This window comes from Triturus cristatus, chromosome 11, assembly GCF_964204655.1.
Source record: "Triturus cristatus chromosome 11, aTriCri1.1, whole genome shotgun sequence".
Classification (NCBI taxonomy): domain Eukaryota; kingdom Metazoa; phylum Chordata; class Amphibia; order Caudata; family Salamandridae; genus Triturus; species Triturus cristatus.
The window spans coordinates 812,579,811-812,723,989 of record NC_140594.1 but is presented as its reverse complement, the minus strand read 5'-3'; the positions used below and the strand labels follow the sequence as shown (position 1 = coordinate 812,723,989).

At 43.0% G+C, this 144,179-nt stretch overlaps 2 protein-coding genes across 2 annotated transcripts; both read left to right on the top strand.

Annotated features, from left to right (window-relative positions):
* The first annotated feature begins 27,958 nt into the window (after positions 1 to 27,958).
* LOC146785470 (uncharacterized) lies at positions 27,959 to 138,389 on the top strand. The gene is made up of 3 exons (XM_085634533.1): positions 27,959 to 28,114; positions 136,770 to 136,813; positions 137,037 to 138,389. The coding sequence occupies exons 2-3, from the start codon at positions 136,792 to 136,794 to the stop codon at positions 137,975 to 137,977; spliced, it is 963 nt and encodes a 320-aa protein (XP_085490659.1). The 5' UTR covers positions 27,959 to 28,114; positions 136,770 to 136,791; the 3' UTR covers positions 137,978 to 138,389.
* Positions 27,994 to 77,845, top strand: LOC146785471 (uncharacterized). Its single transcript, XM_085634534.1, has 3 exons — positions 27,994 to 28,127; positions 73,058 to 74,668; positions 77,701 to 77,845. The coding sequence occupies exon 2, from the start codon at positions 73,755 to 73,757 to the stop codon at positions 74,664 to 74,666; it is 912 nt and encodes a 303-aa protein (XP_085490660.1). The 5' UTR covers positions 27,994 to 28,127; positions 73,058 to 73,754; the 3' UTR covers positions 74,667 to 74,668; positions 77,701 to 77,845.
* Positions 138,390 to 144,179: the final 5,790 nt, after the last annotated feature.

Sequence of the window (144,179 nt, the reverse complement as noted above, 5' to 3'; positions counted from 1 at the left end):
CTTCACTCTTCCCCCCGTTGCCGCCTGTTCTGCACCCCAGCCCTTACTACTACCAAAGTGTCGCTGTCGGTGGTATACTCAAAGACTCCACTTCAATACTAAAAGCCAAAAAACATGCTGAAGCGAAGATGGTGCTTGCAGATCAAGACAATGTAAAGCAGGCTTTCCTAAATCTGCACGTAAAAATGGCCAGCAGTAGAACAGTCTTTCCTTCTTTCTTTCCTTCTTTTTTTAACAGCACAGGAGACGGGGAGCAGTCTTTTAGATCAGCAGGCAAGAGCTTTTCAGTGTGCGGTACTCAGGCAGGTGGTGGACAGCAGGCGCATAGCAGTCTTTATTTTAATCAATTCGCAGTATCCAGATGGCAAGCAGGGGCACAGGAGCACAAGCATCACAAACGTCTTGAGGCGTTTTGGTGTTTAGGGTAGGGCGAGACAACAGGAACATTAAAAAAGTGAGGTGTTCTGGCCTTAAATTTAAACAGTGCAGTCGTCGAGCAACCGCATCTGCCGCGCCTCTCACTTTTGTGACCCGCCAATCCTCACGGGTCCTTTTTAGCTCTGTCTCACCCTCTCGCCGCTCTCACCAATCCCGCAGCTCCCGACGCCGCTCACTTACTTTATTCATTTGATAAACTTCCAGGCACATTAGACCCCTTTGCCCTCACCAGGTCCTTTTTGTTCCGTCTTTGCTGCTCACTTGCTTTACTTGTTCATAGACACCATTTTAGTAATCAGTCATCGGAGCATTGAGATACAGCAGCAATTCTTTCCCAGAGAGTCTCGTGGGCAGGGCATCAGTGAATCAGGTGACGCTTACGGCAAAGTGTGTGGGTCACGTCCGCCTCATCCCACCTGGTCATGAGGGGTATTAAGTTATGTGAGTTGCACATGTTGATTTGTCAAAGTTCATTCACTGATTTGTGACATGCATCAGGGAGATACATGTAGAAATGTAGGGTTCATATGTGAGTATCTACACTCGGTAATACAATGGAATTTGTGTTTGCAAGACAAAAGAGGTACTGTGATGTGCCTCTCCATTAGGACACAGGATAACCCACCTGTTCATGGTAATGAAGATTCCCAGAGCCTCACCAACCTTCAATGGTCCATTGACTTTTAGGTATGCAATGTAAGAATGGTAATCTCTCCAGTTCAAATCTGGACTGAGGATGTTCCTAGGCCTAGCTTATTCACTATGCTGCGGATATTTGTAGACACATCTCCCAGATATTTGGGCCAGGTTGTGTCCAGTCTACTTTTCTGTGCTACATGTGATACATAGCAAAGCTATTCAAGTACAGTTTTCCTGAGACTAACCTGACAGTGGATCCATGAGGAAGTTTCTAATAGGAAGTGTCAACAGTGTGAAATGAGCATTTCCATGTCACCTTCTTCCTGCTACTGTACATTGCTGCAACATAGCTGTAATAATTGACCGTCATTTCATCATGATGTTGTATTAGGTATATGACCATTTGCTGATTGCAGGGCCTTGTGTGGAATCTGTAGAAATTAATGTGCCATTGCCGTCAGGTTACTAAGGTATACCACAAGAGCCAAACTAAACAAGGTGATCAAGTATCCTACTAGATACATGAGGATGGAGATCAGACAACTTTGCTCATGCAATTTGAGCTGTCTGTGGTTATGACTTCACTGTGAGCAACTATTTACAGGCCATGTACATGCATACATGTGCTCATGCTAATGTTGAAGCCACTATAGTGGACGTTGTACTAGGAGTCTTCTGTGCACTCTGGTAATGCTCTCTGATCAAACCTTTTGGTCAAGTGTGTTCTGTCACATGCAATAAATCAATTTTAAATTTCATTTCAGCATCATCCCAGGCACGAGCAGGAGACAGGATGAACATTGGTGGGGAAGAAGCTGGCCACAGGAGCTCCGGTCCTGACACAACAGACACTGAGGGAGCCAATGGCCCAGAGGGTGTGGGGAGTGTCACCGAAGACACAGACTCAACATATCATCTTTAGAGTCAACCTTCAGTGAACACTTCCGAGTGGTGGCGGAACACACAAGACCTGTACCATCACTATCCTTGTCCACCCCCCCTTCCATCTCCACACTGTTGCTCCTCACCCGGTTTTCCAGGCCTGCTCCCCTAAGAGGAGAGTAGTTATCCCTTAAACACCTCCTCTCTGAACTTAGAGGGATAGCATGCCTTTCTGCTGCCCCCTTATATAGCTTTTTTACTTCATTTCCACAACACCTCTAATTTTTCGCAGTAAACAGTAATGGCAGCCATTGCATTTCTAACATTCCAACAGCCGGCCAATCAGAGCACTGACTCAAGCAAGATGCGCATGAGCCTGTTGCTCCAACAAGAGCATGAAGGCTCACAGAGAAAATGGGCCTCTCCACCTATGGGAGCACTCCATTTTTGATTTCACACTCTCTCGGGAGGCTCACGGGACTCTTGTGAGCGGCTCACAGGACTCTTGTGAGTGGCTCACAGGACTCTCGTGAGCCCAACTGCCAAAAAATACCATTATTTTTTACCCTTAATTTCTCACAAACTACTGAATGAATTTACACTAAATCATAACATGCACAATCTGGGAACCACGATCAAGCTTCCTGACAAATTTGGTGTAATTTTGTTCAGAACTGTTTGCTGTAGTCATGTCTAAAGAAGTCTATGGAAAATGCATGGGGATTTTACATTTTGGGACCCCCTTTTTTTCCTCAAATACTGCTTGACGAATCACCCCAAAACTTTCCTGGAAAGGGCTGAGGCGGATAAACATTTTTTGAGGGAAAGTTTAGTGAAGATTTGTCAGATGCAGCCTGAGTTATATATTAACGAATCATGCAGAAGAACTGGCCTTCCCACCTGCAGGGCTGGTGCGAGCATATGGGTGTAAACATAGAAATAATGAAAAAAATTCCCACAATTTTTCCACACATTTGTAGAATTAGATTGAATTCAAAATGAAAGTTTTGTAAAATAAATGAAATACATTTTTGGTGAGATAATTCCAAAGATTTCACATCTCAAAAACAAGTGTTGAGACATTTATCCAAAAATGTTCTGGTGATCAGTAACAACCAGGGGAAAAAATCAACATCACTGAATGCATTGTTCTTGTGTAAATGGCTATTGCTATAAAAATGAAATAAATTAAATTAAAGCACCCTAGATGAAAGTTATTGCATTGAGGTAAATTCAAGACAAGTGGCTGTAATAAAAGCACTTGCTGAATAACCTTTGTAACATGTGCAGTAATTAGCAGGGTACAAGTTATAGTTACTTGAGATAACTTTAAGTGGTGAATTTCTGTGGTTTTTAGAGTTCAAAACATTACTCTGTTGCTGTACATTTCACCCAACTATAATGTTAATTTAATCTTTGTTTTTTTTCAGTGAATTTCTAGGGTTTTTTAACCTATAGTAATATTTTGTTACCATATGTAAAGCCATGCGTGGCAGGGAATTGGCTGCATGGCATGGCCTGCGGACAGCTCCTGCAGCAATCCCTGTGCAGTCTGTTAAGTTCACGCGGGAACACACAAGGGGTTACACCAGGCCTTGCAGCCGACCCCAACGGGCAGCCAAATGTCTCCCTCCACATCTAACATCCACCCTATATATATATATATATATATATATATAAAGTAGCGGCTGTGACAAATTCCGCTCTACTGGCGGAGTGTGCGGAGTTTCACCCATTTCGCGTTATGCTTGTAATGTGGAGTTTCAGCAAAACTCCCCCAACCTCCATTGCGGCAGTTTCTTTTCGCACACAACTTGCCAACATTGAGTTGGTGAGTATGAGTGAGAACTGGCATCCCTAGTGGGATTTTCAGGTGCTAGGACGGCACCTGGCGAGATTTTCTCAACGTGGGCGGTCGCGGGTAGTCGTGAATAACCCTGGGCAAAGTTCGCGGAGTTGCACTACGTGGCACACCGCGAAGTGCAAAAAAAACTCCACTGCACTACGGGGAGCTACGCGAGTGGCGGAGTGCGATAGAAAAATGCAGTTTGTGGTGATTGCACAGTGCCGGATGCTTGTACGCACTGTGTAATCACTGTGAACGGCACCATGCACAGTGCAAGTGGACACTGCTTTCCTTTTCTGCCGCTCGAGTAGATTTGTACTCGAGCGGCAGCTTTCACAACGCGAACGGGCAGTTTCTCAACACAAGGTGTCGCGAGCATTCGTGACCACTCGCAATGAGAAACCTGACTCCCGGCATTGAGAAATCTCGCCGGGATGTTGATTTTCCACGCTCACGCTCGCCAACTTGATCTTGACGATCGCGAACGAGGAAAAATCTCGCCGGGAGTGATTTTCTTCGCTCACGGTCACCAACTTGATGTTGACGAACGTGAGTGAGGAAAAAACTCTGCTCCGCAACGCGAAGCTGAGTTTTTCGGAACTCCGCAATCTCCACGTCACGCGGAGTGCAGAAGACTCTGCAAACACTGCGAGCGGAACGGAGTTCACTGCCCTGGGTTAGTCGTGATCATTCGTGGTGAGGAAGCTGCAGATCGCAGTGAGAAAGCTGCCGCTCGAGAACAAAATCTACTCAATTGGCAGCAAAGAAGCAGCACCTTCTGACGAGCTGCGTGGTGCCGTTCGCACTGATTTTACAGCGCAGAACAAGCTCCTGGCACTAAAAATCAGCACAACATGCTGATTCCACCCACCTGCAGAACTCCATGGTTATGGGCTGAGTTTTTATGTAACTCTGCAGAATTCCGTTCCACTCGACCCTAGTTGTAACCATGCTGGTACATTGTCATGGGGGAAAAGCAGGTATTATATTGGTGTCTACAAGATGGCCTATATGATCAGGGTTCATTTTGTTTGATATGACAATCCTTACATTTTTTGTTGAGAATGTCCCTGCAGGCTTTGCATGTCATACATTGGATTGACCTTTAAAGAGGGGAGGAGGTTTTGCCATTATTTATCATGAATCGCTTACAGCTTCCTTTAGCTCAGTGCCCTCTCCTGTTTGCGAAGCACATTCCTTCTGTATCCAACCCTCTGAGCATAAATCTTTTAAGGGGATCCTACTCTATTGACCTCTGGGCTCAAGAAATGCATTTATTACTAATGTGGGCTCCTTACTGGAAGATGGACTATTCACAAAAAATGTCACTTGCTTGGTGACTTCAATTTCCACCTTGAATCTTCTGTTGACCCTGGCATGGCACACCTTATAGATACTATGGACAGTACATGCCTTGCACAACTGGTACAAGGTCCCACACACGAAGCCAGCCTCACATTTGATGGCATCTTTTCAAATCACCCCCTTCATAAACATCTAGGCTTTCTACCGCTTATCTGGTCTGACCACTTTGCGGTCATGTTTGAATTATCCTTTCCACTCAGCCTTCAGGTCCCTTATACTCCTTTCAGGTCACTAAAAACGTATGCCTGTATTAAAACAAAACCACTCCTACTTGTGCTGCAGCCCTCTGCATCTCAGCCAATATTTCCAGATGATGTAGAAATAGCTATATCTTTGTATACTGACTGGCTCCACTATGCGTACTTTGCTCTTGCGCCAGAAAAACGTGTGCATCCCCAAGTCATTCAACCACTGCCCCATGGTACTCAGATGAATTCGGGAAGCATAAAGGTATCCCTAAACATCAAGAACATTCATAGAGAATGATACAAACTATGCCTTACTATGTGTAAATCTTTGCTAGTTAAAGAAAAGTTGCCATATTACACTGATGCAGGGATTCTTCTCTGGAAATGAACTATGCTTGGAACCATAGAACATTAGCAGCTAGTGACTGAGTCACCATACCACCTCAGTATCTATGAGCCTGAGTCCGACTAGCTATTGTGCCTCACTTACCCTCCTACCCTTACCAGAGAAGCAAGTGAATTGGCACCCCAGAACACAAAACCTCTCAACCCTCTTAGGGATCATGGTAACAGGACACACCCTTTCACTCTCTCACTCGTACTTGGCTAAAATAAAATAACCAGGAAACAAGAAGGAAGTTTAGAATATTTATTTAAACTTTCATGCTTTGAGATGCAGCATACATGCCACAATTAGAAAACACATTCATACTAAAAATACTGTTAGCATGATTAATAATTCGTACACCATAAAAAGCCCAGTCATTTTAAAGGAAAGAGGAGCCTAACCCCTCCCCCCCTTGCTACTGATGCTAAATGATTATATATCAAAGAACTCTGGGATTACTGGCAGACTCCTTACCTTAGCATTCACAGATGGACGTTCCACATCTCAGCAGATGAAGTGCTCTTGTCTTGGAACTCTCTTTCGATGTGTGTGTCTTCCTGGCTCATGTGCTCATCTATATGATAGGACACGTGTGAACAAAAACAACAGCTGCATTCGTGTGTTAGGCTAGTGCCTGGCCAGAAAGAATAACACAGGCTTGTTATTTTACCTTGTCTATGGTGTTCAGACTAAATCCCAGGAAAAGAAAAGAACGCAAAAACAGATGCAGGTTCCATGTGAAAGTACAATGTGACACAAAAGAAAGCGAGTTTATCTAATAACATGTGCAAAGGAAAAATTAGGCCCACAACGTGCACAGTTAGGCTAACAGAGGAAAATCTACAAGGGGCCATGCATGAAACACACACAAACACTAATCAGATATATGCCACTAAAACTTCCTTCAAAGAATTGTTCAGGATTATGTTGAAATTGGCCTTGCCCTGCATAACCAAGGTCACTAGCAATCAAGCACTTTCCAATGGCATAGCAATATTCTTTCTGAACAAAGTAAAATGAATTTCCTACGATTTCAAATTTCCAATTGTCATATCAGATGATGCTCATACTCAAGTAGGGAACTGAAATAGCACAGACTACTAAGTGTCATCAGACCACCTTCTCTGAATTCGCCCCTATTCTACCCAATCAAGTCATTGATTTAATTCAAGTAGTTAAATCAGGATCCCCTCTGGATCCTTGTCCTGTAGCAGTAGTCAAAATGGTCTCAGAGTTAATGGCCGAGAATCTTTTCACACTGTGTAACTCTATGTTAAAAACTGGCCATTTACACAAGCCATGGAAGGAGGCTTCTAATGTTCCTCTATTAAAAAAACTCAACCTAAATCCCAATAAGTCCAATCATTTTTGACCCATCTTGCGGCTCCTCTTCCCAGCAAATTTAGTCGAAAAGGCCATGGACACTCAATTATCCAACTTTATACTGGAAGATCAGTTGTTAGATGTCATACAATATGGCTTTAGAGGAGACCACAGCACAAAATCTGCTCTGATTAAATCTTTGAAAGAAATCAAAGAGGCTCATGCTGCTGGGGGCAATGCCGCTCTGATACTGCTCAATCTCTCTGCGGCATTTGATACAGTCCATCATGATCTTTTGATGGACCGTCTAGCGAAGATCGGAATGCAGGGGACAGCCTGGACTTTGCTGCACTCGTTCCTTTCTGAAGGGAATCAATCAGTGGCCTTGGACTCTTTTGTCCCTCAGCCTTTCTCTCTCCCATGCAGGGTCCTTCAGGGGTACTCTCTCCACCCTACCCTATTTAATGCATATGTGTCATTAATGGAGTCTCTTATTAAATCTTTTGGTTTCTCCCTTACCTAGTATGCCCACGACACTCAAATTGTGTCTAATCAGGAAATGGAAACAGGCGTTACATTTTATGGTTGCATGCTGACCATTAGCATGTGGATGAGCAATAACTGCTTAAAGTTTAAGCGATTATATTTGGAAACAAAACCTTCTTCTGGCCCCCATCCTGGCGGCCAGATGAATTAGGATCCCTGCCTACTCCGGTTAAGAAAGAAAAAAACCTAGGTGTTCTAATGGACAATAAACTCACCTTTGGTGACAAGGTAAACTCAGTGATGGCCTCTACCTTCTTCACACTGAGGAAGATTAAAAAGATTCTACAGTTCATCCCCTGGGAGACTCAAAAAACTGTTGTGACTTCCCTTGTCCAATCAAAGTTAGACTACTGTAGCGGACTGTATCTTAATATGCAGCAGCAAAATCTTAACACATTGCAAAACTCTTCAGCCAGACTTTTGTCTGACTTAACCAAATTCAAGTGAGTTAAAAATAAAATTGAAAAGCTCAATTGGCTTCCTCTAAGGCACTGGATCAAATTCAAAGCTTTCTATATGGCCTTTATGGAATTTCATAACATTGGCCCTCTCATTTTAGGCAGATATTTAAATATATGTACCCAACAGAACACTTTGTTCTGTGGGAGCCAAGACCCTGGTGGTTCCCTAATTAAATAGAACTAACTGTAGTGGCAGAAGCTTCGTTATCTGCACAGCATCGCTTGGAATCGGCTTCCTTATTACATTCGTTATGCTCCCAACCTGCTCACCTTCAGGAAATATTTGAAAATGTGGCTGTTAGCATCTAGGTCCAGGATTGTTTCTGACCTCTTTCTGCCCAGACTGTTGAGATAGCGCCAGAACACCTTTGGGTCACCATGCGCTCTACAAATGTATTTATCATTAACGCTTTGAGCGATAAAATACTATTAAGCACTGAATGCGAATTTGGATCAAATGATACGGCAGGCGTCCTTTTTCCTTGATGTTCGAGTGTTATAGTAGTGCATTCTTTAGACTCTGCCCGTTTAAAATTCACATTTTTTGAAGCTGTAGCTATGCTAAGAGTATTAGTTTTTCTTTGTAGGGGTGACTCTGGAGGGATACTTGGCTGTGGTAAAAGCGTACTCTTCATGGGGTCACCAGTTCGCTTCCTAGCTATCTTCTTAGATTGTCTTTGCTACCTTTTTTAGATATTCACTATATATTTCACACGACTATGGGCAAGAGACAAATGATTTTTTACTTAGAGCCATACTGCCTAATAAATTATTTTCCAGATTTGTTGCGCTGACCAACAATGTTTTCCCTCAAGTGGTCTATTAGCGTTGGCAAACATATGTTGACTTTGCGTAATATGGCTGAAATTTCCTTTCAGAAGCCAGTTTGGTTTTGATGGTTAGAGTTTACTACTACCAACGCTTCTAATATTCTTTACACAATCCCTTGCATCAACAAAACAACATTAGGTAAATTGTGGTAGATGGAGGATGAATGTTTGTCAGAGATGACAATGGAGGATGGTCTAATTCTAGTGAGGGTTCTCTGGAAAGGGGAAGAACTTGCGGAAGACACAGAGATGAAGATAATATGGAACCTTTATTTAAATATGCCAATGAGAATTCATCCACAACCCCTTCTGAAATGTCTTTATATAATACAGGTTTGCCCATTTTTAAATTTCCTAACAGACTTTTCACCTGTCATGCTGTTGTAGGATTTAAACTAAGATTGAGGTGTTTAGTAGCAAACTTCCTCGTTGACTTGAAAAACATGGAGATACTAGTCAGTCCTTTCTTTCTCGGTTAGTTGCTCTTTCGCCTACAAGGTGTCATAGCTCTCCATGAAGGAGATTCCTCTCTCCCCAAGACCGGGATGTCTTTTAGATGCCGTTTCTGTAGATAGGATGTGTTTACATGGTGGAGTAGCTAGCCTCACGCATAACCCTCCTCTTTTCACAGCTGGGCTTGAGACCAGCCATGGTGGAATTTCTTTCACCTACAGGTGCCCTATTTTTCTTACAGGTTCTCTCTTTCCTTTGCTTATATTTAAGTTAAACGGATATTATTATCAGACCGATTCCATCCTAGAAGGGGGGTCGAGTGTGAGGGCTGATTTTCCATTTGTGCTTTTTTTTTTTTTATCTTTAAGCCCACTATGTAACATCAGATCCAAGTCTGGGAAACTCTGGCCATGAGAAGGGTGCACAAATGAGACTGCCAATGGACCAAAAGACTTCCAGTCAGAGAGACCGGGTGAGCTGGCACAGATGCAGCATTAGAAACTGCTTCCTCCCACTGAAGTTCCAAGGAAGTGTACCGACAATCGTCATTTACTCGAGGAAGACACTTACTAAGTTACCCCAACTAATGCTCATAAGTCCACGGCCACCTATGTATTTCACTGGACCACATATTAAAAGGATGTTGGAAAATAGGGTTCAAAAGTGACACCTATATGTTCATAAATCCCAAAATGTTCTCATGCTTTCGTGTCACGTTTTCCAAAACTTGGAAATCTTGAAATCCTTAATGTTCCTTGGTAGCTCCCAAGATTAATCCTACTAATGATCAGTTTTGTCAAGACAGACTGTACACAGAAGAATGATCCACTTACCACCTACCTTTGTAGTCTGCTGCTGCCACTATCTCCAACCTTAGGTTCATTGATTAAACTTTAGAAAGCAAACTGTCCAGTTCACATAAGTCTTGTTGCTTTATTTGTTGTTTGCCACTATTGCTATCTATTGCTCATAGTCAGCTTTGGAATGCCAGCTTCCAGGCTTGACGGGCACTACCACACATCTAATCTATCCAGCTCCCCAGGTGGGCAGAGTGGCTGAGAGTCTGTAGCCAGAGCCTGAATGTATGCACCATAGACAATGGTGACGAGCATGCAAAAAAAAGATGTGTGGTGGCTTCTTTAATCCGATATTGCCCTCAATCTACCCACGCCTTCGAACCGCCAACAGTGGCATACAAGTCACCACCTGGTCGAGCCACAAGACACCAATAGCTACAGCCCGGGGTCAACATGGCTGACGTGCAGGGCCGGACTGGGATTGCAAACCAGCCCTGGCAATTACATCCGACCGGCCCCGGTGGGGAGTGGGATGGTTGGCGGAAACACTGCTGCTGCGCCTTTGTTACAAGGGGCCGAAAACTGGCCCTCAGTAACAAAAACAGCCCCCATCGGTCCAAAACTGGCCCCCACTTCCAGCCCACCAGGGAAACGTCTGGTGCCCATTACGGCCAGTCCGGCTCTGCTGAAGTGGCTGTTAGGGCTGGCAAATCAGAGTCAAGCAGGTTGATCCATGGGTCAGATTGTCCAATGTTGAGGGTCCAAAAAAATGATTTTTCCGTTACTCAGTCACTCCAAAGTGCCACAACCAGTGTGACTGGAGTGCGGGGACCGGCGTTGTATGCTGGAGGGTGGGCACAAGCCCAGTGTTTCAAGAACAGCTGAAGTCGCATGAGGGAGGAGTGTTGGTGTACAGCCTATTATGAAACACGCCCCATGCTGCTCATGTGTTTTCTTTCAAGTCAAAGCAATTCATTCATTTTGGCTCGTACTTCCTGCTGTCAGTATCCAGATTTAAACTGGCTCTGTGTAGCGGGGGAAGGGGGTGGAAGGGTGAGGTGCATGCTGCTTCTCTTTCTTCCTACATATGAAATGTACTTTGTCTTGGCCTATGTGAAATAGAGGACCATTCTATGTTTAGTAAGGCTCCTAAAATTCATCTATTTTATTGATTAAATTCATATTTTGTCAGATGTTGTTAGCCAGGTTAGCGTCAAGATGCCTTAGAGTGTTCATTGCATTTTATAACTAAAAACTCAAATCATGCATGTATAGATTTTCAATATGTTTATTGTGTGCTCTCAGGCACTAAAAGCAGGGCTGGTTGCAATCTAAGAAGAAAATCAAGCAGAAATGGAGATGGAGCTGGTGTCTGATGTCTGACTTTAGGGTAGAATGAGAGATAGCCCAGCTATGCGAAGCCTGAATATATCATTGCTAAGTAGAGGCATACCTCTGCCACCATTAGGAAACTCCTTTATGATCAGTATCTCAGAGTGCATTGTAAGACAGATGGAGAGTTTGGTTTAACATATGACTTGTGTGTTTCATCTCTGAGATGGTGTCTAAGCAAAGGCAGTGCACTCGTTCTCCCCTTGTGTAGGCACTGGAATGCTATGTCCTACCTCTTCAAACGAGTGAAGTTTGGCAGCGAAATACTCGCGAAATCCTATTCTGCAGTCAAACTAAGCCTGGATTTATAAAAAACAGCATAACTCACAGATTAGATATAAAAGGTTACCATTGCAAAAGCCTTGCCCATGAAAACAATGCTTTGTAACAGTGATAAACTGGTAACCATGTTGTTTGCCCGATGTCTACCTGTTGTAAATTGGCTGCGATTAAATTAGCGTTAGCAGAATCCATCTGGTATTTACAGGCTATCCTGTACATTTTGTGGAATCCATTTTGTATTTCTGGCAGCCATTTTGTCTTCCCTTGTGCTCTGTTTAAAGGACTGGCTATACTTAGACTCTGCTACCCTGCACATGCGCAGGAATATCTAACTGTCCATGCATCTGTTTTTAGTCTGTAACTATCAGGTTGTTTCTACCAGAGTCAGCAACGGCTAGCTCCTCCCTTGCTATTGACAGTGCATTTCTGTATGACCATCTATGTATGTAACTCTTCTCATGTATGCCTGCACCGCCCTTTTCCTGAGCCCCTGTGTGGGTATAAAAGACCCATGGTTCTTCTACTCTGGGTGCTACCTTCATTCAGCACCACAGGGTGCTGGGTGAATGTGGTTCCACCTCCTGAGGTTTAATAAACTATGTATTTTCTATTTCAGTTTCTGTGCCAACTTCTTTCTAATAGTCTGAGGACTTTGTGCAGAGAAGGGCGAACCCCTTGCACTGGTAGGCCTAGCTGAGGCCTATTTTCTACAATTGACGCCCAACGTGGGGCTCATCGGTGACTCGGATGCCCAAAGGATTGGTCGCGATGAAGGATTGGAATCTCGCTCTGGACGTGATCACTGCCCGATAAGACCAGAGTCTTGGCATCCACGGCGACTTTTCCTTTCTTTCTGATCTGACCATCCAGGTGGCACCGGTCCTCGACTGAGATCTCTTCTGTTGATTCACCGTGCAGTGACCATTTGGTCGATTTTAGAACTTGGCAGGATGAATCTGGACACCAAGTGATTGGTAAGTGTCTGCGGCGCTTGCTGTTGGTTTTGATGCCTGTGATTGGTAAGGTAGTTTAGTAACGCTTACTGTGGCTTTGAGTATGGTATATTTTGTGTTGGCCAACTTGGTTTGTTTTGACATATGTGACTTGCAATTCACATAGGCAGGTAATGAGGAGAATTTTCTCTAACTGAATTGATTTGAACGGCACATCGTACTAAAGGTACCTTAAGTGCTACTTTGATTATAATATTGCATATTCTGCACTATTTTTGGCATATCTGTCTTTAGCACACTTCAAAAGATGTGTTGCTTTTGGAATGGTACCGAAATGAGACTTGATGAAGCACAACTGGCCCCCCCCCCCCGGAGGGGACGCCTAATAGGGATATGTATATTAAGTATGGTCTTTCTTCTATAATGTACAGCGCATTATGGAATAAAAATACTTGTAAGTGGTGACTAGTACCCCGAGGAACTAAATATGTACATAAAAGGATCCTGGTCTGTGCACTTAGTAACATTCATAAGTGATGAGATGCAGAGCGTTTTTTTGGTGTTCTGCCAGCCAAATCTGGTGAATATGACTTGCAACTAGTATTTACAAATGGTTTGGTTTAAGTACAGTCTGTGGGCTGTCTTTTGTTTCAGTCTTAAGTGTTGATCTGTGGGTTAAATGTGTGTTTACATGTTATGGTATGGTAAATTGTGTTTTGGATGTTGCTAGCACTGGAAAAAGCGTGTGATTGACTGACTGTGAATATGTGAAAGAATTCTGAGAAGTAAAATTGTTAAGGAGTAAATTTAATTTGGTCTCATCACCATCAATAAGTCGCAAAAGGAAATTGAGAGGGGTGTAGCTAGAGAAAGAGCAACCCCTGTGATTTGATGACACCCTTAATGTACAAAAGTATTAATGAAGAGTAATTAGGGACCGGTTAAAAGTTTAGCTTGAGAAAATTGTGGGTATTTCGAATTTGCAAATTGTTCCTATGCAGCTTTGTGTTCTTGGTGGTTCAGTGAGCCAATGTGCTGGGTCCACAGGGTTGTAGGTTCTAATTTAAGCTGAACCTGCTAATCTGAGACTAGAAAATAAAATTATGACCCCTGAAAAGAAATTGTATATCAAAATTAATTTTACCATAGGGCAAATTATTTCAGTTTACATAAAATTAGGAAGGCTTTTTGTCTTTGACAGCTTCAGGGCTGTGCAAGGCAGATTTTGACCTTGCAGCTTGTAAGGTGGGGGCTAAAAACAGGGGAGTGAACCAGGAGGTGAAATCACTGCTTAGAAAGCTTCACTGACATGAAAATGTGTAATGCTTGCAGCAGGACAGCCTTGGAGAAAGGTGGGGGCTAGGAGCAATCGCTGTGGCCCGGTTCTGCGCTGAGGGGCTATTTTTAGCTTCTCTGATGAGACAGGGCAGCTGAGGAACAAAACCCAAGGAGCCTTCCTCGGCCCTATTTTGTGCAAAGACCAGTTAGACTTTCCATAGAAAACAGTTTTTATTTGTTTTAAAAACTGTTGCATTTATCCTACACAAAAAGTAAAATGATGCTCTTGCTTGAAATTTTAAGGGCTATATGCCTATATAAAAACGATTTTCCAATTGAGAATTAATTTTCTCAGTGGAAATTGTGGCGCAAAAATAACATGGATTATCGGATAAGAGTTTTACCTTTAGAAAGTTAAAATTAAGATGACCTGTGTAAAGAGAAAAACGAAATTGTGTGTTTTACAATAGACTAAATTCAGATACAAAATGTCACAGCATTTATCTTTTGTATAGGGTATTAAAAGGCATTCACATTATACAGCACAACAGATTTGTGTTGGCTTGAAAGGTTGACTTGCAAGGCGTGTGAATTTCGACGCCTTTACGTGTCAAACAGCTGTGTCAGCAAGACTATTTCTGTTCTCTGCGGACTCCGGCCGCAGAGAACAGCTACAGTCAAACACATTGTAAAATGCGGCATTTCAGACTGCTGTTTTAACAGTTAGAAATGTAGTTTCATTATTTTTTGATAAACAGAGGACAGATTGACAGTAGGGATTTCTTTTGTTAATGCCTTTTTAAATAAGGATAAGAGTGGTTTTTGATGTTAAATAATAATGACTGTCCTTCATTTAAAAGTGGCGCAGACTTAAGATGTTTCAAGCTAAGCTTCTGTGCTTAGGGCTAAGAATTAATGTGTTTCAATGTAATAGGCAAGGGATGCAGCTCGCTTTTCATATGTAGACTCATCAAAATGATTAGATTTATTAACAAAAAATATATATTTTGATTATATAAAAAAAAATGTTATTTCAAATAGGTGCAAAAACAAATTCGTTTTTTACTATTTATAATGCCTAATAATGATACTGTGACCTCCTAGCATCCAAATTGCATTTAAGCCGTGCTATACAGCAATAGGGGGTCAATTACATGTGAAAATGTCACTTTACCCAGGCGTACAAAACTCATTTTTATAAGGGTATACATTATACATTTTTGATGCCACATCTCTGGGATATGTAGAGGACATTCTGGGGATGACTATTATGCAAAAACATTGTAGGATGTTAATTTTTAAGTGCCCTGAAAATCAAAGTCGAAATTGGGTAAAAATTCACTATTTAAATGAGTTTTCTCCAGTCAGATCAGTTTTTAAACTGCCTTACGCCCCAGTAAATGCACATATGTAAGCATAGACCATCTATACTGCTAGACAAACGCTTGGCACACTGCTTATACATATCAATGTACAAAAATTGGCAGAAGTTATTAAGCTTACCTCTGAAATTGCTGGTAGGCACACAGAGTGGGTTTTGCTGCTCTGTCTTCGGTCTTTAGGGTCACTTTGACTTGGAAGCACCGCATGAAAACCTTGCATGCATGCTGGGACAACTGCATAGGTTATAGGTCAAAGTCCTACATTTAGAAGCCTGTAGGGCTCAGCACAACGTTGCTTTGACATTTCGACATTTGAAAGACGAAATGGCAGGGGAAGAAAGAGCTTTTTGCTTACCTTTTTTTTTTTGGTACAAGCAAGTTTTTGTGTGCACTCCATGAACATAGTATATGTGACCTCTCTTTAAAAGACAATGGCTCTGCCATATATATATAGTATAAATGTTTTTAGGGTTGAATTCAGGAAGCAATGGGATTCAGTTTGAATTCATGCGGCCTCATGTTGCACTAGTACATTTGCTAAAGGAATATGTTCTTTGGCTAGCTGAACTGTGCTATTTCGCTCCTCAGAGTTTGTTTATGCCCAGTTGCTACAAATTGGGGTTGATAGTGTTGACAGAATGAAACCTGGTACAGGTTTCTTACTGTCAAAACTGGGGAGTGGAGGCTAGCTCCTCTACAAATTAAGGGTAGGCAAATTTATGTGTTCTCTCTCTTTTTCTTAATTTGTTTCGAGCCTGTCTAAACTGTCTGTGAAATAACCATGAGACATTTAATTGGCTATTCAGTAATACTGTTTTCAACATTATTAGCATTAATAAAACGAATAAATATATTTTGCTATGTTACTACCAATCCTCTCTGATGGAATTATGAGAGGATGAGTAGTCTAGATTGCTGCTTCCTTATTTGATCTTTAAGGGGAACTAGCTGTGGGTAGTTTTTGTTTGAAAATTCTCAGGTGACAACACCACTATTGTTTGTTATTCTCATGCTACATACAGTTTTTGCAAGGGCATTGCTAGTTTTTATTAGCTAGTCTGTGTAAATAAACTGACAGTCCTTGCTAGAGCTGATGTTGCATAGTTTGGATTGTGAAAAATAGAATGCAGAGAAGATGCCCATGTGAACCTTAGCAAACATTTTTGAGGAAAATATTGTTTTACAGGAGTCTGTTAGTCACAAGATGTTCCGCTGGAGAACATGTACCCATTATGTTGAAGTTTTTAGTTCTGTATGTAATAGGAATCCTTGTTAAATTAGCAGTTTTAGATTTTCCTGTTGCTCCTATAACATAAGAGCATGGTCCTGAGTATACAATGTAGGTGCTTTAATTAAGAAAAATCATTTTAGAAGTGTCTGCAGTCCTGTACAAATAATGCAATGTTTAGGAGTAAACGTGTGTAACATTTCCTTTTTCTTGAGGGTCTTTAAAAATGAACACAGACTTCCTTGACTGCTTGGCATTGGGTGACGTATTACTCTTATCAGTTCACTAAAGAGTTCTTTTTATACTTGCCAATAGGTCCAGGCTGTTGTTTTATTTACTCTCACATAGATGAAAGTGGTTCCAGGGTGCCTTGTTAATATATGGGGCGTCCCTGGACTAGGAAGTATTCTGAGACTATCCTCTCTGTTGATAGATTATTTCTGTGCCTTGTCTAAAGACCTTTTGTTCTGTCCACCGATAGATATTTGCTGCCTTACAACCATTGCCAGAGGGGCGCGGACATCAGATCCAGCTTGAGGAGTCAGCACCAGTCCAGCTTGAAGTCAAAGTGAAGGTAACCAGCACAGGCATTACTGGCAACCAGGACTTCAGTGAAGGTAGAAGGCCGGAAGCATTGTGATGAGCGTACCCCTGCTACTATCTTGGGCGAAAGACGGGGTCACAAATCAGAAAGGAGAAATCGTGGATCAAGCTTTTGATGCCCAGCCGAGAGTCACAGACCGACCAGGAAGGGAAGAAGGTTTTTGCTTGAGGTAACCCCCTTTGAAACAAGGGTTGCTTCAGAGATCCTAGCATCAGGCCTCTGAATCCTGGTCCCAAAGTGGCTGTAAAGGAGATACCTGGGCACACTGAATGCAATCCATGGCCCCAACGAAAGAGCAGTATGCCAGCAGAGCAATACAGGAGTTAGGGAAGGACTTGAGTTCAGGGTACAGGTGCTGTGTCTCTGGTGCCTGTTAGATTGAAATGAAGAAAACTGGTGCACTGCCTGAGACACTGGACAGGATCGCTGAGCGCATTTGCCCTGGTGGGTGATTGCCCTATCCTGAAAGAAGAAACTTTTTCCTTGAAACTGGGCCATGATTCCTGAGTTGCGAGTTGTGCAGCTCCACCGTGGGAACAACAAGAGCCTGCCTGTGAGGCTCAAACGGGCACAGGGAGAAGGCTCCCCTCTGGTTGGTTGTACAGCGGCTTTAATTTCCCAAGGACTTCTTTTTCTTTTTGTTGAAAATGTACCCCATTGATCGTCCCATTTTTGAGGAGGAGCAACCCTTTGCAGCTCTTCGTCCTAATTCTCATGGTTCTGTGTAGTTCTCCTGGTCCTCTGGATCCAGGATCATTTTTGCAAATAATATGTCTGACTGCTTTAATGTGTGTATTGGGTATAATGATAGATACTCTAGCCCTCATAAAAGAAACACTGGAAAAGTCTAACGAAAATGTTTTTGAAGTTGAAATTGATGGTAACTGAAATGCATAGGAGCCGTGAAAATGTTTTTACTGGATGATTCTAGGATTTGCTTAGGACTAGAAAGCTAATAATTCTGTTTCTGATAATAGTAATTACTCTCTCCTGCTATCTGTATGACCCAATTCTCTGTTCCCTTTGTACTTCTGTTTATACCTCATACATACCCGCTTAACAATATTTAGAATGAGAAATGCCCACCTAGCAATGAATTAGGAAATTTATGAAAAGAAAAAAAAATTATTAAAAATTAATATGCATATTTTTCATTTTTCCTACTGGATTATGGGAGATGTCTTCAGCTAACGCTAAAAGGGTCGTCTGTTGTAAATTGGCTGCGATTAAATTAGCGTTAGCAGAATCCATCTGGTATTTACAGGCTATCCTGTACATTTTGTGGAATCCATTTTGTATTTCTGGCAGCCATTTTGTCTTCCCTTGTGCTCTGTTTAAAGGACTGGCTATACTTAGACTCTGCTACCCTGCACATGCGCAGGAATATCTAACTGTCCATGCATCTGTTTTTAGTCTGTAACTATCAGGTTGTTTCTACCAGAGTCAGCAACGGCTAGCTCCTCCCTTGCTATTGACAGTGCATTTCTGTATGACCATCTATGTATGTAACTCTTCTCATGTATGCCTGCACCGCCCTTTTCCTGAGCCCCTGTGTGGGTATAAAAGACCCATGGTTCTTCTACTCTGGGTGCTACCTTCATTCAGCACCACAGGGTGCTGGGTGAATGTGGTTCCACCTCCTGAGGTTTAATAAACTATGTATTTTCTATTTCAGTTTCTGTGCCAACTTCTTTCTAATAGTCTGAGGACTTTGTGCAGAGAAGGGCGAACCCCTTGCACTGGTAGGCCTAGCTGAGGCCTATTTTCTACATACCTTGTGCCCTATTCATGGCCAGGATAATTATTATAATTAGTGTTGACATTTAGAAACAGCTAATATAGAAAATATGGACATTCTCAAAGGAGTTTTGGAGAAATGTCCAACAAATGATGCATTTTATAATTCACATTTCCCTTGCAGGATTTAAAAACATTGATATTTTAGTGTATTTGACACTTTATGCACTATAGGCTTAGGAACAGCATTGAAAGCAACATGTTTGTTATTATAAGATATGATATTAAGAGACGCTGTTTCTGTTGGAGTGCCCACTTTTCAGGACATTGCTTGTGAGCCACACTCTGTCTGTGTTTTAGAGCTTAAAGGAATACTTGCATCCTTTGTATGCTAGAACACCATTTGGTGCAAAGTTATTTCAAGGCTGTTACCTTTTTTACCAGTTCTTTAGACCTGGCAGATTCCAGCTTGGATATGGCTCTGTCATCACATATAAGAATTAACCCTGGGCGTAGTTCGCGAAGTAGCACTTCGCGAAGCTACGCAAAGTGCAGTTCGCACTACGCGAGCTACGCGTAGCACTTCGCGAACTGCGTAGTACCTTGTTCTCACTGTGCCAGAGGTCGTTTTCAATGATTGCACAGTGCGGACAAGCAACCGGCACTGTGCAATCATTGAAAATGGCATCTTGCACAGTGCGAGCTGTAGTTTTCTGCTGCTCGAGTAGATATTTACTCGAGCGGCAGCTTTCTCAATGCAAACTGGTAGTTTCTCATCGCGAGCGGTCGCGAGCATACGCGACCACTCGCAATGAGAAACCTGACCTCCTCGCGTTGGGAATCTCGCCGGGAGGTTTATTTTCCATGCTCGCGATCGCCAACTTGATGTTGCTGATCGCGAACAAGGAAAAAGTCTCGACGGGATGTCATTTTGCTTGCTCGCGGTCGCCAACTTGACGTTGAGGACCGCGAGCAAGCAAAAAATGACCGCAGCACTACGCAACACTACGCTACGCGTGTTCGCACTGTGCTACGTGCAATTCGCGTAGTGCGAAGTAGCGCGAACTTCGCAAACTACGCGAGCGTAGCGTAGTGCTTTGCCCAGGCTTAATAAGAATGGCTTGATAAAACAAGACTTTTTTTAGTTAGAATAGTGCAGATGCCAGGCAGAGTAAACAACTGAAGGTAATATTGTCAACTGATTGGCATTCATGTATTCAATTGCAGGCGGAATAGAAGGTGCATGAGGACTCAAACCCAAGACTTGTCAATCACAGATCCCAAAATCAGGTCCATTAACCCAGTGAGCTCACTATTCTGAGACAGGTACGTGCGTGCAGCCTCAAAAAGTATATGTTGCAACGACTTGAAGAAGCAACAGAAAATGTTTGTATGATGGTACAACGCATGCCTCAACAACGCGTGCCTGAACCACGCGGTCTCAACCACAACCATATCTTTACCACACATGCCTTTACCACACATTTCTTTACCACACAATTTCGTGGTATAGACATGATTGGTAAAGGGACATGTGTGGTAAAGATCACACCCCTGACACCAGCCCTGAAAACTACCCTTTTCACCCACCCCTCCTAAAAATTTAACTCACATCCTAAAAACTATGCCAACCCTGACCCGAGCCCTAAAAACTGTCCCCTACACAAGTATATAATATGTTGTTTTGCGTAGTGCTTACTAAGTTGATTATTATGTAGCTTCAAATAGCAAGCAGACTGTTGAACCTGGCCCTTTAGGATTCTGGGCACTTTACCACTGCTATTCAGTGCTAAAGTGCATGTTCTCTCTCCTTTAAACTTGGTAAGATTGGCTTACACCTGTTTGGCATATTTAATTTACCTCTCGGTCCTTTGTACAGTGGTGTCCCATATGTGAAGGGCCTGTAAATTAAATGCTACTAGTGGGGCTACAGCGCTGCTTGCACCACCCACAGAAGTAGCCTTTCAAATCTGTCTCAGACTTCTGACACTACAGGGCCTGTGTGCTCAGTGTACTGTCACATTGACTTGGCATTGAATAGTACTTGCCATGTCTGGAACTCACCTTTTACTACAGATAGGTCACCCCTAAGGTAGGCCCTAGGTAGCCCTATGCGTAGGGTGCTATGCAGGTAAAGGTTAGGACATGCGTCTTCATTGTGTGGCATGTCCTGGTAGTGGCGAACGGCCTATTTGTTTTCTCACTGCTGTGAGGCCTGCTCCTCTCATAGGTTTGCATTAGGAATTCACTGATATGTTTTTCAGTGGTCATTTTTTATCTGAAAGAGGTAATGTTGCCATATTTGGTATGCATGGAATAGTGGTGAAAAATCCTGCTTAATGGTGAAGGTGGATTTTTCATTTCTATTTTAGAAATGCCACTTTTTGAAAGCGGGCATTTCTATGTGCCTATGAGTCTTTCTGGCACATGCATCAACAATGCCATTTGCGATTCCTTATTAGCTAAAAATAAGGATTCGCTAATAAGGAATAGCAAAAGGCTATGCATGTAGAAATCGCTTACAAAATAGCGATTCCTAAATATTCCTTAATTGCTACTCGCAAATTGCGAGTAGCAATTAAGGAATTACCTCCCCATTCATTCCTATGGGCCTAGAGGCCCATAGGAATGAATGGGAAGACTTTCTTAATTTGCTATTCTCAATTAGAGAATCGCAAATTGCTCATGCAATTTCAAGGGTGCCAGGGTGTCAAAAGGACACCCTGTTGCACCCCTGAAATCTGCATCTGAGTACATCTTGCACACACACATGCCACAAGGGCATGGGTGTGTGTAAAATGGAACTTTGAAAAAAGCACTTTAGTGCATTTTTCAAAGTTTTTGCAAATTACCATGAAGTTCAACTTCATGGTAATTTGCTCCCCCTATTAGCGAAATCGCTAATTTTTTAACTTTCATGCATTGCATTTAAGGAATCTCAATTTGAGATTCCTTAAATGCTATCGCAATTTAAGGAATCGCTATTTAGAGATTCCTTAATTTGCTATTTTTGCATTTGGGATGATGCATCCCAAATGCAAAAATACCGGGAGCAAAGGGTCAGATTCTGAGAATCTGCCCATTTGCGACCAGTCTTTTCGTTGATGCATATGGCCCTAAGTGCTTTGCAGCCTGACTACCAACAACTTCTGGTGTAGACTTACAGGGGCTGTTTGTGCATTCACTCTGACAGTCACACAAAGGAGGCTGAGGGGTGCCCTGCATATCCTGATGGCCCATCACCAGGCTGATGGGTCTTCCTGAACTAGAGTGGTGGGAGGAGTTGTCACTGATACCTGAATAGGGCTGTGCCTGTCTTCTCACAATGCTGCTGCCACACCCTTTAGTGTATCTGGGGCCAGGTTTGGGATTTAATGGGGGTGTTATGCACTTCTAAAAGTTCTTTTAAAGCTACCTCCACATCAAAGATAGTTTGAGTATAAGTACAGGGGCTTTGAGCCCATGAATTTAGACACTGCATGGGACTTGTAACCAAACGCTGCTGGCTCTACATGCTGCACATTTCCAGGAGGAACTGTTATACTTCCAAGAGGAACCGCCATTGGACTTTGCTTTGTTGTGCTGACCTGCTAAGAAGGATTGCCTCTTCACCTACAAAGGACCCTGTGTGCTAGCCTGCTGCCTACATGCATGCTTGTGTGCCCAAGTGATCTTCCAGGGTTTTGTGGCCTGCTCTGTGTTACTGAAAATTTAGCACGTGGGGAGCACTGTGTGTTTCCTGGTGCTGGAGAAGGGTGTGAAAAAGATACCCCTTTCAATGAGGAACCCTCTAAGCCAAGTACGTGGAGACCACTTCATGGGGGATTTGACTTTGGCCCCAAGAGATAGCGCATGGTGAGCATTTCCCTTTGACCCTAAAAAGGAGAACCAAGTAATGAGTGCTTGGTACAGCACGCTATTTCCCCAGAGAGAAGCCTCGCTTGCTGGCGGCACCGTAGTCGCTAAGGAAAAGTAGCGCAGCAGGTACTCCACCATTGTTGGTCCTGGCCTTCTTGAGGAAGCCAGGGGATGGGCATTGAAGGCGCAAGGAAGGCTGCCTTTGTGGCAGCATCTGCACCGCACGCTCGCGGGCAGCTGTCGTGTACTCTGGCGCACACAGGGGAACCAGCGAGGTGTCCCAGTCGATTAGGTGTGTGTGCCACTCCACCCCCCTCTCCATGTGGCATACCTTTGGGGGAATTTGGACTTGGCTCTCAGGATGGGAAGGAATCCTCGACGAAGGACCATTCTTGCTGAAGCCAACAGTCCTGTAGTTCCGCAAATAGAAGTGCAGGAGCTTCTGAAACCATGCGTAGGGGTTGCTCAAAGGAAGTACCATAATACCGCTAGAAGGAGCACAGAGGCTCCTCCGCTTGACGAGGCACCATTAAATGACCACATAACATGTAGTAGGAGGGCAGGTACCCTGTCTCCTGCGCTTGTGTGGTGATGTTGTGTAACTTATGTACTGCCAGTGATATTTAATGATGTAGATTGCATTATAGGCCCTAAGTGTTATTGTATGTAGTGGTCATGCTTGTTACTGACAGGATAACAACAACTCATTCAGGGGTTGCTTAGTGTGCACTATAACGCTTTCTTTCACGATGTTTGGTGTTATGCCTCAACCTAACTACTGCATTTTTATGGCCTGATGTAATAATACGTTTGTAGTTTGGATGTCTGCTTTGTCAGGCTGATGAGTATGGATTCAGGACCTGCTTAATAGGTACTTTCATGGTGTTTTGGTGACATGTGCTACCTAGAAACCTTTCTCTTATTGCAGGCACTGAAATGTCTGGGACAATTGCCTAGTTGGCAAAGTGATTATTGGGTTATGTGGTTTTGGTCTATGTTTATATGCAATACAGAAACATATTTTTATATAATATTATGTGGAGTCTCTTTTTGTAGTGTATTTATTGTGTCACTGGTGTGTGTGTGTTGTGCAAACGCTTTATACATTGCCTCTGGGATAAGCTTGACGGCTCTGCAGAGCTACCAAGGGGGTGAGCAGGCGGTATCTTGGTTGTGTAACCCCCTTACCCTGACTAGAGTGGTGGGTTCTGCCTGGATGAGGTGCATACCCTAGCCAACCAGAAACCCCATTTTTAACACAGATCTAAATAGAGAGAAAAATTAAATTCCTATTTTAAACTTATGTTAAATAATCTTATGATTTAATATGGGTTATGTTTCCAGTTCTATGCACTATTTATCTCAAATTACTGGTTTCTTTAGGTAGGGGAATCTTTAGTAGGCCCATTAGCTAATGTGTGGTAATGTTTGATAATTAAAAGAATCAAATGTTCACACTATATCCTGGAATAATAAAGGGTCATATCCAGGAGAAATCATCCCATACTAAAATGCTGTTGAAACTACCTCAAATTCACAATGTGTTATAAATGCACCCGCCATTGTATTGTAACCAGAAATATACCCAAATACGGACTACGGCTAAGTCTAGCATGGCTAGACATCCAAAAGCAAAGAAGCATTTTTAAAGCCTATACATGAGGTGTTGGCTGCCAACTTTTGACTTTGCCATTGTTTGTGAAGGAGTTTTGTAAAACTGTACAAGAGGACTGTTAGACCTGGCATCCTTAGGGTGGTGTTTCCCAAAACTTTTTGCCTTTTGCCTCACCTTTCTGCCTCACCTTTTTGTTTGCCTTAGGACTATGAGCACTTTACCACTGCTAACCAGTGCTAAAGTGCCTGTGCTTCTCCCCTAAACAAGATGACATTGGTGTTTACCTGAGAGCCATGTTAGTTTTATTAGTAAGTCCCTTGTAAAGTGGCAATTATATACCCAGGGCCTGTACTTCAAATGCTACTTTTACTAGTGGGTCTGCAGCACATGTACCAACCACATAAATAGCCTTTCATACCTGTCTCAGGCCTGCCACTGCAGTGCCTATGTGTACAGTTTACAGCCACTTCGATTTGGCATTTAAAACTAATTGCCAAACTTTAAACCCCCTTTTTAATACATATAAGCCACCCCTAGGGTAGGCCCTAAATAAGTATAAGGGCAGGTAAAAGGTAGGACATATATCTTTAATATCTTTATGTTTTGCTTGTCCTGCAAGTGACAAACAGCCTATTTCATGGTTCACTACTGTGAGGCCTACCCCTCTCATAGGACAGCATTGGGAATTCCTTAATACATGTTTGAGCTGTAATTCCTGATCAGAGAGTAGCTTTTTCATATTTGATATGTTTAGAATGGTAATGATAAATCCTCCTCACTGGTGAAGTTGGATTTAACATGACTGTTTATAGAAATGTCACTTTTAGAAAGTGGACATTTCTCTGTACTTACTGTTCTTTGTGTCTGACAGCCTGTCTCCATAACACGTCTAGATTAGGTGACAGCTACACTCTTTGCATTCTAATAGCCTTCCTGGGCAGGAAGGGGGAAAGGTGGCTCACATTTACATTTGAATAGGCTGTGTCCTGTCCTCACACACAGCACTGATTTAACCCTCAGGGCTATCAAAGTCTTTACCTTTCTGCCTTTGCAGTAGGACTCTGCCGATATTCCCGCAAGTCCATTTCCTAGCATCAACCTCGACGCTTGGCACTCTTCCCGTCTTGGAGCCTCTAACCATCCAAGTATAGTTTGTAGCAGGGGCCCGGAAGGAAACACATAACCAGCCAGCATGCATGCATGAGCAGCTAAACCTGACTAAGTTCACCGGTCTCGAGGGACTTGGAGCTACCTTGTGTTTTTGATGATACTATGAATGCATACTTCCTGATCCCCAACTGGGATTGTTATCATTGCACTGAGAAAGTACCGTAAAGAACCTCACAGAATCTTCTGTGTGCAATATTTACTTAATACCAGTAATGTGATTCTTTAAAGGAGGGTAACTTGAAAAGTATACATGTGAATTTTACCATTTTGGTCTAATGTTAATAATACAGAAAGCTATTTATCATAAACCTGTGAGGAGTCTTTTTGTGGTGTTTTCATTGCGTAACTGTGTGAGTGTGCTGCACAAACACTTTACACATTGCGTCTGTTGCTAAGCCTGTCTGATCTATGCAAGCTACCATAGGGTGAGCACAGGTTATCTTCTTTGAGTAGCTTACCCTGACTAGAGCGGTGGGTTCTGCCTGGCCAGGGTGTGCAGCATACTCAATCAAAAATCCCATTTCTAACAGGGACTACTTTTGTGTATAAGTGCACATTGTGCACAAGCTGAATGCCATCACTGACAATGAAGCTAGCCACTGGCTGAAGTGGGCTGGCCCATTGCCACATGCTGTATGCCTTGGTGGGCGGAAGTATAATACGAAGGACACAACATCAGGCCAATGGTTTAAAGCCCCTTTATGTATATTATAAACATAATCTTAATAAAATCAAAAGGTCTTTTCTAATTCTACATCTAAAGGCGGGACATAGAAGGAGGGCTACAATCGGCCTGCCAACATAGAAAGAGATCTACTCTCTTTAAATAGACACAAGGCTTTGTTATATATAAATGTGTATTTTGTTTAATATATAATAAATATATACCAACAAGCGTGTGCTCTTTTCATAGAGTGTCTTGTTAATCATAATTAGGGACCCGGTTTTATGGTATTTATTTATTAAACATTTGCGTTTGTATTTATCCATATTTATTTTGTGGCCATATTATCAACATTTATCCATATTTATTTTGTGTTCTGTGAATAAATGAAGTTGTAATATGTTATATTTCCATATTTATGTAACTAATAAATACTTTGACGCCTGTCATGCTTTAGTAAATTAAGCAGCCAAATATAACATAACAATACACCCAGAGCTAAATATTGGCATTATAATACAAATGGATATTGACATATGTCGTTATTTAATGAAAACTCAGGCTCATCCTATTTTTTTAACTCCCCATGACCTCTATCTGCTGAGCTGTTGGTGTTGAATTAATGAACGACAGTAGGGAAAGGCACTCAAAAGAAGACCAATTTCCTGTATTTTTACATTTTTAAACATAAATACAGACAGGAAACACTTTATTTTCTGTCTGTTTTTATCTGAAAAAATCTGTAAAAATGGAAATCTCAGACCCTTAATCATAATTTGTCATGGGGTGTATGCCATCACTTAAACAAATTAGTCAGTAATGAGAGATGAACTTGTATTATTCTGTTTGCTCCGAGCTGTAAATGACATTTCTGCTAGACTCCGGGCTCAAATGTTTCTGATAACCTGATACTAGGATTATATCTGCTACATGTTTACCATGGGTTAGGTGGTAAGAGGCTGGGGCTTGGATCAGCTGTACTACAACATGTAGCTGGAAATCTGTCTCCCCACAGTGTGTGCCTGGATTTGGTTCTGCTAATTTCTGGGCCCGATATTTCTTCTCCCACAGTCCAAACCGTGGTCTAGTCCTTTAAAATCTAATTCTAGGCCTAAATCTGATCCAATTACTTCTCTCATGCCCGTGAATCTGTTTAACGACAGCTTAAATTGGAATATATTCTGTGCTCTGTAGCATCTTGGAGTTACTTTCACAACAGCTGGCGCGTGGAGGAGCCACTTAGCAATAGTCTGAACCTGTGATTGTTTCTCTGCCATAAGTACGAATCTGCACCTAAAATATTCCAAGTCTAAAACACAACCATAGATTGGCAATAAACTTCAAGTACCAGAATGCAAAGAATAAGGTAGCCTAATCTGGAAACCCGAGAGAGCACTCTCATAGTGTGGGCTGACGCTTCAGTTGTTGCAAATAAAAACCGCCGACGGTGTCCGCGAGCCGCACGCAGTTGTTACCTACCTCCACACACATCACGATTTATAATCACGAATTACCAAAAGCAAAATGATTCTCATAGTAGCAAGTGGTGGCAGAACGATTACTTCCGGGGCACATAACTCAATGTTAAGTGTTTTCGTCCACCTGTCTCTCGTTTGCCTCAACGTCAGCCTCAGTGATCAGAAACAGCTGATAAAAGTCTCCGGAAGACGCAGCTCCCTCCCACTTCTGTGATTTACGGTTCATCCTGTAGTGCGGCGTCTTTACTCGCTCAGAACAGAACCTCTGAGCTCCCGGTTTTCACGTTGACCGCAGGAACTGTAATATTGCAAAAAAGGTCAATATATAAAGTAAGCTTTTTTTTTTTTTTTTTTTACATGGAGTGAAAAAATGCATGCTTTGACTTACACGTGTAAAAAAACCGGCAGTATTCCAGAGGTGGACTGTACAACCCTATACAGCCTTTGAGCATCACTTTTAGAAATGACTTTCCTGACCCAGCTGGTGAAAGCAGTTGAAACAGTTGTGAGTAGGGTGACCAGATAGGTGCATGTTGTCAGGTCACCGTTTTCCATTCCTGCATTTTGCTTTTGCATATCATCATCAGGTGTGTTAGTCCAAGGAGCTAAATTAAAATGAACCAGAAAACCACTCCCAGAATGCACTGATATACGTTAAACCAAAGTCTGGGAAATGGACCGTGCTGTACCCATGACAAGGAGCCATATGGTCACCTTCTGTGAGAGTCTAATAAACTCGCGGCTCGAGGGGTTATGAATGGTGCCATTGCCACGTAGCCTCTTAACACATGTGATTCCTTTTTAGATTCCCTGTCTTTTGGCCACCGTCATCTTGCATTCTGGGACCTGTAGTTTTGCTTTTACTGTTAAGCATGGGCTTAAAAACCCAGGTTGGTATTTGATTCTGACTGTTAAGGCTTTACGCATGGCATGGAGCAACTTTACAGAAAAATAAAAGCTTTTACAAAGACTTCCCCACAGCTCTATGCGCCTAGAGGTTCGCATGCTTGAAGCTGTAGGGCTTCGCTGATGGTGTCAGGGGATAATTTTTTCAAAACCTTTTGAACTATCAACCAAAAGACATCGAGTGCTAGCTTTTGGTGCAAATGATCAATTGATTTGTAATTTGAATTACCTAAAGATGTTTTTCAAGAGGCTTTTTCAAAATTTGAAATATTTCTCTGAGTTCACCCACTCTGTAAGTTCACACAAGATTCCAAGCCTCCAGACCCCATTTACCAATTTTTGGCGTTCCTTTAATTATTGTATTCTGGAAACGGCATTGGTTCGTGTTAGATAACCAATGTTATGTCTCACATGAAAACAATGTTTTTAAAATGTCATGACTGGACTGGAACATGGCGTGGCTGATGGCACTGTTAATTTCGGAAATGCGCGATTACTGCTAATACAGTCAGAAATGCCAGTCACTCACTATAGGGAAAGGAGCAAACATCACAAAGTGATTGCTTTAAAGAAATTATAACCAAGTAAACTGAGGGAACTTACCCAAGGGACTGCATATTATGAGCTGGAAGGATATCACTAACACCTCTCCAACAAAGCACGTTGAAATTGATGTTCATGAGATTAATTCAGTTTGTGAGACATGAGAAGAAAATGTTTCTAAAGTTATGCTGTTGATCATAAGAAATATAATGTATAAGCAATGGGGTGACCCTGTGTCCCTCAGAACCTGGGTAGAATTATTACAAGAAAACAATGGTTCTGTCGGGTTTGAGTAAAACAATTGCTTTGTTATATAACAAAGCAATTGTTTTACTCAAACCCGACAGAACCATTGTTTTCTTGTAATAGTTGATCATAAGAAAGACCTGGCTAAGGGAACGGCCCCGGGGCTGGAGCAGTCAGTGGCGTCTGTCTTCTTAGGTGCTATTCATGTGCTTCTGCCCAGGATTCTGTGTCCCCCCCCCCCCCCCCCTCCCCGCAGCATCCTATAGGAAACATAGTCCTAGTGGCGATGAGTATGCTGGGTGTTTCATCCGTGCCGAGCAGGGGGATTGAAGGATAGGTGATAAAGAAGAGACAGCGGAAGACGATCTAGAGAGAGAGGATGTGGTGTAATGTCGACTTGAAGTGCTGACTTTGGAGCTGGGGATCCAGGTTCGAGTCTCCACGAAGGCTCCACATCCTGTGAATCTGGGCAAATCTCTTAATCTCCTATGCCTAAAAAACTAAAATGATAAATGTGACCTTTTGTAATGTAACTGGTGCTTGTGTAAAGCACTCCACTACCTTCGGGTCTAGTTTGCGCTATATAAAACTGCAACAACAAAAAACAAGCATTGGCATAGCCAATAGGTCTCGCTTTTGGGACCTTATAAGTATATTTACTTTTGCTATAATCCCGGCACGTAAAGCGCGAGTGCCGAGATTATAGCAAAAGTGAAGAAATAGAAAAAAACATTTATTTCTTTACTTTTGCTATTATCGCCGCACCCGCGCTTTACGTGCTGCGATTATAGCAAAAGTAAATCTACTAATAAGGTCCCAAAAGCGAGACCTATTGGCTATGCCAATGCTTGTTTACTTTTCGCGCAGGGGAGGAGGCCTGCGAGATTCCCTTGCGGGAGCGTGTGACCATACGGTGCCAACATATGGCGCTGCGCGCTCCCGCAAGGAAATCGCCAGACGTGCACGCGTTGCCATTGCAAGCAATGAAACGCGTGCACGTTTTTGTCCCCAAAGCTGTGCTGATGGCATTAGGTCTCTCTCCTATGCAACGCATGCTTGCTGCGTAGGCGAGACCTAAAAATGGTAGCAGAGGAATATGACTCAGTAATGTGACAGGGAGATCCAGGGTCAGCAGCAACCAGAGATTGGCTGAGCATTCTTCTTCCGAGCCTTCATCTGGCTCAAATGGTTCCTCTGTGAATCTCGCCTCCTAGAGATCAATTTGTAGTGAGCCTCAATGCGATCAACTGTGAGTGATGCTGTGACCATCATCTGTGCCCTGTATCACACATCCAGAGGCTGCATTACACATGCGCTGCATTTTCCTTCATTGCACCAGGTGCACCTTTAAAATGGTGCACCCGGCTCAATGAAGGAAAATGCGCCGTATTATGGGGAATGAATCCTGACAGTGCGCCACCTTTTAGGTGGTGCATGGTTACTGTCAGTGCGCCTCATGAGGGCTTCTTTCCCCTGCACCCACGTCGATAATAGGGAGAGGTTGCAGAAGCAAAATAATTCCCTTATTTGCAAAGGGCATGCCCCCAAGCAAATGAAGGAACGCCCCTTGAAGATAGCTCTGGCGCTTTGTGTACCAGCACTATTGGTATTACAGAAAGAGCCGCACAAGCATCTGCACCCCCTTCTGTAATACCAAAGTGCCCCGGGGGCGTGCAAAGCGGGCGCAAATGTCTGTTGCACCCCTAGGGCACTTTATGTAAGAGGGCCCCAGGGATGCAACTAGACCCGAACTTCAGGGGGCAGGGAGGCTAACACTTATGCCAATAGCGCAGAACAAGAATTTCCAGAAATGGGGCCAGAGCTATCCTCCTAGACCGTATGAGAAAGAAGTGACAACTGATTGTTGCTATATCTTTCCAGGCTCTCCTCCATGGGTTCCGCCCTTACCAAACTACATGGGTTTCCTGTTGGCAAAGAAACTGCTTTTAAAGCTATGTGCTTTTGTCATACAATCCTTCACGGGAAAGGCCCCCAATACGAGACACAGTTAGTGAAACCTTACTATCCTAGAAGAAGTCTTAGATGTACAGGAACTGCTTTTGCAGAGATCCCCTTAGTCAAGAATGCTCAAATAGGACCATGTTATTTTAGCTTTCTTGGCTCTAAATTACGGAAAACTCTGCCCTCATCTCCAGTAGCGGCTACCATTAACAGAAGGTGGTAGGGTGGGTGGGGGTAGCGTGCACGGCTGGACATGGTAAAAATAAAACAAACTTACCGGACACCGCCGGCCGCCTCCCATGTCGTGACACTCCTGCTGGCCTCTTCCTGGTCCCAGCAGCCGCTGTGACAGACTCCCATCCAATCCCCATGCTGCAGAGCCTGAGCGGGTAGGAAAGACGATCCACTGAGGTCATGGAGGCTGTGGGGTTTCTCCTGTCCGGCTCCTGAATACAGCCGTGCTGGAGAAACCTAAGTGCGCATGTGTGTTTTGGTTGGCCTGTGACGGCCGGCAAAACACATATGCATACTTAGGGAATGCACTAGCACTCCTCCTCCCACCTACCATGCCCCGCCCCTCCATGCACAAGCTGGCTCAGAGCCAGATAACTAAAAATAAACTATGCTAGAGTCTGCGCCAGGCAGTGGGGCAATGCTCCTCCGCCATTGCGAAGGAGCCACTACTGCCCATCTCTAAGGCCGGAATGCTCAGAACCGATCTTCTGGAAAAAGCTAAAAACCTGCTTCTTTAGACACCATAATTCTTTAATAGTGGGTGCAGTTTTGACCTCCTTAGCCAGAACAGAATCTTCAGCGGGGGTACACTCAGAATGAAGTAACTAGGCTCTATAAATCTTTTATTATCATTATTGTGTAATTTAAACATATTGTAAAAACCTGATATAACAAATTTGTTTTTGAAGGTTTGACACTCTAGGCTACTTATGGTGGTCTTTAAAAAGCATATTAACAACACCCCTTCTACCAATTCATTGATCCATTTTGTGGCAGAACTATATGCTTGTGAAATATTTATAATTTCAATTCCAGAAAATGCTCATAACCCATTGTCAGCTGAAGTTATAATTTTAGTTTCCAAAACGAGATGTTCATTGGCAAGTCTGGTGTTATCTACAGGTCTCAATATTGGGCTTAATGACAGTGCTTAATTTGAGCCGGTGGTTTTAAGTGGAACCCAATTGCACTCCTTTTTGGTGTCCTGCATTTATTTTTCCTCATTTGACTTGGTTTCAGAACAAAAGTCTGAAAAATACAAAAGAGCAAAGAGAAAGATGGAAAAATAGTGACAAAGGGAGAATACAAAAAGAAACCTAAAAGAGTGAGATAAAGAGCTTTAAGAAGCACATCTGAGAGTGGCTTCGTCTCCTCCCACATGTTGGTTACCCTGAGTACAGTATTATATTTGGCAGGTGATGTGTGCTGTCATCGAGAAATATTGCTGGTCATACTCCTGTTGGCTATTGAGGGGAGAAAGGTAATCTAAAAATACGTAATTATGTGGCAGTTTGCAACAATGGTGTTGGCTAATAATGTTGCTGAAGCAATGTGGCATGCGCACTATATGTGGGCTATGTTTTGATTGATAAGCTAATCATACTGGCGAAAAGAGCTTCTCAGTAAGGATGTTCCCTTGTTTAAAGAGGCTGAGACATTCACAATAATGCTGCAAAGGCTTCTTTGCATGTTTTTTTTTCCCTTCCTCATTTACATTTGTGTTGTGCAGAGTAAGCAGTTTGTTCTGCCCTCCCATCCCAGCACGCCAGCGGACAGGCCAGTTGCTCATGCCCCAAGAGCCTCATGCCCAGCCTCCCTCACACACCAACCCACTTTCTCAGTCCGCTCTTCCCTGCTGCAGCAGCCCACACACAACCAGCTCCTTTCAGCCATAGGAGCCAGATTCAGAGAGTTATTGGCATACCCTGGACCACATGGCCCAGTTTTGTTTTTAAATCTGAAACAATTACAGGTAGAAGAGTGACCAGCTTAGCCACTTTTGAAATGCAAAAAAAAATATTGATGAACAGAATGCAGAACAATGTCATGCATTAACCCCAGTACAGAGATCTGGGCCTAAATCCATCGTTTATTTGCTCCCCATGCCTTTCCAGTTTGAACCCTGCCATATGCAAATCAGTCTTGACCCTGTGCCTCATGGGAATAGTCCAGCCACAACTGCCAAGCCAGGTCCTCCCTGGACTGGAAACAATGGTGTGAGTGCAGTATGATTGCTGTGAGTGGCGGATGAGCAGTGAAAATGGGTGAGATGTCTGAATGCAGGATGCATTCCAAGACACTGAGTAGCGTGGCATGTTGTTGACGCATTGTCCCCAGTGGTGCGGGGGCCTGAGCTTCAGTTGGGCCCCTCAGCACAGGACACTGAATGGGTCTGCACTGTGCATGAGCGGGGGGGGGGCCCTGGTGGATGCTCATCAAGGATGTCATGCTTGAGATGGAGAGGTGTGCCAACAAGGATGATAACACAGCACGGTCCAGAAGAATGTTTGGGAGTAGAAGGCTAGAAATTGGAAACAGGCAGTGATGTATTTGGCCTTTTTTGCAGGGTCATCCCTTAACTTTTTGCCTTTCTCCTAGCCTTTTTTTCTGACATGGTGTTGGTGGTTTTAGGACTCTGGGCACCTTAGCACTGCTGTTCAGTGTAAAGTGTGTGTGCTCTGTGTTAAATATGGCAAGATTGGTCTACACCTGTTTGGCCTATTTAATTTACCGGTCATTCCCTTGTAAAGTCGTATCCCATATACCCGGGGCTGGTAAACTAAATGCTACTGGTGGGCTTGCAGCGCTGATTGCGCCACCCACCAAAGTAGCCTTTCAAACCTGTCTCAGACCTCTGCCATTGCAGGGCCTGTGCGCACAGTGTTACTGCCGCTGTGACGTGGCACCTAAAAGTGTGTGCCATGTCTGTGGACCCCCCCCCCTTTTTACTGCATGTCAGTCACCCTAAGGTAGACCTTAGCTAGCCCTATGGGCAGGGTGCATTGTAGGTAACAGGTAGAGCATGTACCTTAAGTGTGTGACATGTCCTGGTAGTGACAAACAGCCATTTTGGTTTCTCACAACTGTGAGGCTGCCCTTCCATACAATTGCATTGAGGATTCCCTGACCAGTGTTTCAGTCGTAATTTCTGATATGAGAGGAGCTGCCGGGTCAATTTTGGTATGGTTGGAATAGTGATGATAAATGCTACGCCATAGTGTGCGCAGATTTATTATAACTATTTTAGAAATGCCACTTTTAGAAGTGGGCATTTCTGTTTGCGGTCTGTCCGCCTGCCTGATGTGTATAGCATGTCTGGCTTTGGAGTGAGAGGGGCTAGTGCGGTGTGTTTGGCTCCAGGAGGGGCAGGGTGAGTCAGTGCTAGGCTGAATAGGGCATCTGCATTTGAAGTAGTAGTCCCCTGACCCTATATAGGATTGTGCCTGCCTAGGTCAATGCTGGCTCTGCCCCCCTGTCGTGTGTCTGATGGCAGAGCCTCCATCTCCCAACGAAGGGTGTAAGCACTGTAAAAAGAGTGCTCCAGACCTGTGCTTTACAGACAAAGAGAAATGTGGTATAAATATAGGGCTTGTTTGGTGAGCTGGTCCTGTGCTTACTTGGACTTGCTGCTGCTGGGCCCCAGGAGGAACCGCCACAAGGGACTGCCTCTCTCCTAGAGGGCCCGGTCTTCTGGCCTGCCTGGGCCAAGCTGTGTTCCCCCCCCCCCCCCCCCCCCGGAACTCTGTGGACCTAGTGCCTCGTGAGCACTATCTATCTCTCCCAGGACGGGTAGAGCTTTGTGGCTTCGCAGCGCTGAGCTGACCATAGTGGAAGAGGGAATACCCAGCATAGGGATTGCCCTGTGCTGCTAATGAGGCGGGAGCCCACCCTGCATTGCTATCTCGTTTAGCGGGTGCCCACCCCGCATTTATGCTTTTTAGTGGGTGCCCACCCCGCATTTATGCTTTTTAGTGGGTGCCCACCCCGCATTTATGCTCTTTAGCGGGTGCCCACCCCGCACGGATGCCTTGCTGGCGGGAGCCCACCCCGCTCTCATGCCTTTTTAAAGAGCGGGTGACCTCCCCGCATTTTTGGTGCGGCAGTGTGTGCGGGAGCCCACCCCGCACTTTGAAATTACCAGAGGTGCCCCCGCGATTGATTGTGGCAACCCGGAAGTCAGGCAAGAGATGCCTGACTGTGGGCGGAGCCTGAGAGAAGCCAGAGCGCCTGGAGCGGGCTCTGGTGAGCTGTGAGCCCCACATGTTGCCCTGAGGGTGCCGGTGCCTGAGGTCCGGCAGTGGAGTCCATAGAGGTCCTGGAGGAGCGGGGAGTCACAAGGCACATTGCTGGTGACTGTCCCCTGTCAGGAGGCGTACTGAGAGAGCCCATTGAGTGGGGCTGTGTTGCGAGTCTAGAGGTGTTGGTCGAGGCACATTGTCGGTGCCTTCCCCCTGTCTTCCAGAGCCCCAGAGGGGGGCTCCAACAGGCTGTGCTGGGTGCTGATTTTTGTTTGGCAGCATTGCAGGGGCAACTTGAGGACAAGATTTTTCACAGAGTCCCAGAGTGGGGCTCACGAGGCACCTTCATTGCTCATCACAGCTGCGCTGCAGTTGCGGGCAGCTGCAACGTTGGGGGGGCCATTTGTTTTGTAGAGTCCTAGTGGGGAGCCCAGAGGCACAGTTGGTGCCAGTGCCATTTTTCCTTTGGGGGCGTTTTGTTTCGTGAGATGGAGTGGGATACACTCCTCCACCCCAGCGCCTTGCACACTTTGCTTCGCTGCGTTTGCAGCTACGCATTGACACTTGGGACATTAGGCATTTGAGCCCATAGGAAGGCCAGTTGGCATGGGGGTCATTTCATTGTGTTATGCACCATGATTATTGCATAAGGTGTTTATGCTGGTGATACCTAATGTGATTTTACATACTGTGTTTTATGCCACTATTATGGTTGGGATGTTTATGTATAGTATGTTTAGGTCTACAGAGATTGCATAATGGGTTTATGCTTATGTGGTTTATTCCTAATATGCTTATGCCCAACGTGATGCCTAATGCGTAGTATGTTTATGCTAATGAGGTTTGGGCCTAATGTGTTTATGCCTAATGTCATGCTATGATATTTTAGGATGGTGTCTAATGCGATAATGCTGAGGTCATTATGGTAACAGTAGTTACGGGTTATTGTATTTACTACCTGCATTCTGGTGGTGCTGACAGCGGCCCGATCGGCCCTGTCCTGTATATAATCCCCTGTGAATATTGCCCAGTGCCAGTTGGCACAGTGTATATTGTGTGATTATGATCTAATGTGTTTTGGATAATTGTGTCTGTTTGTGTCAGTCAGTCAAGCTACCAAGGGCGTGAGCAGGGGTCATCTTCAGCATGTAACTCCCTTGCCCTGACTAGTGGTGATTTCTGCCTGGCTTAGGCGCAAGCCCTAGCCAACCAGAATTCCCATTTCTAACAGGCAGGTTGAGGTAGAGGCTGGGTTGGCGTGCATGGTCCAGGATTATTTCTTCAGGCACTTGGTGTGAATGCACAGCAATGGGTGGTTTCGGGTGTACTGCCTGCCCAACAGCACAGAACGGACAAGGTGAGCTGCATCATGTTCTCTGTTCTAGTGGTATCCATGATACTCTGTTAAATGCCTCAAAAACGGCGTACTTTAAAGGGCGTGATCTAAATGTGCTGTTGAAGTGCAGTTTACCACACCCTGGTAAGCAGTTTAAAGGTGAGAATGTAAAGTGATTAATAAATCTGTGGTTGCAGGCCAGCGTATGCATACCTTTTTCTGAAGGATTATAGGCCTAAGCCTGCTATGGTGGAAAAAACAATAACATTTAAAAATATAAAACTAGAAATAAATGTCCAGATAAATAAAACGACTGCATGTCATTATCATTACGAAGGAACGCTCTTGGAATATTATTATAATGTTGACACGCTATCAATTGTCGCTAAATGCCTTTCAAAACATTTATTACTGGCACCTTTTAAGATAAATGAACCAATATATATGTTATGCTAAATATGGGAATGAATTTGTGATTATTTATTTTTTTGTATTCATTTGCCTAATTTTTACTCTTCGACCAACGATGCCAACCCTGGGTTATTTCAACCTCATTTGCTGGGAAAGAGAAACAAAGTATATCCTCTTCGATGGCGCCCTAGGATATAAAAAGAGAGCTATTCCTTAGTTTCCATTCTGAACACTATTTCCCCACATATCCCTGTTCTCACAGGGAAGACTGGACCAGGTGAGGCAGATAAAGGCTCAATCATTGGACCCTTATTCTAGAGTCCCAATTTGTTGGTCGTACCATGTCGGAAAGGGAGTCCAAATCAATTATTTCTTTTTCCCCAGATTCCAAAAATCCAGCTTAGTAGTATATCTCATAGATCTTAACCAGCCATCTTCGGTTGGAGGAGTCACAGATACCCATAGTTTGCAAATCTCCTTACGTGCCAAGAGCATTGCATAAAACAGTTTTTTGCTGTCCTTGGTACAGTACAAAGCAGATCAAGCCTCCAAATATAACCATTACAGCGCTTCCCTTAATCTGTAGGTTTAATCTACTGGACAGACTATAACTCACAGAATGGCTGAATCTTCGGGCAGTAAATAAACATATGCAGATTATCTTCATTTAAACTGCCACACTTGGGACACGCCACCTCTCCTTCAGATCCGAATTTGGATAGCCTTTGCGGCGTCCAGTAAGCCCTGTGCATAGTAAAAAGATGGTTCCTCCTCAGATATGCAGGTTTCACGGTTTTATAAAGCATAGACATTGATACTTGCCATTGGTCTTTCAATGTAGTCTCTAGCAAGCATCCTCCCCACAGATTCTTTTGTAAGGTGAAGGCCCCATAGTCCAGCTCTAGGATCAGGCAGTGCCACATTGCAACTTCCTTTTTGAACAGAGCCCCGGACAGCAGTTTTTCCTCAAATTCATTAAAATCTCCTATATTTTTCGCCGGACGCCCGGTACCAACTTTGAATCTGGAGGAACTTAAACCTTGATAACCTTTGACCTATTTCCTTCTCGCAACAGACCCGCTGACCTTCTGGCAATAGCTGCTTCCACCTTAGTATACCCGCCTGTTTTAGAGGTAATGCTAGTATGTCCTTGGTCCATTCCGGAGAACCTGGTGCATCCCATATCGGAGACCACTGACTGAAATACGGAATTTTTTTAAGTTCTCCTGATTTTATACCTCAGTTCTTCCAAGCCACTTAAAAAATGTTACCTGGGGGCGTGGCCAAGCAGGGACTGGAGATGGCTGCGTAGCGCGCGAGCACCGTAGCCCAAATCAGCCCCTAACTATCCTGACTACATATCTGAAGCACCCTTAAGCGATCCCGCGTGTCGGATCGATAGCGGAACCTCCCTGCTGTGACCCGGTGCACCGAGGAGTGACGGCGAAGTGGTGGGGGCCGCCGCAAGAGTGCGGCCTGCTTGTCTCCCGGAAGCCGGGTCCTCGAGTGGCGGCTGCGGCCGATGTGGGGACTGACGCAGACCCTCCCTCCCCACCGCTGAATACACGGCCTGTGCAAAGGTGCGGGAGCACTTCAACCCCCCCCCCCCCGGCTGCTGGACGCAGTGTGGCCGAGTCTTGTGCTGATCCGGAGGGCCGGTGGTGCCCTCGACCCCGCGGAGAGCCTGAAGGGCCTGGAAGTGCTCCCCAACGCGACCGCCGATATGAAAACGCAGAAATCTCCTTCTTCCCAGACTTTACGCGAAGAGTAAAGAAACAGAGGAGACTTTTTATCTCTATCAAGCGGGTCCTCCCGGAGAAAGGCCTCAAGTACTCTATGCTGTTTCCGGCCCGACTCAGAGTAGAGGCGGAGGGGCGAGCTTGGTTTTTTGACCGGCCTGAGGATGTGGCCGACTGGGTCAAGTATCGAGACACCAAGACCTCTGGGACGGGGAGAGCCGGCGGCCCTGGGGACTTCACACCTACCTGAGGGGACGCTTCAAAGAGGACAGGTTGTGCTGCGGCTTTGGGGGTGGGGGGGATCGGGGGGGTTGAGGGGTCCTTGGTTACCAGCTTAAAGTGGGACTAATGACATAATACCGGACACACGTTGACGTAATGCTTATGGTGTGACATAGATACTGTTGGCGTGGGCGTGGAGCTCCCTGCTTTTCCCCCCTGGATTGTTTTGCCCCTTCTTTCCTTGAATTTCTAGGGCGACAGGCACTCTGCAAGTTGTTAATGGGCAGTTTTGAACCCGAAGGGCAGGGGAGCAGGGTGGGGGGTAGTTGGTCTGGGTTTTTTTTTTGTTTAATTGGTTTGTGTTTGTTGCAAGTATTGCTATGACTATGGTGCAGTTCCTTTTCCTGAGGGGTCTTAACCCCACTCTCCGCAACACCATACATGGGAGTGTGGCGTAACAATAAAGTCAGAATCCTAAGCTGGAATGTGAATGGGTTGGGGGACAAAATAAAACGTAGTATAGTATTGCAACAGATTCGGAGGTTGTCGCCGGACATTGTCCTACTCCAGGAGACCCACCTCATTGGGCACACTTGTAAAGTCATGCATAGATGGGGATACACCATGCACGCCCACTCGGGGTTTGCATCTAACTCTAGAGGGGTCGGGATCATGCAAAAGAAATCATTCCCCTTTTTGCCTACTTCCAATCACACTGAGTGGGAACAAAGGTCACCTTCATGTCAGTCTATGCCCCACCGGGATTACAGGCCACCACATTCTCCGACCTCAGTGCAGTGCTGTTGACGTTGCCAGAGGGACCTCTGGTGATCGGGGGAGACTTCAACTCTGTGGTATCAGGTACACTAGACACACCCCCCACGCACGTTGCCACCCACCGCACGCTCTTTCTCTAGTTTTCTGGAGGCGATGGGACTTGAGGACTGATGGCGGGCTTACCACCCTGACCAGATTCAATACACCTTCCATTCGGGTGCCCATAACAGCCTCTCACGGCTGGACTACATCATAGTCCCCGCCCCACAGGTGAAGAACATACACTAGATACGACACCTGGCCAGAGGCATATCTGACCATTCTCCCCTCTGGGCCCACATTGTCCTCGACGACTCCTCGGTGGGGCGCATTGCCCCAATCAATCCCTGGCACCTCAAGTGCCCTAAAATACGTACCGGCCTTCTCAAATCCATTGATAACTACTTTCTGGATAATGAGCACTCGGTTGACTCCCCGCAGACACTATGGAAAGCCTTCAAAGTGTTGGTATGAGGCGAAGCTCTTTCCTTAATAGCGGGGTCCAAAAATGACAGGCTAGTGGCGGTCTCCGAGATGAACAAACCATCTATCGCCTGGAAAATGACCTTGGCCCTGACCCCTAGCCGGAAGCTCTTCACGCTCTGCAACTCCAACAGGAGCAATATTGAGCCCTGGTTACCGACCGTGCTAAGATCTTAGGACAGTGCAAATTAGGAAGGGTGTATGACTGGGGTGACAAGGCTGGGAAATTAATCGCCTGGCTGGATAAAAAGGAGCAGGCTAGCCGACTTGTCCCTGAACTAGAAAATCCTGTTGGACCCGCCATAGTCGATCCCCAAGAAATAGTAGACAGCTTCTCGGCCCACTACCGTGCGGTTTATCACTCCATAGCGCCACATACCGAAGCGGACTCCTTTGATTTGCTACGGGATATATCTCTACCGGTACTGTATGATGGTGACCGCGCATTCATGGATAGCGCCCTTATAGCGGACGAGATTGCAACTGCAATCAGGATACTCCGCCCAGGCAAGGCCCTTGGCCCCAATGGCATACCGATCGAACTTTACAAACTCCGCCCAGACAGACTTGCCCCATATCTGAAATCGATGTTCGAAGCTAGTCTTGAGCAGGGCTCGCTTCCCCTGGACCAGCGAGTCGCGACTATCGTTGCGCTCCACAAAGAAGGGAAACCCAAAACTGACTGCGCCTCCTATAGACCAATCTCGTTGCTGAACGCAGAGCCTAAGATATTGGCCAAGGTGCTTGCCAATAGACTGATCAAAGTAATAGGAGGCCTGGTACATCCTGATCAATCGGAATTTATGCCGCTGCGAAACACTGCCCTCAATCTTTGCAGATTACATGGGGTCTTGGGCAGGGCGTCTACCTTGTGCGAGGACGCCATTGTGGTCTCCTTAGACGCCACGATGGCCTTTGACACGCTTGAATGGCCCTGTCTCTTCGCGGTACTCACGAAATTAGGATTTGGACCTGGCTTTAGCCAATGGGCATGATTGCTCTACACCGCCCCCATGGCTCAAGTAGTCGTAAACAATAGGAGATCCGATCCCTTTTTACTCAGCCGAGGGACCCGCCAGGTATGCCCCCTATCTCCACTTCTGTTTGCCTAGCCCTCGAGCCCCTCGCAGCATGGATCCGCAGGGACATAATGATTCGCGGGCTGCGATGGACGGCTGACTCCGAGGACCGAGTATCGCTATATGCGGACGATATACTGCTTTACCTTGCATCCCCTAAAAGATCCCTTATCGCACTATTTGACATCCTTTCCATTTTTGGTAGATATTCTGGCTTTGGCATTAATTGGCAAAAATCTCTCATCTACGTCCTAAACAGGAAGGACCCCCCCAATACCCCGATACTGTCCCATACCGATAGTCTCGGATGGTTTCAAATATCTGGGCATTTTCATTTCACTTGACAGATTCCTTCCAGTTCGCCCGCAATCTGGCTCCCCCGATACGCCTAAAGCAAGACATCACTAACTGGAAATCGCTCCCCTTCTCTTTACTGGGCAAAGCGGCCCCTTCAAAATGATGTCCCTGCCCCGCTTCCTCTATGTCCTACAAAACTCGGCAGACCCAGTACCAAATTCCTACTTCCAACAAATAGAGGGTCTTCAGCGAGACCCACTTTGGAATGAGAGACCCCGTATCGCTCTTAAAACTCACCCTCGGTTGGTTCGATGGGGGGATTGGATTGCCTGATATAAAGAAATACTACTGGGCCTGGGCCTCACACCTAACGGCGATAAACCATAGTAAGTATGGGAGGCCTGATGATCCTGGGTTTGGTATGGATTAACTGCTCCTTCCCAACAGTTCCTTCGCCAGGACCCTCTACTCCAAGCCAAACAGATACCCCCTCACTGGCCCCACTAGACACTCTGTCCACATCTGGCATACGGCAACTGCTTCGTTGGGCTGGACTAACAAACTGACTTTGTCCGTGCCTCTGTGGGACTCCCAGAGACTTGGGGATTTGGGCAACTCACGGGGCTTTGACAAATGGGACCTAATTGGCATCTCGTGCATTAGAGACTTGTGGGACAAAAACGGTATCGAGTCCTTTGACTCTCTCCAACTTCAATATTCCATGGCTGATTCGGAGCATTTCCGCTACTTGCAGGTCCGTCACGCACTGCAGGCGGCATTACCTCGTGACACCTCCCCACCCGAATATTCACCGCTAGAAGACCGACTGCTTGACGGATATTTGCCCGAGAGAGCCATTTCCCTAACATATAGGAAACTCATTAATAATATGGACGACCCACTGGCGCTGCTACGAGAGAAATGGGTTAAGGACGGTATTGTGCTAGACGACAAACTGGCACACTGCTGTCTCTTCCCCCAAAATGGTTGCCATCCCGGCGCACCTCCGACTTTTGCAACTAAAAATACTGCACAGAATCTATATCACGGGGCCCCAATTGATGCACATGGGTGGCTCAACAGATGGGTATTGTAGAAGGGGATGCACCCAGATGGACACATTTATCCATATAATATGGCACTGTGACCCAATACAGGCTTATTGGCAAGACATCCATCACATTATGAGCCAGGTACTGGAGCTCGACATACGGCCTGAAGCTCCCAGATGCCGCCTTAATATTTGGGAACCCACTGACCTAAATACACATGCCACGCAAGGGGTCACACTGGGATGCATGATTGCTAAAAGAAATATCGCCAACACTGGGGGATAACATTGCCCCCGAGGGTCGCAGATTGGGAGGCGGACCTAGACTGGTGCATGCTGAGGGAAAAGACAGTCTACACAGCTAGGGACTGTCCGAGAAAGTGGTCCAAGATCTAGTCACCTTGGAATGTATATCGAGGCTACATATGTGCCCCACCTGGTGACCCCGAATGTAACAGTCCCCCCTCACCATAACATGTAGTATTCTTCCAATTCTACGTACCTTGATGTCGCTGTATTCCCTGTCATTGACCGTATGGAGCTGTACCTATGTTGAATAATGCTGCACATGTTCAATAAAAAGAATTCAAAAAAAAAAAAAAAGGTTGCCAAACGTTCTTGAAATATTTCAGATCTGCGTATTTGTACATGAACCCCCATTCAGCTCCCTTCTCTTTCCTCAACATTGCCTCAAACATTCTGCCTATATCTGATTTTGTGGGAGAGTCAAGCAACATTCTGCCATTTTTTAATAAAAACGCCCAGGAATAAAACAACAAATCAGGTCGTGCTAAACCCCCCCCTTCACCAACCTCCTCCTAAGTTTTTTCCAGGCTATCTGCGGCCCTTTGGACGCCCAAATGAATGAGCTGATCTCAATCTGTAATTTCATAAACCACTCTTTCTAAAAGATAATGGAATAGAATCAAACAGGAAGGTTAACTTTGGAAGAACAATCATTTTCACTAGGTTAACTCTGCCATATAGCGTTAACGGAAGATGCATCCAACCCTTCAAGCAGACACTTACTTCCTTCTCTCCCAAAATGTACCTTGGTGAGGTCTGCAATATTCTGAGTGATCCTAACTCCTAGATTTCTTATCTCTTTCTTACATTTTATCCCTCCCGTCTCCATATTCCAAGCCATCACTTCCGCTTTTTCCTTATTAATGTCATAACGTGACACCTTCCCCAACTTTGTTGTTACTTCCAAGACACAGCTCAAGGTTTTTTGCAAATTAGTTGTAAAAATTAAAATATCATCTGCATAGAGCCCTATCTTCCTACTCCAACCATTGAATTCAAAAGGTAGAATATCGTTATTACCCTTTATTCTCCTAGCTAGCGGCTCGATATAAAGATTAAAAAAAGTGGGGCTGGGGACAGCCCTGCCTAGTACCCCTCATGATTTGAACAGGCTCTGTCAGTCCCCCGTTAACCAAAACCCTGGTTACCGGCGCAGAGTAGATTTCCTTCAGAACTCTGCAAAAATTGGTACCCAAATTAAGATGTTTAACCAGCGTCTGTAAATACACCCAGTTTACGCGGACAAATGCTTTAGCAGCGTCCAACGCTATTACCGCCAAGGGAAGCTCATACGCTGTAGCCATATGTATAGAACCAATGAGCGAGTACGTCAGCTCTTTCAGGGCCCTTCCCTAATAAACCTTTTTGATCTTCATGCATTAACTGCGACATGACCCGATTTAATCTCCCTGCCATCACTTTTGCAAAGAGGTTGTAGTCATAGTTTGAGTGAAATGGGACTATAGAGTCAACACTTTTTGGACACTTCCCAGGCTTGGCGATTGTTATAGGGGCCTCATTCCAGGAATCGGGCATTGCAGTATCCGTCAGGAGTATTGCATTGAAGAGATGCATAAGTATGGGAGTTAAAGTGCTAGCTAGGGCTTTATAGACCTGATGCGGTAGGCCATCCGGCCCTGGGTCCTTCCCTTTTTTACCCCCCCCCCCTGATAGCTTTCTCTAGTTCACCAATACTGATCTCCTTGTTTAGCCCTTCCATTTTCTCATCTGCTAGTGACTCTGCTTGGTTTAACCAAGTCAGCACTTCGGCACTTCATCCTCCGAGACCACCTGGTCTTCCTATAGGCTCTCCCAAAGTGTCTGTGAAAAGCTTGTTTGATTCCCTGACTCTCACTCAAGACCAAACCCGACTCTTCACTTCTAATCTTTTAACCAAGTTCCTGACTTGATCACTCTTTGCCTTCCAAGCTAGTAATTTACTACAGCTTTCGCCATATTCAAAATGTGCTATCTGACTAGCCTCCCATTTCTCCTTAACTCTGTCCTGTAAAACTCCAGACAGGCTCTTCCTTAAATTTTTTACTTCCGCCAGCTTCTTCTCAAAGCCTTCTAAGTTTCCTGGTTTACTCAAAACACTTTCCATCTTATGAATCTGCTTTTCTAGATCCAGAACCCTTTTATGATATGCTCGCTTTTTACCAGCCGCTAAAGTACCTAGTCTACCTCTCAAGTAGGCCTTGTATGCGTCTCAAACTACCCCAATCGTAGCAGAGCCCAAGTTCCTCCCAAGAAACTCCTTTGTTTCTTCTCTTAAAGTCTCAACAGCTTCCGTTCCAAGTAAAATTGTACGATTTTAGCATCCATCTTGAACCGGCAACCCCTTCCTCTAGTTTCATGTGGCGTAATATGGCAGAGTGATCCGACAGGTGTACCCCTATATGTTTAACCTCCAACACACTATCCTTCAAGACCTGGTCTACAAGAAAGAATCCGTGACTGATGTTTGTATTTTTTTATTATAATATGTAAAACCTAACCGCGACCCAGCCTCACATCGCCATATATCACAGAGCCCCAACTGGGCCATCGCTAGTCGCAACCTCATACATTTTAGGATTTACTACTGCTCTGCTATTCAGAGATCTATCCAATTTATAGTTCAAAACTGTATTAAAGTCTCCTGCCATCATAATCCGGTTTGGAAAGTCCACAAGCTTATTGACTAATTCATCCAATGGACCTATATCATCTTGATTCGGGTCATAATAGCCAACCAACGTGTAATTCTGCCTAAAGATTTTTACCCTTGCCACAAGCCATCTTCTTGCAATAGTCGAACCACTGCCTTCTACCGAGATATTCATACCCTGTTTGACCAAGAGTGCAACCCCGCTTTGTAACTGCTGACTGCCTTGTATATATTGCATGTGAAATCCATCTCTTTACTTTGAAAAACTTTCTACTTTCTCCCTATGTAAGATGTCTCCTGAAGAATAATAATTTGTGCAGGACAGTCCTTTAAATACTGCAATATTCTCTCCCACCTTCCCTTCACCAGGAGCCCATTCACATTCAATGATAACACTTCTATTTCATGTGTTCTATTCCCAGCCATCCCCTATAGAATCCAGCATTAACCATTGACTTGGTGCAAAAAGAGACATTTGAGGAATTTGAATTTTTTTCCCTTTTGCTCCCCACTCTGGGGGGGGGGGGGTGTATGGTGCACACCCATGGAGAACCCTGTCCAACTTCCCATGGCAAAGTAGCCATATGAGTGACCCTTAGGTGTGCGACGAAAAAACCTAAACTCAACCAGTGCTAAAAAAAAAAAAAATATTACCCTTACTATTAAACCAACGAAGAAGCAGAAACCAAGCCTCCTGCATCTAGAATACTAACATTTTACTGAACCCCAGCTTGGATCTCTTCAATACACGTATCCACCTCCTCAACAAAATGGAACATGTGCATTTTGTTTTTAAACATCACTAAGTAAATCTGGAAAGTTTAACTGCACTGATGCACCTAAATTCCTTAGGGGCTCTATCCATTTCCCTAGCTCCCATTGTCTGTTAGATGTTGCTGCAGATAGACCTGATCTTATTTAAATTCTTAGCCCATCCAGCTCTAGTACCTTCTTCTTCAGGGCCTTAGCTAAGATTTTCTATTTCAACGTATAGGTTAGAAAATTAACTAGAATTCTCCTAGGTTTAGTTTGATTCGTGTTTAAACTAAAAGGATCTCTATGTACCCTTTGAATATCTCAAGCAATCTCTTCCTCGGTTTCCTCCAATTGGAGCTCTTTTGAACAACTGTACAACGTAACTTTTAAAATCTCCACCTTCCTTACCCTCCGGGAGTTTTAAGATCTTTACATTGTTTCTCCTCTGAAAATTTTCCAGTCTTTCCATTCTTTCACGGTGTTCCCTTTCCCTTGCTCTGAGACCTATTTCTCTCTTGCTAAGCTGGACTTCCTCCTTAAGGTCTCTTTCTTCCATTTCTAAAGCCAATGTTCTGCCACTCAAGTCTTCTATGTTTTTCTCCAGAACTTCACATGCTGACCAAATTTCTCTCTGATTTACCTCTGAGGTTTCAAGTCTATTTCGGATCTCTAATGTGAGGGTTGTGAGCAGAACACTAATGGAGGGGTCCCCATTCCCTGGACTTTAGGCTGCATCACCCATTTCCTTCTGCCCAGCCCTGATATTTATCTCTTTCACTGACTGGCTCTGCCCCCCCTTGGAACTCACAATATCTCCCACTGTATCAGAAAGTGGCTTGTCTATGAACTCTAAGAGCTCAGGGCTAACATTTGGAGAGATTTCCCCATCTGGAGAGGCATCTGTGTTCCCCGTCTACGTAGATAATACTTGAAATCTATTTGGACTCAGATGACCAGACCAGTCCCCCATATTTAGGATTTCCTTAGTACTTCCTCCTCCTGCTGGTTGTTTATCCCGGACCGCAGTCAACTCCATTGAGAAGCTGTCCCTTAACACGAGTTTTGGACACTACCTTAAAGTAAGACCTGAGCGAGGGGGTCACCTTTATCCTCTATTCCGGGATGCCTCTTCTCATAGCCTTTTCAATCTCCCTACTTGGCAGACCACCCATTGGCTTCACCTCCATCCTCCCCCCCCCCCCCCCCCCCCCCCCAACTCCTTTTCAAGTTTAGTAAGGGAATCTGCCAGCTCAGGGAAAACCCAGCACACCTCCCCTTGCTGCACTACTTGGGGTATATCTTGTGATTCCTTTGCAGCTTACTCCTGCACTGGCCCCTCTCGTACATCTTTTTACTTTTATCTACCCTCTGACTCTTACCATTACTTTCCTGCTCCCAAGCCAAACGTGCAGACGGCTGTATCAGAGATTCTACAGTATCAAAACTCGTATTTTGGCCAGCGCTCTTACCACTTTCATCGCTGCCTTCGCTCTTCCTGCTTCCACCACCACTACTCCCCCAGAAGAGAACCCTAGCGGCAGCGTGACTCCCTCGGCGTAGTTCCAGCGCTGCTCTCCCCCACGATTTCTCTGCCATGTTTGCATTTAGTGGCTCCCGGTTCAAAAAAGTTCCAAATCCCCACTAATCCCGCTAAAGGTGAAACACATGCCGCATCCAAGCTCTGTAACAACACGTGAGTTCTAATTCTTCAATCTCCTAACAGCTCCGTTGCATTTTCACCCGCTCCGATTCCGCTGCCACCTCTGCCACACACCTACAGGTTCGCTCGCGACCCACCCACTAGCTGGCCGCCATGTTCCCCTCTACTATACTCTCCATGAATTTGTGATATTGTCTCTAAAGTTGTAATATGAAATATGTGCTGGGGAGTGTAACGTTGCATATGCGCTGTGACAAAGATATGGATCCCAGATTGTAATATGTATGGCATAGCGCTGTGCATTATAACATAGGCATCGAGGAAGGCACGTTAGATGGGGCAATATAACCTGTGCGAAGGCAAGTGTGGCATGACCTATTCACGGGGTGGTGTTACAGTGCACATGGGCTAGAGAGTGTCATAGCATACGCACTAGCTGGTGAAATACAACACAGAGGTGTGTGGCACTCAGCAGGCACTGGTGGGTGTAACACAGCATTGGGCTCAGCCAGGAGCACGCTGTTACTCTCAAGTGAGGTTCGTCTCCTTTCCAGAAAGTAAAATAAAAAGTATTACACATCTGGCGGTGGATGTGTGTTTTATTAACCGTAAGGTGTTTTTTTTGCATAGTTTGGTTGAATTTTTGTCTCAACCTCTTAGATTGGCTTGGTGTGCGGGTGTATTAAATGTGCCCGTCAATAGCTACCCATGTTTGTATAAATAAATGACAAGGGTGTCTACCGGGATTAGGCACGGTAGGGCATCAGACACGTCAGAGCTTCACTAGCGGTGTAAATACATTCCACGTGGATTCATTGTATGCATAGTCTCCTTTTAATGAATATCACGCAAATAGTCATGGTGCTAGGTACATACGGTTTGTCCAGCATGTCCTAGGTGTTTCTATAAATATATATTTTTTAAAAATATTAAAAATCAAAGGCCGGCCCCGGGGTATGGGGTCCCTGGGGCCATAAGTGGCCTGAGGAGGGGGGCAACGCAGCCCCCCTCCTAAAGAATTAAAAAATATTAAAAAGGCCATGACCCTGGGGTTGGGGTCCCCAGGGCCGATTAAGGCCTTGGGAGGGGGGCCACGCGGCCCCCTTCCAAATTAATTAAAAAAAAAAAAAAAAAAAAAAAATTAGTTTGCAGACCCTGGGGGATGGGGTCCCCAGGGCCAATAAATTAGAAAAAGGGGGGGCCACACAGCCCTCCTTCTTCAAAAAATAAAATTATTAAAATACCGGCATCGCACCGGAGGCCACGCCCCCTCCTTTCAGCACTCTCCAAACGCGCCCCCTGGCCAGTTGTAAGCTGGGGAAATAATTCCCCTTCAATCCTGAGGGACCCTGGGGGCCAACTAGCCCACCAGGTGCTACCAGTAAGCGCCACTGCGCTGCGTTGCAGAGAGGTGGTCTAGGCCGTGCCCCTTTTTCCATCTCACTTACTGGAGGTACCTAGTGGTCTAGTTGGACCCTAGGGACCCTCAGGATTCAAGAGGACTTAATCTCCCAACTTAAAACGGCCACAGGGCGTGTTTACACAGTGGGGAAGCGAGGGGACGGGGCCTGAGGTCACGTGTGGAAACACACCCTGTGGCGCGTTTTAAGAGGTAGTTTTAATCCCCAGCCTTATCATATACTAGGGGCTTACAGAGGAGGTCATGCTGATCACAGGGGGACCCCAACGCATAGTGTTCCCTAGTGTATGTAGGTGTTTTCACTGCATTCCGAGTGTCTTTTAACATAGCACTGGCTCTAGGACTGGTTAGTCAGACTCAGTTACCACCAGTATCTGTCTGAAAAAGTTGAGGGTACAGGATGATTTTGCAACAAGGCTTGTTTCTGCTCTTCTGTTTGTTCTTTCTGCATGTTATCCTTCTTCCTGCACTTTTCTTCGTCTTTGATGACTTCTGTTGCTTCTTTCTGCATTTCTCTTTTTTCTTTCTGTGCGTTTTTTCTTCTTTCTTCACATGTCCCATCTCTGTAGGCATAGTTAGAAATTAGCATATAAAAAAACCTTTGAAATTCACTGAAAAAACCATAGGTTTCAGGCATGTTATAGATAGGAATTAGCATTTAAAAAACTTTAGAAATTCACTGAAAAAACCATAGGTTTCAGGGGCGTTCTAGTTAGCTGGACTTTTCACTCGTACAAAACCATTGAAATTCCCCCGTTATAGTTAGTTCCGCTAACTATAATTCACGCGCCCGCAATGCACTGCTGATGATGTCACATATTACATCACTCATGACATGATCAGTGACATCACTGATGACATCTCAAATGACATCACTCATGACATCATCCTTGTGATAGAGTGGCAGACCTCCTCTCCCCCTAATATAACCTTTTGATACACACATTCAAAAATAGACTACAATTTTCAAAACAATGGACATACCAATATCCATTACAACAACCTATTCAATAATTCTAAGATCTACACACACATCCAATCATTCACCAACAGTCCTATACAGTCACTCATACATGTACTCACTCATCATATGTACTGATACACCTATGCATCCTGTTGCACAACGCCACTCATCCATAGTTACTCACACACATAGTCACACATGCTAATAAAGAATCAAACATCCATTTACTTGCATATACAGTTATACACACACCACCACACTTACTTCTACAGAAACTTACACATTCTTAGTCTTTTAAACAATCACTTATAGAAACACATACTTATTCATACAGGAACTCTTTCAATCTCTCACTCTCACATATACTCACTTATATACACCAATAGTCACATATACTAGTTTAAAACATATGTAGTTACTCATAAAGACACTAGTGAGACATTCACTCACTAACACACCCATGCACACGGTACGCGCATTTTTTTTTTTTTTTTTTTTTAAACCAAAAATGTTTTAATCACCCTACAAGGTCCATGAGGGACTACTACAGAAATGAGAAAAGCATAGAGAAGAGTAGTGAAAAAAAGTGAGCATTAAAGTAAATGTGTGATAATTCCAGAAATGTCACTTACCTGACAATGAAAATAACTTAAAGAAAAATAAGTGATTTATTTAACTTTCTATAAAGAAGTTTATTTTTCATATTTTTCCTTTCTCAATCTGTAAAAAAAGAAAAAGGTATTAATATTTAACAATACATTTTAGAATACAGTGCACATATTTTCATATTTCAACAAACATTTTTTTGCCCTTTTTTTGCGGTTTTCAGAATATATTGCATTTTACTGTAAATCGTAAAAGCAATTGCATAACAGCGGGCAAAAAAAAAAAAAAATCAGAAAGATTGTTTAAAAAAAGCCCAGAATCTCTTCTCACTAAAACATACCGTAATAGAAATGAAACATTTGCAATATAAATCTCACGTAAGAACAATAACTAATTTCAGTAAATATCGTCTGAAAATTCTGTTGCATAAGCATAATCACCAAAATAATTTGTGTCAAAGAAGTCCACAATGCAAATTATTACCTTTCCGTAAGGCCAAATGGTAATTATTAAAATAATTTTTGATGAAATTTCCGATGGTAATCCAATTAAATTGTAATAATGTTTTCTACAGTTGTTGCAATTTCTGTCTAAAATTTTGGTTTCAGAAAAATTAAATAGGAATTTGCTAAATCAAAAGGCAAACGTTGTTTGAAAACCAATTGAGAATCATTACACAGTATCCATCCTTCTTCACATTTAAGAAAAACTGTGTAATGACCAGAAGTTACAAAAGGCCCATCATGGAAAATTATTGCAACTGTGACACGTTTTGCCAGAAATTGATAATTGCTGTCCTGTAAATTTCTTTAATAAAGTGTCCAATTTTGTTCCATCAGCTCTACAACGTTGCATCATTAAAATTACATACTGTCCATATTTCTTTAAAAATAACGTTGAAAACATGTCTGATTTACATATTAGAACATTCCATGTTGTGATTGGCATCTTTAACTAATTTTCTAAAAGTCACTGATTTGGTCTCTGGCAATGTTAAATAGATAAACCTTTCAGAATCAACATTAGAGCTGCATGTGTAGAAACAGATTTCAGAACTATGTTTCCATTTATAAGAGACCAAACATATTTTCTATTTCTACCCCTTCATCTTCAAGTACCAAAAAGATGTACATCAAGAATTCCTGTGCATCTTGCTGGACATTTTGAGAAAACTGTGTTCGTCCTGAACAAACATCTAATAGATTTCTAATTTCACTCACACTTTCTATTTTAGCTTTATCAACACTCAGCTTCTCATAAAGAAGACTTAGCACAGAACAGAATCTTTTTTCATGATTTTCTATTATCTGCTCTTGCAAACTTTCAAGATAAAATACAACATTCAGCACTACATTTGCGTAGCAGTTGACACCAGAGCTATTTTCAAAATGGCAACCAACATCCTGTTCAACATTGTCCTTTTTCTTTTTGCTTGCAATCACATCACTGTCTTTTTGTTTTCTCTTCTGTACAACCTCATTACAGATATTCTCAATTCTCCTTTTCTGACAAACCCGTTTCTCCAACACAGGATACTGACCTAAATGAGGAGCATAGGTTCTTCTTAATCTATTATACTCCTTAACACAATTTGCATCAGCACTAACTTTGAGTCATCAAAGTCTATCATGAATAAACCAGATAATGTTTTCACTCGTGACAAAGCAACATATGCCATACCTTCTTTGAACACAGTCGATCCAATGTTTACAAATGCACTATCAACAGTTAATCCTGGACACTTGTGAATAGTTACAGCATATGCTAGAGAAAATGAAAACTGCTTCCTACGTACATATAAGTCTTTCACAAGCAAAAAACGGACTGAACAACGACTAATGTCTTTTACCTCTTCAATCTGATCAAATTTTATTTTCACAAACTCAATTCCTTCTTTTTTTTGGTAGTTAACAAAACCCACAACTTTACCCATAGCTCCATTCACTAAACCTTTTTCAACATCCAAATTTCTCCTTAGAAATACTCGACAGTTCATGCAAAGATATAGATTTTTTTTTCTAATCCAGCTGTTTTCGAAATGTTCTTCTCTAGAGAATCCAATTTATTTTTCAGTTCGCCTGTTAATGTACTAGTAATTCTTTCATGTTGGATTTTGTCCACTGTTTCCATTTTCTTAATCTCTTCCTTTTTCCAATTTCAAAAGTTCCTCATTGAATATTGAGCATTCACGTAGTGTTGGCATTAAGCAGATTACAGTATTTTTTTCTGCAATGTTCTTGTATATTTTCTCTGCAACTATTTCTTCACTTGGAAATAAATTATGTAGCAACCGACTCTGTAATGCTTTTCTGCCTACTTCTGTGAGTAGTCCAATTCTGATATCTTTCAGAATACTTCCATATTCTTCATCATTTGCTTGCCTCATATTGGAAGTGAGTTCTTTGTACTCAAAGAATGACAAAATATTCGCATTACCAATGCTTCCTAATGACTTCTTCGTGTCCTCATGTGTCACAGTATTAAACACTGGTTGTCTTTTAACTGGAGTGAGCTGCAGTAGATCCTCAAACTATAACATGTTTTCCACCAAATAGCACGTCATAGTCTCTTTTTAGAATTTGCTGCATTCTTAAATGCACAAAGGCAAGCATTAAGTTTGATACCATGCTTACCTCATCAATAATGAGAACTGGCATCTTCTTCAACACTCTTGAAACTTCAAAACATGCTTCGCCAGTTAGCTTGTGGTATTCTATTTTGTTCTCATGCTCCACTGGTAACCTTAGCAATCGATGGAGAGTAATTCCTTTTATATTATGTGCTGCTAACCCAGTTGGAGCAGTAACACAAGATAAAGTTGAATCAGTTTTTTGCTGTAGGTAGCTTCTGATGACTTTAATTAAGAAACTTTTCCCAGTTCCAGCTTGTCCACTCACATACAACCTAATTGGTTCAAATGATGTGCATGTGCAGTCTTTATTTTCATGTAGTAATCCGTGATCAATTTTTTTTCTGACTTCTTCATGAATTTGTCGTTGTTCTTCATTCAGTTGTTGTTCCTAATCTGGTAATTCTATTAAATCTTCCTGAGCTTGATTCATAGCCGTTTCCACTTTAGTCATGGCTATTGCTGCTTCATTTTCTAAGATTGGTTGTCCTAGTGGATCTTGACTGAGCGTTCCAGAACTTTGGCTGTCTTGAGAACTGTCTCTAGCTACTTCAGCTGCAATTGTAGCTTCCTGTTCAATTTCTTCGTTTAACATTTGGACATAATTCCTGAAAATACTGCATTCAATGGTATCTTTACATGCATTAAATGAATCCTCATAGCTTTGAAATTCTCCAAGTAGTTCGTCCTCTGAACGCCATGGTTTAAACAACTGTAAAAGTGGCAAGTAGTAAAATTCCTTTTTGTCTGTCACAACTCAGCTTCCTGTGATTAATCAAACTTCCTTTTGTTTGCTTCACTAAACATCCTTCTTCACCAATGACTTTATATTTTCCATTATTGATGTCTTCTGTGGCTTTCCGTGAAAAAATGTAGTTCTGCAGCACTTCATAGAGACACATGTTCTCAATATGATGACTTATTTTTGGGTAATATGTGTCCAACATGTTTGTTTTCAAAATATCTGTACTTTCTGGGTCGTTCTCGGCCAAATATTCAATTTCTCCAACAGATTTCAGTACCCGATATCGCATTCCTGCAAGGCCTAAACTGACCCAAATTATTCTTCTTGATTTCGAGTATAGACTTGCAGATGATAACCTATCTGAACATTCGTAGGATCCAATTTCTCGATGCGATAACATCTTTAAACTGAAACTGTACAGCTTCTTACTGACAGTCTTCTCGTGAGAAATCTCTTCCCGCATTTCCTTCAATTCTGTTTTTTCAGATTTAGTGATGTAAGATGTGACATACCGAGCAACAGCAATAGAATTGTCTGCCACATACTGAATATCCATGTTAGCATTCCACATAGATAAAATGACTGGGTTGTAGTCATTTATATATTTTGACTCTTTTCTTCTTAGGTTGTACGTATTTTTGGGAGATTTTCTTGTAATAGTATGTCGCACAGCTGACATAGAACTGTTGACTCTTCCTTTTGAAAGAACAGGTCTAGGAAATCCAAATCGACATTTTGTGTAGAATTTATCTTTGGTCTTGTATTTCCGTCGACAGTATTTTCCACACCGATGACTTTGGAAACGTAAAACTTGCTCTTAACTTTTTCTCTTCTGTGCTTTTAGGTATAGCACATGTTGCATATTCTTCAATGAAAGATAACACTGCTTCATCAGCATCTGTTCCAAATTTTGGAGCATCCTTGATCCACAACAGCATATGAATGTGAGGAGCACCTCTTGCTTGGTACTCTTTTCTCCAAAAGAAATCCACAACTTCTCCAAGTGGTGGATTTTTTTTATTGCATATAAAGGACATCATAGCCTCAAATCTATGATTGAAATATCTGCAAACATTAACCGGATCCAATGAGCACAGTTCTCCTGTCTTGTATTCGATGTTTTTAATGTTTGAATTTGCCTCTCGTAGAAAATCCAGTAAATCATCCCAAGCGTACTCGGCACAGCTTAGGGTTAGGAACCATGTTGGAGTTCCTAAATTCCGTAACATACATTTCAATTCTCCATGGCGTCGGTACCAATATTCATTCGTCCCACGCTGACAAGCCATCAGATTGATCAATTGTGATTCCAAATGATCATCTCGCTGCTGCACTTTGTTCATAAAATCCTTAGCAGACACATTATGTAGATGTGTTCCACTTTTTAAAATGTGGTTTACTGCTTAAGATAGTGCAGACAAGTCAAGTCACTTTCAAATAACAGATGGAACAAATAAGGAATACTTTGACGAAATCTGGGATCTTCTGCATATAATCTTGTAGTCCGATACTCAGAAGCAGGAATCTGGACTGGACGTTCATCATATCATCCACCTTCTCCTGTAGGAAACAGCTGGGGAAAACAACGAGCTTCCAAACTCTCCTCCCATACACTCACGGGAGTTCCTTGAGCTTTTTCATTTCAAACAGATCAATGGTGTTTGCCATTACTACTTTTGAATGAAGAGGATGTATGCTGAAATGTTCATAAATTTCTTCTTCTTTTGACTTGTCTACTTTTTCAATTTGCCCAGTTGGTGTGTCTGTGTCTCCTACTAAATCTTCATCTTCATCTATATAAATTGATTCATACCATTTATTATTCCTTTTCAAATATAAATTTGCTCTTTGTACTTTCCGTACATCTACCACCTCCTGCCAAATTTTCTTACTCTTTGTAGGTACACCATTAACCAGGATAACTAATGGTTCAGTTTCCAAAGTATCTGTCAATAGTTTCCATATTTTTTTTTCAAATCCAACGGCAAATAGACAACTTTTCCTTTTAAACCTCTCTGTAAATCTGAAGGAGGTAAATTGCCTGTTTTTGGCTCCATACGTACTATGGTCTGGAACGGATGAACACATTGAATGAGAATAGACTCATACGTATTTAAATAAGAGAGTTCTGCAGGAACTTCAACCAATTCTAAATTATTATGTACAGCTCTAGCTGGCATTTTATTTTCTTCTAACTTGTTATAACAGTATTTACAAATACGATGATCTTCACCCAAATCAAAACAATTTTCAAGAAATATATATGTTGCAAAATCCTTCCACTTATAATTATCTTCTTCTTTACTTTTTTTGTAGAGATCAACATTCCTTGTTTGGGTTTTGTAATGGCTTCTCCGGCAACAAATACAAGTAATATTTGGTCTTTCATTAGAGATGATAGCAAATTTTGTAATTTGATCTTCAAATTTCTTATTTACGGAGGGTTCTACATACTCTTCCACAATTTCCTCAATAACTGTCATTCCCTGCACTTTCTTGTTCTGGACCAAAGTAACAAAACTGAATCTCATCAGTAACCTTCTCAACATCTGATACCGATCCATGAAACAGCCTTATTCAACTCATTTAACTTTAGTGCTGGACTTTTAGCAAAATACAATCTTCTCACAAATTTCCTAATTTCAGTATGATTAACTGCCAGCATCCTAAAATGGTGAAAAACACTTTGACAAACTTTCCTAGATAGACAAGCCAGAGAGTGTCCTTGCAAACCAGTATTCTCTCACTCTGCATGGATCTAGTCCTTGAAGCACCTTAATCTTCTGTTTTACACTCTTTTTACTATATTCTCTTAAAAACTCACGTAATTTATCAATAGATTCCTGTCGCAAAGTACAAATACTACTACAATTCCAAGTATACACTGGGGCTTTAGGACGTCTCCCCATAACCTCATCTGCAATCACTTCTTCCTCATTTCTTGGAACCATTTTCTCCTTTTCCATTACACAACCATCCTTAACTTCATATGCTGGACCACTGGTGTCAACTGCATGCAGCAAACTATTACTTTGAAGATAACTCTCGTCATTAAAAAATGGTTCAGTACTTGAACTATGCATCCATTCTCCTAAAAACACTTTACAAAAGTTATTTCTTTTTACTACTCTTTTCGTTTTGCTTTGTGACTTCATTACATTAACTATTTTTTCTAATGTACGCATCCTGTTCAAAATTAAAATGAATAGTTTTCTTTTTAAATCTAAAGCCTTAGCTACGATGGCTTCAATATCTTTTTTTTCTCTTGTAAAATTGAGCTCTTTTCTTATATTTTTTCACATCCTTTAGCAAATTGGACATCACTCTTCTCTGAAACATTTTCCTACGGATCTCTTAAAATGCTGATTTTCTTTTCAAGTTAATTTTTATATCTTCTGCTTGTACATTAGCATTTAGTAAATTCTCACTATTCTCCTGTTTTCTACTCGAAACCGTTTTTCCAATGGGGGCATTTTTTAAATTTTTCCTTTTTTTGAATATATTTTTAAAGAATTCCTTTGTCTGCTTACCAGAAGACATTTTCTTTTTCCCAACATGAGCATCTTCAACTAACTTGGGTCCTCCAGTTGTCTTCAAATATAAAAAAAAATTCTGTTTTCGCTGTCTTGATTTTATAGGCATCTTATATTTCCTTCACTGCTCTGGAGCAATACCTGAAAGAAACTAAAAAAAAAAATACCTTTTTGTAATTTAAATATATTACTATATTTGTTATGATCTTTTCTTTTCTTATAACACTATCGACCCCTTTCCTACAAGTGAAAAACACAAGAAAACCAACACGAATTTAATCTCTAAGAACAATTCCTGTGTGCACACAGACACTTGGTGTAATTCTTGGCAGAACACAATTTTTCATTTGCAATTCAAAAGCACACTTATTATTTTTTTTTATTTTATTTTTTGCAATTGTTAATTACTCTAACAGTCTGACACATTTTCTTTATAGTTTACAGAGGCAGAAAAGAGCACATGTCCAATCTGCTTTTTTAGAGCATGTACATGTGTAACCTGGCTGACTGACTGCATCCTGCAAAGATAATGATCCTTGGTGATGTTGAATGCATAAGCGTTTGTCAGGGGGTCCAAGAAGGCCATAAAAGACTCATGCTGTGATTTTACGCAGAAAATGAAATTTGCTTGCCAATTTCGAAGCACACTTACTACTGTTTTTTCCTGCAAGTGTTAAGTACTCTAACAGTCGCATACATTTTCATTACAGTTTTCAGATACAGAAAACAGCACATGTGCAAACAGCTTTTTGAGACCATGAACATGTGTGACCTTGGTGACTAACTACACTAAGGCTGATTTCTTTTGCTGGAGTGATGTTGAATGTATTAGCGTTACTCAGTGCTACCTGAAACACCACTCACTTGTGAATACTCAGCATGATTCTACAGGATAAACTGCTGGGTGTGTGCTAACAGTCTGCTTATGCAGACTGTGTATTTTCAGTTGCAAGAGACATATGCATGGTTACTTCCCAAAAGAACCAGAGAGACACGAAATACATCTCTCACAGCAATTCCTCTATGCTCACAGAATCATGCAAAAATCACCACATACATCCCCTCTCAAACTCATAACTCACCTTTAAAATTAGTTAGTTGAGAAAGAAATGTGGCACTCAAAACAGCAGACTATCAGAGTTGGAATATCAGAGCTGTACACCTCTCTCCTCTGAGCAGAACCAATTAATGGCAATGTTTCCCTCTCTTTTTTCACACATATACATGTTAATTACAAATCTGTGCTTCCAACTTTTTTTCAAATGAAATCATACATTTCTATTGGTTGAAAACTTCAACACTTTTCCAAATGTACCCTTCCCCCAACTTGACTTCTACCTGCTACCATAGCAACAGCTCATGGAACACTGCTGTGAGGAGAGAGGTCAGAAGTTCACCACACAATGTTTCAAATCGAAAGACCAAGACTGCTTCACCTGTCCAACCTAACAGCAAATCCAAACTATTCTTCTGTGGGAACACAATTTTCTGAACCAATACAAAACATGCTTCTAAAAATGTACACATACAGCCTAGTTTTGAGTGTAGAATAGTGTAAAACAGCCAATGAGTTCTTTTTATTTAAAAAAAATATGTATGCCTCCATTTTCAAACTGTCTCATTTCATATTGCCATTCTACTGAAAGACACCTTCAGAGTGCATCCAGATCTCCTTGAAAGATGCTCACAGTGTGGATTGTAGGTCACAGCTATGTCTTCTGGAGTGAAAAGTATGCAGACAAAAGAGGTATGGTGAGAGACCTTGCTTTGCCAAATGTAGACATTAAATGGATTGGTCAGAGAGGGTTAAAGTGGCACCAATTATTGCCTTTGGTGAAAACCTTTCAACATCTCCCACAGCCTAACCTTATTATTGTGCACTGTGGTGGAAATGACCTAGGCACTTTAACTGGTGTAGGTCTGGAAATGCCTATTAAGGACACCTTTGTGCAATTGATGTCGCTTTTTCCTCAATCTGCCTTTGTATATTCTAACATGCCAAAGGCAAAAGTGGAACTGGTCCAACCAATTTTGTCCGCAGATTGACAAAGCAAGAAAGCACGTCATCAAATCTGTTTCTGCTTTCCTCAGACTATGGTATGGGTTCTATATACCACAACAACTTGTGTTACAACATGCAAGACATTTATAGAGGGGACGGTGTACATTTCAATGATGAAGGGAACAGAGTCTTCCTCTTGAACTTTAGACTCTGCATCGGTACTTACTTGTAGGTACCAAAAACACTCAATGAACACAACGGCTCTTTTTAGAGCCCCTAATATCTTAACACTTACATTTGTTTTTTTCTTTTTTTAAATTTTCTACCGTACGCGTACGGTAAGCTTACCGTACGCGCACCCCGCGATTTTTTTAAAAAAAAATTAAATGTATTTTTCATACTTTTATGGCCTTCTTGGACCCCCTGACAAACGCTAGGGGGTCTGCAACTCTCTTTGTTGCCCACTTTCCACGTTCTCCTCCTTTTTTTTTTTTATCAGTGTGAGACACACAAAATGGAGGCCGACACTTCCTGATTTCGACCGCTTCGAATGTTTACAGTCATGTAACCACCAATCAGAATTGACCTCGCACATGGCAGCGTGCGCGTACGGTAAGCTTACGGTACGCGCTCGGAGCGCGCCTATAGATATATATATTGATTTAAATGCTATTTTCTCTGCAAATACTGAACACATTTACACCAGACCTACAAAAGGCACATCCCTGACCTGAGGACTACCTCTTTGCCAAATTTCAAGTAATTCTGTTCAGCCGTTCGGGCTGTAGCTTGGACTAAAGGTCCTATGGAAAAATGCGTGGGGAAAACGCGTTTTGGGACCCCCCCCCTTTTTCTCGGCCCCCGCTTGACGAATCTCCCCGAGACTTTCAGGGTAGGAGCGGAGCGGAGCGCCCCACCTATTTTAAAATTTTTGCCAGGATTCGTCAATCTGCGCCAAAGTTATTCAAAATAGAATGTTGCGGATTTCCTATGGAAACACGGTCCTAACTATAACTACCTACTGGCGGTCGCCAGTAGATAGTTATAGTTAGGACCGTGTTTCCATAGGAAATCTGAAAATTCTATTTTGAATAACTTTGGCGCCGGTTGATGAATCCTCGCGAATTTTTCAAAATAGGTGGGGCCTCCGCTCCGCTCCTACCCTGACAGTCTCGGGGTGATTAGTCAAGCGGGGGCCGAGAAAAAAGGGGGTCCCAAAACTGGTTTTCCCCATGCATTTTTCCATAGGGACCTGTAGTCCAAGGTACAACCCGAACGGCTGAACAGAATTACTTGAAATTTGGCAGAGAGGTAGTCCTCAGGTCAGGGATGTGCCTTTTGAATATCTGGAGTTAATCTGTTCAGTAGTTCCTGAGAAAATATCAGATATAAGTACATATATATCTATAAGCACGCACCGTGCGCGCATGGTGACGTGCGCGAGCGCAATTCTGATTGGTTGTTGGATGTCAGTAAACATTCTAATCGGTTGAAATCGGGAAGTGTCGGCCGCCATTTTGTCTCTCGCAGTCTGAGGCAGTGAAAAACAAAGGTGGAGAACGTGAAAAGGGGGCAGGGTGGACAGTTCCTGACCCTCTAGCCTTTGTCAGGGGGTCACTGAAGGACCCCCCAAGGGCGAAAAACATTTATTTTTTTGATGAAAAAGCGCAGGGTGCACGCACCGTGCGCGCACGGCACGCACAACGCATCGTGGGCGCTCGGTGCGCGAAGCGCACCGTGCGCGCACGGTGAAAAACCTGAAAAAAATATATTAATAAATACATAACTTAGCATTTAAAAAACCGTACAAATTCACTTAAAAAACCATAGGTTTCACACATGTTATAGTTAGCTGGACATTTCCCTCGTAAAAAAACAATGAAATTCCCCCGTTATAGTTAGTGCAGGCAACTATAACTCACGCGACCGCAATCCTCTGCTGATGACGTCAGATATTACATCACTGATTACATATGTGTCTTTCTGAAAAATAAATATTTGTAATATATGTATAGCTAAAGATTAATGGAAGAAGACATGGGTAAATAGGTGTCTAAATACAGTGATGTAATATCTGACGTCATCAGCAGAGGATTGCGGTCGCGTGAGTTATAGTTGCCTGCACTAACTATAACGGGGGACTTTCATTGGTTTTTTACGAGGGAAATGTCCAGCTAACTATAACATGTGTGAAACCTATGGTTTTTTAAGTGTGTGTGTATATGTATATATGTGTATGTATGTATGTATGTATGTATATATATATTACCTACTGGCGGTCGCCAGTAGGTAGTTATAGTTAGGACCCCTTTTCCATAGGAAAACCTCAACATTCTATTTTGAATAACTTTGGCGCCGGTTGATGAATCCTCGTGAATTTCTCAAAATAGGTGGGGCGCTACGCTCCGCTCCTACCCTGAAAGTCTCGGGGGGATTCGTCAAGCGGGGGCTGAGATAAAAGGGTGGTCCCAAAACACGTTTTTCCCATGCATTTTTCCATAGGACCTTTAGAACGAGCTACAGCCCGAACGGCTGAACAGAATTACTAGAAATTTGGCAGAGAGGTAGTCCCTAGGTCAAGGAAGTGCCTTTTGTAGGTTTGGTGTAAATCTGTTCAGTAGATTCTGAGAAAATAGCCTTTAAATCAATATATATATCTGAGCCCGCTTACGGTACGCTTACCGTACGCTTACCGTAAGCGTACGGTGGCGTGCGCGATTCTGATTGGCTCTTAGATCTTAGTAAACATTCGAATCGGCCGAAACCAGGAAGCGGCGTCCGCCATTTTGTCTCTCGCACTGAGTGTTGTTTATCAAACATGATGGCCAAAAACATGTTACGGGGCTGTTTTGACAACTCCCTCCCACATAGTCATGTTGAGGGAGTCCCCAAACATCCCCCAAGAGCAAAAACTGTTTTATTTTTTTTTTGGCAATTTCGCCGAGTACGCTTACCGTACGCTTACCGTAAGCGTACGGTAAAAAAAAAAAAAAAAAAAAACACTATCCACACTTACCCCACCCCCTGTGCTTTTGGTGGCCGAAGGCCACCAAATGTACATGGCTTATTAAAGTTGATAAAAACCGTGCACGGAACGAACTGCGTTAAGTGGGCGCGCAAGCCTCGAATGGCGTAAAGTAACTTAGCATTTAAAAAACCGTACAAATTCACTGAAAAAACCATAGGTTTCACACACGTTATAGTTAGGAATCAGCATTTAAAAAACCTTGCAAATTCACTGAAAAAACCATAGGTTTCACACATGTTATAGTTAGCGGAAATTTTACTGATAAAAAACCAGTGAAATTGCCCCGTTATAGTTAGTGCTGGCAACTATAACTCACGCGACCGCAATCTTCTGCTGATGACATATGTGTCTTTATGAAAAAAAAATATTTGTAATATATGTATAGCTAAAAATGTATGGAAGAAGACATGGGCAAATCAGTGTCTAAATACAGTATTAGCATCAGCAGAGGATTGCAGTTGTGTGAGTTATAGTTGCCAGCACTAACTATAACGGGGCAATTTCACTGGTTTTTTATCAGTAAAATTTCCGCTAACTAACATGTGTGAAACCGATGGTTTTTTCAGTGAATATATATATATATATATATTCACTGAAAAAAACATAGGTTTCAGGCACGTTACAGTTAGGAATTAGCATTTAAAAAACCTTAGAAATTCACTGAAAAAACCATAGGTTTCAGGGGCGTTATAGTTAGCTGGACTTTTCACTCATACAAAACCATTGAAATTCCCCCGTTATAGTTAGTTCAGCTAACTATAACTCGCGCGCCCGCAATGCACTGCTGATGACGTCACATATTACATCACTCATGACATGGTCAGTGACATCACTGATATCAATGATGACATCTCAAATGACATCACTGATGACATCACTGATGACATCATCCAGTGAATGTGTGTTTTTCTGAAAATTAAATATGTTTTATATATGTATATCTCAAGGTCGATGGAAGAATAAATGGGTATATAAGTGTCTAAATGGATGATTTGTTTTTGAAAAATTGATTGTGTAACTGACTAAGTGTATCATAGTGAATACATGGCTTAGTGAGTAATGTTTAAATATGTAAATATCTGTATTTGTCTCTCACTTTGTGTATAAGTGGCTGCATGGGTTGGTGAGTAGCTACATGGGTGTCTATAGGTTATTAGTTGGTTTTTTTGAGTATCAGTCTGAGTGTCTGCATGGTTCGGTGGGGGGTATTACGTAGTGCATAGTTGCATGAATGAGTGACTCTCTGTATGTGTTGAAGACAGCATGTGTGCAGGACTGTATGGGTGGATGAGTGTGTGTATGGGTGTGTTAGTGAGTGAATGACTGTCTCAATAGTGTCTTTATGAGTAACTACATATGTTTTAAACTAGTATATGTGACTATTGGTGTATATAAGTGAGTATATGTGAGAGTGAGAGATTGAAAGAGTTCCTGTATGAATAAGTATGTGTTTCTATAAGTGATGGTTTAAAAGACTAAGTATGTGTAAGTTTCCGTAGAAGTAAGTGTGGTGGTGTGTGTATAACTGTATTTGCAAGTAAATGTATGTTTGATTCTTTATTAGCATGAGTGACTGTGTGTGACTAACTCTAAGGATGAGTGGCATTGTGTAACAGGATGTATAGGTGTATGAGTACATATGATGAGTGAGTACATGTATGAGTGACTGTATAGGACAGTTGGTGAATGAGTGTATGTGTATGTGGATCTTAGAATTACTTAAGAGGTTGTTGTAACTGGTATTGGTATGTCCATTGTTTTGAAAATTGTAGTCTCTATTTTTGAATGTGTGTATCAAAGGTTATATTAGGGTGAGAGGAGGTCTGCCACTCTATCACAAGGATGATGTCATCAGTGATGTAATTTGAGGTGTCATCAGTGATGTCGCTGACCATGTCATGAGTGATGTGATATGTGACGTCATCCGCAGTGCATTGCGGGCGCGCGAGTTATAGTTAGCTGAACTAACTATAACGGGGGAATTTCAATGGTTTTGTACGAGTGAAAAGTCCAGCTAACTATAACGCCCCTGAAACCTATGGTTTTTTCAGTGAATTTCTAAGGTTTTTTAAATGCTAATTCCGAACTATAACGTGCCTGAAACCTATGGTTTTTTCAGTGAATTTCAAAGGTTTTTTAAATGCTAATTTCTAACTATGCCTACAGAGATGGGACATGTGAAGAAAGAAGAAAAAATGCACAGAAAGAAAAAAAAAGAAGCAACAGAAGTCCTCAAAGACGAAGAAAAGTGCAGGAAGAAGGATAACGTGCAGAAAGAACAAAAAGAAGAGCAGAAAGAAGCCTTGTTGCAAAATCATCCTGTACCCTCAACTTTTTCAGACGGATACTGGTGGTAACTGAGTCTGACTAACCAGTCCTAGAGCCAGTGCTATGTTAAAAGACACTTAGAATACAGTGAAAACACCTACATACACTAGGGAACATTATGCGTTGGGGTCCCCCTGTGATTAGCATGACCTCCTCTGTAAGCCCCTAGTATATAATAGGAGTAAACTAGAATTGGGGGGGGATTCTATGAGGTGATCAGAGGCTGGAATCTATAATAACTTTTTTTAGCATGCATGTACCTCTGACACCATTGATCACAAACATTATTTTTCCTGCTAGCCTTTTTAATGACTGCGGTTTGAAAATATATTATTTTGCTTTCTTGTTATTTTCAAGGCTGAGTGAACACAACTTCAATTTTCAAAACAATTGTTCTACATGTAAAATTGTGACTAATATATACATTTATACAGTGACTTATAAACGTTTTATACACAAATCAAAAAGAGAATGAAAACAAACAAATGAGGAATTCTTGACAATAATAGGTTGTCCAATTTTCTATATCTCTAAGAACTGAAGCAAATTAATTCCTCTAGTTCCTGAAATTAGTACGGTCCTGGGCAGAGTCAAATGCTAGTGACACGGTAGTTAAAGGGAGCACTGGACTTCTTTGATGTTTACTGTTTTCGCTCTTTTTGGGAGTTCTAAAGTCTAGATTGATCTCTCCCAGTGTTTTCTAGATCCCTGCCTGATAGCCAACGCGTTTCGACCTATAGCTCAGGGGACCTTTATTATGTTTGTGAGGTCGTCTTCAGGGCTGTTATACGGTTGGGGTCGGACATCTATTCGTGCACTTGGGTGATGGAGACAAAGTCGACAAGTCTCCATCACCTAAGTGCACGAATAGATGTCCGACCCCAACCGTATAACAGCCCTGAAGACGACCTCACAAACATAATAAAGGTCCCCTGAGATATAGGTCGAAACGCGTTGGCTATCAGGCAGAGATCTAGAAAACACTGGGAGAGATCAATCTAGACTTTAGAACTCCCAAAAAGAGCGAAAACAGTAAACATCAAAGAAGTCCAGTGCTCCCTTTAACTACCGTGTCACTAGCATTTGACTCTGCCCAGGACCGTACTAATTTCAGGAACTAGAGGAATTAATTTGCTTCAGTTATTAGAGATATAGAAAATCGGACAACCTATTGTCAAGAATTCCTCATTTGTTTGTTTTCATTCTCTTTTTGATTTGTGTATAAAACGTTTATAAGTCACTGTATAAATGTATATATTAGTCACAATTTTACATGTAGAACAATTGTTTTGAAAATTGAATTTGTGTTCACTCAGCCTTGAAAATAACAAGAAAGCAAAATAATATATTTTCAAACCGCAGTCATTAAAAAGGCTAGCAGGAAAAATAATTTTTGTGATCAATGGTGTCAGAGGTACATGCATGCTAAAAAAACCTAGTATATAATAGGGCAGGGGGATTAAAACTACCTCTTAAAACAGGCCACAGGGCGTTTTTGCACACGTTAACTTGGGCCCCGTCCCCTCCCTTCACCACTGTGTAAACACGCCCTGTGTCCGTTTTTAGTTGGGAGATTAAGTTCATTTGAATCCTGAGGGTCCCTAGGGTCCAACTAGCCCACTAGGTACCTCCAGTAAGTGCCACAGAGCTGCATTGCAGAGAGGTGTAAAAAGTGGCATGGCCTGGACCACCTCTCTGTAATGCAGCTCAGTGGCGCTTACTGGAAGCACTTGGTGGGCTAGTTAGCCCCCAGGAGCCCTCAGTATTGAAGGGAAATTATATCCCCAATTTAAAACGTGCCATAGTTCGTATTTGCACACGTCACCTCAGGCCCCGTCCCCTCCCTTCACCACTGTGTAAACGTGCCCTGTGGCTGTTCTAAGTTGAGAGATTAAGTCCCCTTGAATCATAAGGGTCCCTAGGGTCAAACTAGACCACTAGGTACCTCCAGTAAGCGCCACAGAGCTGCGTTACAGAGAGGTGTAAAAAGGGGCTTGGCCTCAGAACACCTGTCTGCAGCGCAGCTCCCTGGCGCATACTGGAGATGCCTTTTGGGCTAGTTGGCCCTCAGGGACCCTCAGTATTGAAGAGGAATTAATTCCCCAACTTACAACTCGCCAGGGGGCGCGTTTGCAGAGTGCTGCAAGGAGGGGGCGTCGCCTCTGGCACGATGCCAGTCTTTTATTTATTTTAATTTAAGAAGGGGGGCTGTGTGGTTCCCCTTGTTCTAATTTATTGGCCCTGATGACCCCATCCCCCAGGGCCTGTCTTTCAATTATATTTTTTTGACCCCAATCCCCAGGGCCGGCCACTGTTTTTTATTTAAAAAAAATATATTTATAGACACACCTAGGACATGCTGGACAAACCGTACGTACCTATCACCATGACGATTTGCGTGATATTCATTAAAAGGCGACTATGCATACAATGAATCCACGTGGAATGTATTTACACCACTAGTGAAGCTCTGACATGTCTGATGCCCTACCGTGCCTAATCCCGGTAGACACCCTTGTCGTTTATTTATACAAACATGGGTAGCTATTGACGGGCACATTTAATACACATGCACACCAAGCCATTCAAAGAGGATTCGACAAAAATTCGACCAACTATGCAAGAAACCCCCCTCACGATTAATAAAACACGCATCCACTGCCGGATGTGTAATACTTTTTATTTTACTCTCTGGAAAGGGAACAAACATCACTTGAGAGTCACAGCGCGCTCCTGGCAGAGCCCAATGCTGTTACACCCACCATTGCCTGCTGAGTGCCACACACCTCTGTGTTGTATTCCACTAGCTAGTGCATACGCTATGACACTCTCTAGCCCATGTGCACTGTAACACCACCCCGTGAATATGTCATGCCACACTTGCCTTCGCACGGGTTATATTGCCCATCTAACGTGCCTTCCTCGATGCCTATGTTATAACGCACAGTGCTATGCCATACATATTACAATCTGGGATCCACATCTTTGTCACAGTGCATATGCAACGTTACACTCCCCAGCACATATTTTATATTACAACTTTAGAGACTAGTTAGGTTACACAACACTGCCCTGTGCATATTACACTCCAAGGCGCATATCGCATAGCACGCGCTAGTGCCTGTGCTATCTCGCGCTCTCCAATGAATCTGTCATTGCGCACAATGTATTGCATATTATATTTCACGCCCGGTTCATCTTATATCACACTTTTTGGTGCATAGTTTATACCATACACTATATCTAGTTTTCATTTTCAATCATGCTCTCAGGACTATGTTCTATATAACACTGTGTTCACCTACCCTTTTCACGGGCATCACATTTTGCGATAGGGGGTGGAGGGTCAGGGGGTGTTTCGGCCAAGTGAGCCCAGAGTCACAGTCACAAACGTCCTCTTCTTCCTGAATAAAAGTGAAATTATGCTGCATACTTGTTCATATTTTAAGTAGTTCGCACAGACACACGTTTTAAAAACAATAAAGTTACTAATACCCGCCTTCTCTGAACAGTTAGCTTGCTGCCCCATCCCCCTCCTCCCTATCCTCTGTTGTGTGAATCCATGGACTAGCCTCCTCCCTCCTGCCATGCATGGTCTGATGTGCTGCCACTGCCCTCAATTTAGTATGATGTACCAGTCCACTCCTCCTGCCCTCCATTGCCCAATTCTATGTCCCATCATTGACCTCCTGCTTAAACTCTGTGCTTAGCTTGCTGCCCCTATTCTCCTTCCCCCTGCCCTCCGATGTCTTTGTGCATGCCCCTGCTCCATCCTTTTTGCCCACCATGTTCCATGGACCTGCCACTCCTATCTACTGAGTGTTCTGTTGAGCTGCCACTTCTCTCCCACCTGCCTAGCATTGTCAGATGACTGTAACCTGTCCCTGCCACTTCCACCTTGCCTGTCCACATGCCATGCCCCTATCCTCTTCCTCCTGTCCACATGGTCCATTGTACTGCCACACCCTTCTGCCCTTCCTGGTCTGTTGTGCTGCAACTGCTCCTCCTGCCTGCCCCGTGCGGTCTGTTGTGAGGCCCCTTCCCCTGAACTTTCTTGTCTGTGCACAGGTCCTGACCCTCCCTTCTATCCTCCATCGTCCTTTGTGCATGCCCCTGCACCCTCCTTCTTGCCCATCATAGCCATTGTGCTGCCACTAACCCTCCCACTTGCCATGCATGGTCTTCTGTGCTGCCATGGCCCCTCCCACCTTCCCTGTGTGGTCAGTTAGCTGCCCCTGACCCCCTCCCACCTTCCCTCCATGGTCTGTGTGTATGCCATCACAGTCTCACTGTTGCTCTTCATGGTGTCTTGCTTCTAGTGCCCATCCTGCCTGACCTCCATGGCTATCTTGCTGCTCCTGCCCTGCCCCCTTGCCCCCAGCCCTCTGTTTACATGTGCAGACCCCTACTCCCTCCCTCCTAGCTTGTCTGTTCCATTGTAATGCCCCTGATCCGTCCCTCCTGGCCTTTATGGTCTGTTATGCTGCAGCTTTCTCTCCGGTCTGTCCATTATGGTCAGCTAGCTACCATTGCCTCTTGCCCCTCTGTTCTCTGTTGTCCATGTGCATGATCCTGTCCCCTCCCTCTTGCTTTCTATGGATTGTTGTGCTGCACTCCCATCCCGCATGCCCTGTGTGGTGTATTGTGCTGCTGCAAACCCTGATGCCTGCCCTGCAGGGTCAGTTTGGTGCACCTCTCCATGTCCCTCCTGTCCTCTGTTATCCAAGTCCATGTCCCTACCCCATTTCCTTCCATGATCCAATCTACCATACTTGCGAACATTTTGAACTTGGTAAGAGGGAGATTTTGAAAAAAAGCTGGGGTATTGATTTTCCCCTTTGAGTTACATTGAAAAAGAGGAGATTGTAGACAGGAGACAGATCAAATGAAGCCCATTTGAGCTTAAAAACATTGGACGTTTCCTGGCTGAATCGGGTCTGTTGGCATGTATGGTTGTACTACCATTGCCTCTTCCTTCTGCCCACAATGGTCTATTACATTGCCACAGCCTCTCTTGCAAGTCCTGTATTGTTGGTTTGTTGCCCCTGCCCCCCTTTCCACTGCCCTCCATAGTCTGTTGTGCTGCCACGGCCCTTCGTGCCTGCTCAGTGTGGTTAAATTGTTGCCTTTGCACCCTCCTACCTGCCTTCAATTTTCAGAGTCCGTGCCCCTGGCCTCTGCCTCTCAACAGTATCCTAATGAACAACTAGATTGCTAACATTCTATATTTATTGCAAAAGTGTGGAACGCCTGACTTCATCTTGATGTAATCAAAACTGTAATATCTAGAGCATTTCCTTTAGAAATTACATATATGAGAGGGTCTTATTGGCATCAAAATTATGGTTAGTGCTCTAAAAGACTAAAATAAGGACATATTTTCTGAGTTTTCAAATGGCGACAAATCACTTTTAAATTATTTGTTATCTTTATGATTTTTTTATCCAGTTGACCACTTGATTAAATGTTGCACTTAGGGGAGAGGATGTGGTGTTACTTCCAGAACTGCAGACTTTGCAAATGGGGACCAGGTTGGAGTTTCTGCTTCAGCTCGACATTCTGTGATTCTGGTCTAATCACTTAATCTCCCCATGTCTACAACCAAAATGAATTTGATCTTGTGTGATGTAACCAATGCTCATGTAAAGCACTCCAATACCTGACATGTCTGCACTATATAAAACTGCAAAAACACAAAATAATAAGTGTTTTGCACACTTCTGTCATTGGGCTATATTTGGGCTACATTTGGGCTCTTTTGTCTCCGGTGGCCATTTTGGGAGATTTATTTGTTATGAAGTTTCCTAATTTCCTCATGTACTGAAGTCTCCTCAGTAGGAAATACTTTCAGTTTTTTACTTTGATTCCATCATGAAGGTATTCAGATATATCACACATTTGCCATAAATTCTGAATGTTAGCACTCTTTTTGCTCATTAGATCACTGTAGTAAAGCTACTGTTCACCAGGGAAAACTGCTGCTGGTATTGAAAGTGCATGTTTCAATCTGCATGTCAGAATTGTTTAATGAAATAGAGGATTTGAGAAGTCACTCAAAATGTGCCCTAATTTTTCTTTCTGCAGCACTAATCATACTTTTTATGGAAAAATGAACCCCCTCATTTTGTTCCTTTTTAAATTAAATGTTTTAAGAGTTACCACTTTAATCCAAGCAAGATGGCTTCAGGTGTGCCAAACGTTTATCATAAGTAGGACTGTTAGCGCTCTAGTAGTTCTTTGGAACACTCTGGGAAGCTGCAGTAGAACACAAAGGAATCAACTGACAGTCTCTGCCCTTGTTGGATGTACATGTTTTCCTGAGAATGTCAGACTTCATTCTCACATGACTGAGAAAGATAATGTGAATTTACAGAAAATATGCTCTCAGTTTAGCTTATAGATCACCTTCCAAACCTCTGTGGGAAAAGCATGAGAAAATATTTTTCTCTCAATCATGATATCCCAGCAGAAGGCTTTTTCACATGGTGAAATCACCTTAGAACATACCACAATTCCTAAAATGAGTCTGGTACCATCAACAAATGATTTATAATGTAACTAAAGTCTTAAAACCTTCTATTAACTGCAATGCTTTTTAATGAGGTGCTATCATGTATATTGGTCCCAAGATGGCTGCCAACACTTCTTGGATGAAGTGCTGACAGCCAATCAGATCTCAGGATGAGATGTGTGGTTAGGCTCCGCCTACATATATATGATTTTACTTTTGATTTTCTCAGGAACTACTGAACAGATTGACACCAGACCTGCAAAAGGCACTTCCCTGACCTGAGGACTACCTCTTTGCCAAATTTAAAGTAATTCTGTTCAGCCGTTCGGGCTATACCTTGGACTAAAGGTCCATATGGAAAAATGCATGGGAAATACGCGTTTTGGGAGCCCCCTTTTATCTCAGCCCCCGCTTGACGAATCCCCCCCGAGACTTTCAGGGTAGGAGCGGAGCGCAGCGCCCCACCTATTTTGAAAATTTCGCGAGGATTCGTCGACCGGCGCCAAAGTTATTCAAAATAGAATGTTGCGGTTTTCCTATGGAAACAGGGTCCTAACTATAACTACCTACTGGCAACCGCCAGTAGGATATATATATATATATATATATATATATATATATATATATATATATATATATATATATATATTAGTATGTATGACTTTTGTTTAGATTTCTTGATATACTAAATACTATGTTGAGGATAGTGCCTATTAAGTAGTGTATTTATTTTTTTATATATATTTATACACTGTATTTATCCCCTCTTGTATTATAGATGGATTTGTAAATATTGACTGGAAATTGCCATATGACCGTGGATGTCCTGCTTCTACTTGGGATAAAGCAAAGAAAAATAGGAATTAGAATAACACTAAAGACAAAAAAAAAGATAAAATGAAAAAAAAGACTTCGTACCTGAATGTTAAGTGGTATTAGTATTTTTACTATTTTCACTTTTGTCTTATCACATGGGTTGTGCATTTTAAAAAGGAGTTCTTTCCTCACGATTGTGATCAAGGGCAAGTGGTGCCCGAAACGCGTAGCTTGAGAGAAACCAGAATAAACCATTTAATTGCCTACATTTCTAGTGGTTTGTGGTTCCTTTCTTCGGCAGAAGCAGGGGTTGACAGTCCTGTGAGTCGACGGAGGTCCTTTGTGAATTTTGTATTTAATTACAGAAGGCGGTTGCTTCCGTTAAGAACCCACTCCCCGAGAAGTGGTTGCCGCCCTCAACCAAAGCAGTGTGGATCCGAGAAAGGAGTTTTGGCGGCAACCCCCTGTTGCAGCTGGGAAGTCTCAAATCTGCCCAAAGGAGTAACGACGCAGTGGGACAGCCGGTCGAATACATAAGTTTTCCAGAAGGCAGAGAGCAAACCAGTGAGTGCTGAGGTGGGGAGGAGCGATAGGCACATTGCGGCTGGTGGATACGGACTACGCCGCACAAGTCGAGATCTATACTGTTTCTCTCAAATATGTCGGCGGAGGTGGTTCGTAACCGAGAGGCCGCGGCCGAGGATCTATTTCATGATTTGCTAACAACATCAACAGAAGGAGAGGTGCCTACCAGTTCAGGCGGAAGCAAAGAAGGGGACGCTAAAGTCCTGCTTAAGAAATTAGAAAAATGCATGAGGTCTGAAACTACAAAATGGTGGGAGCACAAATCCCTCTCAAAATACATAGAAGTCGGGCGAATTCCAAGAGGATTAAGAATTTTACTGGCTCCAAGTTTTGAAAGCCCTAACCCCAGTATGCTGAGAGAATGGGGAGAAAGTCATTTAACAGCGTCGATGAACCTGGTTAAAATCCTGGTAAAATATGCTGAAATAGATCGACAGGCATTACTGGGTGAAATAGAACTAATAAACGAACAATTAGCCAAACTGGAACCAAGTGAGTTCATCACTGAAACAAGAAAGGACATTGAGGATAGACTAACCAAACAAGAGGAGAAAATCAAAATTCGAAAGGTGCATAAGTTTATAAGAGATAAATGCGACTACGAACAAGGACGCATTTTTACATTTGCTCGGAAGTATGACAACGCCATAAAAGCAAGATTTGGAAAGAACTCGCAGAGTGTAACAACAATGCATAGCTCAAGAGGTGCGGAAACTAGCAGCGCATTAGTGGAAAGTGATTCATTGACCAGTGAAGTGTCATCAGACAATGAAAATATCAACCATCTGGGAACAATCGGCCAAAAAATGATTCTGGATTTAGGGGAAGAGGTAGATTTTTTTGGCGTTCGATCGCCAACAAACGCTAAGACCGCAGAACCCCAAAAAGCCAACAGAACCAGAAAGAATGCCCGAAGAAGGGAACGGCGCAAGAAACAAAAACAAAAAGCTGCAACCGAAAAAAAACATTTTGGCGCAAGAAGTTAAAGGTAATGACAATACCATTATTATTCTTTCCACTACAGTCTCATCACAAGCGGAACAGCTCCTCAGTTTGGGACTTTTTTTCTGTCCGGTAAGCGATTTTAATTACTCACAAACTAGAGTTGATTTTTGTTTTATTAGAAAATTGAAACTCAAAGTTCTTAGCCATTAAAGATGGCCTCAAAGAAGCACAGACTAGTCAGTTGGTAGAATACAGTAGTGAGAGGGAGCCCGCTTCGGATTTACAGACATTGGATGCACCGATGTTGTTAACTTTACATAATCTCAACAAAGACTGTAATATGGATACACTAGTAGAAGACGAGACAAGCTCTACACAGGAAGGACTCCTACGGGAGAATATCAAGCAGTTGGGAGCAGGCATAAGTCCATTTAAACCCAAATCTAAGTTCATCCCCATGATGCCTAAGGATGTGATCGATATCTATCACAAGGTAGTGATTGATGACATTAAATAATTACATCATCGAAACAAGCATAAAGTGTTTTAAAAGTAAGAATGAAGTGGAATATGCCAAGTAAATTAAGTTGAGTGATAACCGTGAGATCATTGTGGCCAAATCCGATAAAGGTGGCAATTTGGTTATTTGGCCACAAAAAGACTATCTGAGAAGCACGTAGACATTTACAAGAAAGGGAGTGTTATGAAAAGACTACTTATAATAAATACAATACGGCCAGAAAAACTCTAAAAAAGGAACTAATGAGTTAGAAGAGATAAGGGGTGATTTCTATGGAAGTATTCACATTTTTAAATAGGGAACATCCGGTAATAGCAAAGTTGTATTTCATCCCCAAAGTCCATAAAAAGACCACTCCAATCCGTGGTAGGCCAATAATATCAGCCATTAACAGCGTGGGGGAAGCAATAACTCAATATGTGGACTTTTTCCTTCAAGAATATGTGAAACAATTGCCCAGTTATGTGAAGGACACTGGTGATTTCCTAAGGAAGGTCCAAGGAGTTACATGGTCAGACGATTTATTGTTCATTACGTTGGACATTGAATCTTTATATACTAGTATTGAACATCCCAAAGAACTTAATGCGATTAAGTACTTTTTAGACTCCAGACAAATTGAATTTTACCAATATAATAAGATGCTTTTAAGTTTGATCTCTTGGTGCTTACACAATAATAATTTTTTATTTGGCAATGATATCTTCTTACAGAAAAGAGGTGTGGCGATGGGGGCTTACTTCTCCCCCAGCTATGCATGTTTACATGTGGGCTGGTGGAAGGACCAGGTCCTCAAGAAGATACATGCCACCACTTTTAACAATCATGTTTTATGTTGGTTAAGAGATATCGTTTTTTGGTTTTTTTTATTGTATGGCGAAGTGATGATTCTAGTGCATCCACTTTCATTGAGCAGATTAATAATAACTCTGCTAACCTCAAGTTTACTTCTAATCTTAGCAAGAATGACATTGAATTTTTGGACGTAAAAAATTACCATGGTCAAGGGCAACTATCTACCACTTTGTTTAGGAAAGAAACCGCTGGCAATTTAACTCTCCATGCAAGCAGTGCCCACCCAAAACATTTGATCTGCAACATTCCATATGGAGATTTTTTGCATCTCAAAAGAATATGTAGTGACAATGAGGATTTAGAGATGCACAGATGAGGCCTATCAAAGATTCAGACAGAGGGGCTATAGTGAGAAGATCCTGAAAACGTTCATTGAGAAAACCATGGACTGTTCCAGAGATTCTCTACTTAATAATGATACAAATGTATCTACGTCTAATGATAACCATGATTCCCCTAGATTAATCACCACCTTTAGTAAGCAGGAGCGAAAGATACGGTCCGTCATTAAGCGCAATTGGCGGATTTTTCTAACCGATGGGATGCTTTCTCCCAGTGTACCATCTCAGCCTATGGTTGCGTATAGGAAGGATGTGTCTATGCGTACACAGATGGGGAAATCATGCCCAGAGTTGGCAGGGATGAGGATGTGGTTACAACCCAAAGATGGCTTAACTAAGTGTTCTACTTGTAGAGCGGGTAAGTTTGGGATTAATACCACACACACTACATGTCACCCCATTCAGTCCTGACAAAATAGCTATCAAGGGCAACTTTATGTGCAGGACGGAGTTTGCTGTGTACGTTCTGACATGCACCTGCGGACTAAAATATGTTGGCAGCACCAAGTTGCAGGTGCATATCAGAATATTACAGCACTTGAGAGCCATCGTAAACAATGACTCTTCCTATCCGGTGGCTCGCCATTTTAAACAGATCCACAATAATGATTTTAACTGTAAGTTATTTTGTAGTGACAGCCATCCCCAAATCACGTAGAGGGGGAGATCGAGAGAAAGCCCTGAGACAGATGGAATCCAAAATGATCTTGGAGCTTGATAGTAAATTCCCGTTTGGTTTGAACAATACTGAAGATCTGCACAATTTTTTATAGTGATCAATTGGTATCAATTGACTCTATGCCCTGTAAATACAGCTTGTGCTTCTTTATCTTTGAAAATTGTATTATTCTGTTTCCATTTGTTGTAAATTAATAGCAATTCTGGCAGCGGCTGTCCTTTTTTTAATTGGGTACAATTGCAATTGAATTTTTTTCGGTTTTAATTGTGATTGAATTATTTTGGGACCCGCTAATAATATTTCTTTTTAAAGCTTTAATATTTTAATAATTAAATATAACGGGATATATGTTGCACATGCAATTTAAGTGTTTATTTATTTTTTTTGCAGTTTGCACATTTGCTAAGCACTTTTCGAGACTTTGCATTAGAAGCAGGCAGTTGGCCAGTTTCAATTTGGAATTCATCCCAGATAAAAATTGAGGACAGAATACGCGTAGGGATTTATCCCAAAACATTAACATTTATGCAGTTATGTTAAGTCATGCATCATGAGATCAATTTAGGATTTTTGTTTATATTTCTTGATGTACTAAATACTATGTTGAGGATAGTGCCAATTAAGTAGTGTATTTATTTACATATATTTATACACTGTATTTATGCCCTCTTGTATTATAGATGGATTTGTAAATATTGATTGGAAATTGCCTTATGACCGTGGATGTCCTGCCTCTACTTGGGATAAAGCAAAGAAAAATAAGAATTAGAATAACACTAAAGACCAGAAAAACGAAAAAAAGACTTTGTACCTGAATGTTAAGTGGTATTAGTATTTTTACTATGTTCACTATTGGTGTCTTCTCACATGGGTTGTGCATTTGAAAAGAAGGCGTTCTTTCCTCATGATTATGTGATTTAAGGGCAAGTGGTTCCCGAAACGCTTGGCTCGAGAGAAACAAGAATAAACAATTTAATTGCCTACATTTCTGGTGGTTCGTGGTTCTTTCTTCAGCAGAAGTGGGGGTTGACAGTCCTGTGAGTCGACTGAAGACCTTTGTGAATATATATATATATATATATATATATATATATATATATATATATATATATAAAAAAAATCTATCCTACTGGCAGTTGCCAGTAGGTAGTCCTAGTTAGGACCTATTTTCTATAGGAAATCCGCAACATTCTATTTGGAATAACGTTGGCGCCGATTGACGAATCTTCGTGAAATTTTCTAAACTATTGGCCAGCTCCGGTCCGCTCCTATCCTGCAAATTTCACGGTGATTCGTCAAGCGGGAGCCAAGAAAAAAGGGGGTCCCAAAACGTGTTTTCCCCATGCATTTTCCCATAGGACCTGTTGACGCAGCTACAGCCCGAACTGCTGAATGGAATTACACCAAATTTGGCAAAGAGGTAGTCCTCAGTTCAGACTCGTGCCTTTTGCTTAAATAGTGTAAATCCGTTCAGTAGTTCCTGAGAAAATTAGAGTTAAAAAGAGATATATCTGGGCGGAGCCTAACCACACATCTCATCGTGTGATTGGCTGTCAGTACTTCATCCAAGAAGTGAAGGCAGCCATCTTGGTACCCATATACATGATAGCACCTCATTCAAAAGCATTGCAGTTAATAGAAGGTTTTAAGACTTTAGTTACATTATAAATCATTTGTTGATGGTACCATACTCATTTTAGGAATTGTGGTGTGTTCTCAGGTAATTTTACCACGTGAAAATACCTTCTGCTGTGATGTGATATGAATCCTGTTTGAGAGAACTATTTTCTCATGCTTTTCCCACAGACGTTTGGAAGGTGATCTACAAGCTAAACTGAGAGCATATTTTCTGTAAATTCACATTATGTTTCTCAGTCATGTGAGAATGAAGTCTGACATTCTCAGTAAAACATGTACATCCAACAAGGGCAGAGACTGTCAGTTGATTCCTTTGTGTTCTACTGCAGCTTCCCAGTGTTCTAAAGAACAACTAGAGCGCTAACAGTCCTACTTATGACAAACGTATTGCACACCTGAAGCCATCTTGATTGGAATAAAGTGGTAACTCTTAAAACATTTAATTTAAAAAGGAACAAAATGAGAGGTTCATTTTGCCATAGAAAGTATTATTAGTGCTGCAGAAAGAAAAATTAGGGCACATTTTGAGTGACTTCTCAAATCCTCTTCTATTTCATAAAAAAATTCTGACATGCAGACAAACATGCTCTTTTGATACCAGCAGCAGACTTCCGTGGTGAGCAGTAGCTTTACTACAGTGATCTAATGAGCAACTAGAGTGCTAACATTCAGAATTTATGGCAAATGTGTGACATATCTGAATACCTTCTTGATAGAATCAAAGTAAAAAACTGAAAGCATTTCCCACTGAGGAGACTGCAGTAAATGAGGAAATTAGGAAACTTCATTACAAATAAATCTCCCAAGATGGCCACCAGAGACAAAAGTGCCCAAATGCAGCACAAATATCAGCCAGATGTAGCCCACATGTAGCCCAATGACAGAAGTGTGCAAAACACATATTTTTTGTGTATTTGCAGTTTTATATAGTGCAGACTTGTCGGGTATTGGAGTGCTTTACATGAGCATTGGTTACATCACACAAGATCAAATTCATTTTGGTTGTAGACATGGGGAGACTAAGTGATTTGACCAGAATCACAGAATGTTGAGCTGAAGCAGAAACTCCAACCTGGTTCCCCAGTTGCAAAGTCTGCAGCTCTGGCAGTAACACCACATCCTCTCCCCTAAGTGCAACATTTAATCAAGTGGTCAGCTGCATAAAAAAACATAAAGATTATAAATAATTTAAAAGTTCTTTGTCGCTATTTGAAAAGTCAGAAAATATGTCCTCATTTTAGTTTTTAGAGCACGAACCATAATTTTGATGCAAATAAGTCCCTTTCATATATGTAATTTCTAAAGGAAATGCTCTAGGTATTACAGTTTTGATTACATCAAGATGACGTCAGGCGTTCCAAACTTTTGTAATAAATATAGAATGTTAGCAATCTAGTTGTTCATTGGGGATACTGTTGAGAGGCAGAGGCCAGAGTCACGGACTCTGAAAATTGAAGGCAGGTAGGAGAGTGCAGAGGCAACAATTTGACCACAGTGGGCAGGCAGGAAGGGCAGTGGCAGCACAACAGACTATGGAGGGCAGTGGAAAAGGGGGCAGGGCCACAAACCAACAATACAGGACTGGCAAGAGAGGCTGTGGCAATATAATAGACAATTGTGGGCAGAAGGAAGGGGCAGTGGTAGTACAACCATACATGACAACAGACCCGTTTCAGCCAGGAAACGTCCAATGTTTTTAGGCTCAAATGTGCTTTATTTGATCTGTCTCCTGTCTACAATCTCCTCTTTCAATGTAATTCAAAGGGGAAATTCAATACCCCAGTTTTTTTTAAAAATCTCCCTCTTACCAAGTTCAAAATGTTCGCAAGCATGGTACATTGGCTCATGGTAGGCAGGAGGAATTGGGGTAGGGACATGGACTTGGATAACCGAGGAAAGGAGGGACATGGAGAGGTGCACCAAACTGACCCTACAGGGCAGGCATCAGGGTTTGCAGCAGCACAATACACCACACAGGGCATGCGGGACGGGAGTGCAGCACAACAATCCATAGAAAGCAATAGGGAGGGGACAGGACCATGCACATGGACAACAGAGAACAGAGGGGAAAGAGGCAATAATAGCTAGCTGACCATAATGGACAGACCGGAGGGGAAGCTGCAGCATAACGGACCATAAAGGGTAGGAGGGACGGATCAGGGGCATTACAATGGAACAGACCAGCCAGGAGGGAGGGAATAGGGGTCTGCACATGGAAATAGAGGGCTGGGGGCAAGGGGGCAGGGCAGGAGCAGCAAGATGACCATGGAGGTCAGGCAGGATGGGCACTAGAAACAAGACACACCATGGAGAGCAACAGTGAGACTATGATGGCAGACACACAGACCATGGAGGGAAGGTGGGAGGGGGTCAGGGGCAGCTAGCTGAACACACAGGGAAGGTGTGAGGGGCCATGGCAGCACAAAAGACCATGCATGGCAAGCGGGAGGGTTAGTGGCAGCACAATGGCTATGATGGGCAAGGAGGGTGCAGGGGCATGCACAAGGGACCATGGAGGATAGAAGGGAGGGGTCAGGACCTGGGCACAGACAAGAGTTCAGGGGAAGGGACCTCACAACAGACCGCGCGGGGCAGGCAGGAGGAGCAGTTGCAGCACAACAGATCAGGGAGGGCAGAAGGGTGTGGCAGTAAAATGGACCATGGAGGACAGGAGGAAGGGGAGAGGGGCATGGCATGTGGACAGGTAGGGTGGCAGGGACAGGTTACAGTCATCTGACAATGCTAGGCAGGTGGGAGGGGAGTGGCAGCTCAACAGAACACTCAGATAGGAGTGGCAGGTCCATGGAACATAGTGGGCAAAAAGGATGGATCAGGGGCATGCACAAAGACATCGGAGGGCAGGGGGAAGGAGAATAGGGGCAGCAAGCTAAGCACAGAGGCTAAGCTGGAGGTCAATGATGGGCCATAGAATTGGGCAATGGAGGGCAGGAGGAGAGGACTGGTACATCATGCTAAATGGAGGGCAGTGGCAGCACAACAGACCATGCATGGCAGGAGGGAGGAGGCTAGTCCATGGATTCAGACAACAGAGGATAGGGAGGAGGTGGATGGGGCAGCAAGCTAACTGTTCAGAGAAGGTGGGTATTAGGAACTTTATTGTTTTCAAAATGTGGGTCTGTGCGACCTACTTAAAATATGAACAAGTATGCAGCATAATCTCACTTTTATTCAGGAAGAAAAGGACGTTTGTGACTGTGACTCTGGGCTCACTTGGCAGAAACACCCCCTGACCCTTCACCCCCATCGCAAAATGTAATGCCCGTGAAAAGGGTAGGTGAACACAGTGTTATATAGAACATAGTCCTGAGAGCACGATTGAAAATAAACTAGATATAGTGGATGGTATTGACTATGCACCAAAATGTGTGATATAAGATGAACCGGGGTGTGAAATATAATATGCAATACATTGTGCGCAATGACAGATTCATTGGAGAGCACGAGATAGCACAGGCACTAGCGCGTGCTATGCGATATGCGCCTTGGAGTGTAATATGCACAGGGCAGTGTTGTGTAACCTAACTAGTAACTAAAGTTGTAACATAAAATATGTGCTGGGGAGTGTAATGTTGCATATGCACTGAGACAAAGATATGGATCCCAGATTGTAATATGTATGGCATAGCGCGGTGCCTTATAACATAGGCATCGAGGAAGGCACGTTAGATGGGGCAATATAACCCGTGCGAAGGCAAGTGTGGCATGACATATTCACGGAGTGGTGTTACAGTGCACATGGGCTAGAGTGTCATAGCATATGCACTAGCTGGTGGAATACAACACAGAGGTGTGTGGCACTCGGCGGGCATTGGTGGGTGTAACACAGCATTGGGCTCAGCCAGGAGCACACTGTGACTCTCAAGTGAGGTTTGTCTCCTTTCCAGAGTAAAATAAAAAGTATTACACATCCAGCGGTGGATGTGTGTTTTATTAACTGTGAGGGGGGTTTCTTGCATAGTTTGGTCGAATTGTTGTCGAATCCCCTTTGAATGGCTTGGTGTGCATGTGTATTAAATATTCCCATCAATAGCTACCCATGTTTGTATAAATAAACGACTAGGGTGTCTACTTGGAGAGTACCCACCAGCGAGGGCGCCGGGATTAGGCACGGTAGGGCGTCGGACACGTCAGAGCTTCACTAGCGGTGTAAATACATTGCACGTGGATTCATTGTATGCATAGTTGCCTTTTAATGAATATCATGCAAATAGTCATGGTGATAGGTACATATGGTTTGTCCATGTCCTAGGTTTTTCTATAAATATATATTTTTTTAAAATAATAAAAAACAAAGGCCGGCACCGGGGGATGGGGTCCCCAGGGCCATATATGGCCTGAGGAGGGGGGCAATGCAGCCCCCCTCCTAAAGAATTAAAAATAAAAGGCCATGACGCGGGGGTTGGTGTCCCCAGGGCCTATTAAGGCCTTGGGATGTGGGCCATGCGGCCCCCTTCCAAATTGATTTTTTTCAACAACAAAAATGTAGGGTGCAGGCCCTGGGGGGAAGGGGTCCCCAGGGCCAATAAATTAGAAAAAGAAGGGGGCCCACACAGCCCTCCTTCAAAATAAAAAAAATAAAAGACCGGCATCGCGCCGGAGGCCACGCCCCCTCCTTGCAGCACTCTGCAAACATGCCCCCTGGCCAGTTGTAAGAATTAATTCCCCTTCAATACTGAGGGTCCCTGAGGGCCAACTAGCCCAACAGTTATCTCCAGTATGCGCCAGGGAGCTGCGTTGCAGACCGGTATTCTGAGGCCATGCCCCTTTTCACACCTCTATGAAACGCAGCTCTGTGGCGCTTACTGGAGGTACCTAGTGGGCTAGTTTGACCCTAGGGACGCTTAGGATTCAAGGGGACTTAATCTCTCAACTTAGAACGGCTAAAGGGCGCGTTTACACAGTGGTGAAGGGAGGGGACGGGGCCTGAGGTGACGTGTGCAAACACACCCTGTGGCACGTTTTAAGTTGGGTAAATAATTCCCTTTCAATCCTGGGGGCCATCTAGCCCACCAGGTGCTTCCAGTAAGCGCCACTGCTCTGCGTTGCAGAGAGGTGGTGCAGGCCGTACCTATTTTTACATCTCTCTGCAATGGCGCTTACTGGACGTACCTAGTGGGCTATTTTGCCCCTAGGGACCCTCAGGATTCAAGGTGAAAATCTCCATACTTAAAACGGCCACAGGGCGTGTTTACACAGTGGGGAAGGGAGGGGACGGGGCTTGAGGTGACATGTGCAAACACGCCCTGTGGCGCGTTTTAAGAGGTAGTTTTAATCCCCTGCCCTATTATATACTAGGGGCTTACATAGGAGGTCATGCTAATCACAGGGGGACCCCAACGCACAGTGTTCCCTAGTGTATGTAGGTGTTTTCACTGTATTCTGAGTGTCTTTTAACATAGAACTGGCTCTAGGACTGGTTAGTCAGACTCAGTTACCACCAGTATCTGTCTGAAAACGTTGAGGGTACAGGATGATTTTGCAACCAGGCTTCTTTCAGCTCTTCTGTTTGTTCTTTCTGCACGTTATCCTTCTTCCTGCACTTTTCTTCGTCTTTGAGGACTTTGTTGCTTCTTTCTGCATTTCTTTTTTTTTCTTTCTGTGCGTTTCTTCTTCTTTCTTCAAATGTCCTAGCTCTATAGGCATAGTTAGAAATTAGCATTTAAAAAAACCTTTGAAATTCACTGAAAAAAACCATAGGTTTCAGGCACGTTCTAGTTGGGAATTAACATTTAAAAATCCTTTAAAATTCACTGAAAAACCATAGGTTTCAGGGGCGTTGTAGTTAGCTGGACTTTTCACTCGTACAAAACCATTGATATTCCCCCGTTATAGTTAGTTCAGCTAACTATAATTCGCGCGCCCGCAATGCACTGCTAATGTCACATATTACATGACTCATGACATGGTCAGTGACCTCACTCATGACATCACTGATGACATATCAAATGACATCATCCTTGTGATAGAGTGGCAGACCTCCTCTCCCCCATATAACCTTTGATACACACATTCAAAAATAGAAACTAAAATTTTCAAAAAAATGGACATACCAATACCAGTTGCAACAACCTATTCAGTAATTCTAAGATCCACATACACATCCACTCATTCACCAACAGTCCTATACAGTCACTCATACATGTACTCACTCATATGTACTCGTACACCTATACATCCTGTTACGCCACTCATCCATAGTTACTCACACACAGTCATTCATGCTAATAAAGAATCAAACATCCATTTACTTGCATATACAGTTGTACACACACCACCACACTTCTCCCGAAATGTACACATACTTAGTCTTTTAAACAATCACTTATAGAAACACATACTTATTCATACAGGAACTCTTTCAATCTCTCACTCTCACATATAGTCACTTATATACACCAATAGTCACATATACTAGTTTAAAACCTATGTAGTTACTCCTAAAGACACCATTGAGACGGTCACTCACTAACACACCCATGCACACACTCCTCCACCCATACAGTCCTGCACACATGCTGTCTTCAACACATACAAACAGTGAGTCACTCATTCATGCACCTATGCACTACGTAATACCCCCCACCAAACCATACAGACACTCATACTGATACTCAAAAAACCAACTAATAACCTATATAGACACCCATGCAGCCACTTGTACATAAAGTGAGACTGATACAGATATTTACATAGTTAAACATTACTCACTAAGCCATGTATTCACTAAGATGCACTTAATCAGTCAGTTATACAATCCATTTTTAAAAAACCAATCATCCATTTAGACACTTGTATACCCATTTATTCTTCCATCGACCTTGAGATATACATATATAAAACATATGTAATTTTCAGAAAACACACATTCACTGGATGATGTCAGCAGTGATGTCATCAGTGATGTCATTTGAGAGGTCAGCAGTGATGTCATGAGTGATGTCACTGACCATGTCATGAGTCAAGTAATATGTGACATCAGCAGTGCATTGCGGGCGCGCGAGTTATAGTTGGCTAGTTAACTATAACGGGGGAATTTCAATGGTTTTGTACGAGTGAAAACTCCAGCTAACTATAACGCCCCTGAAACCTATGGTTTTTTTTCAGTGAATTTTTAAGGTTTTTTAAATGTTCATTCCTAACAATAACGTGCCTGAAACCTATGGTCTTTTCAGTGTATATGTATGTATATATATATGTATGTATGTATGTATGTATATGTATTATCTACTGGCGGTCGCCAGTAGATAGTTATAGTTAGGACCACGTTTCCATAGGAAATCCGCAACATTCTATTTTGAATAACTTTGGCGCCGGTTGACGAATCCTCGCGAATTTTTCAAAATAGGTGGGGCGCTACGCTCCGCTCCTACCCTGAAAGTCTCGGGGGGATTCGTCAAGCGGGGGCTGAGATAAAAGGGGGGTCCCAAAACGCGTTTTTCCCATGCATTTTTCCATAGGACCTTTAGACACAGCTACAGCCCGAACGGCTGAACAGAATTACTTGAAATTTGACAGAGGTAGTCCTCAGGTCAAGGAAGTGCCTTTTGTAGGTTTGGTGTAAATCTGTTCAGTAGATCCTGAGAAAATAGCATTTAAAAGCATATATATATGTGGGCGGAGCCTAACCACACATCTCATCCTGAGATCTGATTGGCTGTCAGCACTTCATCCAAGAAGTGTTGGCAGCCATCTTGGGACCAATATTCATGATAGCACCTCATTAAAAAGCATTGCAGTTAATAGAAGGTTTTAAGACTTTAGTTACATTATAAATCATTTGTTGATGGTACCATACTCATTTTAGGAATTGTGGTATGTTCTAAGGTGATTTCACCATGTGAAAAAGCCTTCTGCTGGGTTATCATGATTGAGAGAAAAATATTTTCTCATGCTTTTACCACAGAGGTTTGGAAGGTGATCTATAGGCTAAACTGAGAGCTTATTTTCTGTAAATTCACATTATCTTTCTCAGTCATGTGAGAATGAAGTCTGACATTCTCAGTAAAACATGTACATCCAACAAGGGCAGAGACTGTCAGTTGATTCCTTTGTGTTCTACTGCAGCTTCCCAGAGTGTTCCAAAGAACTACTAGAGCGCTAACAGTCCTACTTATGATAAACGTATGGCACACCTGAAGCCATCTTGCTTGGATTAAAGTGGTAACTCTTAAAACATTTAATTTAAAAAGGAACAAAATGAGGGGGTTCATTTTTCAATAAAAAGTATGATTAGTGCTGCAGAAAGAAAAATTAGGGCACATTTTGAGTGACTTCTCAAATCCTCTTCTATTTCATTAAAAAATTCTGACATGCAGACTGAAACATGCACTTTCAATACCAGCAGCAGTTTTCCCTGGTGAGCAGTAGCTTTACTACAGTGATCTAATGAGCAAAAAGAGTGCTAACATTCTGAATTTATGGCAAATGTGTGACACATCTGAATGCCTTCTTGATGGAATCAAAGTAAAAAACTGAAAGTATTTCCTACTGAGGAGACTGCAGTAAATGAGGAAATTAGGAAACTTCATAACAAATAAGTCTCCCAAGATGGCCACCAGAGACAAGAGCCCAAATGTAGCCCAAATATCACCCAGATGTAGCCCAATGACAGAATGTCCCAAAATGTTCTTAAAAACAACTAGAGCGCTTACTGTCTTCATTATGACAAAAGTATGGCACACCTGAAGCCATCTTGATTGGAATAAACTGGTAACACTTAAAACATTTAATTTAAAAAGGAACACAATGAGGAGGTTCATTTTGCCATAGAAATTATGATTAATGCTGAAGAAAGAAAATGAGGGCACATTTTGAGTGACTTCTCAAATCCTCTTCTATTTCATTAAAAAAATTCTGACATGCAGACTGAAACATGCACTTTTAATACCAGGAGCAGACTTCCATGGTGCAGTAGTTTTACTACAATGATCTAATGAGCAACTAGAGTGCTAACATTCAGAATTTATGGCAAATGTGTGACATATCTGAATACCTTCATGATGGAATCAAAGTAAAAAACTGAAAGCATTTCCTACTGAGGAGACTGCAGTACATGAGGAAATTAGGAAACTTCATAACAAATAAATCTCCCAAGATGGCCACCGGAGACAAAAGAGCCCAAATGTAGCCCAAAATCACCCAGATGTAGCCCAAATATAGCCCAATGACAGAAGTGTGCAAAACACTTATTATTTTGTGTTTTTGCAGTGTTATATAGTGCAGACTTGTCAGGTATTGGAGTGCTTTACATGAGCATTGGTTACATCACATAAGAACACATTCATTTTGGTTGTAGACATGGGGAGACTAAGTGATTTGACCAGAATCACAGAATGTCGAGCTGATGCAGAAACTTCAACCTGGTTCCCCAGTTGCAAAGTCTGCAGTTCTGGAAGTAACACCACATCATCTCCCCTAAGTGCAACATTTAATCAAGTGGTCAACTGGATAAAAAAACATAAAGATAACAAATAATTTAAAAGTGCTTTGTCGCTATTTGAAAACTCAGAAAATATGTCCTTATTTTAGCCTTTTAGAGCACTAACCATAATTTTGATGCCAATAAGACCCTCTCATATATGTAATTTCTAAAGGAAATGCTCTAGGTATTACAGTTTTGATTACATCAAGATGATGTCAGGCGTTCCACACTTTTGTAATAAATATAGAATGTTAGCAATCTAGTTGTTCATTAGGATACTGTTGAGAGGCAGAGGCCAGGGGCACGGACTCTGAAAATTGAAGGCAGGTAGGAGGGTGCAAAGGCAACAATTTAACCACACTGAGCAGGCAGGAAGGGCCGTGGAAGCACAACAGACTATGGAGGGCAGTGGAAAGGGGGGCAGGGGCAACAAACCAACAATACAGGACTTGCAAGAGAGGCTGTTGGAGGCAAGGTCTATTACGGGTCAAGGAAGCTAGGGGCGGTCCCCAGATCCCCGGGAGCCACCACAGAACTGAGCAGGAGAGTGAGTCAAGGACAAAAGGGGCACCTTAATTTGAGCCGGGGTGCCTAGGAACGCTTGCTCCAAAAATGAAGAAAACAGACATATGAGACATGGAATTGGAGGCAGAATACAATGGCAGTTTAATGAGAAGATGCAACTTCAAAGAAACCGCAGAATAGAGACAAAGTACAAAATACAGAATCCAGATAATCATACAGCTGTCATGATATTCTCTGTATCTCAATTAATGTACTGACAGAGAGAGAGAGAAAACACATCTATAAATGCATCATGAGAAACAAGTTACACCAAGGAAAATGTTACCTAGGAACACTCACGTTTACTCTTAGAGCAAGCATTCCTGCAATTACAATACAAAATCTTTTAAATGCAAAAGTAAAGAGAACAATGGTTAAACATAACATGACATTTCATATAGGTAAAATAGAATAAGATACTTCAAGCAAAGCAGAGCAAGACATTTTAAGCAAAGGAAGACGAGCTCCCAGCTCTTGGGGAAAACCTGCACTGCCTGTTAACCTACATACAGACGGCGAGGTAGTCCGTCGATATCTGTGGGTGCTCCCTTTTTATATCATTTTGTGGGCTCCTTTGCACGCTACATCTACCTACGTATGCTACCCAAAAGCTTCGTCTGCAGATTTTACCAGACATTTCGTCATTTACCCACTTAATGCTGACAATGGACTGGGTGAAAAGGTCAGTCTCTCAGGCCAATCGCTTATCGTAAGTTCCATAGAGCAAGCAGAAAATAATGGGTATTGTACGGGAATTCAATATATTCATGTATAAAATCTCCTCAGTTCTCCTAACTTGACTCTCTGCGGTTGCCACTTCCTTAAAAGCGGGAAACCTGCCCAGGAAGCAAGTACCAGTCCAGGATGCAGCCTACTGTATGTCGACAGCTTCAGGGGGATGTTGAACTTTGATACCGAGCACGGAGCACTCGGGTAGGGTGGGGGCTACTGGTTTGGAGCAGAAGGCCTCGCAGACCTGCCTTCAGACTGCTATACACTAAAATTGCAGAGCTATGGTCAATTTAACAAAGAGGCCTACATATTGAACAGAAGGGCCTACACAGGGGTTTTATACTGGCTGAGTGGTAAGGATGTCTCAGGATAATTATATAGCAACACAGGACCCGCTGGTCAATTTAATACGGCCTACAAATGCAGCTGGCAGGGCAAGGACAAGGGTCTCATACTTCAGGTGTGGACAGAACGGGCCAGGGGCCCCCTGTGATACAAAATCTACCCTCCTTAAAGCCTGTGGCAATGTAATAGACCATTGTGGGCAGAAGGAAGAGGCAATGGTAGTACAACCATGCATGCCAACAGACCCGATTCAGCCAGGAAACGTCCAATGTTTTTAAGCTCAAATGGGCTTTATTTGATCTGTCTCCTGTCTACAATATCCTCTTTTTCAATGTAACTCAAAGGGGAAAATCAATACCCCAGTTTTTTTTCAAAATCTCCCTCTTACCAAGTTCAAAATGTTCGCAAGTATGGTACATTGGATCATGGAAGGAAATGGGATAGGGACATGGACTTGGATAACAGAGGACAGGAGGGACATGGAGAGGTGCATCAAACTGACCCTGCAGGGCAGGCATCAGGGTTTGCAGCAGCACAATACACCACACGGGAGTGCAGCACAACAATCCATAGAAAGCAAGAGGGAGGGGACAGGACCATGCACATGGACAACAGAGAACAGAGGGGCAAGAGGCAATGGTAGCTAGCTGACCATAATGGACAGACAGGAGAGAAAGCTGCAGCATAACAGACCATAAAGGGCAGGAGGGACGGATCAGGGGCATTACAATGGAAAAGACAAGCCAGGAGGGAGGGAGTAGGGCTGGGGGCAAGGGGGCAGGGCAGGAGCAGCAAGATAGCCATGGAGGTCAGGCAGGATGGGCACTAGAAGCAAGACACCATGAAGAGCAACAGTGAGACTGTGATGGCATACACACAGACCATGGAGGGAAGGTGGGAGGGGGTCAGGGGCAGCTAACTGACCACACAGGGAAGGTGGGAGGGGCCATGGCAGCACAGAAGACCATGCATGGCAAGTGGGAGGGTTAGTGGCAGCACAATGGCTATGATGGGCAAGAAGGAGGGTGGAGGGGCATGCACAAAGGACGATGGAGGATAGAAGGGAGGGTCAGGACCTGTGCACAGACAAGAAAGTTCAGGGGAAGGGACCTCACAACAGACCACACGGGGCAGGCAGGAGGAGCAGCTGCAGCACAACAGACCAGGGAGGGCAGAAGGGTGTGGCAGTACAATGGACCATGTAGGACAGGAGGAAGAGGATAGGGGCATGGCATGTGGACAGGCAGGGTGGAGGTGACAGGGACAGGTTACAGTCATCTGACAATGCTAGGCAGGTGGGAGGGGAGTGGCAGCTCAACAGAACACTCAGAGTAGATAGGAGTGGCAGGTCCATGGGACATGGTGGGCAAAAAGGATGGAGCAGGGGCATGCACAAAGACATCGGAGGGCAGGGGGAAGGAGAATAGGGGCAGCAAGCTAAGCACAGAGTTTAAGCAGGAGGTCAATGATGGGGCATAGAATTGGGCAATGGAGGGCAGGAGGAGTGGACTGGTGCATCATACTGAGGGCAGTGGCAGCACATCAGACCATGCATGGCAGGAGGGAGGAGGCTAGTCCATGGATTCACACAACAGAGGATAGGGAGGAAGGGGATGGGGCAGCAAGCTAACTGTTCAGAGAAGGCGGGTATTGGGAACTTTATTGTTTTTAAAACATTGTGTCTGTGCGAACTACTTAAAATATGAACAAGTATGCAGCATAATCTCACTTTTATTCAGGAAGAAGAGGACGTTTGTGACTGTGACTCCGGGCTCACTTGGCAGAAACACCCCCTGACCCTCCACCCCCTATCGCAAAATGTAATGCCCGTGAAAAGGGTAGGTGAACACAGTGTTATATAGAACATAGTCCTGAGAGCACGATTGAAAATGAAAACTAGATATAGTGTATGGTATAAACTATGCACCAAAAAGTGTGATATAAGATGAACCGGGCGTGAAATATAATATGCAATACATTGTGCGCAATGACAGATTCATTGGAGAGCGCGAGATAGCACAGGCACTACCGCGTGCTATGCGATATGCGCCTTGGAGTGTAATATGCACAGGGCAGTGTTGTGTAACCTAACTAGTCTCTAAAGTTGTAATATAAAATATGTGCTGGGGAGTGTAAGGTTGCATATGCACTGTGACAAAGATATGGATCCCAGATTGTAATATGTATGGCATAGCACTGTGCGTTATAACATAGGCATCGAGAAAGGCACGTTAGATGGGGCAATATAACCCGTGCGAAGACAAGTGTGGCATGACATATTCACGGGGTGGTGTTACAGTGCACATGGGCTAGAGAGTGTCATAGCATATGCACTAGCTAGTGGAATACAACACAGAGGTGTGTGGCACACGGCAGGCAATGGTGGGTGTAACACAGCATTGGGCTCTGTCAGGAGCGCGCTGTGACTCTCAAGTGATGTTCGTCCCCTTTCCAGAGAGTAAAATAAAAAGTATTACACATCCGGCAGTGGATGTGTGTTTTATTAACCGTGAGGGGGGTTTCTTGCATAGTTTTGGTCGAATTTTTGTCGAATCCCCTTTGAATGGCTTGGTGTGCATGTGTATTAAATGTGCCCGTCAATAGCTACCCAAGTTTGTATAAATAAACGACAAGGGTGTCTACCGGGATTAGGCACGGTAGGGCATCAGACATGTCAGAGCTTCACTAGTGGTGTAAATACATTCCACGTGGATTCATTGCATGCATAGTCGCCTTTTAATGAATATCACGCAAATCGTCATGGTGATAGGTACGTACGGTTTGTCCAGCATGTCCTAGGTGTGTCTATAAATATATATTTTTTTAAAATAATAAAAAACAGTGGCCAGCCCTGGGGATTGGGGTCAAAAAAATATAATTAGGAGACTGGCCCTGGGGGATGGGGTCATCAGGGCCAATAAATTAGAATAAGAAGGGTAACCAAACAGCCCCCCTTCTTAAAAAACTAAAATAAATAAAAGACTGGCATCGTGCTGGAGGCCATGCCCCCTCCGTGCAGCACTCTGCAAACGCGCCCCCAACAGGTATCTCCAGTATGCGCCAGGGAGCTGCGCTGCAGCCAGGTGTTCTGAGGCCAAGCCCCTTTTTACACCTCTCTGCAACGCAGCTCTGTGGCGCTTACTGGAGGTACCTAGTGGTCTAGTTTGACCCTAGGGACCCTTAGGATTCAAGGGGACTTAATCTCTCAACTTAGAACAGCCACAGGGCGCGTTTACACAGTGGTGAAGTGAGGGGACGGGGCCTGAGGTGACGTGTGCAAACACGCACTATGGCACGTTTTAAATTGGGGATATAATTTCCCTTCAATACTGAGGGCCCCTGGGGGCTAACTAGCCCACCAAGTGCTTCCAGTAAGCGCCACTGAGCTGCATTGCAGAGAGGTGGTCCAGGCCGTGCCACTTTTTACACCTCTCTGCAACGCAGCTCTGTGGCACTTACTGGAGGTACCTAGTGGGCTAGTTGGACCCCAGGGACCCTCAGGATTCAAATGGACTTAATCTCCCAACTAAAAATGGACACAGGGCGTGTTTACACAGTGGTGAAGGGAGGGGACGGGGCCTGAGTTAACGTGTGCAAAAACGCCCTGTGGCCTGTTTTAAGAGGTAGTTTTAATCCCCATGCCCTCTTATATACTAGGGGCTTACAGAGGAGGTCATGCTAATCACAGGGGGACCCCAATGCATAATGTTCCCTAGTGTATGTAGGTGTTTTCACTGTATTCTAAGTGTCTTTTAACATAGCACTGGCTCTAGGACTGGTTAGTCAGGCTCAGTTACCACCAGTATCCGTCTGAAAAAGTTGAGGGTACAGGATGATTTTGCAACAAGGCTTGTTTTTGCTCTTCTGTTTGTTCTTTCTGCACGTTATCCTTCTTCCTGCACTTATCTTCGTATTTGAGGACTTCTGTTGCTTCTTTCTGCACTTCTTTTGTTTCTTTCTGTGCATTTTTTCTTCTTTCTTCACATGTCCTATCTCTGTAGGCATAGTTAGTAATTAGCATTTAAAAAACCTTTGAAATTCACAGAAAAAACCATAGGTTTCAGGCACGTTATAGTTAGGAATTAGCATTTAAAAAACCTCAGAAATTCACTGAAAAAACCATAGGTTTCAGGGGTGTTCTAGTTAGCTGGACTTTTCACTTGTACAAAACCATTGAAATTCCCCCGTTATAGTTAGTTCAGCTAACTATAACTCGGGCGCCCGCAATGCACTGCTGATGACGTCACATATTACATCACTCATGACCTGGTCAGTGACATCACTCATGACATCACTGATGACATCTCAAATGACATCACTGATGACATCACTGATGACATCATCCTTGTGATAGTGGCAGACCTCCTCTCACCCTAATATAACCTTTGATACACACATTCAAAAATAGAGACTAAAATTTTCAAAACAATGGAAATACCAATACCAGTTACAACAACCTCTTCAGTAATTCTAAGATCCACATACACATCCACTCATTCACCAACAGTCCTATACAGTCACTCATACATGTACTCACTCATCATATGTACTCATACACCTATACATCCTGTTACACAATGCCACTCATCCATAGAGTTACTCACACACAGTCACTCATGCTAATAAAGAATCAAACATACATTTACTTGCATATACAGTTATACACACACCACCATACTTACTTCTACGGAAACTTACACATACTTAGTCTTTTAAACAATCACTTATAGAAACACATACTTATTCATACAGGAACTCTTTCAATCTCTCACTCTCACATATACTCACATATATACACCAATAGTCACATATACTAGTTTAAAACATATGTAGTTACTCATAAAGACACTATTGAGATAGTCATTCACTCACTAACACACCCATACACACACTCATCCACCCATACAGTCCTGCACACATGCTGTGTTCAACACATACAAACAGTGAGTCACTCATTCATGCACCTATGCACTACGTAATACCCCCCACCGAACCATGCAGACACTCAGACTGATACTCAAAAAACCAACTAATAACCTATATAGACACCCATGTAGCTACTCACCAACCCATGCAGCCACTTATACACAAAGTGAGAGACTGATACAGATATTTACATATTTAAACATTACTCACTAAGCCATGTATTCACTAAGATACACTTAATCAGTCAGTTACACAATCAATTTTTCAAAAACAAATCATCCATTTAGACACTTATATACCCATTTATTCTTCCATCGACCTTGAGATATACATATATAAAACATATTTAATTTTCAGAAAAACACACATTCACTGGATGATGTCATCAGTGATGTCATCAGTGATGTCATCAGTGATGTCATCAGTGATGTCATCAGTGATGTCATCAGTGATGTCATCAGTGATGTCATCAGTGATGTCATTTGAGATGTCATCAGTGATGTCATGAGTGATGTCACTGACCATGTCATGAGTGATGTAATATGTGACGTCATCAGCAGTGCATTGCGGGCGCCCGAGTTATAGTTAGCTGAACTAACTATAACGGGGGAATTTCAATGGTTTTGTACAAGTGAAAAGTCCAGCTAACTATAACACCCCTGAAACCTATGGTTTTTTCAGTGAATGTATATATATATATAATCTACTGGCAGTCACCAGTAGATAGTTATAGTTAGGACCTATTTTCCATAGGAAATCTCCAACATTCTATTCCCAATAAGTCTGGGCCGGTTGACAAATCTTTGCAAAATTTTTCAAACTTTTGGCCAGCTCCGCTCCTACCCTGAAAGTTTCGTGGTGATTCGTCAAGCGGGGGCCGAGAAAAAAGGGGGTCCCAAAACGCGTTTTCCCCATGCAATTTCCTATAGGATCTGTTGTCGCAGCTACAGCCCGAACCGCTAAACGGAATGCCACCAAATTTGACAAAGAGGTAGTCCTCAGTTCAGACTCGTGCCTTTTGCATAAATGGTGTGAATCTGTTCAGTAGTTCCTGAGAAAATTAGGGTAAAATAGTTAATGATATCTATGGCCGCGGAGGATCCGCGGACCGTACACGCACCGTACGCGCACCCTCCCCGAACCGAGCGCGCACCCTCCCGATCGCACGCTGAATGCTAATTGGCTGTCGAGTGTCTCTCTACATTTGAAACCAGGAACTGTTGGCGGCCATTTTCTGCCTCGGAGAAGCGAGGCTGGAGAAGCAAGGGGAATAAGTATGTAAAACATATAAAGAGGGCAGAGTGGAAATACTCTGACCCTCTAGAGGTGCTTAGGGGGTCCCAGAAGGACCCCTGGGGCCCCCCTTTTTTAAAAAAAAAAAATGTCGAAGTGCGTGCATCCTATCGCGTTGGGAGATAAAGATTAAGCTGAAGTGGTTTGTTCTTGAGTGGCTCTAAAAAGAGCCGTTGTGTTCATTGAGAGTTTTTGGTACTTATAAGTAAGTACCTATACAGAGTCTGAAGTTGTTGAGGAAGACTGTTTCCTTCATCAGTTAAGTGTACTCCATCTCTCCTATACATCTCTTGCATGTGAAAGCGCAGATTGTTATTGTAAATGGACCCCATTCTGTAGTCTCGGAGAAGAGCAGAAACCGATTTATTCACATGATCGGACCAGTTCCATTTCTGCCTTTGGCATATGTTAGAATACACAAAGGCAGTTTTAGGGAAAAGAGAAATCCGTTCTGCAAAGGTGTCCTTCATAAGCATTTCCAGACCTACCCCAGTCAAAGTGCCTAGGTCATTGCCACCACAGTGCACTATTATACGGTCAGGGTGTTGGATTTGCATGAAGGATTTCACCAATGGCATCAATTGGTGCCACTTTAACCCTCTTTCCAATCCATGTAATATCTACATTTGGCAAACCTAGGTCTTTGTGAATGCCTTTGTATCCTGCATAACTTTGGCTCCAGAAAATGTAGCTGTGTCCCACAATCCACACTGTAAGTATCTTGTAAGGAGGTCTGGATGCACTCAGATGGTCTCTGTAAATGAAATGGCAGTTTGGAAAGTAAGCGGTTTCTAAAATGGTGGCTAAGATGCAATTTTGAAAAAAAACAAGTAATCATTGGTTGTTTAACAACCTTCGACTCTGAAAGGTAGGGTGCATATTTCTGTTTTTTAAACACATGATTCTTTTTGGTTAATAAAAACTGATTGTAAGGAACATTATATATGATTAGCTGATATGTTGAGAAGTCAAGCACACTTGCTGTTTTGATTAGCAACATTGTGTGTGCTGAACTTGTGACCTGTGTGCTCAGTACAGTGTTCCATGACCTGTTTCTATGGTAACGGGCAGAAGGCAGATTGGGGGAAGGGTTAAAGTTTGTCATTTGGAAAGGGTTGAAATGTTTAACCAATAGAAATGTGTGTTTGCTTTTGAATTTATGTGGGAAGGAATGTGATTTGATGTTTACATGTATGTGTGGAAAATGAGAGGGAAACTTTGCCATTCTTTGGTTCTGCTGACAGGTGCACAGTGCAGAGATTCTGTATAAGAAAATTTGGTGTGTGACTGATATCTGGTGTGTGACTGATACTTCTTAATCTACAAAACATCTTGAAAGGCGAGTTATTTAATTGTGATGGGATGTATGTAACTATTTTTATTTTAATCAGACTAATGTATTTCTTCTGCTAAAGTGTAGGGAGTACTTTTTTTTTTCTCTACAATCTTATTGACAGTGTGTGTGCATGTAGAAACCATTTTGTGATAAGGATTTGTTTTTTTCATGTGTTTGAAGACCGATAACTATGCAGTTTTTATATTTTGGTAGAATTTAGAAACCAGTCATTGTTTATGAATTTGTGAAATGTGGTGTTTCTGCAGTAAAATGTAGTACTCCTTGTAGATGAACAAATGTGTTTTGGTATAGTGCAAGGGATAGTGTTTTGTCTAGAATCGCACAGAGCCTGTGTGCATTTGGGAACCACTGTGAGAAGCATTTAGTAATATCTTGTATTTGCTGACAGATAACCGTTTTAAAACCTGTCATGTTTTCAAGTTTTAGTAGCATTAGAAGCCAGTCTTTGCTTATGTGTTGATTAAATGAGTCGGGCATTGACAAAGTGCAGTCGTGAAATATGTAGATTGTGTGCAGTTCCCTTACCTCTTCCACTGTAGTGAATCAGTTTTGGTAAACTCCTAGGGATAGTGGTGCTTGAATAGAATCACACTGTGTCTGTGTACATTTGGGAACCACTGTGAGAAGCGTTTGGTAACATTGTGTATTTGCTGACAGATAACTGTTATAAAACCTGTCATGTTGTGAAGTTTTAGTAGCATTAGAAGCCAGTGTTTTCTTATGCATTGATAAAATGAGTTATGCTTTGACACTAAAGTGCAGTACCATGTAGTATAGTCTCCACTGCACCAGAACTAAAAATTTAAAATGTTTATCCAGGCACTGTCCTAGAAGTAGTCTGATGATTTAGTCCGTTTCTAAGTACTTATGTTGTGAACCATTCATTACCAAGTAGACTGCTTCAAATGTCTATGCAGTATGCATGTAGTTCTCTAACCACCTACAGTTGTTTTCACACCTTCAATTCCCTAGTCAGTATCCATAAACTTCTAGGAAACACCCTGTCACTCCCTTTGCAGTCTTCTAGTGACCCATTCAGCACCATGTAGTAATCCATTCACTGTGCCAAAACCCAAACACTTATAAATTCACTAAGAAACTCTCTTTACAGTACTCTGATTCAGTCACTGTCTAAGTATTCATGTACTGAGCCAGGCCTTAGCACATGGACTGCTTCAAACCACTATGCATTCAGTCTTCTAACCACCTACAGACTTGTCTTTTACACTTTCAATTCCCTAGTCAGTAGCCATATAGTCCAGCAAACATCCTGTCACTCCCTTTGCACTCTTCTAGTGACCCATTCAGTACCAAGTACTAATCCATTCCCTGTGCGAAAAGCCTACTACTTATAAATTCATCCAGGCAGTCTCCTTGCTGTAGTCTAATCATTCAGTCAGTACCCAAGTACTCATGCAGTGAGCCGGGCCTTAGCACAAGGACTGCTTTAAATGCCTATCCAGTATGCATTCAGTTCTCTAATCAGCTACACAGTTGTCTTTCGCACCTTCAATTCCCCAGTTAGTATTCATATACTTCTAGCAAACACCCTGTTAATCACCCAGTGTGTCTCTTTTTAGTACTGTAATCATTCAATCACTTAGCATGTAGTCTTTTTGTGAGGTAGGCTTTAGGGCATGAACTGCTTCAAAGTAGTATGCACTATGTATGTAGTAATTTAATCATCGTCACACTTGTGGTCCAGGGCTATAGTTTCTTAGTCTGTTTTTATATAAAATGTGTTTGTACACTAATGGAATACTGTAAATTTGAAAGTTATTAATATACATTTATTTGTGATTCTTTTTTGCAGATACTGTTTTTCAACGTTAAGTGAGAAATTTATGCCAGGAAAAAAAAGAAAAAGGAGAGACAGGAGGATTATTTGAAGAAACATCAACCACAAGTATTGAATGAACAAGATAATGTGGCTAAAAGGAAAAAAAATTCTGGTAAGATCACAAAGCAATTTATTAAAAATGTTTGTAGGAGCAAATAGAATGTAGCGAATGCTGCAACTTCAGAAAATATTTTAAGTAAGGAAAAAAATCAAAATAAGAGGAAAAGTAAAAAAGCAAATGTTCAGTCAAAGGAGATAAAATATGGTAAAAGGACAAAATCAGTATAAGGAATTACGCAAAAAAATATTTTACAAGAGTAGTGCATAATTTGCTGAAAGAAGAAATATATAAAGAGCTTTATTTTATGAAAAGAAGAAGCATATTGAAAGCATTGTGGAAAAGGCTTTTGAAGTAAAAAGGAAACTGTTTATTTTACTGTTAAACAGAATTCGATCACTAGATAAACCAATATATGTAATGAAGGCCAAAAGTAGGAGGAAAAGAGTTAATAATAAAAAAAACAAAATGTTGTGATGTTTTTTTGGGAGAAGGGAAACACAGTTCTAGTCCAGAGCCTTTTTTTAGTGAAGAGAGTTATTCACTAAGTGAAATTATTGTATGCAGTTGACACCAGTGGTAGAGGTTATGAGGTTAGTGATGGTTGTCCAATGGAGAAAGAAAAAATGGTTGAAAGTGTCAGGTTTCGCGGCTCTCTTGCCTAGTGTTCCACTAACGTAGGCTTGTGGAGCGACATCCTCACTTCCGGATTGAGCGGTCTAGTCTTTCCGGAGTGCGATGGAACGTCACCAGCGCTTCCGGGGTAATCCGCTTATCAGCGGCGGCCTTGCCCCCGGCCGGCGCTTCGGATTGAGGATCTTGCCCCCCGATGCCTTCAAGACTCCATTGCTGGTGAACTTCAGAACCCGGGAAGAAACCTTGGCCGTGCGCCATACTCACGTTAGATCTTCGTCGTCGCGCTGAAGCGCTTGAGACTCTTGCACGAACGCGGAAGCGCCGAGACCTGTCGGTACCGCACTGAAGCACCTACTACCAGTGAAACCGCGCTAAAGCGCCAGCACTCTTTGATATCGCGCTGAAGCGCCTGCACTCTTTGATATCACGCTGTAGCGCCTGCAATCGTGGAGGTCGTGCTGAAGCACCTTGCCGCACATTTATTGCGCTGAAGCGCCTACCACCAGGGAAACAGCGCTGAAGCGCCTGCAAACCGTGCTGAAGCGCCATTGCCGTTGAGTATCGCGCTATACGCGCGTTGGATATCCTGTTACTCTGGAGCGCACCCATCCACCGTGCTGACGCACCTTCGGACAACAATCCAGACAGGTTGCATCATTTGTTGATCAGGAACTCTTGGTCCTTGTGGTGTGGATTGGTGCCTTCATATTTGTCCCTTGGATCCTGAGCACGGACGTGCTTATATCCTCCACCGCCACGAGTGCGACTAGTTGGAGGAGTTCTTGTTTCGTTTACCCTATAGCGCAGGAGCGCTTCTTGTTTCGTTTACCCTATAGCGTAGGAGCGCTTGCTGACCCAGCAGAAGCAGCCTGGTAGCTTACTTTTTGGAGGAATCACGGAGGTGAGTGTCGTTCCACATGTGTGCTTGGTGTGAATGGACCCGGTCTGATATGCGGTAGTAACCTTCTGCTTGTCTTCCTCTACAGTTGGCGTTCCCTGTCCAACCACACTGAGGGACATCCATCATTCCTCGTGACCCGCATCTATATTAATTGCTACCATGCCGGCTCCCATCCTTGTCCTAGTTTGTAGCACAACCAGAGTGGGATAGGGTGGGAGTGGGGGCGTTGGCTCCTGCCATCTCTGCGAGGTATCTCCACTGGTAGCAGGTAACTGGTGGGGAACCTGACAGAAAGAAATGCAGAAGAAGTGATAGCTGATTAAGTTTTAGGGAGACGTGCTAAAAACCCTGTGTACACTTGGGATTGCAGTAGTGTTTGTAGTGTACGACAGGAATCTATTGAAAAATGATGTAGTTTTTACGAGTCTATACTAAAAAAAAGTGTAAATTTTAATGATGCAACGGTGTACAGCTGACGGAAGAAATTTGGATACTTTAAGTAAACAATTTGTAGCAGCTCAACTATCAATATCAGGAAGGACTTTTGTAGCAATTGCAATTTTCCATGATGGTCCTTCCACCACATCTGGACATTACACTGCCTGTCTAAAATGTGACAAAGGCTGGACACTTTGTAATGATGCCCAGTTGGTTTTCAAACGACGTTTGCCTAGGGAATTACAAAATTCCTACCTAATATTTTTAAAGCCAAAGTTTTAGGAAGATAATTCACTCTCTGAGGAATTTATTATTATAATTTAATAGGACTACCATTGGACAATTTACATAAAGTGCAAAAATACCATTTGGCCTCAAGGAAAGGTATTTTTTTGAATTATGAACTTTTTGGTGGTCATTTATTCGGTGATTATTTTAATGCGGCAACATTTACAGTTTTTGTAAGTTAAAGTTATAAAATGTTGTAATCTGTAAGCATTTCATATATGTATGATTTGTATTTTCTGGTATTTTACTGAGAATAGTAGGTTTTTTTTTTAACAATCTTTCTGATTGTGTTTTTTTTTTTTTTTTTGCCCGCTGTTAAGTGATGAGTACCACTGACATCACTATTTCGAGTGAAATTCAATATTCTGAGAACAGCAAAAAAGGCAAACAAATTACTTTGTGGAAATTATGTTGTGTTGTAAAAAATGTATTGTTATATATTTTTTTTTTCTTTCACAGATCCAAATTTTAAAATAAGCAATTTTTAAGAATTTATATTTGAATGAAAAACAGCAAAAAATGAGTGCCATTTTTTATTCCTATTACTGTGAAGGTAAGTTTAACTAAGTCTCAATATGCAGAATGAAGAGGCCTGCAAGAAGCTACAAAGTTGAAACACGTTTCTAAGAACACTCTGTCTATGTAGTTTTTAAATCTGACCATAATCAGATATCATGTGGCCTGCAAAAAAAGAGATTTGAGGGGTTCATAATATTTCACCTTTTTAGCTGTTGAAGGACCGCAATCATTTCAATCATTCTTCATTGAACATCTTTGCAGACAAAACTCTGTGCTTACCTTCTATCATTCGCAAGGAAATTTAAAAATGGAAATATGTCACTTTTTGTAACATAGTTATTGTGCAAGATACTCTTTTATATTTACAAAGAGAAGAAAAGGCACTCTGTGCACTTTTTATACTCCATGTAAATACAACCTCATCATTTAGACCACTTTGTGTTGAAAGGGTGTTCTATAAGTGTTGTTGTGCATGATTGCACTTAATACTCATAGAACAAGACACATGTCTAGATTTATCAGAAATCATAAATCTCGATATGTGTGTGAATGGTGCACCATTCTACAATTGGTGTAGGAAAGCACAACAAAGAGAATGGTTTTAATTTCTCCACATTTTTATATCTTCAATGTTCAGCATACATTGAAGGAGAAAAATGTATTTTCTCATTGTTTTTGTGCAGGAAGGTGTGTCTTCCTGCATAAAAACAAACGGCACATGACACAGATATCCTTGCACTATGGTGCAAGGGTGCCTGTGTCACCACATGGCTGCAGTTTAAGCAGCCGTGCAGACAATCATAGATTTGCAACATATTTATGTACATATGTTGCATCCCTGTGCTTCGGAAGTACTACAGAACACTGCAGTTAAAGAGGTTACTGTGTGATGCTGCAGCACTTCCTTATAGTTCTGCACATATACATTCACCATATGCTACTAATGCATTCATTCAGTCAATTACGTACTACACATAAATTCATCTACCCTTTCACACACTTAAAAGAAATGTAGCTCTTTTTTTTAAACCAGGAAAGTTAGTTCTTACAAGAACTTTTTTTTTTCTTCTTGTGTATTTTTTTTATTGGTGTTTCTAACAATTTTGTGGGTTTTTTTTGGGTGTTTTCTGGAAGAAAAAAAAACAGGAGAAACCAAACAATGAACATCAGGGAACACTTAAAAAAAAAAAAAAAAAAAAAAAAAAAAATAGCAAATGTGAATTTCTTGGTGGCAGATCAGATTGATCGACTGCTCGCCATAGCTTTAATTTAAAAAATTGAAATTGAGGACGGATGTCCAAGGTTTGGTCTGATGGATGCACTCTTGATGTGCTCGGCTGCGATGAGGTGGATGGCGCAGGAGTGTTTCTCATCTGTCGGCACTCTTCTTTTGCATGATTGTTTGGATGAAGGGTCCTCATGTGCTTCATCATACTTGCCGTGCCGCAAGAGTATTTCTTGTTAGGATCCCCTCTTGATAGGACTCTTTTGCAAATCTTGCATGTGACCAAGGTGGCATTGGTCTTATTCTGCCCCTCGGGATAAGTAAAACATTTCCACACCACTGAAGAGAAACGTTCTTTGAGTGGTGCCTCCAGCAAAAATTCATCCTCAGATGTATGAGGTGATGCAGGTGATGCCTGCTGCCCTGAAGCCATTTTTGGTTGAAAAAAGTTAGCGCTAAGTGTAAACTTAGTCTAAAAAATCTTCTCTCCAAAGAGGTGGTTCTCCAAAGAAGCTCAAAGAAGAATGATTGAAATGGGTGGAGTCTTTCAGTAGTTAGAACAGGAAGTGTAATGAACCAATCAAATCTCTTTTTTTGCAGGTCACATGGGATCCACGCACCCTGCGCGTACGCAGCACGCACCCAGTGCGCATCCGCGAAATTGAATTAAAAAGAAATATAGGATTAGATGTCAAAATATATTACTTTTAAGACTAGTTTAGAGTTTGTCTTCAATTAATATTCACATGAAATACATATATATGTTTTTTTAAATGTTAAATACTTTGCGGGATCCGCGCACCCACCGCGTCATAGACGCAGATGACGCATGGCGGAAGCGCGTAAACGTCGCGTTACGTACATCGAACGTGTCGCGTATAGGCTGGGAGTCGCGTACCGGTCGCATTGGAATCACGCACTAACCACGTACCCGACGCATACTATGTGCGGATGCTATCGCGTAGGGATCGAGAACGGTGCGCTTAGGGTGCGCGGATCCAAAATCATGAAAAACAATATATAAAGTTTTGCACATATATAGTTAAAAAAATATTTTGAAAAATATTTTAAAAAAAATTGAAAAAACCCATTAAGTTCAAATATTATTTTTTAATTTTTAAAAGAATTAATTGAGAAAATACATTTCAAAAAGGTGATAAAGTATTTTTTTTTAAATGTAATTAATGAAATGACACACTGAATATGAAAAATATAGAAATCCAATCAAAATCATTAAATATGATATCTTCAGAGAAGTTATAGATAGGAATTAGCATTTAAAAAAACCTTTGAAATTCACCTAAAAAACCATAGGTTTCATGCACGTTATAGTTAGGAATTGGCATTTAAAAAACCTTTGAAATTCACTGAAAAAACCATAGGTTTCATGCACGTTATAGATAGGAATTAGCATTTAAAAAACCTTTGCAATTCACTGAAAAAACCAAAGGTTTCAGGGGCGTTATAGTTAGCTGGACGTTTCCCTCGTACAAAACCCTAGAAATTCCCCTGTTATAGTTAGCTGAACTAACTATAACTCGCGTCCCCGCAATGCACTGCTGATGACTTCACATATTATATCACTCATGACATGGTCAGTGACATCACTGATGGCATCACTGACATCTCAATTGACATCACTGATGACATCATCGATGTGATAAATTAGTGCATCTTCTCACACCCTAATATAACCTTTGATACACAGACTCAAAATTTCAGACTTCCATTCTCAAAACCATAGATAGTCCAATAACTACATACACACTCATTGACTCTTGGGTCTACACACACCTCCACTCACTCACCTGTAGTCACTCATACTTAGTTCTGTACTGAGTGACTATCATATGCATTTATATACCAATATAGACACTCAGCCACCACCAATCATCCATAGACATACTCACAAACCTAGTCAGTCATGGAAATAATTAATCACACTCCCATTTACACACCTATGCAGTTATACACACACAAGTTCAATTACTCATAAAAATAGTACCACATTCTTACGCTCTTATACAATCACTGATAGATACAAGCACACACTCATCCATACAGCCACTCTCACAATCACACACTCACATATACCCACTTATAAACTCTTACAAACATATATACTGCCTTTCACATATGTAGTTACTCACACATGTACCACTGAGATATACATTCAATCACTAACACACCTATACATACTCACCCAACCATACAGTCCATCACAGATACACTCTTAAAAACATGCACCCACTGAATAACCCACTAACACATCTAGTCACACACACCCTACCCACACAAACACTCAGGCACCCATACAGATACTGAGACAACCAATCAATAACCCAATAGACACTCATATAGCTATTCAAAAAACCACGCAGCCACTTATACACCAGCACACAGACACATACAGACATTCACACAGTTTAGTCACTAGTCTGCAGTAAGATACATTTAATGACTCACTTATAAAGTCAGTTATGCACCTAGAAAATAATCCATTCACACACTTGTACACCCACTTATTTTTCAACAGGCCTTTCCCTATATATATTAAACATAAGTAAACTGTTCACAAACACATACTCCATGGATGTCATCGGTGATGTCATCAGTGATGTCACTGACCATGTCATGAGTGATGTAATATGTGACGTCATCAGCAGTGCATTGCGGGGGCGTGAGTTATAGTTAGCTGAACGAACTATAACGGGGGAATTTCTAGGTTTTTGTACGAGGGAAATGTCCAGCTAACTATAACACCCCTGAAACCTATGTTTTTTTTTTTTAGTGAATATATATATATCCGTTACATTCTTGATAAAGTTTTTTTTTTTTCTTTTTTACAGTGCAACACTTGTTTGCTAAATGGAAAGTGGTGTTATGAAAAGCAAACATTAGGGAATGAAATCACATTAAATACATTGCAAAATTGAAGATAATAAAATGAAAAATGTAAAGCATTAAAGAAGGCCAGTAGTTATCTCACTATTATATGCAGGGCTTTAAGTGGGTTGGGTCCTGCTGATGCTGAGCACTAGCAGTTCTAAAAAGCAGGTGCTGAGACTGGTCCCTGTCGGGCTCTCAATTTTTGCCCTCTGCCTCCGGGTGAAAAAAGAAATCTTAACTCTGCAGTAGCACCACTCTTCCCTGCCCTTGATGTTACTTCAAAGAGACTCGTTTAAGTTCTTTCACAGTCTCATCCTTTCAGAATGGTAGCATTTTCAATGTTATATACAACAAAGGCGTAGTAGTTGCTTATCTATCTTGCGCAACTAACAACCATTGGCAAAGCCAATAGTCATAGCTTATTGTAGGTGCAATTTTACTTGTTCTATTATTTATCAGGATGCACTGACAGAAGCAGCAACATTCCAGTTGGGTGGCGCACTACGCTAAGCACAGGTTTTTAGCTTGTGTGTCTTTAAGCCACTCCAATAATTACATTGGTCTCACCCCTTTTCAGAGAACACCCTAGTTTTTTCATCCAACTTAAAACCCTGATTAAATGAATTGTAATTTAGGAGTGGGGAGATTTTAATAGCTTTTATTTTGTCTAAATGGGCACCAGGGTAGCAACTGGTATCCTGAGAATGCACTTGTGGTGGACCAATCTCCTAATTTACCCCAACACTAAGGAGCATAACACAGGCCCTTGGGCCCTTGCAGCTCCTGCAGTGCAGAGTGGGCCTAAACCCTTCAGTGGGCTCCTGGCCTTTAGCCGGCCCCCGTCAGCCTAAGGCCAATTAATATCTGTAATATGTGATACTCGGCGGGGGGGCAAACACATTCTGCAGTGGCTCCATCATTTTGCGTTGCGCCACTGTATTGACAGTTGGCAAGTGGGGCATCTTATGCAATTAAACTACTACTAGTATGGCATATATCAGTTATGGAGGAACTAAATGATTTGTTGACCCTGCAACAATCTTTCAGCCTCTTGATATGCCTAATGTTAGTTTTCACAAATTAATTCTCCTACTTCTCTACCACATTACTACTCTCCCAGCTCATCCCACAAAGCCTCAGCCTTGACTTCCCTTTAATGCGTCATCCAACATCTTTTGTTACAGCAAAATTTACAATTGGAAGGAATATGCAGAATGGGAACGCAGGGGATATGAAAAAACAAGCATTTGTAATGCAGTAGGTCTGGCATTAGTGAAAATTTGAGCTATTGGATTTGCACATGATATTGTTGGTTAGATTTTCTTTTTATTAATGAAAAAATATCCCGGCAGTAGCATAAGTAATACAAAAAAAATCCATGAAGCAAGAAGAGGGGGCGGTATCCCAGGCTGTTACTAGGTGTCCCTGTGGATTTGTGAAGGGACCTCTATCAGTCACATAAGGTACTGCACCCTTAATGCAATTCTAAGGAGATAGATTGCAGCTGAGCATACTTTTTTTTTTTTTTTTGGTTATATTGGAAGTAAGATTTGTGTTAGCTTGCATTTTGAAAATGCACAATTGTAGATTATTTAGCTAAATAAACAAAAGAGGTTTCAAGGCCTTTGGTGGTTTTAGATACTAACAAGGTATCATCTGAACAGCAAAGCTGGAATTTTGATTCCCCCCCCCCCCCCCAGTACTGGGGAATCATTGTTGCACCCCAATAGGTAATCAATACAGCCATTAATGAACAACCGAAACAATGTGGAAGCAAGTACGCATACTTGCCTAACTTCCTTATAAACTCTATAGGGATCGGTAGGTCCCCTATTTACTCCCCAATGGATTTGTGCAAAGTTATCACAATGGAGTCAGATAATATCAAGAAGACCAGGAAGCCCTAGGACTTTGAGGGTACACCAAAATTTTGCTGAACAACAAAAGTGACATAGAGACTAGCCCTATTTAGGTCAGTCTCTTTCCACCTAATTAGTTGGACCCTGAAAACCTGGTCAACCATACTGGTTTGGTAAGATCTAGTTTTCATCGATAGTCATGTATTCGCTTATAAAAAATGTTTGGCTGGGAACAAAGAGACTGATTGGCCGATAGGCTGAAAAAAACAGACCCAGTGAACTCTCTCAAATACAAGAATGATCTCTGGACCTTTCCATGATGTAGGAATGTCTGTGCCCAGCATAATGGTGTTAGCTACACAAGTAAGGTGTCTAAATGACTGGTTTGGAAACAAAAAAGGTCCACTGGGATTCGGTGTAGCCCAGGGGCCTTTCCAGACTTCTGTGAACTAATGGCTAAGTTGGTTTCTGCCCCAAATAAAGTGACCCTCAACTTTGAGGGGTGGGGATCAGATTTATGAGAAATCAAACAAAATGTTATAGTGAGCACTGGACTAGACTTATCAGGAATCTTAGGGTAGGGGAGAGACTAAGAACTACTATATAAAATATTTAAAATGGTTCACCCAATTCTGAGGAAGGATAAGAGATTCAGGCTTCACCCTGGTTAGGCGGGAGTCCTAGGGCCAGCAAAAGAGGAGGTAAGTAGGCAAAAGGTTTGGGGGAAGAACACCCTATGAATGACATGTCTAACACCTACCCTCTCAAGAGGCTTGATTTCCCCATTCTGTCACAGTCAAAGGTAAGCTATTGTCCCCCCCCCCCCCTCTCCACTGTGTCACACATTTACAGAAAGTAAACTTACTAGAGAAGGCAGACACTCTGATGAGGAAGGTGCAATAATGGGTACCCGGCGTAGTGTTAATGTGCAAGCTGCCTTCAAAAGGTTACTTGCTAGGAAAATTAAACATAATATCGCACTTTGTACGGTCTATGACCACACTCTTTTCTGAGTATTTCAACCCACTTCTCAGAGATGGGCAGGAAGCGTCTGAGTTTCCAGAATGGTATATTAACGAGACCACAACGAAAAATAGATTGAGGATTACTATGCTCACAAGGGTGAACCGTTGAGACCGGAGAACATTGAAGTGAAGCCTCCCAAATGCCAGTAGCTAAATACTGCATCAGTTCTTTATGGGGACAATTTACCCAATAAACAAACTTGTCAAATACTGCAGTCATCACAGGTCTTGAAGAACTGTATAAACATAATTTTAGGTTGTGGTATGGTGTCCAGCAGCAAATGTATTGACTATGAAACTGTTTCTTTGTCTTTGAATTACACTTATGAGTACCCATCAATGTATAACAACATAAACATGTGCATAGCACATTTCACAACCATGCACGCTTGCTTAGAGCTTTACAGTCTGCTGGATAAACTTCAGGATAGGTGCCTGTATCAAGAAATACTTGTAATTTTGTGAGTAAACCTGGGGGATGAAGATCCTCCGCTTGGGGATAAGTTGGGGGATTTGACCAGTCAGTTAGATTATGAAAGTCAAAGCAATCCCCTTCAAAGTTTACATCAAAATCAATTTTAACGCTCTAAAGGATCTGATGAACCAATTTGGTGCTGCCATTGACTGCATGATGCTATGCTGATGCTATGATGGTACAACAGCCTAGCATCTATTGGTCTGAAAAACTGTGGGAAATTACAACTGTCTTTTTGCATAAAACCTTTTGTGTGGTGTTTGATAAAAGGGTACTGACTGACTCCTACAAAACACTGCCGTATGGGTACTGATGCAAAACCAAAGGGGATGATGGACAGAGTGTTGAACATTGCAAGTACTCACCCCCAGTCAACTGATCTAGGTTTAATCCATCATTCTTTAGCTCACTCACCACCCCAGTTCAGACATGGCCATATGCAAATCAGTCTGACCCTGTGCCTCGTGGGAACAGTCCAGCCTGAACTGCCAAGCCAGGACTTCCCTGGACCAGAAACGAGCATCCTGGGACCGGTTTCTGGCAAATCAGCCAGGCTAGCTTGAATCCAGTGGCAAACTGAGCAAGGGACCCATGTCTGGGCATACCCTGACAACTGTATGGGTACTGATGGGCATATACGCCTTGACCCTGCTAAGGACCCCAGGCTGCAGTACTTTGTCTCATGCATTTTAGCCAGCCTCTCAAATTGAAAGTAAAGTATTTTATAAAGGAAACTTTTAGCCAACACCCCCAGAGTTCTTGTTTTGTGTTTAGTTTTTTTAAACCTTTGTTTGACTTTATTCATGCTGGCAAGATCTTTTTACAGAACCATCTATAAACGATGTGCAAGACCCAACTTATTTAATTACTCTAAGGACTCCAGTACTTGTTGTTTTTCACCCAGACTCAAAGATGCGCATGTTACCAGCCTTCCCCCAACTATCAGCCAAAAGGAGTGCTGAGGCCCTACGTCTGAAACCTAAAAAAACTTCATTCAAAATGAAGGCCTGTCTATGGTCATTGGTAGCTGACCCTCATATCTGAATTTTTTAATACTACTAATTTTGTATGTATAGATAGTTTGTTGCCATTTCACATTTCTTAATTGTGTAGTCCATTTTATGAGTGCCCTGCCCATACAAAAACTGTTTTGTAAGTTATACTTTTCAACTTTTCACCTTGTTTCTGACATCTTTTAAAACATTGACATTTGCAGGCTAGATATGCACATTTAAATCGGAATAAACAATGCAGACCCAGTATTCTAATGTAACATTAATTTTACAGATGTATCATTATACCAAAGTTCACCTTACACTTTTGACTCATGGTGTAAGTGGATTTAGCTGTGCTAGTTGTAGACCATGTGTTTTTTTTTTTTTCATATTTCCTAACATGCCGATCATGTCAGCTTGGCTGTAGCAATACAGATTTTACGAAATTCTAAACGTCACACACTCTGACATTATACTAATAAAATATGTGCAATGCTCACTGCATGTGATAGAGTATCAAAAGTACAGGTCTAGGGTAGTCTTATCATTTTAGCAGTTTTTTTTTTTAAATAGATGAATATAGGTTTTGTATAGATGCTATATGTGGGGATAGCTGCTGCACTATCAAACTCTGTAACCTTGTCTTCATTTAAAAACGGAGCTGCCCAATGAATAACTTCCATATAGATCTGTGTTAAAAGCCAGAGTGAACACTCTATCCTGATTTTGCCACATAGTATGTCAATTCCAAAAAACACATAAAAAGCATTTTTGTGTAAATCAAGAATCTGAAAAGTGTCAATTTTACGATATTTTAAAGAGGAACAAAATCTTTGGGTCATGATTGATTTGGATGACACTGTTAAACATGGAGAATACAGCCATATTCACATTCACCACTAGGGTTTGCGTAAAACGTATGTCAGGTTTTATATTTAAATGTAAAAAAACTATATAGTGGTCACCATCTTCTATATTGGGGCTCAAATCAAATGTAAATAATGTGTACCTTGCCCCATGTCCTTCTCGTGACACAACTCCAGAGTCGCTCAGGTGCTTTATTTTTATTAAAACTAATCCTAGATATTCCCTAATAAATTACCACCTTCAAAAATCTGTATTTACGGATTTACAGGAATCGCAGCTTCCCCTCATGGGGAACAGGGACTGTAGGTTGATGTAGTTTTTAAAATTGAAAAAGTTTCAGGTATACGGGCCAATAAACGCAGTTATCAACAAACCCAATGATAATAAATGTAGGTAGTTGTCACAAAAATAAATGTTGTTGGGTTATCCTTGTCCCTGCAACTATTCCAAATATCTTCAGAGCTATACTTTCAATTGTATACTTCACATTCAAAAGCTGTAAAGCTTTAACTTACACCAGTATGATGCTAGGTCACACTTTTACCCGCTTTACAAATAATCTAGCAGACCGCATGGCCAGTTTAGACAGTTCTGCATCACAACTTGTTAGACCTGGCATCATTGGCATGAGTCTCTCCTCCATTTTTTTTCTGTTTGCCTCCTCTGTTTACAATGTTTTTGCTGGTTTATTGCTTTGGGCACTGTGCCACTGCTGATCAGTGCCACAGTGCAAGTGCTCCCTATGTTAAATTGTTACATTGATTGGTGTTACCATGATTGGCTTGGTTGACTTACTGTTCAGACCCTAGTCTAGTGCACTGCGTGTGCCAAGGGCGTGTAAGTTAACTGCTGCTGGTGGGCTTGCAGCACTGGTTGTGCCACCCACAGAAGCAGCTTGTAAAATGTGTCTCAGGCCTGCCACTGCAGCGCCTGCGTGCAGTCCCTGACTGCCATGTCGACTTGGCAAGGAAACCTACTTGCCAGTCTCTAAACCTTCACTTTGCCACATTTCAGACACCTCTATGGTAGGCCCTAGGGCAGGGTGCATTGTTGGTAAAAGGTAGGTCATGCCCTAATGTGTGTGGCATGACCTAATAGTGAATTACAGCCATTTTCGTTTTTCACTATTGAAGGGCTACCTGCCTCCCATAGGCCAGAATGGGCAGACGGATTATTAACTCCATTATAATCTATCTGACTCAGGGAGCATGGTAGCAGGTCGAGTTTAGTATCCCTGAACTCAGAATTTAATAACACACCCTTTAGGATGGATGGTTTTTAAATTCTATGTTGAAAATAGCCCTTTTAGAAAGTGGCTATTTTCTTGTCCAACTATCCACCGGTCTCTGCCGGTTTGGTGTGTGTCAGGGGCTGGGTGGCTCCAGAGGTCTGAATGAGTCAGTGTGGGGTGAATGAGGCATTTACACATAGCGTGAGGGAAGAGTAGCCTGCCCTGCCTGACACAATACTGTCTCCGCCTCCTGCTGGGGCGGCTGAGGACTCTGCCCTGCTCAGTGAATAGGCCAGGTGCCTCTGCCTGGCAACACCCACAACGAACCTGAGATGGGGGGAATTTCCCTGCTTGGACAAAGGGAACAAAGGAGAAAAGGGGTATAAGAGAAGGACCCCTGAACCAAGAACTCAGATCACTTCTGACAAGGAAACCTGTACCAAGGACAAGAAGCCTGCTGATCTAAGGACTTGCCTCCCCTCTCTGCCCGAGTGCTGTTTTGCTGTGGAGGAACCTGAAAGCTGCTTCTTTATTTTTGCCAAGGAACAAGGAGAGAGGAACTTGGTGTGTACTCTCTGAACACTTGCTAGGAAATCTCCAAGGGCTGGAAGAGTGCCAGTCTCCTGTTGAAGTCACAGGGCCAAAGGACTTCACCATCTGCTGAATTGCTGAATTGCTGGAAAGTATTGTTTCCAGGACACAAGGGAAAATCTGCAGTCTCGCCGCCGCCGCTGAATCCAGCTCGACATCGTGAGTAACGGCTCCAGTGTCCCGAGCCTTCGACACCGGCCGCCGGGCCCGATCGACGCCAGCAGCAACACCAGTGAGCAGTGGGTATCTGCCCCGGCTCCAAGTGACCCTGTCTCGACGCCGGTATCGACGCCAGTGAGGAGTGAGTATCGACTCCACCTCCAAGCGACCCCGTCCCGACGCCGCTGCTGATCGCATCGACTCGACGCCCTTCTCGAGGCCGTGAGCGCTGCTCCGGCCCGACATCCCTCGACGCCGCTGCGGATTGACCCGAATCCGAGGCACGATTGACGCCCACCTCGACGCCGACATCTCGACGCCGTGGATCATAGTTTTCTTCATTTCTCAAGGTACTGTACTTGTGGGGTCTGTTGCAACTCCAGGCTCGACGTAGCGCTCCTCGCGGTCGACGCCGAACCTTGGGAATCCTGTAGACTCTACGTCGTGTGACTCCTGTGGGGGTTACATTGTTGCCAAAGAACTGTGTTTCAGAAGAACACTTAATTTTGTTGCTAAAGAACTATTTGCCAAGAAGAAACCTCACTTGAACTATTATTTTTCCTTCCAAAGAGTATTTATTAAGACTGTGGTATATTTTTGTCGTTATTTGGTCTTTGTGCTAAGCCTTGTATAAAAATACTATTTTTATAATAACTTCTGTGTCGTGTCCATCTGTAGTGTATTCACTTTATTACTGTATGTGGTCATAAATGCTTAACACACTGCCTCTGAGATAAGCCTGTCTGCTCTGCCAAGCTACCAAGGGGGTAGCGGGGGTTATCTGAGTGTGTAATCCCCTTGCCCTGACTAGAGTTGGTAGGTCCTTATTTGTCAGAAGTGTATACCTCTGCCAACTAGAGACCGCCGGTTTTAACATTGGTGGTCAGCGGTGAGGATTGAACTTTGCATTTATGACTCATGTGCAGTGATTAGTGTACGCTACATAGTGAAAGCAGACCATAACACAGCCACATTCTGTTTTGGTAGGATATCCTATTTTTGTTCTCTGCTTTCCTGGAACTTATTTTTTTAAACACTGCCAGTTTTGACCATGGAGAATGCCGGAGCTGCTACACCTGTGGAGAATGTTGTGGGGGAATTTGATAAGGAGAAGATAGATTCCTACACGCTAAAAGATCTAAAAGGATTTTGCAAGCAGTTTAAAGTTCCTACCACAGGTGTCACAAAGAAAGACGGCTTCCTCAAAGCGCTGAAGGCCTGGTTAGAGGCCAGAAATCCCTCTGATCCGGTGGTGGTACCGGAAGAGGAAGAAGAAAAGGAAGAGGAAGAGCCTACAGGTGGGCCAGTGTCATCTCCAGGCAGTAGTGCGTCCTCTAGGAGCCTTTCCCCTGAAGAATTAGAAGACCGGGAGAGGGAGAGGGGGTACAAGTTAGAAATGGTAAAACTTAAATTAGGAGAGCAGTTGGAATTGGAAAAAGCCAAGAGCCTGAGAGAAGCTGAAATGGAGAGCAAAAGATTAGATTTTGAGAGAGAGAAGTTAGCATTTGAACGTGAGAAGATGTTGAGGGAGATGGAACTTAAAGAGAAGAGTTTAGAGTTGAATCCCTCTGGTGGCAGCGCTCCATCTGTGCCTGCAGAAAGTAGGTTTTATTTTCCTAAAGATGTGATCAAAGATTACAGTAAGAATGAAGATATTAGCCAATGGTTTAAAGCGTATGAGTTAGCATTGTTGGCTGTCAGGAATCAGCCAATCAGTGCAGCGACCATCTCCCTGAGCAGCAATAGAGGAAAGAAATACCATAGAATCAGTTGCTACCCTCGGTGGAGAAGGCTATATCCACGGCGGAGGTTACTGGACCGAGTAATTTTCAAGGTGCTCCAGATTCACCATCGTGGGATTTTCAAGATGGCCGCCGACGCTTGGAATCCGAAAGGTGAGCAGTCTAGTGTTCTAAGGAAGCAGAAAGACAGGTGCGCGCGAGTGATTAACGCTCCTCGCACTTCAACTGAATCTCCTGAGGCGAAAGCAGCATCTTCCCGCCGCGCCTGTCAGTTCTGAGGTATTTCGTTTAGAGACACTTTCGGAAGCTGAAGTAAGTGTCTCAGAGAAAATTCGAAGAATTCCGTGAGTAGCGTTTTGAGTATTCTGAAGGTGAAGCACCAGAACTTTTTGTGAGAGAACCTTTGCCGAACTAGTCCAGGTTTTGAATCAGTTTACGAGAGTTATCCATCGTTCAGTCAATTGCAAGTCTTTAAAAGAAAAAACGAAATTAACTAAAAGTGAGACGACAACTAATTGAAGGTTCAGAGACTAATTTAATTAACAAGGAAAAGAGAAAAGTGCAGAACTTGAATTAGCACTAATTATCTGAGGAGATACCAAGTCCTAAATATATATATATATATATATATATATATATATATATGTATCTAGCAACCAACATTACCAGGAGTTTATACCAGCGCACAAATAAGAAACAGCAGCAAGCAAGACGCAAGCATAGCAGAGTCTACCCACGACTTCTGAAAAAAGCATCAAAATAGAGAGCAGTTATCCTCCAAATAATAACAGGTAAAGAAGATTAAAGAAGTAGTGAGGGAGAGTAAAAGAAAGAACTAGTAGGAGATTGTGTTTCTTAAAGATTGTTATGCTAATCTGTTACAGGTGTTCCTTCAAACACGATTGAGAGCAGAGCAGAGTTGAAGGGTGAACTTAGAAGCGCCTGACTGGAGGAGTCTCTCTTTTGTCCCATTCCCCTTTCCCCCCAATTAGTGTTTTTGGTTGAATATGTTAGAATACATAGACCGGAAGCACTGGTAGAGGGAATTTGGGAAATATCTTCTGCTCCTGAGGAAGTCGACTAGAAGAATCTGACAGATTGAAGTGCCACTAAAAAGAAATAGACTTCCACCCGAGCAGAAATGACAGAAGGATTAGATTTGAAAACTCTAACAACCATACTCGAACATGCAAAAGCAATTACATGACACTGCAGAAGAGAATAAAGTCCTGAGAGAGGAATTACCTAGATCCAGTCAGGAGTCCTTGCAGATTAAACAAAGAATGGAGGAGTTAGTAGCTTCAGCAGGGTCTCCCTCTGGAGGGGCTACAGGTATTCCAAGTGGTTCTCAACCGGTAGGGTTATCAACTCAGGTCATACATGCAGTTTCCCCAATCATTCCTTTAGCACAACCAGAGCGTTTTGGGGGGGGATTCGCATAAAGCTCAAATCTTCCTCACTCAGTGTTCACTACATTTTGTGTGTCGCCCAGTAATATTTTCCGAAGACCAATCTAGGGTGGCATTCGTATTGTCGTATCTGACTGGTGATGCAGCAGCGTGGTCTATGCCAATAGTCAACAGAAATGATCCCATGTTATATAACTTTCAGGATTTCAAGGCCGAATTTTTAAGAATATTTGATCGCAGGACTGCAGCTCAGGCAACAGATAACGAACTGTTGGATCTACGACAAGGGAATCGTGACCTGGTGGCTTATATTGCCCACTTCAATAAATTATTAGTAGAAACGAATTGGCCAAATGAAAAAAGAGCAGCAATTTTTTATCGTGGATTGAAGGAAGAATTAAAGGATGCTTTAGCACAAGTTCCTGGTAGACCTTCGGAAATCTCAGAATTAATAGATCTAGTTTTGCAGATTGATCATCGCCTAAATGAACGAAGGTCAGAAAAGAGGAGAGATTTCCGTCCAATTCCTCCCAGGTTTGACAGAGTAAAAAGTGAAATTCATAAAACTCCAGACAACACTCAGAACGACGAACCAATGCAAATTGGAGCAATTCGTGGTCCACTATCGAAGGAGGAGAAAGAGAAGAGAAGAACGAATCAATTGTGTCTATATTGTGGAGTGTCAGGACATTTTGTTAGGGAGTGTCCAAAGAGGCCAAAAACAGGACCACAGGTAAAAGACAGGCTCCATCAGTAGAAGGGGTTGCTCTGATGGCAGCAGAGGCTAAGTCAACTCCAACCATTCAACGAGTGGCAAATACATTGCAAACTTCAGTTCCACACTTAGTTTTGCCATTCACAATCCGGTTTCAAGACACAAGAACTTCAGAGGTTTCGGTGATGATTGACTCGGGAGCCACCGGTAATTTTTGTGACATAAACTGTGCCAAAAGGTTGGGAATTCAATTTGTTAAAAAGAAGATTTTAGAAGCTGTAAGAGCTGTTGATGGAACAAATTTGTCTTCAGGCCCCATTACCCATGAAACAGAATCATTGCTCCTCATGGGATTGAATGGTCACAAGGAACAAATAACCTTCAGTTTAATTGATGCGCCCCAATTCCAATTTATCTTGGGAATACCTTGGCTTACTGAGCACAACCCCCAAATAAATTGGAGTCAACGGACTGTAGTAATGAATTCATCATACTGCACTGCAAATTGCTTTTGTGAAAATCCCAGGGGTATTGAGAAATCTCAAGTAGCTTGTTTGGTGTCAGCCCCCATCAGCATCTGTATGACAGAATCAGAAGAAATTCCTAGTGAATATCGAGACTTGGCCAAGGTGTTTGATAAAAAAGAAGCTGAAAAATTACCTCCACATAGGCCATACGACTGTCGAATAGAATTGGAACCAGGAGCGAACCTTCCTTGTAGTAGAGTATATGCTCTAACGGAGGCAGAGAATGCTCATTTAAAAGAGTACCTAGACCAGTATTTAGCCAATGGATTTGTTCGTCCCTCACAGTCCCCAGTCTCTTCGCCCCTGTTCTTTATCCCAAAGAAGAACGGCGAACTTCGCTCTTGCATAGATTATAGAGCCATTAATCAAGTCACAGTAAAAAATCGTTACCCATTACCCTTGGTATCCGAGATGTTGGATCAAGTGAAGGATGCTAAAATCTATACAAAATTGGATCTTAGAGGTGCTTATCACCTAGTTCGAGTGGCACCTGGAGATGAGTGGAAGACAGCGTTTCGAACTCGCTACGGATTGTTCGAATACCAAGTAATGCCTTATGGGTTATGCAATGTTCCAGCCGCATTTCAACGTTTTGTGAACGACGTACTGCGCGAATTTTTGGATAGATTTGCCGTAGTATACATTGATGACATTTTGATCTTTTCAAACAACCAAGAAGATCATGTGTCCCATGTGAGAACCATCCTACGAAGGTTGTTAGAAAACAGCCTTTATGTCAAACTAGAGAAATGCGCTTTTCATGTGAACCAGGTGGAATTTTTGGGATTCATATTGTCTCCAGAAGGAGTTAGTATGGATCCAGCCAAGGTGAGAGCAGTGCAAGAATGGCCGGCCCCAAGAAGTGTAAAAGAAATCCAAAGTTTTTTGGGCTTTGCAAACTTTTATCGAAGGTTCATTTTGAATTTTTCAACTACTGTCAGCCCAATAACTCGTATGCTGAAAAAGGGAGTGACATTTGATTGGACACCAGAAGCAGATTCGGCCTTTCAATTCTTGAAGCAATCTTTTGTCTCAGCACCCATTTTGTTACATGCTGACCCAGAGGAACCCTATTATGTCGAAGCAGATGCCTCAGATACCGCCATAGGTGGAATCTTATCCCAGCGGCATAAAAATACCGGCCAGCTACATCCAGTGGCCTTTTATTCGAAAAAATTAACTCCTGCTGAAATCAACTACTCGATCGCAGATAAAGAACTTTTGGCAGTGAAGGAAGCTTTTCGAGAATGGAGACATTACTTGATGGGTGCACGTCACAAGATTACTGTGTTTACCGACCACAGAAACCTGCAGTTTTTGAAATCGGCTCGAACCTTAACAGCACGACAGTTAAGGTGGTCCTTGTATTTTGCGGACTACAATTTTGTGATCACCTATCGTCCTGGAATGGCAAATGGAAAAGCGGATGCTCTTTCAAGAATTGAAACAGAATCAGTGGAGAAAGCTATCGGCAAAGAACCCATCATCCCAAAAGAAAAATTCATTTTAACAATTCAATACAATGAGCTAGAAAGTGAGATTAAGAAGAACATCTCAGCTGCAGAACTGTCAACCTGGTTAAAAGAAGCTCCAGAAAGAACTGTCAAGGAAGGATTGCCGTATCATCAAGGACTTCTTTTCATCCCAACAAAAGAAATCCGAGAGAAAATCTTGCATGCTTGCCATGATGACCCATTGGCTGGTCATAAAGGAATACAAAAGACTAAGGAACTAATCAAGAGGACCTTTTGGTGGCCAAACATGGGAACTCAGATACGACAATACGTCTCCACCTGCGAAAGGTGCGTAAAGGGAAAAACGAGTAGGTCAGCTCCACATGGGTTATTGATGCCGTTGCCCACCGCACCTCACCCATGGCATACAGTCGCAATGGATCTTATAGTTGACCTTCCCTCTAGTCAAGGCAATAACACCATAATAGTATTTGTAGACACATTTTCAAAGATGGCCCATTTTGTACCACTAAAAGGTATTCCCAGTGCATCCCAGGTGGCACAATTGTTCACACAACATATTGTAAGGGCCCATGGGATTCCAAAGGTACTAATATCAGATAGGGGAACCCAGTTTGTCTCATTTTTGGAAGGCATTCACCAAAAGTTTGGGAATAGACTCTCGATATTCTACGAGTTACCACCCAGAAACCGATGGGCAGACTGAGCGGGTCAACCAAGAGTTAGAACAGTACTTAAGGTTGTATCTTTTAGATCAGGAAAAAGAGTGGTCAGAATTGGTTTGGACCGCAGAATTTGCATACAACAATTCCATCCATAGTTCAACAGGGTACACACCTTTTTACTTAAATCATGGGAGGCACCCAAGTGTATTCCTAGGAAAAGAGAACGAGACAGTTCCAGCAGCAGGACAGTTAGCACAGGAATTCCAAGACTCCTTTTTAATAGCCAGAAGAAATTTAGAGAAGGCAAAAAAAGGTTACAAGATTCAGGCAGACAAGAAAAGAAAAGTAGGCCCTGTTTTTAAAAAAGGAGATAAAGTTTGGCTTTCCACTCGACATTTAAAATTGAAAGGAAATAGAAAGTTCCAACCCAGATTTATTGGCCCTTTCAAGGTGAATAAAATGGTGAACCCAGTAGCAGTTAAAATCCAATTACCTTCTCATTTAAAAATCCATCCAGTCTTTCACGTGTCATTATTAAAGAAAAATCCTCCAGATGTTAGGTTGAGTCCAACTCCGCCTCCAATTCAAATAAATTCAGAGAAAGAATTCGAGATAAATCAGATCCTAGACTCAAAGGTTAGAAAAAAGAGACTGTTCTATTTAATTGACTGGAAGGGATTTGGTCCAGAAGAAAGATCATGGGAACCCAGTTCCAATGTCCATGCACCAAAATTAATAAAAAGGTTCCATGAGAAAAACCCTAACAAACCCAAGGGGGACGACCTTCTGTTAGGGGTGAGTACTGTCAGGAATCAGCCAATCAGTGCAGCGACCATCTCCCTGAGCAGCAATAGAGGAAAGAAATACCATAGAATCAGTTGCTACCCTCGGTGGAGCAGGCTATATCCACGGCGGAGGTTACTGGACCGAGTAATTTTCAAGGTGCTCCAGATTCACCATCGCGGGATTTTCAAGATGGCCGCCGACGCTTGGAATCCGAAAGGTGAGCAGTCTAGTGTTCTAAGGAAGCAGAAAGACAGGTGCGCGCGAGTGATTAACGCTCCTCGCACTTCAACTGAATCTCCTGAGGCGAAAGCAGCATCTTCCCGCCGCGCCTGTCAGTTCTGAGGTATTTCGTTTAGAGACACTTTCGGAAGCTGAAGTAAGTGTCTCAGAGAAAATTCGAAGAATTCCGTGAGTAGCGTTTTGAGTATTCTGAAGGTGAAGCACCAGAACTTTTTGTGAGAACCTTTGCCGAACTAGTCCAGGTTTTGAATCAGTTTACGAGAGTTATCCATCGTTCAGTCAATTGCAAGTCTTTAAAAGAAAAAACGAAATTAACTAAAAGTGAGACGACAACTAATTGAAGGTTCAGAGACTAATTTAATTAACAAGGAAAAGAGAAAAGTGCAGAACTTGAATTAGCACTAATTATCTGAGGAGATACCAAGTCCTAAATATATATATATATATCTAGCAACCAACATTACCAGGAGTTTATACCAGCGCACAAATAAGAAACAGCAGCAAGCAAGACGCAAGCGTAGCAGAGTCTACCCACGACTTCTGAAAAAAGCATCAAAATAGAGAGCAGTTATCCTCCAAATAATAACAGGTAAAGAAGATTAAAGAAGTAGTGAGGGAGAGTAAAAGTAAGAACTAGTAGGAGATTGTGTTTCTTAAAGATTGTTATGCTAATCTGTTACAGGTGTTCCTTCAAACACGATTGAGAGCAGAGCAGAGTTGAAGGGTGAACTTAGAAGCGCCTGACTGGAGGAGTCTCTCTTTTGTCCCATTCCCCTTTTCCCCCCAATTAGTGTTTTTGGTTGAATATGTTAGAATACATAGACCGGAAGCACTGGTAGAGGGAATTTGGGAAATATCTTCTGCTCCTGAGGAAGTCGACTAGAAGAATCTGACATTGGCCCACCGGGTCCCTGAGAAAGTTTGGGGAACGGGGTTGTGGAGCCGCTTTACAAATGAAGGGAGAGATACCTTGTTGAGCATGCCTGAAGAGGAAAGGGCGTCTTATACTCATCTGAAAAATGCTTTAATGCTGAGATATGGCTTAACCCCTGAAAAGTACAGACAAACCTTTAGAGAATGTAAGAAGTTGCCTGGTACTACGTGGGTTGAATGTGTCTTTTTTTTGCAGAGCCATGGATGGTTGGGTAAAGGGTAGCAAGGTTGATAGTTATGATGCTCTTTATGATTTGTTTGCTTGGGAGCACTTGTCTAATAACTGTTTTCCAGAGCTACGCCAGCACCTTGTTGATAGCAAGATATCTAACCCTAGAAAACTTTCTGAGGAGGCGGACCGCTGGGTCAGTACCAGTGTCCACAAGGGTCCAGTGGGAGACTCAGCCAAAGGTGGGCAGGGTCCCCAGCAGAAGAGTGGGGGGGACAGGGGTAAACGGAGGGAGTTCCAGAAAGGGCCCCAAAGTAATCCCCAAGGGAACCAAGGGAAGGGTTCCCAGCCTCCCCCTGGAAAGAAGCCAGAGGCCCCGACAGGTAAACCTGTTCCAAGTGGCCCCATGACCTGCTACGCTTGTAAGGACACCGTTATTATGAACCCCAGTGTCCCATGAAGGATTCCAATGCACCACCACGTGCACCCCCTCGTCAGCTGACGAATGTAGCCCTGGGAGGGAATGAGATGGGTGCCCCCGGTGGGTGGGGTCCCGCAGAAATGTCCCTGGTCTCTTTAGGAGACGTGGAAATGGTCCCTCCAACCCCTCTGCCTAATAACACTAAAAAATATAGGCAGTGGGTGACCATTAATGACCATAGGGTGGAAGCTCTCGGAGACACCGGAGCGAGTGTGACAGCTGTCAAGTGTCACTTGGTGTCCAGAGAGCAGGTGGTCCCTCATGCATTCTACCCTGTTGTAGCTGCTGACAACTCAGTCAGTGTGAGGTAGCTCAAGTTCCTTTTGAGTGTGGGGGGGGGGTCTCAGGTACTCTTCAGGTTGCTGTGAGGCCCGCCATGCCTGTTTATTGTCTCCTGGCCAATGATTTGGAGGACTCCCCTTGGGCTAAGGTGGAGAGAAAATCTCTTCTGGAAATGTTGGGTCTGCCTGAGTGGGTGTGTGCGACCACCCGGTCCATGTCAGTCAGTAAGGGTGTTGATGTGGCCCTGGAGCCTGAAAGTATGGCCCAGGTCCCAACCGTGAAGAGAAGAGGCAGGGGGCGCGGGAAACCGTCCCCCATCGTTCCCGCGGTCCAGGAGGGAGCAGACCCTGAGGGGGATGCCCTGGAACCGACAGGAGAACAAGTGGCCGAACTGGGAGACCTGCCCGAGCTGACCCATTGGCAGCAGGATGGTGGTCCCTCCAGGGAGGAATTTTGTGCTGAACAGGAAGTGTGCCCTTCTCTTGTGGGTATGAGGCAGCAGGCCTCAGCCCAGACGACAGGTGATCAGTCAGGATCACATTGGATCTACTGGGAGAACGACCTCCTGTATAGCGAGCCTAAGGCTGCTGAGCCTGGGTCAGCCCGTGTGCTGGTGGTACCCCAGCGCTTCCGAGCCTTCCTACTGGGGTTGGCTCATGACGTTCCGTTAGCTGGACGTCTGGGGCAGGACAAAGCCTATGACAGGCTTGTCACCCATTTTTATTGGCCCCAGATGAGAAGGGATTCAGATATCCATTGTAGGACCTGTCAAACTTGCCAGGCAAGTGGGAAAAGTGGGCGGAAGCAGAGGGCTCCCCTCCAACCTTTTCCCGTCGTCAGTACCCCCTTTGAGGGAGTGGGAATTGACATTGTGGGGCCACTGGACCCCAAGACAGCCATGGGCAACAGGTTTATCCTGGTCTTGGTGGACCATGCCACCCGGTACCCGGAAGCCATCCCTCTCTGCACAGTGACGGCCCCAGTGGTGGGACGGGCACTGATGGGTGTTTTCTCCCGCATGGGGTTCCCCAGAGAGGTGGTGTCAGACCGGGGCACCAACTTCATTTCGAATTATATGAAGTCTCTGTGGAAGGAGTGTGGGGTAACCTACAAGTTTACCACTCCTTACCACCCTCAAGGTAATGGGCTGGTTGAGAGATTCAACCAGACCGTAAAAGGCATGATCATGGGTCTTGAAGAGCCAATGAGGCGTAAATGGGATGTCCTCTTGCCATGCCTGCTGTTTGCTTACCGTGAGGTGCCACAGAAGTCTCTAGGGTTCAGCCCATTTGAGCTTTGTATGGTCACCCGGTAAGAGGACCTTTGAGTCTGGTTAAAGAAGGCTGGGAGCAATCTCCCAGGAAACCTCCCCAGGATGTATATAGTTACATGCTGGCCTTTAGGAACCAGACTCGGCGCTTCAGAGATCTTGCTCAGGCAAATCTGGAGGCCAGCCAGGAAGAGATGAAGCGGTGGTACGATCAGAACGCCACTCTGGTTCAGCTTCAACCTGGTCAGAAAGTTTGGGTCATGGCCCCTGTGGAACCTTGTGCGCTCAAGGACAGGTGGACTGGACCATTTGAGGTTGTGGAGAAAAAGAGCGATGTCACCTACTTGGTGGACTTGAAGTCTCCCAGGAACCCCTTAAGGGTCCTGCATGTCAACCGGTTAAAGCCCCACTTAGAAAGGTCCGAAGTGGGCATGCTCCTTGCCACAGATGCTGGGATGGAGGAGGAGAGTGAGCCTCTTCCTGACCTCCTGTGTGCAAAAGAAAAAGATGGATCAGTGGATGGTGTTGTCCTCTCTGACACACTGACCCCCTGAGCAGCAGCAAGATTGTCGCCATCTGTTGGTACAATTCCCTGATCTGTTCTCCTTAATCCCTGGTGTCACTCAGTGGTGTGTCCATGATGTGGACACTGGGGACAGCACTCCTGTGAGGCACAAGGCCTACAGGGTGACTGACAAGGTCAGAGCATACATCAAGGAGGAGGTCTCCAAGATGTTTGCCTTAGGGGTGGTTGAGCCCTCTAGCAGTCCTTGGGCCAGCCCAGTGGTCTTGGTCCCAAAGGCTGCAGCGCCTGGTGCTTCACCAGAACTTCGGTTCTGTGTGGATTACCGAGGACTCAATTCGGTCACCAAGACTGACGCGCACCCCATCCCCAGAGCTGATGAGCTCATCGATCGGTTGGGGGCTGCCCGGTACCTTAGTACGTTTGATCTAACGTCTGGGTACTGGCAGATCGCCTTGACTGATGGGGCAAAAGAGAGGTCTGCATTCTCCACACCAGATGGGCACTACCAGTTCCGTGTGATGCCCTTTGGGATGAAGAATGCCCCTGCCACATTCCAGAGGTTGGTTAACCAGGTATTGGCCGGGCTGGAAGATTTCAGCGCTACCTACCTGGATGATATAGCAGTGTTCAGCGCCAGCTGGGAGGAACACTTGCGCCACCTCCAGGAAGTGTTGTTGGCCCTGCGCAGAGCAGGCCTCACAATCAAGGCTAGTAAGTGCCAGATTGGGCAGGGTTCAGTGGTGTACTTGGGGCACCAAGTAGGGAGCGGCAAGGTGGCCCCCCTGCAACCCAAGATGGATACCATCCTGGCTTGGGAACCGCCCGAAACCCAGACTCAGGTGAGAGCCTTCTTGGGTATCACGGGTTACTACAGGAGGTTTGTCAAGGGGTATGGCAACATTGTGCACCCCTTGACCTCGCTGACTTCCAGGAAGCAGCCGAGACTTGTGATCTGGACTGACGCCTGTCAGAACGCCTTTGACACCCTGAAAACTGCAATGTGTACAGAACCGGTCCTCCAGGCACCCGATTTTTCAAAAGAATTCATTGTCCAGACAGACGCTTCAGAGCATGGTGTGGGGGCTGTTCTAGCACAGATGAATGAGGAGGGCCGAGACTTACCTGTAGCCTTCATCAGCCGGAGGTTACTTCCTAGGGAACAAAGGTGGAGTGCGATAGAGCGTGAGGCATTTGCTGTGGTCTGGGCACTGAAGAAGCTAAGACCCTACCTGTTTGGGACTCTCTTCCGGGTTCAGACAGACCACAGGCCCCTCAGATGGTTAATGCAGATGAGGGGTGAGAACCCAAAGCTGTTGAGGTGGTCCATTTCCCTACAGGGGATGGACTTTACGGTGGAACACCGCCCTGGTACAGATCACGCCAATGCTGATGGTCTGTCCAGATTTTTCCGCCTTAGTGATGAGGACTCCCTGGGTGAAGGGTAGTTCTCCCCACATTTCAGCTGGAGGGGACACGTGTTAGACCTGGCATCATTGGCATGAGTCTCTCCTCCATTTTTTTCTGTTTGCCTCCTCTGTTTACGATGTTTTTGCTGGTTTATTGCTTTGGGCACTGTGCCACTGCTGATCAGTGTCACAGTGCAAGTGCTCCCTATGTTAAATTGTTACATTGATTGGTGTTACCATGATTGGCTTGGTTGACATACTGTTCAGACCCTAGTCTAGTGCACTGCGTGTGCCAAGGGCGTGTAAGTTAACTGCTGCTGGTGGGCTTGCAGCACTGGTTGTGCCACCCACAGAAGCAGCTTGTAAAATGTGTCTCCGGCCTGCCACTGCAGCGCCTGCGTGCAGTCCCTGACTTCCATGTCGACATGGCAAGGAAACCTACTTGCCAGTCTCCAAACCTTCACTTTGCCACATTTCAGACACCTCTATGGTAGGCCCTAGGGCAGGGTGCATTGTTGGTAAAAGGTAGGTCATGCCCTGATGTGTGTGGCATGACCTAATAGTGAATTACAGCCATTTTCGTTTTTCACTATTGAAGGGCTACCTGCCTCCCATAGGCCAGAATGGGCAGACGGATTATTAACTCCATTATAATCTATCTGACTCAGGGAGCATGGTAGCAGGTCGAGTTTAGTATCCCTGAACTCAGAATTTAATAACACACCCTTTAGGATGGATGGTTTTTAAATTCTATGTTTGAAAATAGCCCTTTTAGAAAGTGGCTATTTTCTTGTCCAACTATCCACCGGTCTCTGCTGGTTTGGTGTGTGTGTCAGGGGCTGGGTGGCTCCAGAGGTCTGAATGCGTCAGTGTGGGGTGAATGAGGCATTTACACATAGCGTGAGGGCAGAGTAGCCTGCCCTGCCTGACACAATACTTGCTCCACCTCCTGCTGGGCGACTGATAGCCCTGCTCCTGCCAGTGACAATACTGGCTCCGCCTCCTGCTGGGCGGCTGAGGACTCTGCCCTGCTCAGTGAATAGGCCAGGTGCCTCTGCCTGGCAACATCCACAACGAACCTGAAATGGGGGGAATTTCCCTGCTTGGACAAAGGGAACACAGGAGAAAAGGGGTATAAGAGAAGGACCCCTGAACCAAGAACTCAGATCACTTCTGACAAGGAAACCTGTACCAAGGACAAGAAGCCTGCTGATCTAAGGACTTGCCTCCCCTTTCTGCCAGAGTGCTGTTTTGCTGTGGAGGAACCTGAAAGTTGCTTCTTTATTTTTGCCAAGGAACCAGGAGAGAGGAACTTGGTGTGTACTCTCTGAACACTTGCTAGGAAATCTCCAAGGGCTGGAAGAGTGCCAGTCTCCTGTTGAAGTCACAGGGCCAAAGGACTTCACCATCTGCTGAATTGCTGAATTGCTGGAAAGTATTGTTTCCAGGACACAAGGGAAAATCTGCAGTCTCGACGCCGCCGCTGAATCCAGCTCGACATCGTGAGTAACGGCTCCAGTGTCCCGAGCCTTCGACGCCGGCCGCCGGGCCCGATCGACGCCAGCAGCAACACCAGTGAGCAGTGGGTATCGGCCCCGGCTCCAAGTGACCCCGTCTCGACGCCGCTGCTGATCGCATCGACTCGACGCCCTTCTCGAGGCCGTGAGCGCTGCTCCGGTCCGACATCCCTCGACGCCGCTGCGGATCGACCCGAATCCGAGGCACGATCGACGCCGACCTCGACGCCGACATCTCGACGCCGTGGATCATCGTTTTCTTCATTTCTCAAGGTACTGTACTTGTGGGGTCTGTTGCAACTCCAGGCTCGACGTAGCGCTCCTCGCGGTCGACTCCGAACCTTGGGAATCCTGTAGACTCGACGTCGTGTGACTCCTGTGGGGGTTACATTGTTGCCAAAGAACTGTTTCAGAAGAACACTTAATTTTGTTGCTAAAGAACTATTTGCCAAGAAGAAACCTCACTTGAACTATTCTTTTTCTTTCCAAAGAGTATTTATTAAGACTGGTATATTTTTGTCGTTATTTGGTCTTGTGCTAACCCTTATATAAAAATACTATTTTTATATTAATTTCTGTGTTGTGTCCATCTGTAGTGTATTCACTTTATTGCTGTATGTGGTCATAAATGCTTAACACACTGCCTCTGAGATAAGCCTGTCTGCTCTGCCAAGCTACCAAGGGGGTAGCAGGGGTTATCTGAGTGTGTAATCCCCTTGCCCTGAATAGAGTTGGTAGGTCCCTATTTGTCAGAAGTGTATACCTCTGCCAACTAGAGACCGCCGGTTCTAACACAACTGATGAGACTGAACAGGTTTTTGTAGTGAGCAAGCTTGTTCTAAAGAGCGATACTGTGGCTGAACAATTTATCAAGCAAAAAGAGGCCAGAATGTAGAAGGCGAGGAGGGAAGGGTTAAACTGTTTACTTTTGGAAGTGAAGCTAGCACTCTTTACAATACCTTTATTGTCTGCGTCTAGGTACTTGTCTTCAAATTTTGAAAATGTGTTCTTGTAGAAGAGCCCAACTGAAAGTTTAGTGTTCAGGGCGTTGTTGGTATAATTGAGCCTACTCTCAACGTAGGCTCTTTAGGCATATGTGTTATCACTTTAATGAGCTGGTCGTCGAGGGTAATGTGGTCTTGGTTAAACATTGTTGCTACGTGGTAAGTGAATGTTGCAACTTTATTATTGTTGGCTATGTTGGTATTGTTAGCTTTTGTGGTTTGGCTGTACTGCATCTGGTCAGTACTGTTTAGATTCCGATACATGTCTGGACCCTTACACAAAAAACTTGATGCACAAAGAACTTGGTTACATTTGTGGCTTTTTTAAAAAAAAAAAATGTTTACCCTAGTTGCAGATTTCTTGTTCTTTGAGGTTCTTTTGACCTTTTGGATCTTTATTTTTTTAATTTTGTGAATTCCTTTTGAAGGATGCTGCTTCCCCCTTTATCATGTATTATTTTTGTAATCATTATTATTACTGCTATTATTATAGGGTGATGGCAGGTCCCTCAACCATGATGCTTTTCACATCCTCTTACTACCTGTGTTTTACCTGCACACGAGCCCTGCTCCTACTTTAAGCCATTTGAAAGAACAGAGGTCCACAACTTTCAGCCTAACTGTAATATTCCCTGCATAAAGACAGGCTGCTGAATGTTTTTATGAACAACCTGATGACTTTATTATTTTCTGTTGCATCGTGGCCTAAAATGAAGCTTGACAATAACTTTCCAGTAGTTCAAGGACACTGGCAGAGACTAGATGTCTGGTCTTTAGAAATCTGTATGTAGTAATGTTTGATATTGGATATTGACCATTGTGTTATTTTTTCCTCTTGACCTGTACCCATCTTCACAAATGGCAATAAATAGCCTGACCCTCTGTTCTAGAATATCAGTATATATGTAGAGAGTATAGAACCTGTGGTTAAGATAGAGACACATGGTGTCTGACTCTATTGTGCTTTTTATATGTTGTACGTTCCCTAAAACCCTGCCTAATTTCCCCATACAGATTAACTCTGTATAGAATATGGGAATTGTAATAAATATCTTACTCTTGATGTTACCTAAAAGGAACTGCAGTTCCAAATACGTTACAATGTTGACTACAGATGTGTCTATGGGGTTGATTACTGCTGAGTTGGTGGGGTAGTGGCCACAAGGAAACCCTGCATGGAGGAACCCTATCTTCTGGTTACACTTTATGGTAATTTGGCCTCTGATTTAGGAAATGTTTGCCATGTTTGATGGTGCTAGATTCTGGCTAGGGCAACCTCCCAGTTCCTTTTTAGGATCCCCGGTTTAGCCAGTATCAACACCAATCATAAATTTGTCCTTTCATGTGTCCGAAGACAGGGTGATATCAAGTGGTGCTAAATCTATATTTTTTTATTCTTCTTATTCAGACCGCTCTATAATCGCACGGCCATTAGAGAGCTAGCTGGCACCAAACTACCACACTTCTCAGGCCAATACTTCCATTTAACTAATGCCTGCTTCTTAGCTCCTATACCTTTCCATTTCAGAAATCTTTCAACCCTATAGACCCGGTGTGGATCGATCAGTATTTAATTTTTTTTAATAGCTTTTCATTGTAAAAGTTACCCATACGCTCTTCGCCATCATCTCTTAACCTGTAAATGTATACCTTCTTTAAGATATACACTCACCACTATATATATTTTGTTTCTATAAGTATACTTGTAGCCTTCTGTAAAGACCGCCCTCTACTTAGACACTCTAACACAATCCTCTTCTTTTGGAAGATGCTTCTTTACTTTGGTAAGTGCTTTACATACATGGTTTTCTGCACTACTATCAAATTTTGCGATGCAAATTATTGGTGTGTGTTTTATGCATCTGTGGCAACAGGAATTATAGCACTCTTTAATTGATTGTAATATATCTGTATGCGATGTAAGCTTTGAATTGGAAACGTAGCCACATCTTAAATATTAAAGTTCTATTAAAATGTTCCATCACCATGGCTTTGACCTCCGTGTGTGTTCATAAAATGATGAGTTGTGTATTTTAATTATTTCTTAAATGGCTTTTTTTAAAATTATTTTCCAATGTCTGTTTGAAGTTTTTGTGGGGTTTACCCTCTGCTGAATATGGCTGTAAAGGCCAGCATGAGCAGTCTTAACCACTAGAGCATACTTTGCAAGAATCTCTACAACCGTAAATGTGTTTTATAACCTATTATAATGTTTGGTTATATCTTGAAAACAGATTGTCTACCTGCCATTGATAATTAATTTGTGCATTAACAATGGTTGATCTCCTCTTAAAAGACTTCTGGTGGTCGTATGGCATGAATACGCCTCCTACCCAGATAACCACTCTTTCACCAGCATTCTGTTTACTGGCTTTTTTTCAACTCTGGCCCTTCTAAATGGAGCTTTTGCACTTCCAAAACTACCAACCCAGCTTTTATTGTAATACATCTTCCTTAAAACCTCATTGGCCATGTTATCTGACCATGTAGTCCATGAAATGAAAGACCATTGTGCATAAGATCATTTGATTAAAAGAAAGCACTCAATCAGCACATTCCCCCTCCCCCCTGCCCCACAAATTTACAGCATATTTATACGTCTTGTTGCTGTTGTTGGCTGGGATGCTGGAATTTATTTGGATACATACTGACATGCGCAGCAGACATTACTAGAGCGGTGGCTGGTAAATTGTCAGTCATAGGTTTTGATATTATTACAGCTAAAATGTAAATTGCTCTATATATGACTTCTGTCGCCCTCCTATAACTTTTTATCAAAGGATACTTCAGGTATTCAAAAGAGAATACAACTGTCATAAAGTACATAAACTTTACTATGGAAATTATCTTCAGTGAAAAGCTTAAAGGTGACTTGCAGACAGCAGTATTAAACCCTTCATGTTGTTGTTGTACACATTACAGTATTCATTATAGGTACAATTCGTTGACACCACTTTGATATGCACGGATGACTATCACACAGCAGCACCCCAGGCAGAACACGAACCTTTGAATAGCTGAGAGTTGATGGATGTATTTCGGATATTATTTCTTTAACCAACACTTCTATCAATTTTACGACATGAAGTATTCGGGGTGTACAGAAGAATCGGGTTGCCCACTGACATTCTGTTGCTTGCCCTACAATTAGCTAAGTAGCATCAAGTAGTGTAATAATAACATGATAATGCAGTCTCTGCTTTAAAAAAAAAAAAAAAAAAAGTTGGGGGGGGGGGGGGGGAGACTAAAGAGCTTCCAAGTCGCCTATTCTCAAAATGTGCATTCCATTGCATACATGCTTTTCTACAGCTCTTTCAACCATCCTTCTAACAGTCAAACATTGCTCTCACTTGCGCCCAAGTTTTGTGCAGGGTTTGCACGCACATTGGACCTCTGTGAATGTACTTGACAAGACCCTAAATCTATTTGGATGGATATTTCCCCCTTCCAAATGATACAAGAGCCTTAACGGATTATATACTTTGTGTGGGTCTAACAAAAAACACATTTGTGACAGTTCTTGCCATATATGGAGTGTGTATTCACTTGGGAGCCTCTTGCTATGAATCCTTGATTTAAGGAATATAACGGAGTATAAAAGTCACTGTTTGACACAGGCTCTTCACAATAGTTGTCACAAACCATTTTACAAGTGATATCTCGTCAAAGGGTACATCTTGGTCTTCCTTTCGAAAATCAGCATTATTATGCACATAAGCACATTTCTTACATGCCTCTCTGTTTTGGATTGTGGAACTTTTAGTCTGTTTAGAACATCATAAGTAGTAGAAATTAACACCATTAACAGTTAGCGGCGTACCCTCAACCCCTGCCGTTTTTGCTGATGCTTTTTGTGGGTAAAAAAAGAAACACAATCTATAGGTTACAATTGAATATATACATATACTGTATAAAGTGTTGGTAAACCTAATTATTAACAGAGCTACATTTGGTATGTTTGGAGGCAGTTTTGACATCTTGAAAGTTGTTCAGATCCATAAATGCATTACTGCTGTATAAGGCTGGCTAGGCTCTTGCATAATAACGGCATCAAAAGACAATTGGTCCAGAAACCCCATATCTTTGAACTCAGGCGAGTTAGGAGCCGGTATAGATTCTTCTGCATCTCCATCTCTGCAAATTTTCTGCTGGTTCTTCGTACTGGAGGGCTGTTGCAGTCCTTGATGAGGGATACCCGCTGCGTCAAATCCTTGCAGCTAGGATTCGCAGAACTCCTCATTAAAATCGGTGTTGTGACCTGTATCTTTAGAACTGCTCTGCTCTATTGGCGTAGATGTCACCCTGAGTTAATATTCATTGATGGCGTCAATATATTTGTAGCAGTTATCTTTTTAGCGATGTCATTGAATCTCTTCATAACAATGGTAAAGCTACTTTGCTGTAGGTTTTCTGATGATTTGTAGTCGGCTGCGTTAAGAGAAACTTATGTATCCACTCCACAAAAAAGGGGTGTACTTCTCTACATCGCATGATTTTCAGGGGTTATATCTCAAACTGGTCACATGATCTTCAGAGTCCTGGTTCATGGCTGACATCGAGTATGGGCCAGATGATGCGATTAGGCCAGTTGACTAAGGCGTTATCACATGACCACCTACAGGCACATGACCACCATGGTCATCTGACACAGAAGTAACACCACTACCGGGGAGTGAACCCCCCCCCTTCCTCTGCCCCCCCCAAGGCCTGGCTACAGAAGTGACCTCACTACCCAAGCAGGATAACTGTCAATTATTAGTTCGATTAAAAGTATCCTTTTATCCAACTCACTTCAATACCTAAGTGACAACGGACCTCAGTTCATGTCGGGCAAGTGGAACGCGTACATGGCAAGGAATGGCATAAAGGTCAAACGCACATCCATATATCACCCAGCGGGAAATGGTCTAGCCGAGCGGTTCAATAGAGTCATTATGGGTTCGGTACAGTCAGCGATTGGAGCTGGGAAGTACTGGGAAAAGTAATTAAAGAGCATGTTGTGAGCATATAGGATCACCCCGACCAGCACAGGATACAGCCCCTTCCAGATCTTAAGAGGTCGAGACCCCTTCACGAAGGACAATGTTGCTTGGAAGGAGCGCACCATCACGAGCAAGTGGTCTCCAGCCGTAGTGCACCACAAGCTGGAAAAAGTGCAAAGAATATATACGGAACACTACAACAGAAGACGAAATGTCAAGGAGACTGAGAGAGAGGAGAGTGGGTTCAAGTCAAAGTAGCCCAGATAAGAAGGAAAGGTGACAGCAAGTTCAGAGCACCCATGCAAGTGGAAGAGGTTTACAACGGAGCAGCCCTACTGAGCGATGGGAAAGTTTGGTCTCAGGACAGCATGTCCAAATGCAACAAGATACTGCGATGGAATGAAAGAAAGTAGACACAGTGACTCCCCAGTCTCAAGATACTGAAACTAATCCAGCAGGAGAAGAAACCATAAATACTAGAGAGAGCGAGGAAGAAGTAGAGATGGGGAGAGATCCAGGTGCCTTGGAACTCTCGGGAAACACCAGTGGATCACCTTGTAGAGGAGTTCCCCCGAGTATAGAAAGGAGTGAAGCAAGAAAATTTCCAAGAAGCGGCTGTGTACACTTCCAGCACCCCGGTGAGACTTACCCGCACGGGCTGAGCTGTGGTAAGACTGTGGAAGTACAGCGACTTTGAGATGAGAATGAGTCCACCAGCAGGTAGACTGTAGACTTTATCATATGTGTGAAATGTATATCCGTAAAGAAGGGAGATGCGTAGCGTCGCGCTCTAGTCTTTACGGTCCAACATGATGACGTAGAGCGCAGCAGCCATTTTGGGTGCGATGAGAGCCTGCGAGTGAAGTGGAGGTCTCCCGGCACTCTTCCGATGCGTGCATAGTATATTACTAATAAAACTACACTTACCTACAACAATTGGGGTGCGAGCAGTTCTTCCTCCCTGGGGACCCACACACTACAGAACCCTTGTTACTTCAACTGCCTGGACAGCATGGTTACAAATCTGTTCCTCAGAGTGGAGGGGTTGCAGGAGTCTGTTCTTGCGTTTTTTATTTGTAAAATGTTAGATGCTGGCGCCCGAAGATTTTCTCAGAAGCGGTGGCGACTGCTTTGGAATGGGAGTGGTGAGGCAGGGGGGTTGGGTTGGATGGATTAAAAACAAAAACTAAACGTACCTTCTCTGCCACGCCACCGCACACCTCTCCCGCCGCCGCACGTCTCGCCTCAGTCTGCTGGAAGCACCCAGGCTCCCGGACTCTCTCAGCCAATTGCAAAGCTGCAGGAGCAGTGTCGTGATTGGTCTGAGCATCCTGTTTATATGCTTAGCGCCTGGGAGCTTGTGCATGTTCTCCACGGGGCTGGGCAACACAGCCCAATGGAGAACATGCCAAGTGTGCATGACGGTTTGACCGGCCCTAAAGGGCCGGCCAAACTGATGTGCACTTAGAGGATTGGAAACCAGTCCTCCCCAGCTCTGGTGTCGGAGCCCAGCCCGCCTCTGCTTCTGCATAGAAAAATAAAATAAGGTCCTGAAATAGCAAAGGGGTGGCGCACCTCCGTCTTCGTGCAGGAGCCGCCACTGCTCAGAAGCACTCAACCAGCGCTGACAAATGTCTTATTTAGTCTTGATTCTACCTGGTGCCTCCTTTTCCACTACCATACATTCCTTGTTTCTTTATTTCTTTTATGGGTTTATTTAATTTCTGATTTTCTCCCTCAGTTGGGTGTTTTCCTTGATTCTCTTTCCCATTCTTTCCTCATTTTGTGTCCCCTCACCCCTTATTGCTCTGGGTCAACGTCAGATTAGAAAAATTAAGTGCTGGCCCTCAAAAATGAGTACCGATGGACTCCACCTGCATACCCAGCTCAAATTAAACACTGCCTACATGCAACCCTTGGGGTGCAAGCAGTTTATTAGCCTACAGCAGTAGTAGAGCTCCTGTAAAGCACACAGCTCACCAGTAAATGCCAGGGACCCCGTTTAAACTGCAATACCTTTTGCTTTCTAACAGTCCTCTTTTAATCTCCCTTTATGGTAACGTGATTTATTTGATGTCATTTACATTATATGTTGTGCAATATATAGATCAATAAAATGCAAAGTGACGTACATCTTTGATTTTCTAAATGTGTATAATAGACACCCAGACATACTTGCAATGCTTTTTCCATTGAACTCCTAATATTAGTTGTGATAAATACACGCTAAAAGCTGCTTGCATTACATACTGCTACAGACAGCACTTCTTTCTCTCTGACTCGAGGGACTTCTAGTCTCGGCCTAAAGCACTGCAATCTGGCACTGCAGGCATTTTTATCTAACTCAAGGAATTTCTAGTATCTGCCTAAGGTGTTGCAGCTTGGGATAGAACACACTTCTCTCTTACTTTCTTTTTCCCTTTCCCTTTCTTTTTTCTCTTTCCCTTTCTATTTTTCTTTCTCTTTTTCTATCTTTCTCTTTTTCTCTCCTTTTCTTTCTCTTTTTTTCTTCTTTCCCTCTTTCTCCTTCTTTCTTGCTCTTTTTCTTTCTCCTTCTTTCTTTCTCGCTCTCTTTCTCCTTCTCTTTCTTTCTCGCTCTCTTTCTTTCTCGCTCTTTCTCCTTCTCTTTCTTTCTCGCTCTCTTTCTCCTTCTCTTTCTTTCTCGCTCTCTTTCTCGCTCTCTTTCTTTCTCGCTCTCTTTCTCCTTCTCTCTCTTTCTCGCTCTTTCTCTTTCTCGCTCTTTCTCTTTCTCGCTCTTTCTCCTTCTCTTTCTCTCGCTCTTTATCTCGCTCTTTATCTCGCTCTTTATCTCGCTCTTTCTCTCGCTCTTTCTCTCGCTCTTTCTCTCGCTCTTTCTCTCGCTCTTTCTCTCGCTCTTTCTCTCGCTCTTTCTCTCGCTCTTTCTCTCGCTCTTTCTCTCGCTCTTTCTCTCGCTCTTTCTCTCGCTCTTTCTCTCGCTCTTTCTCTCGCTCTTTCTCTCGCTCTTTCTCTCTCTCTTTCTCTCTCTCTTGCTCTTTCTCTCGCTCTCTCTCTCTCTTTATCAGCAAAGTGTTGATTGCAGTTTTCAAAACTACTACTCTACATATTTCTGTCGGTAATCAAAGCCTATAAGTTAGCAGGGTGCACTAATACTCCTGTTTCACTGGTCTTTGTATATCCTCAGGTTCAAAGCCTTTTATTATTCCAAAGACCATAACATATGTTTAGTTGGCTTTTGGCTAATTGTAACGTTTGCTACATTTAGTGCATAAACAGCCGTATGACGTTTTAGCATTACAAGAGAAATGAAAGATTTCTCATGAAACCCATTGTTTTATTCTCTATTAGGATCTTGCAACACCTTGAAGAGATGCCACACTTGATAAAGGAAGGTGAGTATTCTTGTTTAGCAAAGAGGCTGTTGATTGCATTTGGGCTTAATTAACTTCTCGGGCGGTGGACTTGATGCAAACAACTTCCCTTTCTCTTGATTACTGATGTTGGCAAGGGGTTATAAATAAAGAAGAAATAACTCTAACCTCTGCAGTAGACTGCTTGTCTTTAGGCTGTATGGTCCCATGGAGTAATGCATGAAAAATCTGTTTCTTTCAACAGAAAGTGGGACCATTAAGACGACGGACGGCTTGCAAATGAACCATACAATGTGGGATGCTCAGAGGAAAAAGAGAAACCCTGTAAAAGAAGAAGAAATTCCTCCCACTGAAATTGCGCCAGCAGAAGACAAGCAACATCCCCCGACGTTACACATGTACCAACCATATGAATGCTTTATATGTGACAAAAAATTCAGTCAGCTGTCCAGTGCAAGGCGGCATCAGAAATCCCATTCAGGGATAAAACCCTACAAGTGTACAGAATGCTGCCTAAGCTTCACTCAGCTTTCTTATATGCACAAGCATCAGATGACCCATTCTGGGGAGAAACCATACCAGTGTACGGAATGCTTTAAAACGTTTACATGTAGCTCCAACCTCCATAAGCATCACAGGACTCATACAGAAGAGAAGCCCTATGAGTGTTCTGAATGTGGTAAACATTTTAGCCAGATGTGTAATCTAAAGAGACATGAGGAATCCCACAAAGAGACAGCCACTGAGAGCCAGCAACTGTATCGATGTGAAGAGTGTTTAAAAAGTTTCTCCTCCAGCTCCAGTCTCTATAAGCATCATAAGAGTCACACAGCGGAGACTCCTCATAGGTGTCAGAAGTGCGATAAGCGCTTCACGTGGGCATCACAACTGATTGATCATCAGCGATCTCACACAGGAGAGAAGCCATACCCCTGTACAGAGTGCAAGAAAGGCTTCCTTTGCCAGTCTGATCTGACGAGACATCAGAGGATCCATACTGGGGAGAAGCCGTACCCCTGTACTGAGTGCAAAAAGAGCTTTGCGCAAAACACTGATCTGTCAAAGCATCTGATGACCCACACTGGCGAGAAACCCTATGAATGTAAGGAGTGTGGTAAGCTCTTCAGTCAGATATCAAACCTGAGGCGCCATCAGAAGTGCCACTCTCAAACACTACTCGATTAGTGAGGCAGTACCAGTGTTAAGATGTGTAATTAAAGGGAGCTCGAGTCTCTGAAAACAGCAGATGATCTGTACTTGACCTGAAGATTCTTGTAACATTGACTAGGAAACTTTTTTTTTTATTGATAAAATACAAAAGCAGTATTTTTCCCATTAATACATAAGCAGGCCCAAAAGGAATTTGCAGTTGACCACAGCACGACCACTATAGATCACAACATTGAAAGAACAACATTTCCAGAAGATATTTGTACTGCAGCAGCTTCACTTCACATGATCTATTTTTATGGGCATTTTCCAAAATGAAGAAGATGGCATGAAACCCTTCAAGATTTTTAGAAAAAGAAGCATCAGAAAGAGCAAAACTAAAGACTTCTCTTTGTAACAAATAAAGAATCAAGCATTATGATACCAATACTAAGGAAAGTATTCTTGATTTGTAGATTGTCCATCATTCTGGTTTACTACATACAAAATACTACTGAATGGTAAAGGATGGGAATCACACTCAGTCCAGTATGGGACTAAGCGAGAAGGCCATCCACTCGATAAGGGAAACTGCATAGGATATACAATAATATACATAGCAACAGCGTCCCAAGAAATAGGAGAAAGGCAGAGAACTGACGCAATCCCATCAGGTCCAGCTGGAGTGATGAGAAAGTAGTAAGGTAGAGAATGTCCCAATATGCACCAATCGTCGTTGATGTGATCCACTGGCTAAAAGGAAAAGGTAATGGAGCCATCTGGGAGGAATTGTTAGAGTAGGGTTTTTATCCTGGTCTTGAAAACGTCAAGACTAGCTTGGCGCTGCTTGATTGAGGGGGGGTGGGGAGGGGTGGAGTTTATAGCCTGGTAGCACATCCTGTGTAAGCTTGTGTCAGGGTTATTTTTTGCAGGAAGGAGGGAACTTCAAGTAGAAGGGTACTGGTGTTAAAAGGGAGATGATGACGTCCGGAAGTGTCCTGTTTCTTAGAGAGATGAATCACGGTCTTCATGTGAAAAGATTTGTAAATAATGTAGTCCACTTTCAGAATACTTCTTATTTCACTCTGTAGCCATTTTAGTGAAACCCTGGGCTTTAATTGGGACGGGTCACCCTGGGTCTCGGGCCCAGTATCAATTTAGAATGAAAATTGAAATGGGTACCTATGGGGGCCCTGTATTCATGTCCTTTACTGGCAAAAACACTGATCTTTTTCTGTACAATGAAACTAGAAACGTTAAGGTAATCAGTCTTGACTGTATCCGAGACATATGGGGGTAATGCACCCAGGTAAATCGGTGCTTGCTTTACAATTTCTCAGACAGTTAATTTTCTCTGAGATGTGAAAAAGGAAACTATATAATATTCCTCACCCATAGATACCACCTGTGGCATGCGTCCTCATTGGAGCCTCACCCAGACACTGAACATGAATGGGTGGGCTCAACACGTTTTTAAGCTGAGCTCTTTGAGTGGTAGCAGTGAGTGAAAGCAGCGTTGGGTGAGTGTGCTATAATAGCCTTTAAATCCTTTGTAACACATTTATTATTCTGGGATCTAGGGCTACATTAAAATTGGTCAGCATGATGCTTTTAGGAATTAATGTTCCCAAGCATCTGATAGTCAGATGCCTGTACGGTGGATCTGGTGATGGAGATGTGGATGCAGCGGCGGTCAATCCACTGGAGCTCGGTGGTGTTGCTGAAGGTAATATTGTTGCTGGCGGAGAAGATGGGGTCGAGCGTGTGTCCTCTGAGGTCGTTGGGGAGGTGACCCGTTGTATTGAGTCAGACGGTGACGAGGTTCTCCAGCAGAGACTAGGTGTTTGTCATTGGAGTTGTCCAGGTGGAAGTTGAGGTTGCGGAGGGTGCTGTTGTGTACAGTGGCGTTGCCTCCCCCCGGTTTGTTGATGCGCTCCTTGTGGATCATCTTGTAGCTATCCGGGATGACGGTGGCAATGCCTGAAGCTGAAGTAGAGTTCATCCAGGTGTCCGTGAGGAAGCAATAGGAGTGGTTCATGGAGTTCAGAAGGTCCCAGATCTCTAAGGCAGGTTTTTGGAGGGAGCGTGTGTTGAGCAGGATGCAGTTGAGGAGACTGGGTCAGGTGTCTGGCGTTCTTGTGGTGGTTGGGCTAGTGTGCGGTGGTAATTGAAGGCACACCTGCAGTTCCGGACGGAAAACAGACCCTGGGTGTTCGGTGAGGCCTGGCAGTGTGGTGTCTGGTGTTGAGGGCATAGAGGCTGATGGCTTTGTAGAGGTGGATGCTCCGAGAACCATGCATATGTGGCGCTGGCTGTAGTCCAGGCACAGATAGGCTTGCCTTTGGCACACCAGCTGAGCGACCGTCATAAGCAGGTTGAGGGGAGGGCTGGACCGTTGGGAGCCAAGAAACCAGGAAGTGTGAATCTGTGCTGAAGGGGGGGGGGGCGGGGGATGAGCAGGGGCACAGGTTAAAAAAAAAAACACACAAAAAATGAAAAGTAAAAGAGAAACGAAAAAGAGAACGTAAAATAGATCAGAGGGCAGAGCAATAGCAGAGCAGAGAAGCTCCCCACTCAACTACCAGGGATGAGGCTCAGGCAGGTTCCTGCGGGTGGAGGGCCTCAAACTCTGATCAGCGAGGGTCAGGGGCAGCAGGTACCTCGGAGGAGCTGTGTGGGAAGGGAAGCATTTAACTGACCAGGTCAGTGAGATTGCTCCTTTCACTGCGCAGAGGCTGTCACCGTGAAGAGGTTGCCACCACGGAGCGGCTGCCAAACATGAGTATGTCCAATGACTCATAGGATGTACTTTCTTAAACTCCAGCAGTGGCTGAAACTGGAAAACTGGTATAGTACAGAAATCACAAGTTTAGTTAGACAATCAAGAATGTGTTTTCATATAAAGAATATAGTTTTAAGCCATGACAAAATGTAACACTTTTTTTTTACTTCAAAAATAAAATGTATGCATGTATTACACAGTGGCAGTCATCAGTGTGTAGTTGTGGTTTAGCCACACTATCCACTTAACATATATTTCTTTCTTTGCCTATAAATTTGGCCCCTATAGACCTATCCCCACCAAATTTGGCGTAGTGTAGTTAGTTAAGGGCTGGTATTCCATACTCTGTGCAGTTTTGTGTAGGTTTAAAATTTAATTTGGGGGCCAGAGGCCACAAAAAGATGTATTTTCCCATTTACAGTTGCCATAAGAAATTTTGCTTGTACCTACAGCTAAACTTTGCACTGCAGTAGAACTTTACCCAGAAAGCTTTTTTTTATTTTTTAAATAAATCTATTCAGTAGTGTTTAACTAAATCTTTTTTTTTTTAAAAGGAGATAGAAGAGCTTTAAAGGGTTAACGCTTTTGTATATCTTAGCTGGTTTAGTCTCCGGATGGTCCATGGGAAAACCTGAGGTCTGTCCACGGACTACATTTTAAATAAGGCCTCCGATTAACTAAGGGTAACTCATCTGTTTCTGGCCTGCTGAGTAGAAGCTGTGGATCCAACCAATGTGATTGGTTAGCTATAATGGAAAACGTTCTCTTACAGCCACAATTGCAAAATGTGGGGCATGCTTCCCGCATCATCCCTTAAGAGGTCGCAATTAAGGCAAGAGTAGGCGCACCCTGACCCAGATGTCAAAGTGGTGGGAGCTCTCAAGGGTCCCCCGGTATTAGAATGTAAAAAAAAAAAAAACTCGCCATGTTCTGTGAGCTGCAGACCTCGATGAGAAGGCGGTTGTTACACCTAGTATGGGGCCAGTAGTTTGACTATTATCACAAAATAGAGAGGTGGAGAAAAAATGCTCCAGTATGGTCCTTCCAACACAAAACTAGTCTATCACAACAAGGTACGGTGCTAGTAAGATTAACCAAAGATCACAAGGAAGACTAATTCCTAGACTTTAGGAAAGTAGTCAATCTGTTTATAGTTATATGTAGCAGGATTCTGATTTAATGGAAAAGCCATTCTTTATAGAAGAGGATGCTTCACACACATAATGGTGTCATCCTTAATCATCAGCATCCTTTCCCCACCCTGGTAGGATAGTACCACCAGGGCAGACCTGACCTCCTCGAAGACTTGGCGGTAGGAGGGAGTTCTTGAATAAAGCTACTGAACAAAACGGGATCCAGATAATCTAAAAATGCCTTAGAGTTCCTCGTTTATCACCTTTATTAGTGAGGACTCTAGGTATGTCTAATAAAAACACTATCGTGTGGGTGAATAGAGAACAATGACTCAAACCCGTCTTACAATTGCCAGCATGTTTCTGCCCACTAACTAGCCTATTTGGTCAGGGGCATTAATCAGGGCTCTAGGATCCCTAAATCTAAGCAGTAGGCTCAATCTATCCTACAAGGCAATGCTACTACATCCCAAATACAATAACCCAGGTGACTCCTACCGGAGTATTTTTTAGAACGGACTTGTGAAATCAGCCTATTGGAGAGAAATTACAGACACGAGCATATTTTATGTGATACAACAGGTAAATCTTTTCATATTAGGCTAATTTACAACAGAAGGGGTTATTTCCCGAATAGCTTCCTAATACTCGCCATAGGTGAGTCTTAAAAAAGTGAACACGACTATCATAGACTCTAGAGGATACCTGGAGTTTGGTAAGGGTGGAGATGGTGTCCTTTGTAGTAAAACACTGATTATGGAATATGGATCGATTATTAGTAGATACATATGTCTTTGATATGCATGCCATATGTTTCAAATTCTTCAAGACAAAGTAAATGCCCTATTTGAGCAGTGTTACGGGAGTATGTGCTTGGCCTAGAAGTAAGTTGCTAGAATTTTTTTTGAAATTCCTCCTGGGATCACTCATGGGTGATCTCATGTCTGGCCAATGTATCCTCTGTGCATTTGAGTTCTAGTGAGCGCGTTGCCAACAAACGGGTGAAACTAGAGAGGGGCAAAGCTCTGATAGTACATCAAGGATATTGCCCACGCTCCTACCCTCTCGTACACCTTGTTCATACTGCTCGTATCACTGAAACACAGGATAATTTGTTTTTGTCATTTTTAAACCTAGCTCTGAGAGTACTCCTGGTTGCACAAATCTTTCATTCAAGACATACCCATCTGTGTGTCTAGCACTCACATCATTACCGTAAGTTGGTAGATTACGATGGAGATGCAATATTACACCACCCACATAGGGGCATCGCTATCGTCCGCACAGTCTGGTGCAAAGAGTGTTCTGGCAACTATTGTTTTGATGTGTTAGTCCTAGAGAGATGCAGATACTTAATTGCAATTCGACATATGCATGGTTACAGCAAAGAGGCCTAGGATGGAATGGGCATGCAATGTGCATTGTATTGTTTCCTACAGAATATCATTCCAAGGAGGGAAAGGTCCCCGGCCAGCTCTACCCGATTTTCTTCCTACCTTAACTCCGTTTTACTTTTCAGGCTCTTTTTCCCTCTAACTTTGTTTGCTTTCAGGCTCACTTCCCTTCCTTTTAACTCTGTTTTACTCTTCAGGTTCATTTTTCCCTCTAAGCGTTTTCACTTTCAGGCTCATTTTTCCTTCTCGAATTCTTTGCCGCTTTTTCCTCAGAGTCACTCAGAACCACCTGAGTATCATTCATCTTCGCACCAGCACACCACCATCTCGGTCTGTGCTCGTAATGTAGCATTTTTTTGATTCTCCTGTAGTGTCCATCCGCTGCACATGTTGTTCATATCCCCCATAACAAAAATAAACCTATAAAAACCAGCATCACAAGGACAAAAAACCTCAAACATTTTTTGTGTTAATTCTTTTTTAATGGGGTCATTCAGCTGTGTGTAATGTCTTCTTAGTTGTATACAAGGTAACACATAGGCTTTACACTTTTTTACTGTAACTTTTCATCATGCAGCCACACTGCTCTATAACATTGCAAAGCCGATAGCTCTATCTAAACAATTAGAAGATCCCAAAGGCGAGACCTATTGGCTATGCCAATGCTTGTTTATTTAGGGCCTTATTTCTTTGATTCCATGCACAATAAAGAAGCCTTGAGAACGCAAAAACTATTTGTTCCCTTGGGTCACTTTTGAAATCCTTAAAGCCTTCCAATAGTCCCTCATGCCCATAAGTCTACAGATAGCAATTATCCATTTCTTACATGCTGTTGTGTAGAGGGGGCAGAAAAACTGAAAATGTACTTCTGTTTCTACAATCTATGGACAGCTTGGGCAATATTTTAAATTGGTAGGTGTATGTCCACT

Coding starts and splice junctions, on each gene's coding strand:
- LOC146785471 (XM_085634534.1), top strand. CDS start 73,755: ATGTCGGCGGAGGTGGTTCGTAACCGAGAGGCCGCGGCCGAGGATCTA.
- LOC146785470 (XM_085634533.1), top strand. CDS start 136,792: ATGCCACACTTGATAAAGGAAG. Junction 136,814..137,036: donor GCCACACTTGATAAAGGAAG/GTGAGTATTCTT, acceptor TTCTTTCAACAG/AAAGTGGGACCATTAAGACG.